This window comes from Sphaerodactylus townsendi, linkage group LG07 (assembly GCF_021028975.2).
Source record: "Sphaerodactylus townsendi isolate TG3544 linkage group LG07, MPM_Stown_v2.3, whole genome shotgun sequence".
Taxonomy (NCBI): domain Eukaryota; kingdom Metazoa; phylum Chordata; class Lepidosauria; order Squamata; family Sphaerodactylidae; genus Sphaerodactylus; species Sphaerodactylus townsendi.
Genome location: NC_059431.1, coordinates 123,113,724 through 123,254,232, shown reverse-complemented (window position 1 = coordinate 123,254,232; position 140,509 = coordinate 123,113,724). Strand labels below are relative to the sequence as shown.

General features: G+C 57.5%; 1 protein-coding gene across 1 annotated transcript; it reads left to right on the top strand.

The window, feature by feature from the left end:
- Positions 1-40,606: 40,606 nt before the first annotated feature.
- On the top strand, positions 40,607-130,431 carry LOC125437096 (alpha-2-macroglobulin-like protein 1). Its single transcript, XM_048504465.1, has 31 exons — positions 40,607-40,686; positions 43,194-43,311; positions 49,219-49,333; positions 62,508-62,617; positions 63,962-64,132; positions 70,991-71,221; positions 74,351-74,414; positions 77,836-77,981; positions 78,832-78,937; positions 81,658-81,680; positions 87,139-87,321; positions 88,543-88,668; positions 88,995-89,095; positions 92,753-92,978; positions 94,401-94,527; positions 97,388-97,509; positions 98,035-98,086; positions 99,140-99,223; positions 100,215-100,391; positions 101,314-101,395; positions 102,834-102,990; positions 106,080-106,154; positions 108,482-108,644; positions 110,808-110,947; positions 116,900-117,115; positions 119,474-119,595; positions 121,885-121,975; positions 123,300-123,368; positions 123,625-123,727; positions 127,781-127,822; positions 129,798-130,431. The coding sequence occupies exons 2-31, from the start codon at positions 43,264-43,266 to the stop codon at positions 129,848-129,850; spliced, it is 3,525 nt and encodes a 1,174-aa protein (XP_048360422.1). The 5' UTR covers positions 40,607-40,686; positions 43,194-43,263; the 3' UTR covers positions 129,851-130,431.
- Positions 130,432-140,509: the final 10,078 nt, after the last annotated feature.

Sequence of the window (140,509 nt, the reverse complement as noted above, 5' to 3'; positions counted from 1 at the left end):
ATGATATTGCTGACAGTTTGCGCGGGGAAAAGTCAGTTCTGGCTTTTCCACGCTGTTCGCAAGATACTGAATAAAGGACTGTCTTAACAAGACTTTGTTTCCATCATTGGGAATCTGACACCCTCCTTGTGGTGATCATATGCATGAGGGCGAGCCACCCGGTCTGTCGGACCCAACTCTTCCCTCCCAGAGATCCCTGGGGTTCCTGAATTGCTCCCAGGAGCCAAGTTGCCTAAAGGTCGCATTTATCGCATGAGCCCTCCTAAGGAAGCGAAGTTGCGAGCGTTTTTGGACAAAAATTTGGCACGGGGTTTTATCGGCAAAGCAACTAGAAATATCCAGTGTTGTTTGTCAAAAAGAAGGATGGCTCTTTACGTTTATGTACTGACTATCGGGGTCTCAATGCAGTTTCTGCCTCCAACAAATATCCGCTACCACTGATCAAAGATTTGTTGGATGCATTGGGATCCAGCAAAATGATCACTAAGTTGGATTTGAGGGAAGCTTATTATCGGGTCCGAATTGCGGAAGGCTATGAACATTTGATTGCCTTTAACACCAAATTTGGTCAGTTTGAGTATCTCGTAATGCCATTCGGATTAATGGGGCCTCCAGGGCTTTCATGTTGTTAATAAATGAGGTCCTCCAGGATTTCTTGTTTAAGGGTGTAGTGGTGTACTTGGACAATGTTCTCATTTACTCGCGCACTGAGGAGGAACATGTTCGAATGGTCCACGCTGTGTTGCAGCGGCTCCTTGATAGTTTGTATGTCAAACCTTCTAAATGTGCTTTCCACCAAGACAAATTGGATTTTTTAGGGTATCACATTTTGGCTGAAGGTTTAGAAATGGATTCCGCTAAGGTGGTTACTACCTGGCCAGTCCCAACTACCCGTAAAGAACTGCAATCATTTTTGGGCTTTGCTAATTTCTATTGTGTCTTTATCCCATCTTTTGCCCAATTGGCTTTGCCCTTGACTGATTTGTTGCATACGAAGGGAAAGGATCCTCATGCGGCTAAACCCGGAGCCCCCCTCTCTTGGTCCACTGAATTGTCAAACAGCGTTCGACCGTTTGAAAACTGCTTTTACATCTGAACCTATCCTGGTTCATCGGGACCCAACCCTTCCCTCTGTAGTGCATGTGGATGCATCGGATAAAGCACTAGGGTCAGCCCTTCTGCAGATGGGAACTGATGGTAAACTGTTTCCTTGCGCATATTTATCCAAAAAGTTTTTGGGCCCAGAATTGAATTGGACTGTCAGAGACAAGGAAACGGCGGCTATCAAGCAAGCACTGGTAACCTGGCTCCATTGGTTGGAGGGGGCAGCCCACCCTTTCCAAGTCTGGTTGGATCACAAAAATGTATCTGCTCTTTCTACGCCAGGGAAAATGTCTGCTAAACTACTCTGCTGGGCTGATTTCTTCTCTCGTTTCTATTTTACGGTGCATTTTTTCCTGGGCAAAACCAACCGTTTAGCTGATGTGTTGTCCTGCCTTCCCTCTGGGGACATCTCTTTGCACACCATACCACGCACTGCTTTAACCCCTGAGCAGTTGGGCCTCGCTGTTACTCTGCGCACGGCCCTCGCCCCCTTCGACTTCCACTGCTCCTCCCTCGCCATCTGTCCTGCCTGCCCCCTTCCTGAGCTTGCTTCGCCTTTTCGGGACGAGCTCCTGCAAACGCCTTACCCGGCCTGCTTCCTGCCACCTCGCCTGGCCCCATCTCGCAGAGCCCACTGCCTCGCACAGTCAAACCCTCCCCCTGCCGCCGTGCCCCCTATAAAATTCCCTCTGCCCCTGGCAGCAGGGAACCAGCAGTCAGCAGAGGGAGTTTAGGGGACTGGGCGTGGGGGGGCAAGGCGCCCAGGGCAAGCCACGGATGCCATTTTGCAGTGGCACGCCACTCAGCTCCTGGTTTGGAAATTTCTGGAGATTTGAGGAAGGGCTGGGTTAGGGGGAAAGCAGGGATCACACCAGGGCGGCGGGGCTATAAAAGTCCACTCTCTGAAGCTGTATTTCCTCCGGAGCAACTGATGATGGTAGTCTGGAGATCAGTTGTAATTAGAGTTGCCAGCTCTCAGCCGGGAAATACCTGGAGATATTGGTGAGTGGATGGGAAAAGATCATGGAGATTCAAAGAAGAAGAAGAAGAGTTTGGATTTATATCCCCCCTTTCTCTCCTGCAGGAGACTCAAAGGGGCTGACAATCTCCTTGCCCTTCCCCCCTCACAACAAGCACCCTATGAGGTGGGTGGGGCCGAGAGAGCTCCGAGAAGCTGTGACTAGCCCAAGGTCACCCAGCTGGCGTGTGTGGGAGCGTACAGGCTAATCTGAATTCCCCAGATAAGCCTCCACAGCTCAGGCGGCAGAGCAGTGAATCAAACCCAGTTCCTCCAGATTAGATACACGAGCTCTTAACCTCCTACGCCACTGCTGCTCCTTGGAAGCCATGGAATCCACCTTCCAAAGCAGCCATTTCCGCCATGTGGTCTCTACCATATGGAGATCAGTTGTGATAGAGGAAATTGGCAAGCCTATCACACTGCCTCATCCCCCCCCCACTAGTTTGAATAGAATTCCCCCTACAGATCTTTGAAAGGAACCCTCTGTTTACTTCACTCCAATGAGGAAATCATCAATGCATATCTACCTGAAATTCCTTGTCTTTGATACAGCCCTGATTTATAAGACAATCAACCTTCAATATATTTATGTTAAGCTTTCTTAAGAACTCCTATCAGCAGTTGCAAAACTTTCTGAAAATCCAAACACAGCATGTCCCTGAATTAACTTGAAAGTTAATATCTGTCCTGCCATATATCAATTTCTGGTCAGTGACCACCAGACCAATTTCTGTTTGTGTTTACCTGCCCTTCTAACAGGTATAAAGTTCATTTAAATCTGTTCTGCAACTGTTCCAGACCCACGTACACATCATACCCTACACTCATCTTCATTTCTTTAAATAATTTTTTCCTCTTTGCCCAGTTTTCCACTCCATATTCCCAGCCTCTTTGCACTGTTTTGCTCCTTGTTAAATTAATTTTTACATCTTGCAATCCACCTCGAGTCTTCATGAGAAGGAAGCCAAATGAATAAATCTGGCCTTCTGAATTAAAATTTGGGATGCATGAGTTTGAGAGTGAACCTCCCTGGTGTTGGGGGATGGTCTTCTTCTCCATAGCTGACAGAGAGATGCTGACAGTGCATCATGCTCAGCCTGAAAAGTGTTGGGCTGTGGCCCATTTCCACTTCTACAGGGCATCCGACTTAGCGCTAGGCCCGAAATTTAAGCTCCCAGCGAGCTGAACTCCAGGGTTTCTCAGTCAAAACCTGACAACTCCATGGAGGGGGCTCCACTCATCTCTTCAGAGAGGCCGTTCCTCAGAGCTGGCACCATGACGGAGCCCTGGCTTGTGTTGATACCAGACAGCCCACACTGGACCTACCAACAAATAGCCAGAGGACTGTAGCTTGTGCGCGTATGTAGTCTGATACGCCTTGGAGTTGGGCCTCATGGTCATCTGCTTGGGGTGTCTGAAGGTCCAATGCCATCAAGCCCACCGTCCAAAGCAGTCATTTGCTCTACAGGAACTGATTTCCGTAGTCTGGAGGTCAGGTGTAATAGCAAGAGATCCGTAGGTCCCACCTGGAGGCCGACAAACTTATCGAACAGCCACCGTGATGAGAAGAGGGAACTTGAGGACTGATGTTGCTGATTGGCCAAAGGAAGGGGGTCAATATTGACTCAGTCATTGACCCGGGGAGATGAAATTCACACACCTTGTGGGTCACCTGTTCTTCTGGGCAGAGGGCTCTCTGACAGGCTGTTTAGGGGGGAAAGCAGAGCTACCTGCATACAACTCTGGTGTGGTACTCACCTCTGCTGTCCACCACAATTCAAGCCATGGGGGCTGCCGCAGTCCTCTGGACCCTAACTCTGCTGTCTGTCACAGCTTCCGTGGCTCCAGTGCCGTAAGATGTTTATGTTTCTTTTCTCTTTGTTCCGTCTGATCTTTTGGGGGAGTGCAGGAGGCAGAGCAAAGCGATCTTGGGTGTCTGGATAGCTTCAGTGTACCTTTGGCACAAAAGAGAGGAAGATTTTTTGTGCATTTTTAGATATAAGGCATAAAGCACTGTCTTTCTAGGAATATCTTGCCATTTTTCACACAAAACAAAAAGTAATATTATTATAATGGATTTGTTATTATTATAATGGATATTTTGATGCCAACACAGGTGTATGTGTGTATGGTATTTATTACAGTCATAGACCATCTATGACTCAAAATAAACCAATACAAATTCCATAGTATAACAAATAATTAGTGTCCAAGGAGATCTTATTCACATATAATAGGTGACTTAAGAACTGGGAAATATTCTCAAATACTAATTACATTTAGTGGTAAAATACATGATTACAATAGTTATGAAATCAAACGCTTTTATACTGCTATGATACAATCAATTTAAATAAAACTATCTCAGACCGAAATAAATAACCTTACATGTCTCTATCAATGTGGTTAAAACAGTATTAGAGCAACTTTAATGGCAATACAATATGAGTTGTCCCTTATATTCCTGATTTTGAGTGCAATCCAAACAAACTTAGCTACTTTAAGTGTGATTTCAGAAACAGCGGTGATGTTTCCAGAACCAAATGAGGTGGGGGTTGGGGTGGATCGCAGGCTGCAGGCGAGCACGCAGGACACCACAGGAGAAATGCTGCACTGGAGGACTGGAAACATTTTAAACCAGTCATGTGGAAAAGAGCTCTAAGAGGTTATTTTTCATGGTCTGATCCAAGTGGAGACAACATCTGAAAACAATTCAAACGTGTCCCATGGTTGGGCCAATATTTGGACTTTATTCCCTCTTGTGTTGTTAGTTTCTTACAGCTCAATCCAGATTTGGGGGAGGTGGGAGGCTGGAGTGACTCCTGGAGGCAGCACAGGGTTGTGCCAGTGGATTTGCCCTTCTTGGGGCTTTTACCCATGGAGGGGCAAATATGCTGGCAGATAGCAGCCATGGCTCTCTGCCTAGACACGATACTGAGCACCACATAAGTGCGCTCCTGGGCTGTCGGTGGCCACCTCGGCATAGAACAGTGATGGCGAACCTATGGCACGGGTGCCAGAGGTGGCACTCAGAGCCCTCTCTGTGGGCATGCGCACCCAGAGTTCATCATGTGGGGGGGCAGAAAATCACCCCCCACACACACACATCTAGGCTGTCCTGGGCACGATCCTTTACCTGGGAGTAAGCTCGGTTGCTGGCAATGGGGCTTGCTTTTGAGTAAACCCTCCTAGGGTCGTGATTCACCCATTCGAAATGTGGCATGGTTGCTTCACCAAGCTTACTCCTGAGTAACGGGCACCTCAAAGCCAGCCGTATTGTCTAAACTAAAACCTCAGTATTCAGATTAAATTGCCATGTTGCCACTTTGCAATAAATAAGTGGGTTTCGGGCTGCAATTTGGGCACTTAGTCTCGAAAAGGTTCGCCATCACTGGCATAGAAGGAGAGTTCTGGAGGCGGGGCTGGGGGGATTAGCATTAGTGGCCTTCCAGCCAAGCATCGCCTCCATTTACGCCACAGCTTCAGCTTCCGAACAGAGTGGCGTAAGTCAGTGGTGGAATTCAAATAGTTTAACAACTGGTTCCAGTGGTGGGATTCAAATAATTTAACAACTGGTTGTTTACAAGCGCCATTTTAACAACAGGTTCTGCTGAAGTGGTGCGAACCGGCTGAATCCCACTACGGAGTCAGTCCATGTAGTCCAATGGTGGCATTCTGGTGCTGGGAGGTTTTATTTTTTGCCACCCTGCATCGCTGGAGCTCTCTGGAGGTGGCAGAGCGGCACAGCCCCAGCAGCATCCCTGCCCACCCAGGGCTCCGGATTGGGCTGCCCGACACCTCCTCACCTCTCTTCTTCCAGGCCTTTGTATACAAATGCTAAACATATGCAATTTATGCAAACATATGCAAACATATACAATTTTTGTATACATATGCAATTTATCCCTGAAATCAGGCACCATCCCTGAAGACTGGAAGATGGCCAATGTCACACCAATCTTTAAGAAAGGGTCTAGGAGGGACCCAGGAAATTACAGGCCAGTCAGTTTGACATCTGTTCCTGGTAAATTAGTAGAATCTATCATTAAAGATAAAATTATTAAACATGTAGAAAAGCAAGACCTGCTGAGGAAGAGTCAGCATGGCTTTTGTAGAGGCAAGTCCTGTCTTACAAACTTACTAGAGTTCTTTGAGGGTGTAAACAGACATGTGGATAAGGGGGAACCAGTGGACACTGTCTACTTGGATTTCCAAAAGGCTTTTGACAAAGTTCCTCATCAGAGACTGCTGAGAAAACTCAGCAATGAAGGAATAAGAGGGGAAGTCCTCCTATGGATTAAAAAGAAAAACTGTGGTTGAGGAACAGAGAGCAAAAAAAGAATGGGTATAAATGGGAAGTTCTCACAATGGAGAGATGTAGGGAGTGAGTGTCCCCCAAGGATCCCTCGTATTGGGACCAGTGCTCTTTTAACTTATTTCTTAAATGACCTGGAAGTAGGGGTGGGTAGTGTGGTGTAGGTTGCAGATGATACAGGAGGTATGTAGGGTGGTGGGGAGCCACAAAGGATTGGGGGGGGGGGGGGGGGGGCGGGAGGGGGAGGGGAGGGGGGGGGGGGGGGGGGGGGGGGAGGGGGGAAGGAGGGGGAGGGGGGGGGGGGGGGGGGAAGGGGGGGAGGGGGGGGGGGGGGAAGGGGGGGGGGAGGAGAGGGGGGGGGGGGGGGAGGGCAGGCAGGTAGGGGGGGGGGAAGGTGGGGGGGGGGGCAGGTGGGGGGGGGGGGGGGGGGGGGGGGGGGGGGGTGGGGGGGGGGGGGGGGGGGGGGGGGGGGGGGTGGGGGGGGGGGGGGGTGGGGGGGGGGGGGGGTGGGGGGGGGGGGGGGTGGGGGGGGGGGGGGGTGGGGGGGGGGGGGGGTGGGGGGGGGGGGGGGTGGGGGGGGGGGGGGGTGGGGGGGGGGGGGGGTGGGGGGGGGGGGGGGTGGGGGGGGGGGGGGGTGGGGGGGGGGGGGGGTGGGGGGGGGGGGGGGTGGGGGGGGGGGGGGGTGGGGGGGGGGGGGGGTGGGGGGGGGGGGGGGTGGGGGGGGGGGGGGGTGGGGGGGGGGGGGGGTGGGGGGGGGGGGGGGTGGGGGGGGGGGGGGGTGGGGGGGGGGGGGGGTGGGGGGGGGGGGGGGTGGGGGGGGGGGGGGGTGGGGGGGGGGGGGGGTGGGGGGGGGGGGGGGTGGGGGGGGGGGGGGGTGGGGGGGGGGGGGGGTGGGGGGGGGGGGGGGTGGGGGGGGGGGGGGGTGGGGGGGGGGGGGGGTGGGGGGGGGGGGGGGTGGGGGGGGGGGGGGGTGGGGGGGGGGGGGGGTGGGGGGGGGGGGGGGTGGGGGGGGGGGGGGGTGGGGGGGGGGGGGGGTGGGGGGGGGGGGGGGTGGGGGGGGGGGGGGGTGGGGGGGGGGGGGGGTGGGGGGGGGGGGGGGTGGGGGGGGGGGGGGGTGGGGGGGGGGGGGGGTGGGGGGGGGGGGGGGTGGGGGGGGGGGGGGGTGGGGGGGGGGGGGGGTGGGGGGGGGGGGGGGTGGGGGGGGGGGGGGGTGGGGGGGGGGGGGGGTGGGGGGGGGGGGGGGTGGGGGGGGGGGGGGGTGGGGGGGGGGGGGGGTGGGGGGGGGGGGGGGTGGGGGGGGGGGGGGGTGGGGGGGGGGGGGGGTGGGGGGGGGGGGGGGTGGGGGGGGGGGGGGGTGGGGGGGGGGGGGGGTGGGGGGGGGGGGGGGTGGGGGGGGGGGGGGGTGGGGGGGGGGGGGGGTGGGGGGGGGGGGGGGTGGGGGGGGGGGGGGGTGGGGGGGGGGGGGGGTGGGGGGGGGGGGGGGTGGGGGGGGGGGGGGGTGGGGGGGGGGGGGGGTGGGGGGGGGGGGGGGTGGGGGGGGGGGGGGGTGGGGGGGGGGGGGGGTGGGGGGGGGGGGGGGTGGGGGGGGGGGGGGGTGGGGGGGGGGGGGGGTGGGGGGGGGGGGGGGTGGGGGGGGGGGGGGGTGGGGGGGGGGGGGGGTGGGGGGGGGGGGGGGTGGGGGGGGGGGGGGGTGGGGGGGGGGGGGGGTGGGGGGGGGGGGGGGTGGGGGGGGGGGGGGGTGGGGGGGGGGGGGGGTGGGGGGGGGGGGGGGTGGGGGGGGGGGGGGGTGGGGGGGGGGGGGGGTGGGGGGGGGGGGGGGTGGGGGGGGGGGGGGGTGGGGGGGGGGGGGGGTGGGGGGGGGGGGGGGTGGGGGGGGGGGGGGGTGGGGGGGGGGGGGGGTGGGGGGGGGGGGGGGTGGGGGGGGGGGGGGGTGGGGGGGGGGGGGGGTGGGGGGGGGGGGGGGTGGGGGGGGGGGGGGGTGGGGGGGGGGGGGGGTGGGGGGGGGGGGGGGTGGGGGGGGGGGGGGGTGGGGGGGGGGGGGGGTGGGGGGGGGGGGGGGTGGGGGGGGGGGGGGGTGGGGGGGGGGGGGGGTGGGGGGGGGGGGGGGTGGGGGGGGGGGGGGGTGGGGGGGGGGGGGGGTGGGGGGGGGGGGGGGTGGGGGGGGGGGGGGGTGGGGGGGGGGGGGGGTGGGGGGGGGGGGGGGTGGGGGGGGGGGGGGGTGGGGGGGGGGGGGGGTGGGGGGGGGGGGGGGTGGGGGGGGGGGGGGGTGGGGGGGGGGGGGGGTGGGGGGGGGGGGGGGTGGGGGGGGGGGGGGGTGGGGGGGGGGGGGGGTGGGGGGGGGGGGGGGTGGGGGGGGGGGGGGGTGGGGGGGGGGGGGGGTGGGGGGGGGGGGGGGTGGGGGGGGGGGGGGGTGGGGGGGGGGGGGGGTGGGGGGGGGGGGGGGTGGGGGGGGGGGGGGGTGGGGGGGGGGGGGGGTGGGGGGGGGGGGGGGTGGGGGGGGGGGGGGGTGGGGGGGGGGGGGGGTGGGGGGGGGGGGGGGTGGGGGGGGGGGGGGGTGGGGGGGGGGGGGGGTGGGGGGGGGGGGGGGTGGGGGGGGGGGGGGGTGGGGGGGGGGGGGGGTGGGGGGGGGGGGGGGTGGGGGGGGGGGGGGGTGGGGGGGGGGGGGGGTGGGGGGGGGGGGGGGTGGGGGGGGGGGGGGGTGGGGGGGGGGGGGGGTGGGGGGGGGGGGGGGTGGGGGGGGGGGGGGGTGGGGGGGGGGGGGGGTGGGGGGGGGGGGGGGTGGGGGGGGGGGGGGGTGGGGGGGGGGGGGGGTGGGGGGGGGGGGGGGTGGGGGGGGGGGGGGGTGGGGGGGGGGGGGGGTGGGGGGGGGGGGGGGTGGGGGGGGGGGGGGGTGGGGGGGGGGGGGGGTGGGGGGGGGGGGGGGTGGGGGGGGGGGGGGGTGGGGGGGGGGGGGGGTGGGGGGGGGGGGGGGTGGGGGGGGGGGGGGGTGGGGGGGGGGGGGGGTGGGGGGGGGGGGGGGTGGGGGGGGGGGGGGGTGGGGGGGGGGGGGGGTGGGGGGGGGGGGGGGTGGGGGGGGGGGGGGGTGGGGGGGGGGGGGGGTGGGGGGGGGGGGGGGTGGGGGGGGGGGGGGGTGGGGGGGGGGGGGGGTGGGGGGGGGGGGGGGTGGGGGGGGGGGGGGGTGGGGGGGGGGGGGGGTGGGGGGGGGGGGGGGTGGGGGGGGGGGGGGGTGGGGGGGGGGGGGGGTGGGGGGGGGGGGGGGTGGGGGGGGGGGGGGGTGGGGGGGGGGGGGGGTGGGGGGGGGGGGGGGTGGGGGGGGGGGGGGGTGGGGGGGGGGGGGGGTGGGGGGGGGGGGGGGTGGGGGGGGGGGGGGGTGGGGGGGGGGGGGGGTGGGGGGGGGGGGGGGTGGGGGGGGGGGGGGGTGGGGGGGGGGGGGGGTGGGGGGGGGGGGGGGTGGGGGGGGGGGGGGGTGGGGGGGGGGGGGGGTGGGGGGGGGGGGGGGTGGGGGGGGGGGGGGGTGGGGGGGGGGGGGGGTGGGGGGGGGGGGGGGTGGGGGGGGGGGGGGGTGGGGGGGGGGGGGGGTGGGGGGGGGGGGGGGTGGGGGGGGGGGGGGGTGGGGGGGGGGGGGGGTGGGGGGGGGGGGGGGTGGGGGGGGGGGGGGGTGGGGGGGGGGGGGGGTGGGGGGGGGGGGGGGTGGGGGGGGGGGGGGGTGGGGGGGGGGGGGGGTGGGGGGGGGGGGGGGTGGGGGGGGGGGGGGGTGGGGGGGGGGGGGGGTGGGGGGGGGGGGGGGTGGGGGGGGGGGGGGGTGGGGGGGGGGGGGGGTGGGGGGGGGGGGGGGTGGGGGGGGGGGGGGGTGGGGGGGGGGGGGGGTGGGGGGGGGGGGGGGTGGGGGGGGGGGGGGGTGGGGGGGGGGGGGGGTGGGGGGGGGGGGGGGTGGGGGGGGGGGGGGGTGGGGGGGGGGGGGGGTGGGGGGGGGGGGGGGTGGGGGGGGGGGGGGGTGGGGGGGGGGGGGGGTGGGGGGGGGGGGGGGTGGGGGGGGGGGGGGGTGGGGGGGGGGGGGGGTGGGGGGGGGGGGGGGTGGGGGGGGGGGGGGGTGGGGGGGGGGGGGGGTGGGGGGGGGGGGGGGTGGGGGGGGGGGGGGGTGGGGGGGGGGGGGGGTGGGGGGGGGGGGGGGTGGGGGGGGGGGGGGGTGGGGGGGGGGGGGGGTGGGGGGGGGGGGGGGTGGGGGGGGGGGGGGGTGGGGGGGGGGGGGGGTGGGGGGGGGGGGGGGTGGGGGGGGGGGGGGGTGGGGGGGGGGGGGGGTGGGGGGGGGGGGGGGTGGGGGGGGGGGGGGGTGGGGGGGGGGGGGGGTGGGGGGGGGGGGGGGTGGGGGGGGGGGGGGGTGGGGGGGGGGGGGGGTGGGGGGGGGGGGGGGTGGGGGGGGGGGGGGGTGGGGGGGGGGGGGGGTGGGGGGGGGGGGGGGTGGGGGGGGGGGGGGGTGGGGGGGGGGGGGGGTGGGGGGGGGGGGGGGTGGGGGGGGGGGGGGGTGGGGGGGGGGGGGGGTGGGGGGGGGGGGGGGTGGGGGGGGGGGGGGGTGGGGGGGGGGGGGGGTGGGGGGGGGGGGGGGTGGGGGGGGGGGGGGGTGGGGGGGGGGGGGGGTGGGGGGGGGGGGGGGTGGGGGGGGGGGGGGGTGGGGGGGGGGGGGGGTGGGGGGGGGGGGGGGTGGGGGGGGGGGGGGGTGGGGGGGGGGGGGGGTGGGGGGGGGGGGGGGTGGGGGGGGGGGGGGGTGGGGGGGGGGGGGGGTGGGGGGGGGGGGGGGTGGGGGGGGGGGGGGGTGGGGGGGGGGGGGGGTGGGGGGGGGGGGGGGTGGGGGGGGGGGGGGGTGGGGGGGGGGGGGGGTGGGGGGGGGGGGGGGTGGGGGGGGGGGGGGGTGGGGGGGGGGGGGGGTGGGGGGGGGGGGGGGTGGGGGGGGGGGGGGGTGGGGGGGGGGGGGGGTGGGGGGGGGGGGGGGTGGGGGGGGGGGGGGGTGGGGGGGGGGGGGGGTGGGGGGGGGGGGGGGTGGGGGGGGGGGGGGGTGGGGGGGGGGGGGGGTGGGGGGGGGGGGGGGTGGGGGGGGGGGGGGGTGGGGGGGGGGGGGGGTGGGGGGGGGGGGGGGTGGGGGGGGGGGGGGGTGGGGGGGGGGGGGGGTGGGGGGGGGGGGGGGTGGGGGGGGGGGGGGGTGGGGGGGGGGGGGGGTGGGGGGGGGGGGGGGTGGGGGGGGGGGGGGGTGGGGGGGGGGGGGGGTGGGGGGGGGGGGGGGTGGGGGGGGGGGGGGGTGGGGGGGGGGGGGGGTGGGGGGGGGGGGGGGTGGGGGGGGGGGGGGGTGGGGGGGGGGGGGGGTGGGGGGGGGGGGGGGTGGGGGGGGGGGGGGGTGGGGGGGGGGGGGGGTGGGGGGGGGGGGGGGTGGGGGGGGGGGGGGGTGGGGGGGGGGGGGGGTGGGGGGGGGGGGGGGTGGGGGGGGGGGGGGGTGGGGGGGGGGGGGGGTGGGGGGGGGGGGGGGTGGGGGGGGGGGGGGGTGGGGGGGGGGGGGGGTGGGGGGGGGGGGGGGTGGGGGGGGGGGGGGGTGGGGGGGGGGGGGGGTGGGGGGGGGGGGGGGTGGGGGGGGGGGGGGGTGGGGGGGGGGGGGGGTGGGGGGGGGGGGGGGTGGGGGGGGGGGGGGGTGGGGGGGGGGGGGGGTGGGGGGGGGGGGGGGTGGGGGGGGGGGGGGGTGGGGGGGGGGGGGGGTGGGGGGGGGGGGGGGTGGGGGGGGGGGGGGGTGGGGGGGGGGGGGGGTGGGGGGGGGGGGGGGTGGGGGGGGGGGGGGGTGGGGGGGGGGGGGGGTGGGGGGGGGGGGGGGTGGGGGGGGGGGGGGGTGGGGGGGGGGGGGGGTGGGGGGGGGGGGGGGTGGGGGGGGGGGGGGGTGGGGGGGGGGGGGGGTGGGGGGGGGGGGGGGTGGGGGGGGGGGGGGGTGGGGGGGGGGGGGGGTGGGGGGGGGGGGGGGTGGGGGGGGGGGGGGGTGGGGGGGGGGGGGGGTGGGGGGGGGGGGGGGTGGGGGGGGGGGGGGGTGGGGGGGGGGGGGGGTGGGGGGGGGGGGGGGTGGGGGGGGGGGGGGGTGGGGGGGGGGGGGGGTGGGGGGGGGGGGGGGTGGGGGGGGGGGGGGGTGGGGGGGGGGGGGGGTGGGGGGGGGGGGGGGTGGGGGGGGGGGGGGGTGGGGGGGGGGGGGGGTGGGGGGGGGGGGGGGTGGGGGGGGGGGGGGGTGGGGGGGGGGGGGGGTGGGGGGGGGGGGGGGTGGGGGGGGGGGGGGGTGGGGGGGGGGGGGGGTGGGGGGGGGGGGGGGTGGGGGGGGGGGGGGGTGGGGGGGGGGGGGGGTGGGGGGGGGGGGGGGTGGGGGGGGGGGGGGGTGGGGGGGGGGGGGGGTGGGGGGGGGGGGGGGTGGGGGGGGGGGGGGGTGGGGGGGGGGGGGGGTGGGGGGGGGGGGGGGTGGGGGGGGGGGGGGGTGGGGGGGGGGGGGGGTGGGGGGGGGGGGGGGTGGGGGGGGGGGGGGGTGGGGGGGGGGGGGGGTGGGGGGGGGGGGGGGTGGGGGGGGGGGGGGGTGGGGGGGGGGGGGGGTGGGGGGGGGGGGGGGTGGGGGGGGGGGGGGGTGGGGGGGGGGGGGGGTGGGGGGGGGGGGGGGTGGGGGGGGGGGGGGGTGGGGGGGGGGGGGGGTGGGGGGGGGGGGGGGTGGGGGGGGGGGGGGGTGGGGGGGGGGGGGGGTGGGGGGGGGGGGGGGTGGGGGGGGGGGGGGGTGGGGGGGGGGGGGGGTGGGGGGGGGGGGGGGTGGGGGGGGGGGGGGGTGGGGGGGGGGGGGGGTGGGGGGGGGGGGGGGTGGGGGGGGGGGGGGGTGGGGGGGGGGGGGGGTGGGGGGGGGGGGGGGTGGGGGGGGGGGGGGGTGGGGGGGGGGGGGGGTGGGGGGGGGGGGGGGTGGGGGGGGGGGGGGGTGGGGGGGGGGGGGGGTGGGGGGGGGGGGGGGTGGGGGGGGGGGGGGGTGGGGGGGGGGGGGGGTGGGGGGGGGGGGGGGTGGGGGGGGGGGGGGGTGGGGGGGGGGGGGGGTGGGGGGGGGGGGGGGTGGGGGGGGGGGGGGGTGGGGGGGGGGGGGGGTGGGGGGGGGGGGGGGTGGGGGGGGGGGGGGGTGGGGGGGGGGGGGGGTGGGGGGGGGGGGGGGTGGGGGGGGGGGGGGGTGGGGGGGGGGGGGGGTGGGGGGGGGGGGGGGTGGGGGGGGGGGGGGGTGGGGGGGGGGGGGGGTGGGGGGGGGGGGGGGTGGGGGGGGGGGGGGGTGGGGGGGGGGGGGGGTGGGGGGGGGGGGGGGTGGGGGGGGGGGGGGGTGGGGGGGGGGGGGGGTGGGGGGGGGGGGGGGTGGGGGGGGGGGGGGGTGGGGGGGGGGGGGGGTGGGGGGGGGGGGGGGTGGGGGGGGGGGGGGGTGGGGGGGGGGGGGGGTGGGGGGGGGGGGGGGTGGGGGGGGGGGGGGGTGGGGGGGGGGGGGGGTGGGGGGGGGGGGGGGTGGGGGGGGGGGGGGGTGGGGGGGGGGGGGGGTGGGGGGGGGGGGGGGTGGGGGGGGGGGGGGGTGGGGGGGGGGGGGGGTGGGGGGGGGGGGGGGTGGGGGGGGGGGGGGGTGGGGGGGGGGGGGGGTGGGGGGGGGGGGGGGTGGGGGGGGGGGGGGGTGGGGGGGGGGGGGGGTGGGGGGGGGGGGGGGTGGGGGGGGGGGGGGGTGGGGGGGGGGGGGGGTGGGGGGGGGGGGGGGTGGGGGGGGGGGGGGGTGGGGGGGGGGGGGGGTGGGGGGGGGGGGGGGTGGGGGGGGGGGGGGGTGGGGGGGGGGGGGGGTGGGGGGGGGGGGGGGTGGGGGGGGGGGGGGGTGGGGGGGGGGGGGGGTGGGGGGGGGGGGGGGTGGGGGGGGGGGGGGGTGGGGGGGGGGGGGGGTGGGGGGGGGGGGGGGTGGGGGGGGGGGGGGGTGGGGGGGGGGGGGGGTGGGGGGGGGGGGGGGTGGGGGGGGGGGGGGGTGGGGGGGGGGGGGGGTGGGGGGGGGGGGGGGTGGGGGGGGGGGGGGGTGGGGGGGGGGGGGGGTGGGGGGGGGGGGGGGTGGGGGGGGGGGGGGGTGGGGGGGGGGGGGGGTGGGGGGGGGGGGGGGTGGGGGGGGGGGGGGGTGGGGGGGGGGGGGGGTGGGGGGGGGGGGGGGTGGGGGGGGGGGGGGGTGGGGGGGGGGGGGGGTGGGGGGGGGGGGGGGTGGGGGGGGGGGGGGGTGGGGGGGGGGGGGGGTGGGGGGGGGGGGGGGTGGGGGGGGGGGGGGGTGGGGGGGGGGGGGGGTGGGGGGGGGGGGGGGTGGGGGGGGGGGGGGGTGGGGGGGGGGGGGGGTGGGGGGGGGGGGGGGTGGGGGGGGGGGGGGGTGGGGGGGGGGGGGGGTGGGGGGGGGGGGGGGTGGGGGGGGGGGGGGGTGGGGGGGGGGGGGGGTGGGGGGGGGGGGGGGTGGGGGGGGGGGGGGGTGGGGGGGGGGGGGGGTGGGGGGGGGGGGGGGTGGGGGGGGGGGGGGGTGGGGGGGGGGGGGGGTGGGGGGGGGGGGGGGTGGGGGGGGGGGGGGGTGGGGGGGGGGGGGGGTGGGGGGGGGGGGGGGTGGGGGGGGGGGGGGGTGGGGGGGGGGGGGGGTGGGGGGGGGGGGGGGTGGGGGGGGGGGGGGGTGGGGGGGGGGGGGGGTGGGGGGGGGGGGGGGTGGGGGGGGGGGGGGGTGGGGGGGGGGGGGGGTGGGGGGGGGGGGGGGTGGGGGGGGGGGGGGGTGGGGGGGGGGGGGGGTGGGGGGGGGGGGGGGTGGGGGGGGGGGGGGGTGGGGGGGGGGGGGGGTGGGGGGGGGGGGGGGTGGGGGGGGGGGGGGGTGGGGGGGGGGGGGGGTGGGGGGGGGGGGGGGTGGGGGGGGGGGGGGGTGGGGGGGGGGGGGGGTGGGGGGGGGGGGGGGTGGGGGGGGGGGGGGGTGGGGGGGGGGGGGGGTGGGGGGGGGGGGGGGTGGGGGGGGGGGGGGGTGGGGGGGGGGGGGGGTGGGGGGGGGGGGGGGTGGGGGGGGGGGGGGGTGGGGGGGGGGGGGGGTGGGGGGGGGGGGGGGTGGGGGGGGGGGGGGGTGGGGGGGGGGGGGGGTGGGGGGGGGGGGGGGTGGGGGGGGGGGGGGGTGGGGGGGGGGGGGGGTGGGGGGGGGGGGGGGTGGGGGGGGGGGGGGGTGGGGGGGGGGGGGGGTGGGGGGGGGGGGGGGTGGGGGGGGGGGGGGGTGGGGGGGGGGGGGGGTGGGGGGGGGGGGGGGTGGGGGGGGGGGGGGGTGGGGGGGGGGGGGGGTGGGGGGGGGGGGGGGTGGGGGGGGGGGGGGGTGGGGGGGGGGGGGGGTGGGGGGGGGGGGGGGTGGGGGGGGGGGGGGGTGGGGGGGGGGGGGGGTGGGGGGGGGGGGGGGTGGGGGGGGGGGGGGGTGGGGGGGGGGGGGGGTGGGGGGGGGGGGGGGTGGGGGGGGGGGGGGGTGGGGGGGGGGGGGGGTGGGGGGGGGGGGGGGTGGGGGGGGGGGGGGGTGGGGGGGGGGGGGGGTGGGGGGGGGGGGGGGTGGGGGGGGGGGGGGGTGGGGGGGGGGGGGGGTGGGGGGGGGGGGGGGTGGGGGGGGGGGGGGGTGGGGGGGGGGGGGGGTGGGGGGGGGGGGGGGTGGGGGGGGGGGGGGGTGGGGGGGGGGGGGGGTGGGGGGGGGGGGGGGTGGGGGGGGGGGGGGGTGGGGGGGGGGGGGGGTGGGGGGGGGGGGGGGTGGGGGGGGGGGGGGGTGGGGGGGGGGGGGGGTGGGGGGGGGGGGGGGTGGGGGGGGGGGGGGGTGGGGGGGGGGGGGGGTGGGGGGGGGGGGGGGTGGGGGGGGGGGGGGGTGGGGGGGGGGGGGGGTGGGGGGGGGGGGGGGTGGGGGGGGGGGGGGGTGGGGGGGGGGGGGGGTGGGGGGGGGGGGGGGTGGGGGGGGGGGGGGGTGGGGGGGGGGGGGGGTGGGGGGGGGGGGGGGTGGGGGGGGGGGGGGGTGGGGGGGGGGGGGGGTGGGGGGGGGGGGGGGTGGGGGGGGGGGGGGGTGGGGGGGGGGGGGGGTGGGGGGGGGGGGGGGTGGGGGGGGGGGGGGGTGGGGGGGGGGGGGGGTGGGGGGGGGGGGGGGTGGGGGGGGGGGGGGGTGGGGGGGGGGGGGGGTGGGGGGGGGGGGGGGTGGGGGGGGGGGGGGGTGGGGGGGGGGGGGGGTGGGGGGGGGGGGGGGTGGGGGGGGGGGGGGGTGGGGGGGGGGGGGGGTGGGGGGGGGGGGGGGTGGGGGGGGGGGGGGGTGGGGGGGGGGGGGGGTGGGGGGGGGGGGGGGTGGGGGGGGGGGGGGGTGGGGGGGGGGGGGGGTGGGGGGGGGGGGGGGTGGGGGGGGGGGGGGGTGGGGGGGGGGGGGGGTGGGGGGGGGGGGGGGTGGGGGGGGGGGGGGGTGGGGGGGGGGGGGGGTGGGGGGGGGGGGGGGTGGGGGGGGGGGGGGGTGGGGGGGGGGGGGGGTGGGGGGGGGGGGGGGTGGGGGGGGGGGGGGGTGGGGGGGGGGGGGGGTGGGGGGGGGGGGGGGTGGGGGGGGGGGGGGGTGGGGGGGGGGGGGGGTGGGGGGGGGGGGGGGTGGGGGGGGGGGGGGGTGGGGGGGGGGGGGGGTGGGGGGGGGGGGGGGTGGGGGGGGGGGGGGGTGGGGGGGGGGGGGGGTGGGGGGGGGGGGGGGTGGGGGGGGGGGGGGGTGGGGGGGGGGGGGGGTGGGGGGGGGGGGGGGTGGGGGGGGGGGGGGGTGGGGGGGGGGGGGGGTGGGGGGGGGGGGGGGTGGGGGGGGGGGGGGGTGGGGGGGGGGGGGGGTGGGGGGGGGGGGGGGTGGGGGGGGGGGGGGGTGGGGGGGGGGGGGGGTGGGGGGGGGGGGGGGTGGGGGGGGGGGGGGGTGGGGGGGGGGGGGGGTGGGGGGGGGGGGGGGTGGGGGGGGGGGGGGGTGGGGGGGGGGGGGGGTGGGGGGGGGGGGGGGTGGGGGGGGGGGGGGGTGGGGGGGGGGGGGGGTGGGGGGGGGGGGGGGTGGGGGGGGGGGGGGGTGGGGGGGGGGGGGGGTGGGGGGGGGGGGGGGTGGGGGGGGGGGGGGGTGGGGGGGGGGGGGGGTGGGGGGGGGGGGGGGTGGGGGGGGGGGGGGGTGGGGGGGGGGGGGGGTGGGGGGGGGGGGGGGTGGGGGGGGGGGGGGGTGGGGGGGGGGGGGGGTGGGGGGGGGGGGGGGTGGGGGGGGGGGGGGGTGGGGGGGGGGGGGGGTGGGGGGGGGGGGGGGTGGGGGGGGGGGGGGGTGGGGGGGGGGGGGGGTGGGGGGGGGGGGGGGTGGGGGGGGGGGGGGGTGGGGGGGGGGGGGGGTGGGGGGGGGGGGGGGTGGGGGGGGGGGGGGGTGGGGGGGGGGGGGGGTGGGGGGGGGGGGGGGTGGGGGGGGGGGGGGGTGGGGGGGGGGGGGGGTGGGGGGGGGGGGGGGTGGGGGGGGGGGGGGGTGGGGGGGGGGGGGGGTGGGGGGGGGGGGGGGTGGGGGGGGGGGGGGGTGGGGGGGGGGGGGGGTGGGGGGGGGGGGGGGTGGGGGGGGGGGGGGGTGGGGGGGGGGGGGGGTGGGGGGGGGGGGGGGTGGGGGGGGGGGGGGGTGGGGGGGGGGGGGGGTGGGGGGGGGGGGGGGTGGGGGGGGGGGGGGGTGGGGGGGGGGGGGGGTGGGGGGGGGGGGGGGTGGGGGGGGGGGGGGGTGGGGGGGGGGGGGGGTGGGGGGGGGGGGGGGTGGGGGGGGGGGGGGGTGGGGGGGGGGGGGGGTGGGGGGGGGGGGGGGTGGGGGGGGGGGGGGGTGGGGGGGGGGGGGGGTGGGGGGGGGGGGGGGTGGGGGGGGGGGGGGGTGGGGGGGGGGGGGGGTGGGGGGGGGGGGGGGTGGGGGGGGGGGGGGGTGGGGGGGGGGGGGGGTGGGGGGGGGGGGGGGTGGGGGGGGGGGGGGGTGGGGGGGGGGGGGGGTGGGGGGGGGGGGGGGTGGGGGGGGGGGGGGGTGGGGGGGGGGGGGGGTGGGGGGGGGGGGGGGTGGGGGGGGGGGGGGGTGGGGGGGGGGGGGGGTGGGGGGGGGGGGGGGTGGGGGGGGGGGGGGGTGGGGGGGGGGGGGGGTGGGGGGGGGGGGGGGTGGGGGGGGGGGGGGGTGGGGGGGGGGGGGGGTGGGGGGGGGGGGGGGTGGGGGGGGGGGGGGGTGGGGGGGGGGGGGGGTGGGGGGGGGGGGGGGTGGGGGGGGGGGGGGGTGGGGGGGGGGGGGGGTGGGGGGGGGGGGGGGTGGGGGGGGGGGGGGGTGGGGGGGGGGGGGGGTGGGGGGGGGGGGGGGTGGGGGGGGGGGGGGGTGGGGGGGGGGGGGGGTGGGGGGGGGGGGGGGTGGGGGGGGGGGGGGGTGGGGGGGGGGGGGGGTGGGGGGGGGGGGGGGTGGGGGGGGGGGGGGGTGGGGGGGGGGGGGGGTGGGGGGGGGGGGGGGTGGGGGGGGGGGGGGGTGGGGGGGGGGGGGGGTGGGGGGGGGGGGGGGTGGGGGGGGGGGGGGGTGGGGGGGGGGGGGGGTGGGGGGGGGGGGGGGTGGGGGGGGGGGGGGGTGGGGGGGGGGGGGGGTGGGGGGGGGGGGGGGTGGGGGGGGGGGGGGGTGGGGGGGGGGGGGGGTGGGGGGGGGGGGGGGTGGGGGGGGGGGGGGGTGGGGGGGGGGGGGGGTGGGGGGGGGGGGGGGTGGGGGGGGGGGGGGGTGGGGGGGGGGGGGGGTGGGGGGGGGGGGGGGTGGGGGGGGGGGGGGGTGGGGGGGGGGGGGGGTGGGGGGGGGGGGGGGTGGGGGGGGGGGGGGGTGGGGGGGGGGGGGGGTGGGGGGGGGGGGGGGTGGGGGGGGGGGGGGGTGGGGGGGGGGGGGGGTGGGGGGGGGGGGGGGTGGGGGGGGGGGGGGGTGGGGGGGGGGGGGGGTGGGGGGGGGGGGGGGTGGGGGGGGGGGGGGGTGGGGGGGGGGGGGGGTGGGGGGGGGGGGGGGTGGGGGGGGGGGGGGGTGGGGGGGGGGGGGGGTGGGGGGGGGGGGGGGTGGGGGGGGGGGGGGGTGGGGGGGGGGGGGGGTGGGGGGGGGGGGGGGTGGGGGGGGGGGGGGGTGGGGGGGGGGGGGGGTGGGGGGGGGGGGGGGTGGGGGGGGGGGGGGGTGGGGGGGGGGGGGGGTGGGGGGGGGGGGGGGTGGGGGGGGGGGGGGGTGGGGGGGGGGGGGGGTGGGGGGGGGGGGGGGTGGGGGGGGGGGGGGGTGGGGGGGGGGGGGGGTGGGGGGGGGGGGGGGTGGGGGGGGGGGGGGGTGGGGGGGGGGGGGGGTGGGGGGGGGGGGGGGTGGGGGGGGGGGGGGGTGGGGGGGGGGGGGGGTGGGGGGGGGGGGGGGTGGGGGGGGGGGGGGGTGGGGGGGGGGGGGGGTGGGGGGGGGGGGGGGTGGGGGGGGGGGGGGGTGGGGGGGGGGGGGGGTGGGGGGGGGGGGGGGTGGGGGGGGGGGGGGGTGGGGGGGGGGGGGGGTGGGGGGGGGGGGGGGTGGGGGGGGGGGGGGGTGGGGGGGGGGGGGGGTGGGGGGGGGGGGGGGTGGGGGGGGGGGGGGGTGGGGGGGGGGGGGGGTGGGGGGGGGGGGGGGTGGGGGGGGGGGGGGGTGGGGGGGGGGGGGGGTGGGGGGGGGGGGGGGTGGGGGGGGGGGGGGGTGGGGGGGGGGGGGGGTGGGGGGGGGGGGGGGTGGGGGGGGGGGGGGGTGGGGGGGGGGGGGGGTGGGGGGGGGGGGGGGTGGGGGGGGGGGGGGGTGGGGGGGGGGGGGGGTGGGGGGGGGGGGGGGTGGGGGGGGGGGGGGGTGGGGGGGGGGGGGGGTGGGGGGGGGGGGGGGTGGGGGGGGGGGGGGGTGGGGGGGGGGGGGGGTGGGGGGGGGGGGGGGTGGGGGGGGGGGGGGGTGGGGGGGGGGGGGGGTGGGGGGGGGGGGGGGTGGGGGGGGGGGGGGGTGGGGGGGGGGGGGGGTGGGGGGGGGGGGGGGTGGGGGGGGGGGGGGGTGGGGGGGGGGGGGGGTGGGGGGGGGGGGGGGTGGGGGGGGGGGGGGGTGGGGGGGGGGGGGGGTGGGGGGGGGGGGGGGTGGGGGGGGGGGGGGGTGGGGGGGGGGGGGGGTGGGGGGGGGGGGGGGTGGGGGGGGGGGGGGGTGGGGGGGGGGGGGGGTGGGGGGGGGGGGGGGTGGGGGGGGGGGGGGGTGGGGGGGGGGGGGGGTGGGGGGGGGGGGGGGTGGGGGGGGGGGGGGGTGGGGGGGGGGGGGGGTGGGGGGGGGGGGGGGTGGGGGGGGGGGGGGGTGGGGGGGGGGGGGGGTGGGGGGGGGGGGGGGTGGGGGGGGGGGGGGGTGGGGGGGGGGGGGGGTGGGGGGGGGGGGGGGTGGGGGGGGGGGGGGGTGGGGGGGGGGGGGGGTGGGGGGGGGGGGGGGTGGGGGGGGGGGGGGGTGGGGGGGGGGGGGGGTGGGGGGGGGGGGGGGTGGGGGGGGGGGGGGGTGGGGGGGGGGGGGGGTGGGGGGGGGGGGGGGTGGGGGGGGGGGGGGGTGGGGGGGGGGGGGGGTGGGGGGGGGGGGGGGTGGGGGGGGGGGGGGGTGGGGGGGGGGGGGGGTGGGGGGGGGGGGGGGTGGGGGGGGGGGGGGGTGGGGGGGGGGGGGGGTGGGGGGGGGGGGGGGTGGGGGGGGGGGGGGGTGGGGGGGGGGGGGGGTGGGGGGGGGGGGGGGTGGGGGGGGGGGGGGGTGGGGGGGGGGGGGGGTGGGGGGGGGGGGGGGTGGGGGGGGGGGGGGGTGGGGGGGGGGGGGGGTGGGGGGGGGGGGGGGTGGGGGGGGGGGGGGGTGGGGGGGGGGGGGGGTGGGGGGGGGGGGGGGTGGGGGGGGGGGGGGGTGGGGGGGGGGGGGGGTGGGGGGGGGGGGGGGTGGGGGGGGGGGGGGGTGGGGGGGGGGGGGGGTGGGGGGGGGGGGGGGTGGGGGGGGGGGGGGGTGGGGGGGGGGGGGGGTGGGGGGGGGGGGGGGTGGGGGGGGGGGGGGGTGGGGGGGGGGGGGGGTGGGGGGGGGGGGGGGTGGGGGGGGGGGGGGGTGGGGGGGGGGGGGGGTGGGGGGGGGGGGGGGTGGGGGGGGGGGGGGGTGGGGGGGGGGGGGGGTGGGGGGGGGGGGGGGTGGGGGGGGGGGGGGGTGGGGGGGGGGGGGGGTGGGGGGGGGGGGGGGTGGGGGGGGGGGGGGGTGGGGGGGGGGGGGGGTGGGGGGGGGGGGGGGTGGGGGGGGGGGGGGGTGGGGGGGGGGGGGGGTGGGGGGGGGGGGGGGTGGGGGGGGGGGGGGGTGGGGGGGGGGGGGGGTGGGGGGGGGGGGGGGTGGGGGGGGGGGGGGGTGGGGGGGGGGGGGGGTGGGGGGGGGGGGGGGTGGGGGGGGGGGGGGGTGGGGGGGGGGGGGGGTGGGGGGGGGGGGGGGTGGGGGGGGGGGGGGGTGGGGGGGGGGGGGGGTGGGGGGGGGGGGGGGTGGGGGGGGGGGGGGGTGGGGGGGGGGGGGGGTGGGGGGGGGGGGGGGTGGGGGGGGGGGGGGGTGGGGGGGGGGGGGGGTGGGGGGGGGGGGGGGTGGGGGGGGGGGGGGGTGGGGGGGGGGGGGGGTGGGGGGGGGGGGGGGTGGGGGGGGGGGGGGGTGGGGGGGGGGGGGGGTGGGGGGGGGGGGGGGTGGGGGGGGGGGGGGGTGGGGGGGGGGGGGGGTGGGGGGGGGGGGGGGTGGGGGGGGGGGGGGGTGGGGGGGGGGGGGGGTGGGGGGGGGGGGGGGTGGGGGGGGGGGGGGGTGGGGGGGGGGGGGGGTGGGGGGGGGGGGGGGTGGGGGGGGGGGGGGGTGGGGGGGGGGGGGGGTGGGGGGGGGGGGGGGTGGGGGGGGGGGGGGGTGGGGGGGGGGGGGGGTGGGGGGGGGGGGGGGTGGGGGGGGGGGGGGGTGGGGGGGGGGGGGGGTGGGGGGGGGGGGGGGTGGGGGGGGGGGGGGGTGGGGGGGGGGGGGGGTGGGGGGGGGGGGGGGTGGGGGGGGGGGGGGGTGGGGGGGGGGGGGGGTGGGGGGGGGGGGGGGTGGGGGGGGGGGGGGGTGGGGGGGGGGGGGGGTGGGGGGGGGGGGGGGTGGGGGGGGGGGGGGGTGGGGGGGGGGGGGGGTGGGGGGGGGGGGGGGTGGGGGGGGGGGGGGGTGGGGGGGGGGGGGGGTGGGGGGGGGGGGGGGTGGGGGGGGGGGGGGGTGGGGGGGGGGGGGGGTGGGGGGGGGGGGGGGTGGGGGGGGGGGGGGGTGGGGGGGGGGGGGGGTGGGGGGGGGGGGGGGTGGGGGGGGGGGGGGGTGGGGGGGGGGGGGGGTGGGGGGGGGGGGGGGTGGGGGGGGGGGGGGGTGGGGGGGGGGGGGGGTGGGGGGGGGGGGGGGTGGGGGGGGGGGGGGGTGGGGGGGGGGGGGGGTGGGGGGGGGGGGGGGTGGGGGGGGGGGGGGGTGGGGGGGGGGGGGGGTGGGGGGGGGGGGGGGTGGGGGGGGGGGGGGGTGGGGGGGGGGGGGGGTGGGGGGGGGGGGGGGTGGGGGGGGGGGGGGGTGGGGGGGGGGGGGGGTGGGGGGGGGGGGGGGTGGGGGGGGGGGGGGGTGGGGGGGGGGGGGGGTGGGGGGGGGGGGGGGTGGGGGGGGGGGGGGGTGGGGGGGGGGGGGGGTGGGGGGGGGGGGGGGTGGGGGGGGGGGGGGGTGGGGGGGGGGGGGGGTGGGGGGGGGGGGGGGTGGGGGGGGGGGGGGGTGGGGGGGGGGGGGGGTGGGGGGGGGGGGGGGTGGGGGGGGGGGGGGGTGGGGGGGGGGGGGGGTGGGGGGGGGGGGGGGTGGGGGGGGGGGGGGGTGGGGGGGGGGGGGGGTGGGGGGGGGGGGGGGTGGGGGGGGGGGGGGGTGGGGGGGGGGGGGGGTGGGGGGGGGGGGGGGTGGGGGGGGGGGGGGGTGGGGGGGGGGGGGGGTGGGGGGGGGGGGGGGTGGGGGGGGGGGGGGGTGGGGGGGGGGGGGGGTGGGGGGGGGGGGGGGTGGGGGGGGGGGGGGGTGGGGGGGGGGGGGGGTGGGGGGGGGGGGGGGTGGGGGGGGGGGGGGGTGGGGGGGGGGGGGGGTGGGGGGGGGGGGGGGTGGGGGGGGGGGGGGGTGGGGGGGGGGGGGGGTGGGGGGGGGGGGGGGTGGGGGGGGGGGGGGGTGGGGGGGGGGGGGGGTGGGGGGGGGGGGGGGTGGGGGGGGGGGGGGGTGGGGGGGGGGGGGGGTGGGGGGGGGGGGGGGTGGGGGGGGGGGGGGGTGGGGGGGGGGGGGGGTGGGGGGGGGGGGGGGTGGGGGGGGGGGGGGGTGGGGGGGGGGGGGGGTGGGGGGGGGGGGGGGTGGGGGGGGGGGGGGGTGGGGGGGGGGGGGGGTGGGGGGGGGGGGGGGTGGGGGGGGGGGGGGGTGGGGGGGGGGGGGGGTGGGGGGGGGGGGGGGTGGGGGGGGGGGGGGGTGGGGGGGGGGGGGGGTGGGGGGGGGGGGGGGTGGGGGGGGGGGGGGGTGGGGGGGGGGGGGGGTGGGGGGGGGGGGGGGTGGGGGGGGGGGGGGGTGGGGGGGGGGGGGGGTGGGGGGGGGGGGGGGTGGGGGGGGGGGGGGGTGGGGGGGGGGGGGGGTGGGGGGGGGGGGGGGTGGGGGGGGGGGGGGGTGGGGGGGGGGGGGGGTGGGGGGGGGGGGGGGTGGGGGGGGGGGGGGGTGGGGGGGGGGGGGGGTGGGGGGGGGGGGGGGTGGGGGGGGGGGGGGGTGGGGGGGGGGGGGGGTGGGGGGGGGGGGGGGTGGGGGGGGGGGGGGGTGGGGGGGGGGGGGGGTGGGGGGGGGGGGGGGTGGGGGGGGGGGGGGGTGGGGGGGGGGGGGGGTGGGGGGGGGGGGGGGTGGGGGGGGGGGGGGGTGGGGGGGGGGGGGGGTGGGGGGGGGGGGGGGTGGGGGGGGGGGGGGGTGGGGGGGGGGGGGGGTGGGGGGGGGGGGGGGTGGGGGGGGGGGGGGGTGGGGGGGGGGGGGGGTGGGGGGGGGGGGGGGTGGGGGGGGGGGGGGGTGGGGGGGGGGGGGGGTGGGGGGGGGGGGGGGTGGGGGGGGGGGGGGGTGGGGGGGGGGGGGGGTGGGGGGGGGGGGGGGTGGGGGGGGGGGGGGGTGGGGGGGGGGGGGGGTGGGGGGGGGGGGGGGTGGGGGGGGGGGGGGGTGGGGGGGGGGGGGGGTGGGGGGGGGGGGGGGTGGGGGGGGGGGGGGGTGGGGGGGGGGGGGGGTGGGGGGGGGGGGGGGTGGGGGGGGGGGGGGGTGGGGGGGGGGGGGGGTGGGGGGGGGGGGGGGTGGGGGGGGGGGGGGGTGGGGGGGGGGGGGGGTGGGGGGGGGGGGGGGTGGGGGGGGGGGGGGGTGGGGGGGGGGGGGGGTGGGGGGGGGGGGGGGTGGGGGGGGGGGGGGGTGGGGGGGGGGGGGGGTGGGGGGGGGGGGGGGTGGGGGGGGGGGGGGGTGGGGGGGGGGGGGGGTGGGGGGGGGGGGGGGTGGGGGGGGGGGGGGGTGGGGGGGGGGGGGGGTGGGGGGGGGGGGGGGTGGGGGGGGGGGGGGGTGGGGGGGGGGGGGGGTGGGGGGGGGGGGGGGTGGGGGGGGGGGGGGGTGGGGGGGGGGGGGGGTGGGGGGGGGGGGGGGTGGGGGGGGGGGGGGGTGGGGGGGGGGGGGGGTGGGGGGGGGGGGGGGTGGGGGGGGGGGGGGGTGGGGGGGGGGGGGGGTGGGGGGGGGGGGGGGTGGGGGGGGGGGGGGGTGGGGGGGGGGGGGGGTGGGGGGGGGGGGGGGTGGGGGGGGGGGGGGGTGGGGGGGGGGGGGGGTGGGGGGGGGGGGGGGTGGGGGGGGGGGGGGGTGGGGGGGGGGGGGGGTGGGGGGGGGGGGGGGTGGGGGGGGGGGGGGGTGGGGGGGGGGGGGGGTGGGGGGGGGGGGGGGTGGGGGGGGGGGGGGGTGGGGGGGGGGGGGGGTGGGGGGGGGGGGGGGTGGGGGGGGGGGGGGGTGGGGGGGGGGGGGGGTGGGGGGGGGGGGGGGTGGGGGGGGGGGGGGGTGGGGGGGGGGGGGGGTGGGGGGGGGGGGGGGTGGGGGGGGGGGGGGGTGGGGGGGGGGGGGGGTGGGGGGGGGGGGGGGTGGGGGGGGGGGGGGGTGGGGGGGGGGGGGGGTGGGGGGGGGGGGGGGTGGGGGGGGGGGGGGGTGGGGGGGGGGGGGGGTGGGGGGGGGGGGGGGTGGGGGGGGGGGGGGGTGGGGGGGGGGGGGGGTGGGGGGGGGGGGGGGTGGGGGGGGGGGGGGGTGGGGGGGGGGGGGGGTGGGGGGGGGGGGGGGTGGGGGGGGGGGGGGGTGGGGGGGGGGGGGGGTGGGGGGGGGGGGGGGTGGGGGGGGGGGGGGGTGGGGGGGGGGGGGGGTGGGGGGGGGGGGGGGTGGGGGGGGGGGGGGGTGGGGGGGGGGGGGGGTGGGGGGGGGGGGGGGTGGGGGGGGGGGGGGGTGGGGGGGGGGGGGGGTGGGGGGGGGGGGGGGTGGGGGGGGGGGGGGGTGGGGGGGGGGGGGGGTGGGGGGGGGGGGGGGTGGGGGGGGGGGGGGGTGGGGGGGGGGGGGGGTGGGGGGGGGGGGGGGTGGGGGGGGGGGGGGGTGGGGGGGGGGGGGGGTGGGGGGGGGGGGGGGTGGGGGGGGGGGGGGGTGGGGGGGGGGGGGGGTGGGGGGGGGGGGGGGTGGGGGGGGGGGGGGGTGGGGGGGGGGGGGGGTGGGGGGGGGGGGGGGTGGGGGGGGGGGGGGGTGGGGGGGGGGGGGGGTGGGGGGGGGGGGGGGTGGGGGGGGGGGGGGGTGGGGGGGGGGGGGGGTGGGGGGGGGGGGGGGTGGGGGGGGGGGGGGGTGGGGGGGGGGGGGGGTGGGGGGGGGGGGGGGTGGGGGGGGGGGGGGGTGGGGGGGGGGGGGGGTGGGGGGGGGGGGGGGTGGGGGGGGGGGGGGGTGGGGGGGGGGGGGGGTGGGGGGGGGGGGGGGTGGGGGGGGGGGGGGGTGGGGGGGGGGGGGGGTGGGGGGGGGGGGGGGTGGGGGGGGGGGGGGGTGGGGGGGGGGGGGGGTGGGGGGGGGGGGGGGTGGGGGGGGGGGGGGGTGGGGGGGGGGGGGGGTGGGGGGGGGGGGGGGTGGGGGGGGGGGGGGGTGGGGGGGGGGGGGGGTGGGGGGGGGGGGGGGTGGGGGGGGGGGGGGGTGGGGGGGGGGGGGGGTGGGGGGGGGGGGGGGTGGGGGGGGGGGGGGGTGGGGGGGGGGGGGGGTGGGGGGGGGGGGGGGTGGGGGGGGGGGGGGGTGGGGGGGGGGGGGGGTGGGGGGGGGGGGGGGTGGGGGGGGGGGGGGGTGGGGGGGGGGGGGGGTGGGGGGGGGGGGGGGTGGGGGGGGGGGGGGGTGGGGGGGGGGGGGGGTGGGGGGGGGGGGGGGTGGGGGGGGGGGGGGGTGGGGGGGGGGGGGGGTGGGGGGGGGGGGGGGTGGGGGGGGGGGGGGGTGGGGGGGGGGGGGGGTGGGGGGGGGGGGGGGTGGGGGGGGGGGGGGGTGGGGGGGGGGGGGGGTGGGGGGGGGGGGGGGTGGGGGGGGGGGGGGGTGGGGGGGGGGGGGGGTGGGGGGGGGGGGGGGTGGGGGGGGGGGGGGGTGGGGGGGGGGGGGGGTGGGGGGGGGGGGGGGTGGGGGGGGGGGGGGGTGGGGGGGGGGGGGGGTGGGGGGGGGGGGGGGTGGGGGGGGGGGGGGGTGGGGGGGGGGGGGGGTGGGGGGGGGGGGGGGTGGGGGGGGGGGGGGGTGGGGGGGGGGGGGGGTGGGGGGGGGGGGGGGTGGGGGGGGGGGGGGGTGGGGGGGGGGGGGGGTGGGGGGGGGGGGGGGTGGGGGGGGGGGGGGGTGGGGGGGGGGGGGGGTGGGGGGGGGGGGGGGTGGGGGGGGGGGGGGGTGGGGGGGGGGGGGGGTGGGGGGGGGGGGGGGTGGGGGGGGGGGGGGGTGGGGGGGGGGGGGGGTGGGGGGGGGGGGGGGTGGGGGGGGGGGGGGGTGGGGGGGGGGGGGGGTGGGGGGGGGGGGGGGTGGGGGGGGGGGGGGGTGGGGGGGGGGGGGGGTGGGGGGGGGGGGGGGTGGGGGGGGGGGGGGGTGGGGGGGGGGGGGGGTGGGGGGGGGGGGGGGTGGGGGGGGGGGGGGGTGGGGGGGGGGGGGGGTGGGGGGGGGGGGGGGTGGGGGGGGGGGGGGGTGGGGGGGGGGGGGGGTGGGGGGGGGGGGGGGTGGGGGGGGGGGGGGGTGGGGGGGGGGGGGGGTGGGGGGGGGGGGGGGTGGGGGGGGGGGGGGGTGGGGGGGGGGGGGGGTGGGGGGGGGGGGGGGTGGGGGGGGGGGGGGGTGGGGGGGGGGGGGGGTGGGGGGGGGGGGGGGTGGGGGGGGGGGGGGGTGGGGGGGGGGGGGGGTGGGGGGGGGGGGGGGTGGGGGGGGGGGGGGGTGGGGGGGGGGGGGGGTGGGGGGGGGGGGGGGTGGGGGGGGGGGGGGGTGGGGGGGGGGGGGGGTGGGGGGGGGGGGGGGTGGGGGGGGGGGGGGGTGGGGGGGGGGGGGGGTGGGGGGGGGGGGGGGTGGGGGGGGGGGGGGGTGGGGGGGGGGGGGGGTGGGGGGGGGGGGGGGTGGGGGGGGGGGGGGGTGGGGGGGGGGGGGGGTGGGGGGGGGGGGGGGTGGGGGGGGGGGGGGGTGGGGGGGGGGGGGGGTGGGGGGGGGGGGGGGTGGGGGGGGGGGGGGGTGGGGGGGGGGGGGGGTGGGGGGGGGGGGGGGTGGGGGGGGGGGGGGGTGGGGGGGGGGGGGGGTGGGGGGGGGGGGGGGTGGGGGGGGGGGGGGGTGGGGGGGGGGGGGGGTGGGGGGGGGGGGGGGTGGGGGGGGGGGGGGGTGGGGGGGGGGGGGGGTGGGGGGGGGGGGGGGTGGGGGGGGGGGGGGGTGGGGGGGGGGGGGGGTGGGGGGGGGGGGGGGTGGGGGGGGGGGGGGGTGGGGGGGGGGGGGGGTGGGGGGGGGGGGGGGTGGGGGGGGGGGGGGGTGGGGGGGGGGGGGGGTGGGGGGGGGGGGGGGTGGGGGGGGGGGGGGGTGGGGGGGGGGGGGGGTGGGGGGGGGGGGGGGTGGGGGGGGGGGGGGGTGGGGGGGGGGGGGGGTGGGGGGGGGGGGGGGTGGGGGGGGGGGGGGGTGGGGGGGGGGGGGGGTGGGGGGGGGGGGGGGTGGGGGGGGGGGGGGGTGGGGGGGGGGGGGGGTGGGGGGGGGGGGGGGTGGGGGGGGGGGGGGGTGGGGGGGGGGGGGGGTGGGGGGGGGGGGGGGTGGGGGGGGGGGGGGGTGGGGGGGGGGGGGGGTGGGGGGGGGGGGGGGTGGGGGGGGGGGGGGGTGGGGGGGGGGGGGGGTGGGGGGGGGGGGGGGTGGGGGGGGGGGGGGGTGGGGGGGGGGGGGGGTGGGGGGGGGGGGGGGTGGGGGGGGGGGGGGGTGGGGGGGGGGGGGGGTGGGGGGGGGGGGGGGTGGGGGGGGGGGGGGGTGGGGGGGGGGGGGGGTGGGGGGGGGGGGGGGTGGGGGGGGGGGGGGGTGGGGGGGGGGGGGGGTGGGGGGGGGGGGGGGTGGGGGGGGGGGGGGGTGGGGGGGGGGGGGGGTGGGGGGGGGGGGGGGTGGGGGGGGGGGGGGGTGGGGGGGGGGGGGGGTGGGGGGGGGGGGGGGTGGGGGGGGGGGGGGGTGGGGGGGGGGGGGGGTGGGGGGGGGGGGGGGTGGGGGGGGGGGGGGGTGGGGGGGGGGGGGGGTGGGGGGGGGGGGGGGTGGGGGGGGGGGGGGGTGGGGGGGGGGGGGGGTGGGGGGGGGGGGGGGTGGGGGGGGGGGGGGGTGGGGGGGGGGGGGGGTGGGGGGGGGGGGGGGTGGGGGGGGGGGGGGGTGGGGGGGGGGGGGGGTGGGGGGGGGGGGGGGTGGGGGGGGGGGGGGGTGGGGGGGGGGGGGGGTGGGGGGGGGGGGGGGTGGGGGGGGGGGGGGGTGGGGGGGGGGGGGGGTGGGGGGGGGGGGGGGTGGGGGGGGGGGGGGGTGGGGGGGGGGGGGGGTGGGGGGGGGGGGGGGTGGGGGGGGGGGGGGGTGGGGGGGGGGGGGGGTGGGGGGGGGGGGGGGTGGGGGGGGGGGGGGGTGGGGGGGGGGGGGGGTGGGGGGGGGGGGGGGTGGGGGGGGGGGGGGGTGGGGGGGGGGGGGGGTGGGGGGGGGGGGGGGTGGGGGGGGGGGGGGGTGGGGGGGGGGGGGGGTGGGGGGGGGGGGGGGTGGGGGGGGGGGGGGGTGGGGGGGGGGGGGGGTGGGGGGGGGGGGGGGTGGGGGGGGGGGGGGGTGGGGGGGGGGGGGGGTGGGGGGGGGGGGGGGTGGGGGGGGGGGGGGGTGGGGGGGGGGGGGGGTGGGGGGGGGGGGGGGTGGGGGGGGGGGGGGGTGGGGGGGGGGGGGGGTGGGGGGGGGGGGGGGTGGGGGGGGGGGGGGGTGGGGGGGGGGGGGGGTGGGGGGGGGGGGGGGTGGGGGGGGGGGGGGGTGGGGGGGGGGGGGGGTGGGGGGGGGGGGGGGTGGGGGGGGGGGGGGGTGGGGGGGGGGGGGGGTGGGGGGGGGGGGGGGTGGGGGGGGGGGGGGGTGGGGGGGGGGGGGGGTGGGGGGGGGGGGGGGTGGGGGGGGGGGGGGGTGGGGGGGGGGGGGGGTGGGGGGGGGGGGGGGTGGGGGGGGGGGGGGGTGGGGGGGGGGGGGGGTGGGGGGGGGGGGGGGTGGGGGGGGGGGGGGGTGGGGGGGGGGGGGGGTGGGGGGGGGGGGGGGTGGGGGGGGGGGGGGGTGGGGGGGGGGGGGGGTGGGGGGGGGGGGGGGTGGGGGGGGGGGGGGGTGGGGGGGGGGGGGGGTGGGGGGGGGGGGGGGTGGGGGGGGGGGGGGGTGGGGGGGGGGGGGGGTGGGGGGGGGGGGGGGTGGGGGGGGGGGGGGGTGGGGGGGGGGGGGGGTGGGGGGGGGGGGGGGTGGGGGGGGGGGGGGGTGGGGGGGGGGGGGGGTGGGGGGGGGGGGGGGTGGGGGGGGGGGGGGGTGGGGGGGGGGGGGGGTGGGGGGGGGGGGGGGTGGGGGGGGGGGGGGGTGGGGGGGGGGGGGGGTGGGGGGGGGGGGGGGTGGGGGGGGGGGGGGGTGGGGGGGGGGGGGGGTGGGGGGGGGGGGGGGTGGGGGGGGGGGGGGGTGGGGGGGGGGGGGGGTGGGGGGGGGGGGGGGTGGGGGGGGGGGGGGGTGGGGGGGGGGGGGGGTGGGGGGGGGGGGGGGTGGGGGGGGGGGGGGGTGGGGGGGGGGGGGGGTGGGGGGGGGGGGGGGTGGGGGGGGGGGGGGGTGGGGGGGGGGGGGGGTGGGGGGGGGGGGGGGTGGGGGGGGGGGGGGGTGGGGGGGGGGGGGGGTGGGGGGGGGGGGGGGTGGGGGGGGGGGGGGGTGGGGGGGGGGGGGGGTGGGGGGGGGGGGGGGTGGGGGGGGGGGGGGGTGGGGGGGGGGGGGGGTGGGGGGGGGGGGGGGTGGGGGGGGGGGGGGGTGGGGGGGGGGGGGGGTGGGGGGGGGGGGGGGTGGGGGGGGGGGGGGGTGGGGGGGGGGGGGGGTGGGGGGGGGGGGGGGTGGGGGGGGGGGGGGGTGGGGGGGGGGGGGGGTGGGGGGGGGGGGGGGTGGGGGGGGGGGGGGGTGGGGGGGGGGGGGGGTGGGGGGGGGGGGGGGTGGGGGGGGGGGGGGGTGGGGGGGGGGGGGGGTGGGGGGGGGGGGGGGTGGGGGGGGGGGGGGGTGGGGGGGGGGGGGGGTGGGGGGGGGGGGGGGTGGGGGGGGGGGGGGGTGGGGGGGGGGGGGGGTGGGGGGGGGGGGGGGTGGGGGGGGGGGGGGGTGGGGGGGGGGGGGGGTGGGGGGGGGGGGGGGTGGGGGGGGGGGGGGGTGGGGGGGGGGGGGGGTGGGGGGGGGGGGGGGTGGGGGGGGGGGGGGGTGGGGGGGGGGGGGGGTGGGGGGGGGGGGGGGTGGGGGGGGGGGGGGGTGGGGGGGGGGGGGGGTGGGGGGGGGGGGGGGTGGGGGGGGGGGGGGGTGGGGGGGGGGGGGGGTGGGGGGGGGGGGGGGTGGGGGGGGGGGGGGGTGGGGGGGGGGGGGGGTGGGGGGGGGGGGGGGTGGGGGGGGGGGGGGGTGGGGGGGGGGGGGGGTGGGGGGGGGGGGGGGTGGGGGGGGGGGGGGGTGGGGGGGGGGGGGGGTGGGGGGGGGGGGGGGTGGGGGGGGGGGGGGGTGGGGGGGGGGGGGGGTGGGGGGGGGGGGGGGTGGGGGGGGGGGGGGGTGGGGGGGGGGGGGGGTGGGGGGGGGGGGGGGTGGGGGGGGGGGGGGGTGGGGGGGGGGGGGGGTGGGGGGGGGGGGGGGTGGGGGGGGGGGGGGGTGGGGGGGGGGGGGGGTGGGGGGGGGGGGGGGTGGGGGGGGGGGGGGGTGGGGGGGGGGGGGGGTGGGGGGGGGGGGGGGTGGGGGGGGGGGGGGGTGGGGGGGGGGGGGGGTGGGGGGGGGGGGGGGTGGGGGGGGGGGGGGGTGGGGGGGGGGGGGGGTGGGGGGGGGGGGGGGTGGGGGGGGGGGGGGGTGGGGGGGGGGGGGGGTGGGGGGGGGGGGGGGTGGGGGGGGGGGGGGGTGGGGGGGGGGGGGGGTGGGGGGGGGGGGGGGTGGGGGGGGGGGGGGGTGGGGGGGGGGGGGGGTGGGGGGGGGGGGGGGTGGGGGGGGGGGGGGGTGGGGGGGGGGGGGGGTGGGGGGGGGGGGGGGTGGGGGGGGGGGGGGGTGGGGGGGGGGGGGGGTGGGGGGGGGGGGGGGTGGGGGGGGGGGGGGGTGGGGGGGGGGGGGGGTGGGGGGGGGGGGGGGTGGGGGGGGGGGGGGGTGGGGGGGGGGGGGGGTGGGGGGGGGGGGGGGTGGGGGGGGGGGGGGGTGGGGGGGGGGGGGGGTGGGGGGGGGGGGGGGTGGGGGGGGGGGGGGGTGGGGGGGGGGGGGGGTGGGGGGGGGGGGGGGTGGGGGGGGGGGGGGGTGGGGGGGGGGGGGGGTGGGGGGGGGGGGGGGTGGGGGGGGGGGGGGGTGGGGGGGGGGGGGGGTGGGGGGGGGGGGGGGTGGGGGGGGGGGGGGGTGGGGGGGGGGGGGGGTGGGGGGGGGGGGGGGTGGGGGGGGGGGGGGGTGGGGGGGGGGGGGGGTGGGGGGGGGGGGGGGTGGGGGGGGGGGGGGGTGGGGGGGGGGGGGGGTGGGGGGGGGGGGGGGTGGGGGGGGGGGGGGGTGGGGGGGGGGGGGGGTGGGGGGGGGGGGGGGTGGGGGGGGGGGGGGGTGGGGGGGGGGGGGGGTGGGGGGGGGGGGGGGTGGGGGGGGGGGGGGGTGGGGGGGGGGGGGGGTGGGGGGGGGGGGGGGTGGGGGGGGGGGGGGGTGGGGGGGGGGGGGGGTGGGGGGGGGGGGGGGTGGGGGGGGGGGGGGGTGGGGGGGGGGGGGGGTGGGGGGGGGGGGGGGTGGGGGGGGGGGGGGGTGGGGGGGGGGGGGGGTGGGGGGGGGGGGGGGTGGGGGGGGGGGGGGGTGGGGGGGGGGGGGGGTGGGGGGGGGGGGGGGTGGGGGGGGGGGGGGGTGGGGGGGGGGGGGGGTGGGGGGGGGGGGGGGTGGGGGGGGGGGGGGGTGGGGGGGGGGGGGGGTGGGGGGGGGGGGGGGTGGGGGGGGGGGGGGGTGGGGGGGGGGGGGGGTGGGGGGGGGGGGGGGTGGGGGGGGGGGGGGGTGGGGGGGGGGGGGGGTGGGGGGGGGGGGGGGTGGGGGGGGGGGGGGGTGGGGGGGGGGGGGGGTGGGGGGGGGGGGGGGTGGGGGGGGGGGGGGGTGGGGGGGGGGGGGGGTGGGGGGGGGGGGGGGTGGGGGGGGGGGGGGGTGGGGGGGGGGGGGGGTGGGGGGGGGGGGGGGTGGGGGGGGGGGGGGGTGGGGGGGGGGGGGGGTGGGGGGGGGGGGGGGTGGGGGGGGGGGGGGGTGGGGGGGGGGGGGGGTGGGGGGGGGGGGGGGTGGGGGGGGGGGGGGGTGGGGGGGGGGGGGGGTGGGGGGGGGGGGGGGTGGGGGGGGGGGGGGGTGGGGGGGGGGGGGGGTGGGGGGGGGGGGGGGTGGGGGGGGGGGGGGGTGGGGGGGGGGGGGGGTGGGGGGGGGGGGGGGTGGGGGGGGGGGGGGGTGGGGGGGGGGGGGGGTGGGGGGGGGGGGGGGTGGGGGGGGGGGGGGGTGGGGGGGGGGGGGGGTGGGGGGGGGGGGGGGTGGGGGGGGGGGGGGGTGGGGGGGGGGGGGGGTGGGGGGGGGGGGGGGTGGGGGGGGGGGGGGGTGGGGGGGGGGGGGGGTGGGGGGGGGGGGGGGTGGGGGGGGGGGGGGGTGGGGGGGGGGGGGGGTGGGGGGGGGGGGGGGTGGGGGGGGGGGGGGGTGGGGGGGGGGGGGGGTGGGGGGGGGGGGGGGTGGGGGGGGGGGGGGGTGGGGGGGGGGGGGGGTGGGGGGGGGGGGGGGTGGGGGGGGGGGGGGGTGGGGGGGGGGGGGGGTGGGGGGGGGGGGGGGTGGGGGGGGGGGGGGGTGGGGGGGGGGGGGGGTGGGGGGGGGGGGGGGTGGGGGGGGGGGGGGGTGGGGGGGGGGGGGGGTGGGGGGGGGGGGGGGTGGGGGGGGGGGGGGGTGGGGGGGGGGGGGGGTGGGGGGGGGGGGGGGTGGGGGGGGGGGGGGGTGGGGGGGGGGGGGGGTGGGGGGGGGGGGGGGTGGGGGGGGGGGGGGGTGGGGGGGGGGGGGGGTGGGGGGGGGGGGGGGTGGGGGGGGGGGGGGGTGGGGGGGGGGGGGGGTGGGGGGGGGGGGGGGTGGGGGGGGGGGGGGGTGGGGGGGGGGGGGGGTGGGGGGGGGGGGGGGTGGGGGGGGGGGGGGGTGGGGGGGGGGGGGGGTGGGGGGGGGGGGGGGTGGGGGGGGGGGGGGGTGGGGGGGGGGGGGGGTGGGGGGGGGGGGGGGTGGGGGGGGGGGGGGGTGGGGGGGGGGGGGGGTGGGGGGGGGGGGGGGTGGGGGGGGGGGGGGGTGGGGGGGGGGGGGGGTGGGGGGGGGGGGGGGTGGGGGGGGGGGGGGGTGGGGGGGGGGGGGGGTGGGGGGGGGGGGGGGTGGGGGGGGGGGGGGGTGGGGGGGGGGGGGGGTGGGGGGGGGGGGGGGTGGGGGGGGGGGGGGGTGGGGGGGGGGGGGGGTGGGGGGGGGGGGGGGTGGGGGGGGGGGGGGGTGGGGGGGGGGGGGGGTGGGGGGGGGGGGGGGTGGGGGGGGGGGGGGGTGGGGGGGGGGGGGGGTGGGGGGGGGGGGGGGTGGGGGGGGGGGGGGGTGGGGGGGGGGGGGGGTGGGGGGGGGGGGGGGTGGGGGGGGGGGGGGGTGGGGGGGGGGGGGGGTGGGGGGGGGGGGGGGTGGGGGGGGGGGGGGGTGGGGGGGGGGGGGGGTGGGGGGGGGGGGGGGTGGGGGGGGGGGGGGGTGGGGGGGGGGGGGGGTGGGGGGGGGGGGGGGTGGGGGGGGGGGGGGGTGGGGGGGGGGGGGGGTGGGGGGGGGGGGGGGTGGGGGGGGGGGGGGGTGGGGGGGGGGGGGGGTGGGGGGGGGGGGGGGTGGGGGGGGGGGGGGGTGGGGGGGGGGGGGGGTGGGGGGGGGGGGGGGTGGGGGGGGGGGGGGGTGGGGGGGGGGGGGGGTGGGGGGGGGGGGGGGTGGGGGGGGGGGGGGGTGGGGGGGGGGGGGGGTGGGGGGGGGGGGGGGTGGGGGGGGGGGGGGGTGGGGGGGGGGGGGGGTGGGGGGGGGGGGGGGTGGGGGGGGGGGGGGGTGGGGGGGGGGGGGGGTGGGGGGGGGGGGGGGTGGGGGGGGGGGGGGGTGGGGGGGGGGGGGGGTGGGGGGGGGGGGGGGTGGGGGGGGGGGGGGGTGGGGGGGGGGGGGGGTGGGGGGGGGGGGGGGTGGGGGGGGGGGGGGGTGGGGGGGGGGGGGGGTGGGGGGGGGGGGGGGTGGGGGGGGGGGGGGGTGGGGGGGGGGGGGGGTGGGGGGGGGGGGGGGTGGGGGGGGGGGGGGGTGGGGGGGGGGGGGGGTGGGGGGGGGGGGGGGTGGGGGGGGGGGGGGGTGGGGGGGGGGGGGGGTGGGGGGGGGGGGGGGTGGGGGGGGGGGGGGGTGGGGGGGGGGGGGGGTGGGGGGGGGGGGGGGTGGGGGGGGGGGGGGGTGGGGGGGGGGGGGGGTGGGGGGGGGGGGGGGTGGGGGGGGGGGGGGGTGGGGGGGGGGGGGGGTGGGGGGGGGGGGGGGTGGGGGGGGGGGGGGGTGGGGGGGGGGGGGGGTGGGGGGGGGGGGGGGTGGGGGGGGGGGGGGGTGGGGGGGGGGGGGGGTGGGGGGGGGGGGGGGTGGGGGGGGGGGGGGGTGGGGGGGGGGGGGGGTGGGGGGGGGGGGGGGTGGGGGGGGGGGGGGGTGGGGGGGGGGGGGGGTGGGGGGGGGGGGGGGTGGGGGGGGGGGGGGGTGGGGGGGGGGGGGGGTGGGGGGGGGGGGGGGTGGGGGGGGGGGGGGGTGGGGGGGGGGGGGGGTGGGGGGGGGGGGGGGTGGGGGGGGGGGGGGGTGGGGGGGGGGGGGGGTGGGGGGGGGGGGGGGTGGGGGGGGGGGGGGGTGGGGGGGGGGGGGGGTGGGGGGGGGGGGGGGTGGGGGGGGGGGGGGGTGGGGGGGGGGGGGGGTGGGGGGGGGGGGGGGTGGGGGGGGGGGGGGGTGGGGGGGGGGGGGGGTGGGGGGGGGGGGGGGTGGGGGGGGGGGGGGGTGGGGGGGGGGGGGGGTGGGGGGGGGGGGGGGTGGGGGGGGGGGGGGGTGGGGGGGGGGGGGGGTGGGGGGGGGGGGGGGTGGGGGGGGGGGGGGGTGGGGGGGGGGGGGGGTGGGGGGGGGGGGGGGTGGGGGGGGGGGGGGGTGGGGGGGGGGGGGGGTGGGGGGGGGGGGGGGTGGGGGGGGGGGGGGGTGGGGGGGGGGGGGGGTGGGGGGGGGGGGGGGTGGGGGGGGGGGGGGGTGGGGGGGGGGGGGGGTGGGGGGGGGGGGGGGTGGGGGGGGGGGGGGGTGGGGGGGGGGGGGGGTGGGGGGGGGGGGGGGTGGGGGGGGGAGGGTTTGGTGGGGGGGGGGGGGGGTGGGGGGGGGCCGGGGCGTGGCGCGGGGGGGGGGGGTGGGGGGGGGAGAGCCGTAGGTTCCCTACCCCTGGCCTAGAGGAATTCAGAAAAAAGCCCCCCTTTTCAAAGATTTTTCCACAGTGCTCTGATGCACTCTCCTCCCCCTGCCCCCAGGATTTCAAGATCTCCCAGGAATTTTTCATCTGTAGTTCTGCAACTAAAATGGAGAAAGGATCTAAAAGCTGAACAAAACTAATGGGTACAGCATAGAAGCCTAATTATCAGAAGAACCGCTGCACCCTGGCGGCCCATTGCAGAAAGGCACGAAACTAACGTGCAAGTATTTTATTTAAAGTTCAAGGGTGGAAAAATGCAAAAGGGCAAAATGTGCACCTATTTCTATGACACTATGTACAGCATGAGAGGAATGTTTGTCATCACCGGGGAAATAGAACACTCTCAGTCTCGGCTTGCCATGCAAGTTCTCAGTCCCACAATGTTGAAATAAGCCTGATTCAGGAATTGTTCTGCAATTGGCAGCCAGGGTACAGTGGTTCTTCTGTTGGGATCTAAAAGACCTACAGCCCCATCCCAAAGCGGGGCTGAAATATCAGGGGTGGGATTCAAATAATTTAACAACGGGTTGTTTACAAGCACCATTTTAACAACCGGTTCTGCCGAAGTGGTGCGAACCGGCTGAACCCCACCACTGGGCTGAATCCACCATTGGGATTGATGTGGGGCTGCGCCGGCGCATTTGCCCTCCCTAGAGCACTTGCACCAGTGGAAGGGCAAATCCACTGGCGGGCAGCTGCCGTAGCCCTCCCCAGCAGTGGGACGTGGCGCTGAACATTGCGCCAGCGCACTCCGGCATTCCCCTCAGCTGCTGCCAGTGTAGCTGGGGTACAAAACTATTGCACTGAGATAATCTGACGTGCCAAAAAATCACCATAAAATAATACATTTTCCTGGAGCTGCAGGACAGTTTTTGCATTTTGTCACCGACCCCTGCCACAAATTATTAGCTTTTCTCCGTTCAGAGCCGCTGTATAGTCACACATCATAACACTTCTTTCTGGAGATGTTCTTCAGCATCAGTTTCTTTCACAGATGCCAGCTGGCCCTTAACATTCAATAGGCTCCGAGATACTAAAGCAAACTGCATGCAGATTAGTTGCTTAATGTGCTTCTTAAGGACGCTGTTCGAATTCATCCCATTTTTATGCTAACCTTCCTCTTGAAAGCAGAGCCAAGTCTCTGCCCAGTGGAATTCTATGGACTGGCTGCTTGAGGAATAAGTTCACACTTAGACTTGTTACCTAGAAAAGAAACAGAAATTCTTTATTGTAAGAGAATTCCATATTGGTTAGGAAAGGCAGAATAACGGCTTCTAGTTCTCTATCTAAGCCAGTGGTTCTCAACCTTCCTAGTGCCGCAACACTTTAATACAGTTCCTCATGTTGGAGTGACCCCCAACCATAAAATTGGTATATATAAAATATAAAAAGACCGTTTTCCGATGGTCTTAGGTGACCCCCGTGAAAGGGTCGATCGACCCCCAAAGGGGTCGCAACCCACAGGTTGAGAACCATTGATCTAAACTAAGATAGGAAGATTTTATAGAACTCATGTCCAGTCCTCATGATGGACAAATGGAGAGAGAGAGGCGGATTCCACACAGGTCAGATATAATGGGAGTTATGTACACTGTTTGTGGGGTGGGGGACTTCACACAGGACCCATTCCCAAAACAAGCGGGGCCTATTTTATTCCCCTCAACCAGGTATTTCCAAAAATCACTAAACCAGTGACCTTTTTGCCCAATCCCGGGTTGGAGGTTCTCCCGCATGAACACAACAGGCAAGAGACACTTTATCCCCCCCCCCACTTCCACCCAGTCGCTTTAGGTTCCACACTGTCCACTATGTCAGGGAAAATCTGCCTTTCTGGGCAGGTCTCCCCACATGTTGTGGGCAGATTCTCTGAGCACCCAACAGTGTTCAAAATCCCCATGGCAGCGAGTCTGACCGATCTGCAGCAACACGTTCATGATTGCCCGGCCGTTGCAGGGAGGGCACTTTTTCTTTTTTTTCTTTTGTGTGTTGCACATGTGCAGCTACACAGGTGCAGCCAATCAGATCACAGGACCATTGGCATGGCTAGGGGGTTCCTTTCTGTATGTCTGCGCAGCTACGCATGTGTTGCAGTAAATTAGACACACACACACACACACACACAGAGAGAGAGAGAGAGAGAGAGAGAGAGAGGCGTTTTCCCCATGGCCAATATATCCTGAGATAAGGAGGTGGAAAATCCTGGCTCGACCATGACTTCATCATGTTTTCCGGGTCTAACTCGGGCCTCGCCCATGAGATTTCCCTTATCCCACAGCTTTCAAAAAATGATAAATTGGTGGTTCTTTTAAAAAAAACCACCGCTCCCGCTCCCATGCAAACACCATGGGAGACGGACCGGTTTATTTTTCCCGCCTTGCCACCTGTAGCCAATTAGAATGTTGGGAAACTTGGGACAGTTCACGCATGAGTGGCAACGTTGGCAAGGAAAATGATACCGTGCATAATCACCTGGAGTTCTTCCTCCTGGCCTGAACGTGCTGATGGGCTGCCATGTGGAGGGAGAAACCAAGATAGAAACATCCTGGTATTTTTGATCCCAGTTTTCACCCAGGATATTATGTCCGTCCAGAAAACGCCACAGAGAGAGAGAGAGAGAGAGGGAGAGGGAGGGAGGGAGGGAGGGAGAGAGAGGGAGGGAGAGGGAGAGAGGGAGAGGGAGAGGAGGAGAGAGGGAGGGAGAGAGAGAGAGGGAGAGAGAGAGAGAGAGAGAGGGAGAGAGGGAGAGAGGCGTGAAAGCAACCCAAATTGTTTCCATGGGCTCCAATTGCTGCCTGAATGGCTGAAGGGAACACATGCAAACAGCAGCAGTGGCATAGTGGCTAAGAGCAGGGGCTAAGAGCAGGGGCATTCTGATCTGGAGGAACCGGGTTTGAACTTTTGGAACTCTCTCAGCCCCACCCACCTCACAGGGTGTTTGTTGTGAGGGGGGAAGGGCAAGGAGATTGTCAGCCCCTTTGAGTCTCCTACAGGAGAGAAAGGGGGGGTATAAATCCAAACTCTTCTTCTTCTTCTTCAAACAGGAAAAAGGAAAATAGCTGCAACCTGTTATACATTTACTGGGCTGAATCCAGCAGAGAGAGAATGACTCGACGGAAGAAATCCCTAAGAGTAGCATTCTGGGACAGTAGCAGGAGTGGACAAAGGAAAGATTTGATAGCATCCCATCTACCCCTACACTAACTCTCTACTTCTCTCCCCTGTAGCTACAACATTTTCAAGGCAAGGGACGTTCCGAGTGGATTTGCCTGGGCATTCCTTGGAGGTCTCTCATCCAAATACTTGCCTGGGTTGAAGCTGAGAGTGTGTGACTTGGCCCAAGGTCACCCAGCAAGCGGGGATTCAAATCTGCATCTCCCGGATCCTCATCCAACACCTTAACCACTGTACCACGCTGTCTCTCTATTGTGGCTCAGTTAGGTTTTCAAACCAAGAGATGTTCAGAGGTGTTTTGCCTGCCTCTGTGCAGGGATCCTGGATATCCATGGTCATCTCCTACCCAAGTGCTAACTAGGGCTGACCTGGCTTGGCTTCCAATGTCTAACGAAATCAGGCTAGCCGTACCTAACCCTAACTAATTGCAGCCAACAGAGATTCTCACACCTGGTTGTTCTGAGCAGCTTGAAGACAATGGTCAGTTTAACCCCACTTAAAGTTGGGGTTCTGATTGTGTGTTTTGATATTATGTACTCCTTCTGATTTAGCAGTGGCCTCTAATTCTGAATAAATGAATTTCAGAAAGAAGGTCAAGAATTGCTCATAACTTTATCCAGCCTTTAGAGTACCTGTTGCTATGGCGCTGTGGACTCGGGCCTATGTGTACTGTTGTATCTGCCTATTTCCCTTCACCATTGCTCTTTATGTTTCATTGCAGAACTGCCCAAATTTGAAGTGTTCTTGGATCTACCCCCATACATCACCACCTCAGATGAAGAATTTCTGGTCAAAGTATGTGCAAAGTAAGTCTCTGTGATAAGCAGTACTCCCATGGAGCCCCCTGAGGGAGTAACATGCTCTTATACACACCTTTCTAGTTATGGGAAAAGCTCCTCGGTACTATTAATGCTTTATACCATGGGGGCTTTCAGAATAAGAGCGTAGGAAGAGTCCAGTGCTCCATCTAGTCTGGCATCCTCTCTCACGGAATGCAATCACTTCCCCTGAAAAGGCAATAAAAGTGCTTAGAGGCCAATGTTGCCTTCTGGAATTGGTATTCAAAGGTTCACTGCCTCTGTATGTGGAGGTTCCTTTTAGTCAACATGGCTAGTAGAAGAGGAAGAGTTTGGATTTATACCCTGCTTTTCTCAACTGCAAGAAATCTCGAAGTAGCTTACAAACTCCTTCCTTTCCCCTTTCCACAACAGACACCTTGTGAGGTAGGTGGGACTGAGAGAGTTCTGAAAGAACTGGGACTTGCCCAAGATCACCCAGTAGGCTTCACGTGCAGGAGCAGGGAATCAAAACCCAGTTCTCTATATTAGAGTTCACAGCTCCTAACTACTGCACCACGCTGGCCACTGATGGATTCCTGAACTCACAATGACTGTATGTTGCAGCACCACTTGAGTACGTGGTGGGGAATGCTGCCCACCATATTTATTCTCAGTGGGCAGCTGTTGTGAAGTTCCCACAGAGCTGCTTTGGAACCAACTTGAAAAGATCTGTGGAGAAATAACATGGAACTTTGTTTTTATAAAGCTGCAAAAATACTTTAGGTGCAAAATATACCTGCAGTCAGTGACAGAGCAAGAGGAAACCCAGCCCCGCCCCACCTCCGCCTTACCCCTGGGAGGGGGTCTGGGGCAATTTTCCTCCCCCATGTGAAGGCAATGGGGCACACCCAGGGCACGGCACCCCACCCCACCCTGTTGCAGCTTTGCCATTGGCTGCAGTAGAAGAATGACAGGTGAAGGTTTTGGAGTTGGTGGAGATGACCAAACTCACTTCCACACAGCAAATGTATAACAGGTTGCAGTCGGGATAAAGGAACCCATGTTCCTGTTTTCGAGTTCATGTGCATCCGCTCAGGCAGTGATTGGAGCCCATGGAAACAATCCGGGTTGATGTTGTGCCTTTGCACGGAGACACGTCTATTTTTTTAATTACTTCCCACCAATGTGTAGTTACGCAGGCATGCGCAAGTGACCCACCACAGCCATGCTGATGTCTGACAATACAACATCTGCACCTGCATAGCTATGCAGACGTAAGCCGCGGATTTTTTTTTTAAGGGTGAAGGAGACGAACAAAGCACCTCCTGACCAGCTGTTTGCTCGTGAGCAGCTGCAACAGGATTCTTGAAAATCCAGTTTGAGGGAAAATAACACGGGGCAGACTCGTTTTTAGGGCGGGATCTGTGCCAAGTTCCCCCCAAGACGGGTTTTTTACCATCTTACACACGTGTATATTAGCTTGTGTGAAACAGGCCTTCAAGAAAATAATTCAGTAATTTTTTTTCAACAATTGGAAACTATTGGTGGATTTCTTGGGTAAAACTGAAAAAAGTAAAATGATGATCTGTGGTTTTGAAGATTAGTGGATTTTAATATAAGACTTAACAAAGAAAAGTATTTTAATTATTAGTATTGGTTATTAAGTTGGAACTTTAAGTATATGGTTTACAGAGCAAGTGCTATTAATTTTTACTGTTTGCGCTCAATGTAGATGAAATTGGGAGTCCTTACGTTAAGGCCCCTTCCGCACATGCAGAATAGTGCACTTTCAATCCAATTTTAATGCACTTTGCAGCTGGATTTTACTGTGCAAAGTAGCAAAATGCACTTGCAAACAATTGTGAAAGTGGATTGAAAGTGCCTTATTCTGCATGTGCGGAAGGGGCCAGTGTACTTTTAGTAGTTTTTGATTTTTTCTTTGCTTTTTCTAAGCGTTTTAAGTACTACTAAAATTTTAATGGACAAGCAAAGAGAAGAAAACCATGGCACTAGACTTCTAGTACTCATACCGTGGCTGGCAGAGAGCCCAGGGTTGCTAACTACCAGGTGTGGCCTGGAGGTCTCCTGGAATAACAGCTGATCTCCAGATGGGAGAGATCGTTCCCCTGGAGAAAATGGCTGCTTTGGAGGGTGGGCTCTGCGGCAATATATCCTCCCATCATGATGCTCCACCTCCAAATTGCCAAGGATTTCCTAACTCAGAGTAGCAACCCTGGCGGAGCCTCAGTCGAGGTTATCCTCAACCGAAAGAGCTGTGTACTTCCATTCCTGGCTTGATACCTACACTTCAAGATGGCTCGTAGCTTACCCATTTCCCCAGCAGCTGCTGTTTTGAGGTGGAAACCACCTGTCAGTCATAAATTCCACAGGGCAAGGGCCTTCCCTGCTCTCCTGAAATGAGAGATGGGTGCCACGTTTAGGAACAGTGCTCTGAAAAGCCACTGAGTCTCTATCACTGGTCAAGACTAAAAAACTGTTTTTCCCACCCCTATTTCCCATATCTTTCACCCCAGGTACACCTATGGGAAACCTGCTCATGGAAAAGTAGAGCTCGGGTTAACAAGGGAACGATTATTCGGGGGAATGTTGAATGGAAACTTGTCAGAGATCGCGAAGACATACACTGGAAAGGTCAGTGTGCGGGGAAGGCTGGGCTGAGTTTTCTGTACCTTTTTTTGCTTCAGGGAGCAGACATCTTGTCTCATTTCTCTCAGACGCTAAAAAAGAGGAAATGGGAAGGAGAAGATGTGTTTATTTGCAGTCCAGATTTGAGGCTGTAAACAAATTACACCGTGTAAATCAAGGCGAAAAAGGATTAGGATTACAGCAATTCCAAATGCTCTTCTGTGCCAGACTGTTGGCTTCTAGGGAGGATTTCTTAGTCGCTTACTCTGTTTAGTGACCCAGGACCCAAAGTGGGAAAAACGCACACATTCCAAATATTGGAACAGATTTGATCCTCTTCTCATGCAATTCATTTCCGAATGATAGACTAGTTATATGTAAACAGAAAATTCTGTTGACTGGCCCTTCCCTTTCCTTCATAATTTACTGTGGTTCTGATGATGGAAGAGAAATATAAGAGCAACCAAGAGTAAGGTGACCAGATGGTCACCTTTGTGATCCGGGACGGGGAGGCGGCCACGTGCGCATGGCCTTCTGGGGCTCGCCATTTGCCGCCCTGTGACAGAGTGGCAAACGGCAAGCCCCAGAAGGCCATGCGCTCCTGCGGCTGGGCGCACGGGAGGCTGCTGCACTGCCTTGCGCTTCCAAGGCAGTGCAGCAGCCTCCCCAAAATCGGGGGATTTGTAGAACCCACGGGACGCGGAACAAATTGTCCAAAGGCATGACAGTCCCGCCAAAAGCGGGATGGCTGGTCAGCCTAACCAAGAGCCCTGCTGGACCAGGCCAGTGGTCCATCTAGTCCAGCATCCTGTCTCACCAAGTGGCCAACCAGTTCCTCTGGAGGATCCCACAACAGCACATAAAGGCCGAGGCCTTCATAAGGGCACAACAAGAGCCCTGCTGGATCAGACTAGTGAGGGTCCATCAGCATCCCGTCTCACCAAGTGGCCAGCCAGTTCCTCCGGAGAGTCCTACCACAGCACATAAAGCCTTCATAAGAACATAAGAAGAAACCCGCTGGATCAGACTAGTGGTCTGTCTAGTCCAGCATCCTGTCCCACACAGTGGCCAACCAGTTCCTCTGGAAGTCCAGTAACAGGGCATAGATGCCAAGACCTTCTGCTGATGTTGCCTCCTGGCACTGGCATACAAAGGTTTGCTACCTCTGAATTTGGAAGTTCCTTTTAATCATCATGGCTACTAACCATTGATCTATCCTACATGAATCTATCTAGCCCCCTTTTTAGAGACATGTATGCCTGCGGTCATCACGACATCCTTTGGTGGGAATGCCACATTTTAATAACTCATTGTGTAAGCTAATATTTCCTTTTGTTTGATCTCAGTCTGCTGCTCATCAGCTTTATTGGATGCCCTCAAGTTCTAGTAGTTGAAGAAAATTTTACCTTTGTCAATTCTGTCAACCCCATGCATAATTTTATTAAACCTCTAGCACGTTCCCCCATTCATCATCTCCTTTTCAAAATGAAAAGCTTCAGCTTTCCTCAAAAGAAGGTGCCCCAGCTCCATAATCATCTTCATTGTCCTCTTCTGTACTTTTTCCTGCTCAGCAATATCCTTTTAGAGACGTAGTGACCAGAACTGCTCACGGTGTTCCAAATGAGGCCGTATTGTAGATCTACACTGTGGCATTATTTATAACACTGGTGATTCTATTTTCCATCTCTTTTGAATAATCCCTAACATAGAGTTTGCCTTTTTCACTTCTGCAACATACTGGATTGACACTTTCATCGAGATATCTACCACTAGCCTAAGGTCTCTTCCCCTCTCAGTTCTCAGCAAGTTCAGACACCGGTGTTTTCCCCACAGTCCAAATATCCTGGGATGCGGAGATGAAACATCCCGGTTTGTGGATTATTTTTGCATGGCTTCCGGACCTAAATTGGGGCTTCCCAGTGATACTTCCCTTATCCCAGGATTTTCAAAAATTGCCAAATTGTAGGTTCTTTTAAGAATTGCCAGGTGAGCCTGCTGCCGTGCAAAAACCAATCAGGAGCACAGCTGGTTTATTTTTCCCACCCAGCCTCCTGATCTCCCTGCCTGAAGTTTGTTCAAACTGCCATTCAAAAACAACAACCAATCAGAGTGCAGCATATCAAGCAAGCCGATAGGTGCTTGCAGCTGCCATTTAAAAACAACATGGGCTGCCAAGCATGCTCATTACTGTTTACAAAATGTGGCTGACATAGTATTTCAGTCAGTATTAATGCTGATTCCAAAAATCCAAGTAATGCGACGGCACTCCCTACTACAGGAATGGTAACAATGCAGTTGCCCCGATTCTACCTCTCTCACGACCCCTCAGCGTGCGTCATTCCTGTTCCTGTTCGGAACAGCACCTTTTGGAAAACCCCGTGCAGAGCATGGGGCAGTGGGGAAATCCGGGGGGGGGGGTTGACTCTGGGTTTGAGTTTCCCACCCCTGGTAGTGACATGGAGCCTTTTGCCAAATAAGGAAGCAGTGTGCTATGCGCAAGCGTGCAGCCTTTTTTTAGTGGAGCAGTTGGAACACCGGTGGAACCATGCCCAACGCCAGCCGCTCCAGACGCCGGAGGAGGTTGTGAACAATGAGAAGAGACAAGAGGGGCCCTCCGAATCCGCTTGTGTCCACCGTCGCTGCTTGGGCCTGTGCCTACACTGTGGAGAAGGCGGCCACCTTGTGGCGTCTTGCCCTGGTCGTCGCACCCCAGCTGCTGCTTTGGGACCCAAGGGTTCGCAGCGACCGGGAACCCCCACAAAAGGTTCCCCACAGTCCCGCCCCGCCACAGCCAGAGCCGCCCTTAACCTGGCTGCCCAAGCTGGGGACTGGAGTGACTCTGAGGTGTCGGGTGCCTGGGACTACAGTGCACTGGTGGGAAACGACGGTGACCTGGCTTAAGGAGCGCCAGTGGCCAGGTTGTCCCTGCAGGCCCCAAGTGGTTGGTGAGTGCTTTCTCCACTGAGCCCATAGTCATAGCGGTCACTCTTTCCCTCCCGGGGTCTCAGACCCAGATCTGTGCCGAGGCCCTCATTGACTCAGGTTGCTCGAGGTGCCTGATCCACCCTGATTTGGTGGCGGTATTAGGACTTGGACTTGTTAAACTAAAACGGCCACTCCGGTTCGAGCAGATGGACGGTACAGTACTGGGGGGGCCTTTCCGGTGGTCGTATCATTTGCGGGGCATAGTGAGCAGTGGCAGTTTGTAGTGGCCAAGTTGGGCAGCTACCCCCTAGTGCTAGGCATTCCCTGGTTAGCTCACCATGACCCGGACATCAGGTGGTCGGAACATATTGTTCACTTTCCCGTGCCTGCCTGAGCCCACGGCTCCTCCCCCTGCCCATTCCAGTGACAGTGGTTGGCTTTTGGCAGGTTCCTTCACGGTGCCACATTCTCGCACCTCCGCCCTCCCGGAGCCCTCCTGTGATCTTGCTAAGGCCTTTGACAAGGCAGAGTGCAACCGCCTGCCACCCCACCACAGCCCCGACTGCTCAATCGAACTGGTCCCGGGGGCCCAACTTCCCAAGGGGAAACTGTATCAGATGAGTCCCCGTGAGCTGGTGGCACTGCGGGAGTTCATTGACAAGAACTTGGCAAGAGGCTTCATTAGAACTTCCAAGTCTCATGTGGGGGGCCCTGTTCTTTTCCGCAAGAAGAAGGACAGCTCCCTCCGCCTCTGAATGGACTACAGAGGCCTGAATGCTGTGTCCCTGAACAATAAATACCCCCTTCCCTTGATCAAAGACTTGTTGGGACACCTCTCCATGAGCAAGGTGTTCACCAGACTGGATTTGCGAGAGGCATATTTTTGGGTCTTCATTGCTGAGGGACAGGAACACCTCACTGCTTTCAATACCCCCCTAGGCCAGTTCGAGTACCTTGTGATGCCATTCGGCCTCAGTGGGGCCCCCGGGGTATTCATGAATGTCATGAATGTTATGTTGTTCACCGCCCTGAGCCCTCTGGGGATAGGGCGGTATAGCAAGTTTAATAAATAATAATAATAATAATAATAATAATCAGCGAGGTCCTCTATGACCTGCTGTTTAAGGGAGTTGTTGTTTATTAAGGTGATGTGTTGATCTATTCTGAGAATGTCCAGGCACACATCAAGCTGGTTCGGGAAGTGCTGCACCGCCTCATAAGACACGAACTCTATGCCAAGCTTTCTAAATGTGAGCTCCACCAGGAACAGGTGGACTTTTTGGGCTACCGCATTGCGGGGCGGGGGGTTGAGATGGACAAAGTTCAGGCTTTTGTAGACTGGCCGGCCTCATGCACACGCAGGCAACTACAGTCCTTTTTGGAGTTTGCGAACTTCTACAGGGACTTCATCCCTGACTTCGCCAGGGTAGCCCTTTCCCCACTGACCTTCTCCGCACCAAAGGTACCGGGCCCGGTGGGGCCAGGCCGGGGTCACCCCTTGCATGGACGGCGGAGTGCCAGGAGGCATTCCAGGTACTCAAGGGGATCTTCACCTCGGAACCAGTGTTGGTGCACGCAGACCCAAGCAAACCGTTTATTCTACATGTTGACGCTTCGGATGTTGCTTTGGGGGCTGCTTCGCATACAACAATGCTGTTCATATCAGTACCGGGCAGAGTCCCTTCAGGGTGGTGTATGGCCAGGTCAATAACCCATTTCCCTTAGAGGGTGCTATTCCAGATGGGCCAGCCGACCTGCAGGAGTGGATTGTGTCTCTACGGGCCACCTGGCGGATTGTACAGGACTCATTGGCTAAAGTCAAGGCGGATTACAAACGTTTCGTGGACTGCAAATGCCAACCAATCGCTTATGCAGTGGGCGATCAGGCATATCTTTCCACCAAAAACTTACGGGGCTCCTGGGGACCAGGAAACTGGGTGCCAAGGTTATCGGGTCCTTTCGCGTCTCCCGTGTGGTCAATCCGGTAGCTGTAGAACTTGACCTTCCAAAGAACTTTAAGTTTGTTCACCCTGTCTTTCATGTTAGCCTGTTAAAGAAAGCTGCCCCTCCGGACACTTTGCACTCTGACCTCCCCCTGGCTGAGCTGTACAAGGTGAATGGTGAATTGGACCGGGAAATTAGCAGCATCGTTGATTCCCGGTTGCACAGGGGTCGGTTACAGTATTTGGTCCAGTGGAAGGACCTACCCTCTGGGTTCAACGAGTGGGTGGTGAGCCGTCATGTGTCAGCTCCACGCCTTGTCCGGGTGTTTCACTGTGCCCATCCGGACAGGCCAGGTGGAGGGGGGCCTTAGAGGTAGCGGGATGTCGGGACTGCAACTCCCAACACGCACTGGTTCCCGCCTTTTCCCCAAAAGTACGGGAAAACAAACTGAGAAGCTACATTCCACCAGAGCTTCAGAACCAATGGGAGACCAGGAGCTGGGAGGAGGGGAAGAGTTGATTGGTTGCTATCTGTCTTTGTAAATAGTTTAAATACTGGAACTGAGGACAAGAATCCTCAGTTCCAGCACCCTGCAGTTAAGGTGACATAAATCAATAAAGTTCCTTTTCTAAAGTTAGCTTTGTCTGAGTGTGTTCAGCCTTACAGCGGGGACCTGTTCTCTCATCTACTCACTGATAAGCTCCAGCTTGTCAATATCCTTCTTGAATTGTGGTGCCCAGAACTGGACCCAGTATGCCAGGCGGGCTCGGACCAACAGAGAATAGAATGATCACTAATTTGATTCTATGCCTTCTTTGGTATACAGTGCAACTCTCCCACAACAACCTGTCCCTCCCTCTCATGTCTGTGGACCTTATTCCTCGGATGACCACATCCCACTGGTTTCAGCCTCGTGGCCCCTGTGCAGTCCTACGTGGGAACTGTGTGTGCAGAGACCAGTTGCAGCCATCTGTTTCAGAGTTTCCTCAGCTCCTTTTTTCTCTGCACATCGTTGCTCATGTGCTTTTTCTCCTCTGTTCTTAGACGGACCGGACTGGCTGTGCCTCATTCACCATTTATTCGGCTGATTTGAATATGACTCAAGAAAGTTCCATGAGCGAGGTTAACCTTCTTGCAGAGTTCACGGAAAAAGAAACAGGTACAAGGGAAACAAAAAGAAATTGGGAATCACCGATTCCACCTCCTTTGGGAGCGTGGATGGGTAGCCTTAACTTTACTGGGATGGTCTAGTTTCATTCTCTCTGTCTTGATACTTTCTCAAGCAGCAGTATTTTAAAATCTGGGATAACTGAGGCCTGGGATAACTGAGGCCTGGGATAACTGAGACGTGGGTCTAATTTTTAGGTTCACTTCAGCAGTGTATCCAAACCCAGGTGCTAAGTACCTGTCCCTGTTCCATGGGGATCCTTTGCACTCTGCACCACAAACATGACCATCTTGAGCTATTGGTGGCATGGTCACAAGGGAAACAACTCTTCTAGTACACATAACTTCTCTCACACAATTGTATCCTATGCTGCTGTAAGAAATGCTTCCTGCTTTCGCTTTGGAACTAAAACACTGTCCCAGCAGTGTCAAAGACTGTTTGCAGGTTTGCACATTCTGTTGAGATCCAGTTCAGCAATTCAACCACATTTTTCATATGCTCTTTCTATGCCCTGATTCCAGGATGGACCCTCCATATGAATTGTGGTGATCAGTGCACATAGTACATAGAATCATAGAATCATAGAGTTGGAAGAGACCACAAGGGCCATCAAGTCCAACCCCCTGCAAAGCAGGAACACACAATCAAAGCACTCCCGACAGATGCTGATCCAGCCTTTGTTTAAAAACCTCCAAAGAAGGAGACTCCACCACTCCCCGAGGCAGTGCATTCCACTGTCGAACAGCCCTGATGGTCAGGAAGGTCTTCCTAATGTTTAGGTGGAATTTCCTTCACCTTGAACCTATCACTCCGTGTCCTAGTCTCTGAGGCAGCAGAAAACAAGCTTGCTCCCTCTTTGACATGACATCCCTTCAAATATTTAAACATAGCTATCATGTCACCCCTTAACCTTCGCTTCTCCAGAATAAACATCCCCAGCTCCCTAAGCCTCTCTTCAAAGGGCATGGATTTCAGACCATTTACCATTTTGGTTGCCCTCCTTGGAACCCGCTCTAGCCGGTCAATATCCCTCCCGAACTGCGGTGCCCAGAACTGTACACAATATTCCAGGTGAGGTCTAACCAATGCAGAATAGAGCGGTACAATTACATCCCTCGATCTTGACACTATACTCCTACTGATACAGCCCAAAAATTGCATTGGCTTTCTTGGCCGCCGCATCACACTGCTGACTCATGTTCAGTTTGTGGTCTACTAAGATTCCCAGACCCCTTTCACATGTAGTGTTGTCAAGCCAGGTGTCACCCATCCTATACCTGTGCATTTCATTTTTTTCTGCCTAAGTGTAGTAGCTTACATTTATCTCTGTTGAAATTCATTTTGTTTGTTTTGGCCCAGCTGTCTAATCTGTCTAGGTCATTTTGAATTCTGACTCTGTCCTCTGGGGTATTAGCTACCCCTCCTAATTTGGTGTCATCTGTAAATTTTATTAGCATGCCCTCTATTCCATTATCCAAGTCGTTGATAAAAATATTGAATAGCACTGGGCCCAGGACAGAACCCTGTGGCACCCCACTAGTCACTTCTTTCCAGGATGAGGATGAGCCATTAATGAGCACCCTTTGAGTTCGATCAGACAACCAATTAGAAATCCATCCAATAGTAGCATTGTCCAGTCCACATTTCACTATCTTACTTGTGAGAATATTATGGGGCACCTTGTCAGAAGCTTTATTAAAATCCAGGTATTCTACGTCTACGTCTACCAAGCTCATAGTACAAGAGAAATGATATGGAAGAAGGCTCACAGCAATTGCTGTTTACTTTTAAAGGAAGTCTTTGTTACAAGTATAACATGTGTCCAAATCCATAAACAATACAGCAATACCACGCAGTGCCTGAAACACAGACCCTAATACAGTGATGGGCAACCTTTTGAGCTTGGTGTGTCAAAATTCGCCAAAAAACCGAGCATAACTCGGGGGGGTGGGGGGTGGGGGGTGTCACTTCGAGAAAAACCCATAATTTCGCGATATTTATAGTTTAAATAACAAAAATGTATAATTGTAATATAAAACTGTATTTAATAAACTCAAAACTAATTATTTAACTTACCTGCTTAGTGACTTCATCCATCAGTCGGTTTCTTTTGTTGGTCTTGATATTATTTAACTTGTGTGAGGTGTTGTGAACTAAGATAAGTGAGAGGGAGGGGGAATTCTTTAACTAACCTGCCTATTAGTGACTATTTTGTTGCTGTATTTCATTGGCTAAATCTTCAATTGAAGGTTGGTATTTTGTACACTTCAAGCCCAAGCAAGCGCTACTAACTTCATCTGTCAATCTGTTTCTTTTGTTGGTTTTGATATTGTTTAATGCTGAGAATAAGGTCTCACAAAAGTATGTAGAGGGAAAAGTTGTGAGTAAAGCCATTGCTATATTTTTCAGGGTGCTAAAAGTGTCTGGTAATCGGTTCCAGGCACTCCAAATTTCCTGTTCGTAGTGGCATTCCTCTTGATTTCTAATGGCGGGGAACGGGACCCATAGCACAGGCCCTCGCCTCTCCAAGCCTCCCCCTCACATATCTCAGTAATGATGGTCAATGACCTCTTGCGGGGGTCTTTTCTCCGCTCACTGCCTCCTTCTCAGCTTGTTCTTTCTCTGCTGCTTTTCCCCAGCTTTCTGTCTCCTTCTCTGCTCGCTCCCCCCCTTCTGGTTCCCCCACGTCCTCTCCCACCCTTCTCTTCTCTCACTCTTTCCGCCCTCCACCGTTCCCAGCTCCTTCCCTCTGGCTGCCTCCTCGCTCGCTCGCCCGCTCGCCCGCTCGCTTGCCCGCCTGCCACGCCCCTCTTTAAATCCTCCCCAGCAGCCTTCTGGGGCATCCCTCTCGCCGCCCTCCAGCCTCGCTTCCACACTGCAGCCAGCCAGCTGCGGCATATTTTCTCCCCCTTCCCCCATCCCGGTGCCCCGCCCCGTCACGCCTGGCCTCCTACCAAAGAGACCGGGGCTGAAACGAGCGCTGCCGCCATCGATGCGGCTCGCTTCGCGCCCCACCCTCACAACGTCCGACCGGCCTCTGCAGAGGCCAGGACCACGACGGGCCCCGCCTCCTCCGCCTGAGCTTGCGGCTGTGCTGCTGCTGCCGCTAGGGCCCATGACTGGGCGGTCGGGCCAGCCGGGCTAGGACCGGAGGAGGGGGCCGCCGCCTCATCAAATCTGGGGTGGGGCCTCCGAGCCGCCCCTGGACAGGATGAAACGTCCTTCTCTGTATGAGGCAGCATGCAGCTGCGGGTCATCCAGGGTCGTGTCATCCGGGGTCGAGGTCAGCAGGTGTGGTGCGGGGATAAGGCCTCCCCGCTTACTTGCGGGGTCCCTCAGGGGGCCTTGCTTTCCCCGCTCTTATTTAACATCCACATGCGACCCCTCGCTCAGCTGGTGCAGAGTTTTGGGCTGGTCTGTCACCAATATGTGGATGCCCACAGCTCATTCTGTGGATGGGGGGCGGGCAGCCTCTGCCCCTGCAGCTCTGCAGCATTGTTTGGAGTCGGTTGCTGGTTGGTTGAGGCAGAGCAGGTTAAAGCTTTATCCAACGAAGACCTTTGGCTGGGCTGCGGGGAGAGACCGAGGGATTTTCAGCCGCCTGTTTTGGAAGGGGTCGCGCTGGCCCTGACGTCCCTGGCTTGCAGCCTGGGGGACTGCCTGGACTCTTCACTATCGATGGAGGGCCAGGTGGCCCATGTTACCCAGGTTGCATTTTTCATCTTCGCCAGGCCTGGCGGCTGGCTCTTTATCTCTCCCAGTCCAAACTGGCCACTGTGATCCATGCGACGGTCACCTCGAGGCTGGATTACTGTATCTCGCTCTACTCAGGCCTTCCCTTGCGACTGATCCGGAAGTTGAAGCTGGTACAGAATGCGGCGGCTCATCTTTTGACGGGTGGTTGTTATTTAGATTATATCACCCCCATGCTGTGCCGCCTGCACTGGCTTCCAGTGGAGTTCCGGATCATTTTCAAGGTGCTGGTATTGACCTTTAAGGCCTTACGCAGCATGGGGCCCTCATACCTGCGGGACCACATCACCCCTTATGTCCCGCATAGACCGCTGTGTTTGGCAGCGGCGGAACAGCTGGAAACCCCTGGCCCTGTGACGATGTGGCTGGCCTTGATCCGGGCCAGGGCCTTTACAGCTCTGGCCCCTGCCTGGTGGAACGCTCTCCCTCCAGCTGTCCGGGCCCTGCGGGACTTTGGTGAGTTCCACAGGGCCTGTAAGACGGAGCTGTTCCACCGGGCCTTTGGCGGGGCTGGCCGCTGGTCTACCACCCCCCACTGAGGCTGCCAGTTTTCCATCTTAGCAGGGCCTTGATTCCATCTTGGGCCCTGCCTCTCCCCTGCTGGCCTTTCGATTGGGCGCCTGTCTTTAAATTTGCTTGCTCTTAAAGTTCGTTATTTAAATTTTAAGTAACTGCTGCTGTTGGAAATTTGTTTTAATGGGGTTAAGTTTTATTTATGTATTTTATGTGCTGTTATTGAAAACAGTTGTACTGTAAGCCGCCTCGAGCCTTTTGGGGGTGAGGCGGCCTATAAACAAACAAACAAACAAACAAACAAATAAATAAAATGGCTACACGTGTCAGGGCTGACACACGTGTCATAGGTTCGCCATCACTGCCCAGATAACACCGATAAAAATCCTGTGTAATACAAAGCAAAGATCCTGTGTAATATAATGAAAGTCCACTAAGCCAACCAGAACCTGGATGTGTACCAGTCTTGTCAATTAGTAATGTATTAACCTATTCATACAATGCCTCTACATTTAATTTTGATCTTCATTGGTATTAATATTGTTAGGCACAGGGCAGATGCCCCATCCTCAGAGCTAAGGCTCTGTCCGGTTACTCAAAAATAACCATCCACAAATTTCTTCAGTGTTCAGAGTTTTATTCAAAGCATTTCGTTCAGCTGCGCAGTTGGGAACCAGAACTCTCCATAAAAATTAAACAGAGAGCAGTGTAGTCAACCCCGCAGGGTCGTCGCTAAGGAATAGGCGAGACGCGGAGGAGGTTTCATCTGGTGGAGAGCGTCAGCAACAGGAAGCGCGGGATTTCGTGATCCTGACAACTCTGCCCTGTGCTGGTCTCTGGCACCTTTTATTAGGGTTTCATTGTGGGCGTGTAAAGGAGGTGGGTAGGGAGATGAGCGGGAGACCGGGAGACCTGGAGATCATCATGTGATGCATGATCTCACCTGGCTACGTTCTTGAGGAGAGGGAGCCGTAGCGTCTGAGCTCTAATCCTCACCTGGGGGGCAAGACTCATTGTCCCTGGCGCCCAGGTGACTGAGCCAGACAGTTCATGACCCTCCCCGTGACTCATAGGGGATGTAGAGGATTGGGAGTGCGGAGATAGCGACCAGAAGGTCGTGAGGGTCCGCTTGGCGTCTGCCTAACGTTCTACCACGGATGCCTGCTGGGTCAGCAGTGCATTACTACATCTCCTCAGCTTTTTTTAACGCTTTCCAGAGGGAAGGCGAGGAAATGCAAAGAAGGGGCGATTTAGGGGGACGGCTTGTCTCCTCCGGCTGTTTGGTCGAGTTGACCGAGCTGCTTTGTGCAACATTAGAACTTGGATTCGCGAGGGCAGGGGAGAGTCGAGGGAGGCTTCTTACACAGGTTACAGGTAATTTTCATTAGATACACATTGAACAAAACAAGACCCGACGATTTACGGGAGCATGACAATCCAAACCAATGCAGAGCTGTAACGATAGCACTCAACCATCCTCCCGGCGAGCGCCAGCTCCAGAGTGGCTGACCACCAATGGGGCAATACATCGCATTGATTTCCAGATTGGATACAACTTCTTGCAACTCCACGCACTTTCATATGAATCAACTGGGGAATTTATCAGAGAGATTAAAGCAACACATATTATGTACATTCTCACAACCCTGGTGATGCAATAACAACAAATAATCAATGGCCGCACGGAGATTATCTGATTAAAGTCGCTTGACGAAAAGTTCCTGCTGCTCGGAGGCCAGGGCATCCCAGAGCAATGGAGGTGGAGTTGATATGGACTTAGCAAAGACACAGGCCAGCCGGCCATTAATAGTCTTGGTGTTACCAGGAAACAAGTCCGGGGACTCCCACAAGGGAAGTTCGGCGAGGGAAACACACTCCGCCTTGGCTAGAACCGCCCAACAAATCGCTCTCGGCAAGGGGGGTCGAGGAAGGAAGAGAAGCGGAGCGGTGGCTGATAGCTTTAAGGCTTCCGGGGTGAAGCGCCTGAGAGGCCAGAGCGATGGTGAGCGGATAGCAGAGGAGTTCCCGGCAGACACAGAATGCGGAAATGCAACAACAACAAATAACATAACTTCTAAAATTAAGGCATGCAACTAACTTCAGCAATAGTTGGTTCACAGTAAGCGGCCAAGCAAAACATGGCTAAGCGATACATAGGCTTGGATGATGTACGGAAGGAAGGCAACCCAGTGGTTGCATAATGTGTCCAATGCATGGCTCTTTGCTGTTTGACTACCAAAGCTAAGCTAGAGCGATGGCGTGCTAGGAGTCCATGGATTTCTCAAGAGGCGTAGGGAGAGCTACTGATAGTCTTAGCATTGCAGGTTCAGTGAATTCTCACGAGCAAGGAGTTGTGAGAGAAAGGCGTGTTCCAACAATATTCCAGCGGCTGAGAACAGCGGAGAGTTCCAAGGGTTAATCTATCGAGGAATGTCCCTGGCTGCAACTCAAGCTTGGCAGCCAGGGGCGGCAGAGAGGGAGAGAGAATGGCGACTGTAGATGAGGAGCAGCAACCTGCTGGCATCAACCTCTGAGCCACAGCTGGCCCAGGCTGCTGCCCGTTCCCCAGGGGGGTGGCCCCAGGCGGGCCTGTGATCACTGTAATGGGAAGAATGGGTGTGCTGGCTCCAGAGAGATCCCTCCCATCTCATTGCCCAGGCTGGGGCAATCCGGGCCCTCTCGACAGGGTGGCCGGGGTCCGGATCCTCCAGGGAGGCCCTGCACTCCATCTCCCGGAAGGATGGGGCTGGCCTGGCATGGCGAAGCTGGACTCCTGGTATGGAAGAGAAAAGACAAGCAACGCTTTTCCCCCAGGGTTTTAAGTGCACTGGCTGGAGTTAGATTCTTGTAGATGACAATGGAAAGTCCGAGGCCCTGAGTGGGGGGGGCAGAGCAATTTTGATAGATAGAGAATAGAGAAGAGTACTTTGGATATATGGTCTGCTGGATGAGACCTTTGAGTTGGTGTCGATAGGGAGGTGGGGAACTACTCCCCTCACTCTTTTGTTTGTTTTGGCCAAGCTTTTCGTTTAGGCGCCCAGTTGGCCCATTCCGAGCAACGCATCACTTGCAACATTCAAGGCGTTAAGAGATACAAAGGCAGGGAATTGCCCGCCAAGGCTTAGGAGAAGGAGAGAGGTCATATCCAGGTCGGATGTTTGTTTGTAAAAACAATCCCAATGCACCGATCTAAGGTGTGGGTTTGTTTGCAAAGCAACTTGAACAATTCACAATTATAGTCTATATAAGTAATATAGCATCTATAGGAAAAGATATAGAGAAGATGCAAAGAAAACAGTTCCTGGGCTTGAGGTTTTGATCACAGGAGCAAATTGAGAGGGTTTGCAAAACCCTTTATCAGATCCTAGAATCTAGGAGGTGGGAGTCGTCAGCCCATTAGAAAGAGGGAGGGTGTGCATGAAAGGAAGGCAGGGGGGAAGGGTTTGGAAGTCAGCTCTACACTTCCCCTCCCGTAAGGGGACTTTGGTCGGTTTGAGACTCGCTTCCTACAACTTCACAGCCCGAGGAGGCTGTGTAAGATAGGTGGTGGCTGAGAGACCCCCCCTTGGCACTGTGACTAGCCAGGGGCTCAGCAGAGAATGTGGGAGGCATGAAAATGATTTTGGCTTCATATATAAATCCTTGCGCCATGCATCAAATGTGGCAGTGTAGGCTCTAGATGGGCAGAAGTGGAAAAGGTTCCTCAGGAGAGGTTTGGAAAGATGCAAAAGTTTTGAAGGTTTAAACTAAGATGGAGGCGGCAGAAGCAGGTCCCATGGGTATCCTGGGGAGCACGCCACCCAGAGCTGTGTCCCGCTTTTAAGGCGGATGCTGTAATGGTGAGAAGCCTTCAAGAGCATTAGCACACATAATCAGAAGGAGAAACTTTAATTGAAGCACAAGAGCATAGCTTAAGAAGCAATGGAAAAATCCCCCCTATGAGGGGAAAAAAACTTTAGGGGGGTCTCTCTTGAAAGGGAAGGCCCAAGACATACAGAACATACATAGGCATACAGAGCACATATAAAGTAACGAGGGAGGGATTGCAACTCTGATTTGAGATTTTGCTCTCTCTGAGGTGCTGGCGATTTTGCTGCCACTGGGAGCTTTGAGCTTAGGGAGCTTTGCACAGGCTCAGGAGGCTATGAGATCTGGTTGGAACCTTACAGCTGGAGAGAGGGGCCAAAGGGGGGGCTTCTTGCTGAGAAAAGGACTTTTGGCTTAAGGCCATTTGTCGCGAGCATCTTCCCCTTTCCATGCTGCCTCATTGTCCTGTAGATTGGCTATGGGGCATTCTGAGGAGGGACTCAAAAGCGGCAGTCCCCTCTTCCGTCCCAGCATTTCTTTCTGTTGCAATTCAGTGACTGAAATGGACTCTGCAGAGATTTTGAAATGCGTGGCCATTCTGGGGAACACACTAGTGGAGGCATGTAGTGACTTTGGAAGTAGAAGTGGTTAGCAGAGCAGGAGAGTATAGGCGAGGGGGGGGGGAGCAAGCTGGCAAGACCAGCCCAAGGGTCTCCGTGGGGATGGGATCACTATGAGCGAGCTGGGGCAGCTGAAGATCTCATGGGGGAGCTCCGGAGGAAGGGTTTGAGGTGCTGGATCTTGGTTTCGAGGCTGGGGAGATGCCCGGGGGCCTCCCAGCCGGGCATTGGGAGGCTGCTCCGGTCTTAGACTTTCCTGGGGTCTTAGCCCTCCTGAGGGAGAGACCCTCCTCCGTCAGGGGTTGCTTAGGCCCCCCAGCCGGGCAGCCTAAGCAATTCCCTCCCGCCGAAATGTCCTGGCTTACCGCGAATTGAGACACTTACTACGTCTCTGGGGCTGTCTCACTGGCAGCGAGAGAGGGCGGCGGCTAGAAGGCTGGCTTTGATGGGCGAAAGACCCGATATCCTGGCAAGAAGCTTTGAGCATGTCCGGCCAGCTCGGGTTCCTTCCTAGGCCTGTGATAAACTTCTGCGGCACTCAGCGGAGGCGTTCTCCTTGGCAAGGCGCTTAAACAGGAGTTAAGCCCTGGAGCCTCCTCGTTGTCAACCTGCGTTCTCTTGAGGGCACTCTGGAGCCTGTTCACAAACTCAGTAGGAGCTCTTGAGGCTTCTGCCGGAGTGCTAGAAAAACTTTGGGGTTTGGCTGTCCGGTATTATTGGGGACTTTCAAAAACGCCTTCTTGTGGCGAGCATTCAGTGAAGCGACCGTGAAAGGGTGGCCACCGGCAGGGCTTAATTTGTGCATTGGGGTTGAAGCGAAAGCCTGGCGGCAAAGCTGCGCCGCGCTGGTAGGGAGCCAGAGGCGGCTACCTCCTGCTAAAGCATTGCTGGCATGGAACTCGCCTCCCAGATCACAAATTGTGCAGGGCTCAGGAGCATGCGGAAGGTGGTCATCTCCAGTCGTCCGCCGAACCATTAAGTGATTCCCTCGCTGATTGCCTCTAGTGCATGCCTCTCCTACGTGAGGGGCTAGGTGTGATTCCTACGGCCTCGCATCGCTTTATGCGGAGCTCCAGTGAGGATGTTATAGCTTATAAGTGTACTTGACAACCTACCTAACAACGCCCATCCTCCCCCCCCCGGTATCTGTGAAATGGACGGGCACAATGCGAGAATATCGGTGAATCGCCTTCCGGCCAGGGTTTTCCTTTGCAGATCGCGGGCTAATACTTCTGGCGAGAGTTTTTTGAAACCCGCCATTACGCTGCGGGCGCTGACGGAGGTGCGGTGGTTTTGGAAATGTGAAGGAGCAGTGGGGAGGGGGCGGCTATTGGAGCCGCTGGGAGAATTTGAAATGGGCGTAATATAAGTGGGGCAGAAGGAGGAGCAGGGCGCCCAATTTAGTGGATTTTCAGAGAAAAAATTCCGGGGTTGAAATTGGAAGGCAGAAAGATCGAAGGGAGGGCTGCCTAATGCAAGGGAGCCATAGGTCTGAGAGGCTGATGGCGGTATTACATAACATTGCCTCCACTCGCCAGTAGCAGCCTTACATCGGCGCTACGAGGCTCTGAAAGCTAAGAGTGCCCGATGTTTTCCCCAGTTCCTTAAGATTCAGTCGTCCCCCCTCTGGGTACCATGGACACTGAGCTTCAACTTCCTCTCTCAACCAATTTATGCAGCTCCCTCTCTTTACGGGACTCCTGTCGCATTCTCTCGCTTAACGCTTTCAGTCTCGCCAACGTGCTTGTCATAAGCCCTGCTTATGCAAGCTCCCCACTACTCTCACCGTGTTCCGGCTGGATCGAGAGAGTGTCCTAGGACGCTAAGAAACGCCTCTGGATGCTTCTGATCCAGGAGGACAGGCTTATCACCGGAACGGTGGTCCCTGGATGCTCGGGATCCAGCTGGACTTCGGGTATCGCCGCCCCTTCCCGTGGCAGGCTTACGGGGAGTAGGCGTGGAGGTCTGAGGGATTCCCCGGTTTCGGCACCAGCTTAGTAGTCAACCCCGAGGGTCAAGCCGCTAAGGAATAGGCGTAGACGCCGGAGGAGGTTTCTCATCTGGTGGAGAGCCGCCAGCAACAGGAAGCGCTGGGACGCGGATCCTGACAACTCTGCCCTGTGCTGGTCTCTGCACCTTTATTAGGGTTTCATTGTGCTTGCAAAGGAGGTGGGTAGGAGATGAGCCGGAGACCGGGAGACCTTGGAGATCATCATGTGATGCATGATCCTCACCTTGGCTACGCAAGGAGAGGGAGCCGTGAAGCTGCCTGAGCCTAATCTCACCTGGGGCAAGACCATTGTCCCTCATGCTCTCGCAAAGACTGGAGCCAGACAGTTCATGCACCCTGTGGACTCATAGGGGGGATGAGGGAGGGGGGGCATGTGGGTGCGACTCAGAAGGCCGAGGGTCCGCGGGCGTCCCAACGTTTTACTCCACGGGTGCTGCTGGGCCGGGCAGCATTACTACAGAGCAGGTTCAAGGAAGCTGCCGCCTGTGCAGGCTAACTTTTAAGGCTACCTATATGTGGTTATATGGCTTAAAACACTATAAAATATATGTATATATTTGTGCATATCAATATTGATTTAGGTTTTTTTTTTAAAGTAATTGATTCAGCCACATATAAAAAATATAAAAGCCACCCCTTTTCAAACTTACGTTTTCTTTGTCTGTTCTCAAGATTCATCAGTTTAGCCATTGTGGCACTCTCTCTTCCTTTTCCCTCCCAAATTTCTTTGATTGGGGTTCTTTCAGCTTTCCAATTGGCTGCCACTGGCTGTGAGCAGACCCTTCTTCAAAGCAGTGGGCACACACAGGCATTCTTTGATACTACTCCCTGTCTCCAAGGGAAGTTGGCACCTTTGCTTATATACAAGACTGCATGTGCCTGCAATCAGTGCTTAGTGCGTTGAGTTTTGCCTGCTGGGGTTATGGGGAGGAGCAGGCCTCGTGGGATCATCTTATCAGGGGCATACCTCAGCAGGTCATAGTAGGTTTGGTATTTTGCACATAGGTCACCAAAGGCTGGGAGATTGTTGAGCAGTGCCTGGAGAGGGTGGAGTTTTGTATGGATGTGATGTAATTCCTGGGTGCTATGGTAGGAATTTCCCTGATCTTTGTGGTAAAGATTGAATAGACTAGGTGAGGCGAAGTGATCCCAGAGCCTTCAGATGTTAAGAAGTACAATTCCCATTGCCCCGCCAGCATGGCCAATTGGCCATGCTGGCGGGGGCTGATGGGAATTGTAGTTCACAACATCTGGAATGCCAAAGGTTCGCCACCACGGGACTAAAGGAACTGCTTGAGAGGGATGGATGATGGGACATCACTTATGGACAGAGGGCTGAACAACGTGACATCACTTCCAGGTGATGTTCTAGGAACCCTTCCAGTTTCTATGTTTTTTACCATAGAGATTGGGAACATTCCTTAAGTGCCAAGATCAGCAACATTTATCTTTCTACTTTATATTGTGTTTCTCAAATTATCAAGGCCATGGGATTGAGGGAAAGGGTGGGAGATTGTCTTCCGCCACCAGGCAAACTGTAAAACTGTGCATGTGCTTTCTGAAGGTTGGTGCAGGGAATGGGCACAAAAGTGCTTGTCAGTCTGTGTTTTAACATAGGGGCTTTCCCCACTCACCTTCTGCTGCTGCGCCTGCAGCTTCCTCGCCAGCCTCAAGCTGCAGGCTATTCCTGGCGCTGGCCTCAGGAGGTTCCCACTCTAATCTCCCCACGCCAGACCCTGGGTCAATGGTGCGCGTTTCATTTCCAGCTGCCAGGGAAGTGACGCTACGCTGGAGGGAGTGGTGCAAGAGCGGGCAGCTGCCGGGCAGCTGCGCGTATTGCTGCCACTTTGCAAGTGGGGAGTGCCTGGACCCCAAGGCGCCATTTTCTCCCGATGAAGCAAGACAAAGCAGAAGGTAAAAAGTGGGGAAAGCCCCACCGTCCTGTAGTACCTTTGTCTGCAAAAGACAAGTCCAGTGGACATAAAAGGGGAAGAGCCCTCTCCCATATACAAGTGATCTTCACAAGATGTTTGTATGATCCCTAGATAAGCTTCCCTCCAAAGAGTCCTCAAGGCCTCTTGTGTTTTGTCCTGAGTACTACATTGCTAGGTTTCTCAAAGCAAAGGTGCAGAGCTTTTTTTTGGTGTACTCTTCTAATCTGGAGGAACCGGGTTTGATTCACTGCTCTGCCGCCTGAGCTGTGGAGGCTTATCTGGGGAATTCAGATTAGCCTGTACACTCCCACACACACCAGCTGGGTGACCTTGGGCTAGTCACAGCTTCTCGGAGCTCTCTCAGCCCCACCTACCTCACAGGGTGTTTGTTGTGAGGGGGGAAGGGCAAGGAGATTGTCAGCCCCTTTGAGTCTCCCATAGGAGAGAAAGGGGAGATATAAATCCAAACTCTTCTTCTTCTCTTCATGCTGCCATGTGGAGTCAACATTTCCTCTTTTTTTATATAGGAGCGACAAGAATAAAAGTACATTCTTTCTATCTCAGCGCCAACGAGGTGTCAGTCAACTTTGTCAACCTCAACACATTCTACAAGCAGGGCTTTCCATATACTGGCAAGGTAACAGCTCACCCCCATTTCCCTCCTTTCTTGATATAATGTAGTTATTGAACCAAATCATTTATTTTAATTTTGAATTTGGAAGACCTTCGAGGCTGACTTTATCCCCACGTTGACCCGACATCGTTTTTAGCAAAAGGTGATAGTCAGCATCTTGAATGACACCTGGAACCAAATCCAAATCCAAAGCTGCTTCAGATGAGGGGTTAATTTTTTTAAATGTATTTTAAATGCTATTTAGAGTCCATCTTTCTCATTGCAGCTCAGGGCAGCTACACGGTCCTCAAAGTTGAAAGAATGAGAACAGCCGATACATGGTGAAATAGGGTTGGGTGCTGGCAGTTTTGGCAGCCCCAGAGGTTTTCCAAGGAAAGAGGCATTCAGAGGTGGCTTGTCATTGCCTGCCTCTGAGTGGCAACCCTGCACTTTCTTTCTTGGTGGACTCCCACTCAGGGCCAATTCTTCTTCGCTTCCAAGATCTGATAACAACAGACTAGCCAGGGGGCATACATTGAACCAGGGGGCATCCATTGAAAATGCTGGGGGGAAGAATTAGGACTAATAAAAGGAAACACTTCTTCACGCAACGTATGATTGGTGTTTGGAATATGCTGCCCCAGGAGGTGGTGATGGCCACTAACCTGGATAGCTTTAATAGGGGCTTGGACAGATTTATGGAGGAGAAGTCGATTTATGGCTACCAATCTTGATCCTCTTTGATCTGAGATTGCAAATGCCTCAACAGACCAGGTGATCGGGAGCAACAGCCGCAGAAGGCCATTGCTTTCACCTCCTGCATGTGAGCTCCCAAAGGCACCTGGTGGGCCACTGCGAGTAGCAGAGAGCTGGACTAGATGGACTCTGGTCTGATCCAGCTGGCTTGTTCTTGTGTTCTTATGTTCTTAGCCTGGTCTGTCTAGTTCAGGCCACGAGAAAGCTGGTGGGAAGTGTATCAAGTCGCAGCCAACGTGGATTGATTGTAGATGCAGGCCAAACATTAGGAGCAAAAATGACCAGACTGCAGCCCCACAGCCTGAAAAACCCACAACAGCCAGTTGATTCCAGCCAGAAAAGCCATTGACAAGACAATACTGAGTTTCATGGATTAAGGGTAGGATTCGATGTAAAGCAGCTTCATGAATTCAATTGAAACCTAAACTGCAACAAAATACTGTGACCGAGGTTCTTGGAAATGCAAAGCTCCCGCAAAGTGTCCTACACTGAGGAGAGGTGATTGATCTCCACACATGCAGTGAAGAGTTGCACATTTGTTGCATGGAGGAGCACTGGTCTGCAAGATGTTTGGACTTGAACAAAGTGTCTATTCCACTTTTATTCCTGCAGATGAAAGTGAGCATTGCTTTTGAAGACGTACCTCTTCAGAACGAGACTGTCTATCTCACAGTTGACGTCAACGACGTAGAGACACACATCCCATACGTCACAGATGAGAATGGTGAAGTCCACTTCTCTGTAGACACAACAAACTGGAACAACACCCTGGTTGCCATCCGGGTGAGTTAAATATCGTGCTCTGGAAGATGAAAATCAGCACTGGGGGCTAAGGCAGCTGCAGACGCCCTGCAGGGGAACGTTCAGCAAGCAAGGATATTTTGTAAAGGCCACAATATGCTACTGCTATGCATAGGAGTAATTGACCTGATGTTGTGCCCCTAGACCAGGGGTAGGGAACCTGCGGCTCTCCAGATGTTCAGGAACTACAATTCCCATCAGCCCCTACCAGCATGGCCAATTGGCCATGCTGAATATGGAATTAGAAGTTCCTGAACATCTGGAGAGCCGCAGGTTCCCTACCCCTGCCCTAGACTGTTCAATAATGAGACTCTGTTACCTTTATTACAAAACAGCACCAGGAATAAGCATTTAGACTTATGCTGCCAGAACTAAAGCAACAGCAGACAAGCATCCTCTATTACACCCCATGTCATGCCCCACATCACACGACTCCACCCCTGACTACCCACTCCCAAGGGTTGAATAGCCCTTCATCAATCACACAGCCCAGAGACAAGATCCAGAGACAAGGCGGCCTTCCGCAGTGACAAAACAACCTACATTCCACACCACTGATGGAACTACAACAGCAGGTGCTTCTGGAGCTGAGAAGGCAGTGCTTCAAAAGTCAAAGCAGGAAGATTGAGAAAGTACACCCAATCATAGTAATGAGAAGGGAGGGGGGATGAGGAGAGAGAAAACCCCATGTCCTGGGTGGGAGAAACATAAAATCATAGAGTTGGAAGAGACCCCAAGGCCAATCAAGTCCAACCCCCTGCCATGAAGGAGCATACAGTCAAAGCACTCCCGACATTCATCCAGCCTCTATGTAAAAACCTCCAAAGATGGAGACTCCACCACTCTCCGAGGCAGTGAATTTTTACTGTCGAACATAGCCCTGACGGGTCCAGGAAGTCCTTCCTTTAACGCTGGAGTAGGTGGAATTTTTTTTCCTTCACCTTGAACCTATCACTCCATGTCCTAGTCTCTGAGGCAGCAGAAAACAAGCTTGTTCCCTCTTTGACATTGGATTCCTTCAAATATTTAAACATGGCTATCATGTCACTTGCCTAACGCCAGCTTCTCCAGACTAAATATCCCAGCTCCTGAAGTCTCTCTCGAGTAGGGCATGGATTTCAGACTTTTACCATTTGGTTGCCAGTTCTCCTAGACCCGCTCCAGCTTGTCAATATCCCTCCGGTCCAAGTGCGGTGCCCAGAATCCGTACACAATATTCCAGGTGAGGGTCCTAACCAATGCAGAATAGAATGTACATGCCATTACATCCCTCGAGTCTGTGACACTATACTCCTACTGATATAGCCCAAAAATTGCATTGGCTTTCTTGGCCGCCGCATCACACTGCTGACTCATGTTCAGTTTGTGGTCTACTAAGATTCCCAGACCCCTTTCACATGTAGTGTTGTCAAGCCAGGTGTCACCCATCCTATACCTGTGCATTTCATTTTTTTTCTGCCTAAGTGTAGTAGCTTACATTTATCTCTGTTGAAATTCATTTTGTTTGTTTTGGCCCAGCTGTCTCATCGTGCTCCAGATCATTTTGAATTCTTGACTCAGATCCCTTCTGCGGGTGTAGCTACCCACCTCCTAATTTGGTGTCATCTGCAAATTTGATTCGCATGCCCTCTATTCCATTATCCAAGTCGTGGATAAAAATATTGAATAAAATATTGATTAAAATATTGAATAGCACTGGGGCCAGGACTGAACCCCACTACTCACTTCTCTCCAGGATGAAGATGCGCCATCGATGAGCATCCTTTGAATCAACCAATTCAAATCCATCCAATAGTAGCATTGTCTAGTCCACATTTCACTAGCTTACTTGCAAGAGTATTATGAGGCACCTTGTCAAAAGCATTACTAAAATTAAGGTATGCTATGTCCACAGCATTCCCTTCATTTACCAAGCTCATCACTCTATTAAAAAAGAGAGAGAGAGATAAGATTAGTCTGACATGACTTGTTTTTCAGAAACTCATGCTGACTTTCTTTGTGATCACAGCATGGCAGACTGTTCGTCTCATCGATTTGTCTCTAGAATCTTCCCTGGCTTTACAGTAATTATTAGGGTCTTCCTTTCCCCCCTTTTTGAAGATGGGGATAACATTAGCCCTCCTCCAGTCCACTGGGACTTCTCCTGTTCTCCAGGAGTTCTGAAAGACTATAGCACAGTGATGGTGAACCTTTTCGAGACCGAGTGCCCAAATTGCAACCAAGACCCCACTTATTTATTGCAAAGTGCCAACCCGGCAATTTAACCTGAATGCTGAGGTTTTAGTTTAGAAAAAACTGATTGGCTCCCGCTTCTTCCGCCCCACACACTCAAGCAGTTGCCAGTCTGCTCTAGCCTCCAGCAAGTCCCGTGCGCACTGCTCTGTGCCTCTCTAGCATCTCTGCCTCTTCTGTGACCCCGCCCTCGGGCAGCAGCCACCCAGAGCACAGGCACCAGGTCCACCAGCCGAGTCCTCCCTACCCACCACAGTGCACTTATATCGTGCTCAGTGGCCCAGGCCAGCCTAGGTGTGTGTGTGGGGTGTGTGATTTTCCACCCCCTACATGAGAAGTCCACCTGCGGTGCTTGCACGCACTGCCGCCTACAGAGAGAGGGCTCCGAAGTACAACTTCTGGCACCGATTGTACATAGGATTACATCCACCATCACTGCTATAGCAAGTGGTTCCGAAATTACTTCTGCCAGTTCTTTTTTAATACTCTGGGATGCAGTTCATCAGGAAAAAGAATCTGTCTAGCTCTAGTGCATAGTAAAAAGCTCTATTTTTAATGAAAATAACCAAAACATTAATATAACCAAAATAACCAAAACATTCAGGAGCAGCAGTGGCATTGGAGGTTAAGAACTCAGGTATCTAATCTGGAGGAACCGGGTTTGATTCCCAACTCTGCCGCCTGAGCTGTGGAGGCTTATCTGGGGAATTCAGATTAGCCTGTGTACTCCCACACACGCCAGCTGGGTGACCTTGGACTAGTCACGGCTTCTCAGAGCTCTCTCAGCCCCACCCACCTCACAGGGTGTTTGTTGTGAGGGGGGAAGGGCAAGGAGATTGTCAGCCCCTTTGAGTCTCCTGCAGGAGAGAAAGGGGGGGGGGATATACATCCAAACTCCTCTTCTTCTTTTTCTTCTAACAGACCCAGAACTCCTAATCACCAATAAAGGATACATATTATAGATAACACCAACAGGGGATCCCAGGCATAGACAGTACTAAGATATCAAGTCTCTGAAATAACCAAAACATTCAGGAGCAGCAGTGGCATTGGAGGTTAAGAACTCGTATGTATCTAATCTGGGTGAACCGGTTTGATTCCCTCAGCTCTAAGTCAGCTTCTGAGCTGTGGAGGCTGATCTGGGGAATTCAGATTAGCCTGCACACTCCCACACACGCCAGCTGGGTGACCTTGGGCTAGTCACCGTTCTTCTGAGCTCTCTCAGCCCCGCCCACCTCACAGGGTGTTTGTTGTGAGGGGGAAGTGCACAGGAAGATTGTCAGCCCCTTTGAGTCTCCTGCAGGAGAGAAAGGGGGGGGGGATATAAATCCAAACTCTTCTTCTTCTTCTTCTTCTAACAGACCCAGAACTCCTAATCACCAATAAAGGATACATATTATAGATAACACCAACAGGGGATCCCAGGCATAGACAGTACTAAGATATCAAGTCTCTGCAATAAAGGTATCACTTTCAAAGAGATCCACTAATGGCATAGATGCGAGGGATACCAAGCGTCTGACGCCAGAAAGTGTTCAACTTCAGCAGACAAGCTTCAAGTACTCATAGGTGGGCGCACAAAACGACAGGATGATGATGAAGAAATTCTTGGCTGTTGGTCAATAGAAGGTGGGAGTGTTGATCCGGGAAAAAAACAATTCTCTTGAGTGTTATGTCTTCTGCAGCCACTTTAGCCGCAATAATTAAATATAAATATAAGGAGCCAGGAGAATCTGGCTCTCACACAAAAAAATTAATCAGGGGTAGCTCCTAGAATCTGTGGTTTTCCAGATAGCCCAGGAACTACAGCACCCTATCAGTTTCTTCGTCAGCATGTATTTCACTTGGCCATGCTGGTAGGGGCTGATGGGAATTGTAGTTCCTGAACATCTGGAGAGCCGCAGGTTCCCTACCCCTGAGCTAGCTCAAAGGCAAGACATCACCCTCATGCAGTTATGTAGTTAATCAAGCCCCTGGAGATTTGGATCTGTTTAAAGAGACAGGTGTTCTTGCACTGACTCTTTCTTTATTCTGTGCTGAATTTCTTCTACTGTATCTTCTGTTTCATTTCCCCCTGGATGAGCACCGTTTCCTTATTGAGAAAAGACTGAAGCCCTCCGGGGACGGGGCGGTATATAAGCCTAAAGTATAAATAAATAAATAAATAAATAAATAAATAAATAAATAAATAAATAAATAAATAAATAAATAAATAAATAAATAAAGGAAAAAAGTTGTTGAGTAGTTCTGCCTTTTCTCCATCCTCTGTTAGCATGTTGCTTTCTTCTCCATGCAGTGACTCTATTCTATATTTTTTTTCTTCCTTTTGCTACGGACATAACCAAAAAAGCCTTTTGTTGTTGTTGTTTTTAACCTCTCTGGCAAGCCTCAGCCTTTGCTTTTTTTACTTTCTCCTGGTTATTTGTTTGAATTGCTCTTGGTTGATTTCCCCCCTTTTCCATTTCTTGTACATGTCCTTTTTAAATCTCATCTCAGTTGAAAGTTCCTTAGACAGCCATCCTGGTTTCCTTAGAAACCTCCCATTTTTCCCTCATTAAAACTGTTTGAAATTGTGCCATCAAGATCTCACTTTTAAGAATCTCCCAGCCATCGTGTACTTCTTTCTCTTTTAGTATTTTTGACTATGGGATCACACCCAATAGATTCCTAAGCTTACAGAAATCTGCTTACTTAAAGTCTAGAATGTATGTATGATTAGCATCCCCTTTCCACTGTATAACAAACTCCAGGAGAACATGATCCATCTAAGGATCCTGCCACTTCCACTCACTAATCAGGTTATCATTATTGGTTAGGGGCAGATCTAAAATAACCGTTCCCCTTGTTGCTTCTTCCACCTTCTGGACCATGAAATTGTCTGCAAGGCAAGTGAGAAATTTGTTGGACCTGATTGTCATAGAAGAGTTTGACTCCCAACAAATATCCAGATAATTGAAATCTCCCCCGTCTATTAATTCTTTCCTTTCTGAAAGTTTGGTCATCTGTTCCAAGAATGCCTCATCCATCTCTTCAGACTGGCATGGGGGTCTTTAATAGACCCCCACAATGAGATCAGTGCTGTTTCTCTTCCCCTTAATTTTTACCCACATGTTCTCAACCTGGCTTGCAGGACATGCTCACAGCTGTAATAATCTTTTACATATAATGCTACTCCTGCTTTCCTATCTGATCTGTTTCTCTGAAATAGGCCCTTCAATTCTTATGTTCTAATCATGAGATTCATCCCAACAGGTTTCAGTGATGCCCAGTGGTGGGATCCAGCAGGTTCTCACCAGTTCCCGAGAGTGGGTTACTCATTATTTGTGTGTGCCGAGAGGGGGTTACTAATTGGGTCCGCTTTTCTGTTAGAAATTCCATTAAGTCCAAAAATCATAAAGTCCTGTTGTTTCCTATGTGGCTGGTTAGCGAAGGTAGAAAACGGGATAATTCTCCCTGTTGGGCTGTTTTAATAACATGTTTTAGTAATATGGTGAAGTTCCTTGTTGAAGGAAAGTATCCTTCTTTTGATTTCTAGAAACAAAATTAAGTATTTGAAAGTATTAAGTATTTGACAGGCAGTCAATTAGAGGAGAAGTGGTTGTTTCTGTTGGCAGTAGACGATAGGACTTGCTATAATGAGTTTAAATTATGGACAGAAAGATACCAGCTGGAAATTAGGAATTTTTTTTTACAGTAAGAGTTTTTTACAGTAACAGGGAAATTATTAATGCCCCGCCCCCAGAATGCCTGGCCACGCCCCCGTCGTGCCCCGCCCAGCCCCATTGGCGCTACGCCACTGTTTGAATCCCACCACCATGGGAACCTGTTACTAAAATTTTTGGATCCCACCACTGGTGATGCCTATAAGATCATATTTGTTTTAAGAGTTCAAGTTCATCTTGTTTATTTCCCGTGCTCTGTGCATTGGTGTACAAACATCGAAGGCCAGGGTGCATTTCCTCTGGCTGCTTCTTTAAGGTTTTCCCCCTCCTGCTGTTGGCTTCTATCATTTGCACATTCTTTGTTTATTTTACAGATTATTCAGTACCTTAAGCAATTCCATTGCGCGACATTATCTTATCGGCTTCCTGACCACTAACCACCAACTATAAGTGGATTGCTGAGTTTAAATGCTGAGTATTGTGGTTATATGCTCAAACCACGTGGCATCCCCTTCCAGTTGACAGCTTACTCTCCTTGCTCTTCTGTGATTAGAAAATGGGGACTGTCTAGGCTGTATTGAGATATTTTTGTCACCATCTGGAAAGGAAATTAGATGTTAATGTTCGTGCCTTCTGTTTGCAAGCCTCCCCAAGCCTGGCCTCAGCCAGAGAGGGGCAGGGTATAAGAAAATAAATAAATAAATTTGCACTGATAGCTGCTGGGTGCACAGTGTTTCGTTTCCAGGTCTCTTATTGCACCCCCCTTCCTTTTATTGTTTGTGTGTTGTTGTGCAACTCTAGGTTGAGATCTGCAGGAGAGGCTTGTCTGGGCACCTTTTCCTTCTTGAGATGCTTCTGGTGCTTCCCTGCAGAATGACTTCATACATCCGTCCCAAACACCCTTGATCCACTGATTGTTGTCCATGCTGTGCCTTTGGTTCTTTAGGGTCGACATTCCACTGGAAATGGAACCCAAGGTGATTTGGGTTTTATCAGGGCCCACATGGAAGCATACAACTGGCTGAAGCCGTTCTACTCCGAAAGCAACAGCTTCCTCGAGATCCAGAATGTAGAGGAAGAACTGCCCTGCGGAAAGGATCAGGAAGTACTGGTGGACTATATAATCGACCGGAAAGAACTGGGCCCTGAGGCTGACCACGTGGATTTCTATTACTTGGTGAGTATCTAACAGGAGGTCAACAAGCCAGTTTTTCTCTGGTTCAAATGGAAACGGGTGTGGATGCCTCCTCCAGTGCCACTGTGCTTTCCAAACAGTGTGGCCCAGCTGGTTTTTGAATGTTTCCCTCCCACCCTATAGACCTTTAAATGGCTTTTTCCATTACTCTGATGGGAAAAAGGGAAATGAAGGGAAAGTATAGGTTTCTAGGCTGCCGGCAGCCTTGGAGGACAAAGGACTCTTCATGGTGAAAAAATGACTCTTGATCTGAAAACTTTTGGAGTGCTTCATTACGTGTGGCATGCAGCTGTGCAGAAGGGGTCTTACAGACAAGTGCGACGCTGTTTTCACCATCGTGTCTTCTGTGCAGTGCCCAATGGAAGAGTACCAAGCTCACTTACCAAGGAGATGAGTCTGTGGTTGTTTAGCAAAATAGTGACTGAAGAACCACTTTCCCAGTAGCCACCTCATCCTTGATTCCATGTCCGCTGAACGTCTGCTTTGCCACCATCAGGTGAGCTCACTCCACCTGACTGGATAGCTCATTTGTCCATAATCCACTGGTTAGACAGTGTCACAAATGTATTGTTATCTTCACATAAGCCCTCTACTAGGTCATACAATGTGAAGTGCCATCAGTTCACCCAATGGGCCTCTCAGAGACACATTAAACCTGCTTAATGCTCATTGCCAGAAGTGTTTAACTGTCTGCTGACACACAAAGGCACTGGCCTCACTAATGCATGGATGCAGGGGCGTTTGGCTGCGATACGAGCATTTCATGTAGGCATGGACTCTTCCTTGTTTTTGAATCCTCATTTTCAGGAGCAATAGGCAACAAACAACCTCCCAACCTGGAAGCAGGGGGCAGGCAAAATGTTGCCTGGGCTCAGAGGAATCAGTGGGGCACTTCCTCATGTTTGTTTGTTTGCTTGTTTGTTTGTTTGTTTGTTTGTTTGTTTGTTTGTTTGTTTGTTTGTTTGTTTATATACCGCCCTCCCCCGAAGGGCTCAGGGCAGTGAACAATGAAACAGAAAGAGAGCACATAGACCAAAGGCTAAAATCTATTAAATATTAGTTAATTTTGGCTCTACATAAAATAACCCCATCCCATTAAAATGCAGCATACTAAAATCAACATAATGTATGTTTTGTAGCCTAGTTTTTTATATTCAGAACCTTATTAAAGAACCTATATTCAGAACCTTTTATAACTCTGCTGTGTTTCACTCTTCTGGGAACTGGATAGTTTCATTTATTTATTTATTTATTTATTTATTTAACTTTATTTCATTTATTTCATTTCATAGTTTCATTCATTCATTCATTCATTCATTCATTCATTCATTTAATTGATTGATTGATTGATTGATTGATTGATTGATTGATTGATTGATTGATTGATTGATTGATTGATTGATTGATTGATTGATTGATTGATTGATTGATTAAACTTCTATACCGCCCTTTCCCGAAGGGCTCAGGGCAGTGTCCATCAATTATATAAAACAGTTAAAATCCATTTCACACCCAATCCCAGTTAAAAACCATATATGTTCAAACTAAGAAATGTGGGGTAACCCCACTGTGGAGCAAATAGCCCTGGAGTAAGTACTGTATGCATAAAGGGCCATTGTGATGGATACAGAATGGGAAGATAAGTTTCCTCAGTGAAGTTTGGGAACTGGTCTGGTTGTTTCCTAGATCTCATTTCTCCTTCCTGGTCATTGCTGCTGCAAACAAATTCAGAAAAAAGCCGCCATGGTTTCTGATGGAAAGTCCTTTGATCTGTGATCCTGCCCCTTCTCATCGACCAAACTGAGGGTTGTGCCTTGATGGACTTTGGTTACAAAATCTGTCAGGGGCCGATTATGCCTGGCAAGCTTCCCATGACCCCAAAGAGAATTTGCTGCAGAGTCTTTGTTTTGTGGCATGTTCGCTATTATCACCCACTGCCCTGTTTGCAGCATTGCCCAATCGGCTGGCTTTTTTATTGTGTTCAGATGAGGACAATCACTGTGATCTCCACTGGCTGTTGCAAAGTCTCCTATGATGCATGTATGCTTTAATTCTTAATTAAATTTATTTTTTAAATTCTCATATCAATATATTGAAACATTGATATAAAAAAGTCTTGCATATGGCATCTGAACACTTTGCCTGATCACTGATTGTCTTCTATGTGGTGAGGAATTAATGGTGAGGAAGTGGTGAGGAATTAATGATGGTGTGCAAACTGCAAAAGGACAGCATAAACAGCCTTTTCACGGGGTGGTCTCAAATCACTGATTGCTTGTGTGTAAAAACAGGAGGGCTGGAGGCGTCCCAGTCTGTTGATCAGTCAGAAGGAGCAGGGGCAATAGGGGACAATGCGCAGGCAAATCGGGTGTTTGGCGGGATCGACTAGTAGTATTATTTTTACATCACGGATATGAGAAATTAAAAATTTAAAAAGATGTCAAGATACACAAGAGCGGGGAGGTCATGGGCAATAAAAATGATCCAGCAGGACAAGAAGCAGGAAAGAGTCAGCAACAGGGAGGGGTGGGGTGAGGCCAAGCAGGCTGGCTGTGGGTGGAGGGAAGAGATCTGGGGCAAATCAGTTCTCACTGGCAAATCTGACCTTCTCTAGTGGCGAAGAAAATTATGTTTGTGCTACAAGTGATCTCGCTTGCCATGAAGAGAATGGAAAGTGAAAGTGGGGCTTGAGGAAATACAACCATATAAGGAATCTTGCTGTGACGGACACTCGCCCCCATCACGCAGCAGATCCCTTGTGCATAATCAGCCAGAGTTTCTTCCAGCCTCTTTCCTTTCTACCTTCCAAGTTTTCTGATGTGCCAAAGGACTAAAGACGCACCTATTTATCCTGGCCTTTGACTTTTTCCCTATGAAAATTGGATGGTTTCCCCTTCAGATATTTCAGGATTTTAATAGGTTTTTAGGGATTCTTTTAGGAATTTTGAACAAGTTTTATTGTGCATAGTTTACAATTGCATTCAAGTGTTTTTTGTGTCTTCTGATGTAACTCGCCCTGAGCCCTTCAAGCATAGGGCGGGATAGAAAAGTATATCTAAATAAAAAATAAACTAAAATTTCCTCCCTGCCTACTATATCATTTTCCTGCAGGTTGTCTCAAAGGGAAGAATTATTTCCAGTGGGCAGAAACAGGTGCCAGTCGGCCAGGATGAGAGTAAGTAGGAGAATTATGAGGTGTGGAGAGGGTTGCCTGCCCGAAGGTGAGAAATTCCTGGAAATGTGGGGATAATGGTGTGGTTTGGGGAAGGGAAGTTGCTCAGCAGGGAATAATATCATAGAATCTGTTCTCAGAAACAGACAAACAGATCTCTGAGGTCTGGGGATCAAATGTAATTCTAAGAGGTCACCACCCTGACCTGGAGGTTAAGCAAACAATACACTGTGCTGTCGAAGACTTTCACGGCTGGACTCAACTGGTTGTGGTGGGTTTTCCGGGCTGCGTGGCCGTGGTCTGGTAGATCTTATTCCTAACGCTTCGCCTGCATCTGTGGCTGGCATCCGTTGCCAGCCACAGATGCAGGCGAAACGTTAGGAACAAGATCTACCAGACCACAGCTACACAGCCCGGAAAACCCACCACAACCAAACAGTACACTCTTCACCCAAGGCTAACTCTCTTGTTACAAAAAACAAGACTCGTTTCCTTGAATCTCTCATAAGGCTCAAAATTCATCAATATTCCATGGTACAGATTCTCTAACAAGCCTTGACGAACAAAAGTCAGCTATCCAGCTTTGTATTAAAACTCAAAAGTAGCACACCAAACATTTGGGACTGTGTTACTTTAAACATTTCTAATTTCTTGCTAAGCACTTTCAGCAATATGATTTTTATGGGCTAACCAAACTCTGATAAGTTTGGCCTCGGAAATCCTTCTGCTTGGCCCGATTACTTAAATATCAAAGAATATCTTTAGAGACTCACACACAGTGCTTCAATAATATGTGCTTAAATTTGGGTCACTACTCACTTGCAAAACAGCTTATAAGTCTCTCAAGCAATTTTATATTAACATTGTTTAACTCTTGCTCTCCTACAAGGAGGCACGATTAGCACAAAAAGTTTTTCTAAGGAGACAGTGTGTAGTTCTTGCTATTCTACAAATAAATATAGAAAAAGAAGAGTTTGGATATATATCCCCCCTTTCTCTCCTACAGGAGACTCAAAGGGGCTTACAATCTCCTTGCCCTTCCCCCCTCACAACAAACACCCTGTGAGGTAGGAGGGGCTGAGAGAGCTCAGAAGAACTGTGACTAGCCCAAGGTCACCCAGCTGGCGTGTGTGGGAGTGCACAGGCTAATCTGAATTCCCCAGATAAGCCTCCACAGCTCAAGTGGCAGAGCTGGAATCAAACCCGGTTCCTCCAGATTAGAGTGCACCTGCTCTTAACCACTACACCACTTGTATCACTGCTACTTCACTGACACAATAATGCACAGAGAGTCTTTCTATAGTAACAATGGTGAATTCCACAGAGGCCAAATATAACAGGTGTTGGACATTATATAAGCTATTTTGGGAAAGGGGGGCGGGGGCTTCACACATGTCCCGTTCAAAAAATGAGTTTGGCCCGTTAATTGCCCTCAACCCGGAATTTTTGAAAATCACTAAACCAGTGATCCTTTTGCACAATCCGGGTGAACACAACAGGCAGGAGACGCTTTGTTTCCCTCCCTTCCATCCGTTCACTTTAGGTTCCATCCCGCCCACTACGTCAGGGAGAATCCGCTCGCCCGCCATTCTGCGCAGGTCGCCCAGCAGGCTGTGGGCAGATTCTCTGAGTGTCTGACAGGGCACAGAGTCCCCCGAGCTCGTTTCCTCCCAGTGGCAGCGAGGATGGCCGCTCTACAGCAACCGCTCGTTACATCCTGGCCATTGCAGGGAGGCCCCTTTTAGGGTTTTTCCTCTTTTCTTTTGTGACACCTGCTCAGCTACGCAGGTGCAGCAGATCAGATTGTGGGACGATTGGCATGGCTGCAGGGGTTCATTTCTGTATGCCGGCGCAGCTATGCATGTGTTGCAGGAATTTTTTTTTTAAAGCAACTCTGTGTGAAGGTGCAGAAGCAGCCCAGATTGTTTCCCGGGGCTCCAATCGCTGCCTGAATGGGCAAAGGGCACACGTGTGAACTGGCAAAAGGAAAACAGGTTCCTTTCTAGCAACTGCAACCCATTATCCGTATGCTGTGCGGAATCCACCAATGTTAAGTTCCTGCTCTCATACTTGTATGTATATGCATGTTACTCCATTAGCACAATAATACACAGACAGTCTTTTGTTTAAGTATAATTACTGGGACGCTGAAAGGCTGCATTCTCTCTTGTTTCATGTCTGTCCTCAAAGGGAGAGTGGCACTGCTTTGCTCCCCATCCCTAAGTACAGGTGCCGTTAATTAGTCCACGACTCTGCCTTTTTTTTCTTTTAAAAATATGCTGAATAATCTATATTTTGGCTGAGCCCAGGTGGCTCCATAGAATTTAATTTGAATATGAATTGTCCTTCAACTTGCAGGAATCTTTGTTTGATGTTTTCACTGGTACCTTTTCTGTCGACTGTAGCCAGGGTTGTAATTTTGGAAGCATCTGGAGCAGAATGTTTGTCCATAAAACGCTGAACCAGAGGGGCTTCATACACCTGATTGTGGATCCTGGAGGTTTGCTCTAATACTCTTATCCTTTACTTCTTGTAAGTTCATCTTACATTCACATCATAATAAAGAATATTGCTTGTGCTACAATTTGGGAATCTATCCAGTTTATTTTTGAAGCCTAATTCCTCTTATGGCCCATTCCGCACATGCAGAATAATGCACTTTCAAACTGCTTTCAGTGCTCTTTGAAGCTGTGCGGAATAGCAAAATCCACTTTCAAACAGTTGTGAAAGCGGTTTGAAAACGCATTATTTTGCGTGTGCGGAAGGGGTCATTGACAACCTCTTTACACTCTACTGTCAGCTTACAGATCCAATACACATCACATCTGCAATATCCCATAATATTGGAATATTTCTAGGGAGTTTCCTAATATCAGTTCTCACCATGGTATTTCCCAAAATTCTAGTGCATCTGAGCCTTAACAAGGGCAGGTGTTGGCACCCAGTTAACTCTTTAATTATTGGCCAGTGTTTGAAAAAGATTTATTTCATTCTTTCACTGTGTACTGAGAACTGGAAGGACCCAACAATCCGATTGATGTTTCTGGTTGTTTTGGGTATAAAGAGACTCTCTATCCTGTCAGTGTATTAGAGCAAATCTCCAGGATTCACAGCCAGGTGTATGAAGCCCCTCTGGTTCAGCGGTTTATGGACAAACATCCTTCTCCAGATGCTTTCAAAATTACAGCCCTGGCTACAGTCGAAGGAAGAGATACCAGACAAAACATCAGAGATTCTTGCAACTTGAAGGACAATTCATATTCCAATTAAATTCTAGGAGCCACCGGGGCTCAACCAAAATATAGACAAAGGAAGTCCTTTGACTGCTTTGCTTTATCATGATTTGTAAGGATCAAGACCACAGGTACGTATTTTTCATGGTGTCTGTACTTCTGTCTTTCCCTCTCGACCATCCTTCCGACAGCATTGAAAGGCACCTTCTCTCTCTCTGTGTCTGTGAGCATGGATCTGGCGCCCACTGCCCGGCTCCTGCTGTTTGCTGTGTTTGCTGATGGTGAGGTGGCAGCTGATGTGGACGTGTTCAACATAGAGAAGTGTCTCCAGCATCAGGTGGGTGCATAATCTTGGAGACCCAAGCAGAGCGGGGGGGAAATGGCACCCAGGGATAACTCCTTCTCCGGCGCTCTCCCACCCGAGGGCGGGGATCGGACGGTGGGATGGGGGCAGGCCACCCCCGTGCTTGGGGGCAGGGCTCAGGGGCTCGACGGCCTGCAGGGAGACGAGGTGTGCGGCCGTGCCCACAAGCCTGAGGGCATGGCTTGGGGCACTGAGCCATGCCCCAGGCTCTGTGCAGGCTGGCTTTTGAAAGCTGGCCTACAGGGAGACAAAGGGGACAGGTCTTGGGGCGCCAAGCCCAACCTAGCCCCAAGTGCGAGGGTATGGCCCCGCCCCTGACCCCACTCTCCATCTCCCTGCAGGCCAGCTTTCAAAAGCCAGCCTTTATGAAGGCCAGGGGTGGGGCTCTGGGGCGGGGCCACGCCCTCTCCAGATGCAGGGGTATGACTTGGGGTCACAAAGCCACACCCCTCGGCCTCCGCTCGGGGATAGAACTCGGGGCAGGCTTGGTGTCCCTGAGCCATGCCCCCGAGCATGGGGGAAGCGCCCCCATGCCCCATCTCCTAACAGGTCATCTTCCATCCCCAGGCCCTGGCGAGGCTGGGGGGCAGGGCGGGGCTCGGCAGCGTATGTGTGGGGACATGGGTGACCCCCATCCCTTGGGTGGTACACCATTGGATCCAAGTGGGCTAGACCTTGCATTCTGCTGCAAACCTATGACTCTTCCTTTTCCTGTTTCTAAGAACTTCCTTCTTCCATTCTTCTTTTCTCCTCAATTCCACCCTCCCTGTATTTTCCATTATCCTTTCAAGTTCACCATCCTCCCATGTCCTTCCATTTACAGGTGTCGGTGGCCTTTTCTAAGGAGGAAGGCCTTCCAGGATCAGAGGTCAGCCTACAGATAGAAGCTGCTTCTGGGGCATTGTGTTCTCTCCGGGCTCTGGACAAGAGTGTCACATTGAAGGCGGAGATAAATAAAATGTTTTCCCTTGATAAGGTGAGAAAACCCATTTTTCTTATTACATGTGAATGAATTCCTCCTGCCGTCTGTGGATTGCAGACAATGTTGTACTGGTTTTATTCCATTCCTGGTGGATTCCAAGCATCTAAAGCAGTGGTGGCGAACCTTTGGCACTCCAGATGTTATGGACAACAATTCCCATCAGGTTCGCCACCACGGATCTAAAGTCTGTTCCAAGCAGTCATCACGATTAACAATAAGACTCATAAAGTACGAATTATATATTTGTACTTTGGAAAGACTTTCAGCAAAGACACCTTGGCTATCGTGGCAAAAGCAGACAGGTTCACTTATGGTTAAATGGTAGGAAGCAAAGAATAGAAACCCATGGGCATTTGGCTGTTGTGGGTTTTCCGGGCTGTGTGGCTGTGGTCTGGTAGTTTTTGCTCCTAACGTTTCACCCACATCTAGAGCTGGCACCTTCAAGGGGTGAAACGTTAGAAGCAAAAACTCCCAGCCTTCAGCCCCCCAGCCCAGAAAACCCACAACAGCCAGTTGATTCTGGCCGTGGAAGACTTCGACACCGGTTTGGCAGATGGCCGTGCATTATTCTCCCCTTTGGGCTTTTTGGTTCCACCCTCTCCTTCCGCCTTTGCAGCTGATGGGAAGGGCTTTTTTAAAACATTGAGCACATGGACTGTATGAGATCTATCAATATAATGCTTGATCTAACACAGGAAACAATCATTTCAATAGATCTAATACTGTCCATGGGCTCAATGTTAAGCCCTCCCAATCAGCTGCAAAGGGGGGGTTGGGGTTGGGGGCGAGGCACGGTGGAGCCAAAGAGTAGCTTGGAAGAGAACGAGGAAACTAGCTGTGGGCCGGCTAAATGGTGACTCAACTTGGCTTGCTTTGCAGCAGAGCAATCAGGTAGGGCGTTTTCCCACTTACCAGTAGCTGCGCGCTACTGTAGGCAAGTAGCGCGGGGTCCCCCGGCACTCCCCACTACAGGGGCGGTGACAACGCAGCCGCCCCGACGCTGCCGCTGTCGCGCCCCCTCAGCACGCGTCATTCCTGGCGCTCTTCCAAACGGCGCCTTTTGATGACCCCGCGCAGAGCGCAGGGTCGTGGGGAAGCCCGGGCGTGTGCCAGAAATGCTGAGAGCAGCGCGCGGCATAGGGGGATCGTGGCAAGTGGGGAAACGCCCATAGATACAGAAAGCCCCCGGAAACTCCCACTGCAAAGCAAGCTGCCACAGGGGGAGTTGAACATATATAAAATGCCCGAAAGGGTTAGATTTGAGTCCAGTAGCATCATAGAGACCAAACAGGATTTTCAGGGCATAAACATTTGAGAGCCGAAGCACCCTTCATTTCCTCCCACACGCTCACTTTCACAGCATATCCACCATCCCTACTGGGCATGCTCTTACAACGGAAGAGAAGCGTAACCCAGAGGTTGGATCACATTTCTTAAAATTGTTCTCTTCTACCCTGTAGACTGTGGATAGGTTTAAGGAACCTGTCTTCAGTACATTGCCTCTAAACCAGTGATGGCGAACCTTTTCGAGACCGAGTGCCCAAATTGCAACCCAAACCCCACTTATTTATCGCAAAGTGCCAAGCCTGCAATTTAACCTGAATACTGAGGTTTTAGTTTAGAAAAAAAGGTTGGCTCACTCTTCCTCCACCCCACCTGCTCGAGAAGGGACCAGCCTGCTCTAGCCTCCAGCAAGTTCCACAAGAACTGCTCTGTGCCTCTCTAGCATCTCTGCCTCCTCTGCCCCCCCCCCCTCAGGCAGCAGCCACCCAGAGCACAGGCACCAGGCCCACCAGCTGAGTCCTCCCTGCTCACCGTGGTGCGTGCACGTTGTGCTCAGTGGCCCAGGTCAGTCTAGATGTGTGTGTGTGTGGGGGGGTGATTTTCTGCCCCCCACATGATGAACTCTGTGTGCGCGTGCCCACAGAGAGGGCTCCGAGTGCTACCTCTGGCACCCGTGCCATAGGTTCGCCATCACTGCTCTAAACCAACCTCCCTGGGAGTCAGAGATGTATTTGCCTAGGGACATGGGTGCATGTCCCCGGGTGCCTCCCATTTGGTCACATGGAGGGGCGCAAAAATGTCAGGTTCATTTGTGTGGTTTTTGTATTTTTTAGTGTTTTTTCACTTTTTGGCCGGCAGGAGGTGCAGTTTTGTGGTGATTTGTGAGAGATGATGCTGATACTTGTTTGGTAAATGTTTTGCTGGGGGTGATGTGTGAGAGATTTACATGCTTAATACCCACTTGCATAGTCTCTTTGTCCTAGCCGTGTGCTTCTCCCAGGCTTCTGAGAGATAGGGCTTGCTATTAGCTGTGCTACTCAGTCTGTGGAAGCAGCAGAGAGGAATAGCTGTGGAAAAGAGGACTGGGACAGGAAGGGCTGAGTGAGCTCGAATTTCCTTTGGAGGGCTTTTCTCAAAGCCACATCTTTTTAAATTTTAAAATTTTAACAGGGGTTTTCTTTTTGGATAGCTTTTCTCAAAGCCACATCTTTTTAACTGTGTGTTTTTAACAGGGGTTAACAGGGGTTATCCTTTGTCTGTTTGTCTCTTTTGTCTCTTTGTCCTAGCCATGTGCTTCTCCCAGGCTTCTGAGAGGTGGGGCTTGCTATTAGCTGTGCTTCTCAGTCTGTGGAAGCAGCAGCGCACGCCTGACAGCACACACAGGTGTTTTACTGAATAAGGACATATCTTGAGGGATAGTAAAACATACAGAAAACTCTAGGGAAAGGCACTCTTTAAAAGTTTAATATTTGAATATCTAAACAAAATCAGATATGAAGGCAGGAAGCCAGCAGGGGGATGGGGGCTTTCCAGTGTTTTGCACTGAGTGTCACATGTATGACTATCTGCCACTAGGACAGAAGTTGTGGGTGTGCCCTCGATGCAATGAGCTCCTGGCACTCAGGGAACGTGTGCGTTCTCTTGAAGCCAAGGTGGCAGACCTGGAGAAGCTGAGAGAGGCTGAGAAAGTGACAGACAAGGCTTTCAGGGACCTAACAGCCGGGTCCCACTCCCAAGGTGACATCTTTTCAGATGTCATGGAGAATGAGAGTCTGGGTGACAGAGGGTGCCAGTCTGAGGTGGTGGAAGATGCTCCCTTAGATGGGCCCCCTTTCTTAGCTGGTGATCAGATATCCTCTTGCACAGAGGATACCCCTCAGGGCGGTGGGGGGCTCTTCGTAGTAGGCGATTAGATCATTAGAAATGTTGGGTCTGTGAGAGGCGTGATGACCGCATGGTGACTTGCCTGCCTGGTGCGAAGGTTGTGGATGTCACACTTCATCTAGATAGGCTGTTAGTGCTGGGGTGGAATCAGCAGTTGTGGTCCACATTGGCACCAACGACATTGGGAAATGTAGCCGGAAGGTTCTGGAGGCTAAATTTAGGCTGCTAAGTAACAGGTTGAAGTCCAGGACCCCCAAGGTGGCATTCTCAGAAATGCTACCTATTCCACACGCAGGGCGAGCTAGGCAAGTGGAGATACAGGGTCTCAATGCGTGGATGAGAAGGTGGTGTAAGGCAGAGGGTTTCAGATTTGTCAGGAACTGGGGAACCATTTGGGACAAGACAGGCCTGTACAAAAGGGACGGGCTTCATCTTAACCAAAGAGGAACCAGGCTGCTGGCACTCAACATTAAAAAGGTGGCAGAACAGCTTTTAAGCTGATCCCTGGGGGAAAGCCGACAGGAGCTGAGGTGGCTTCAGTTTGGAATACAGTATCTATGGGGATACAGATAGAGATGGAGGTTTTTCCAAATTAACCACATACAAGCGTGGAACATAGCAATGTGCATATGATAAGTGATAGTGTCTACAAATGGCTAGAGGGTAAAGCACATAAATCCCAGGTGAGGGTCAGAGACAGGGTATACAGGTGTCTTTATGCTAATAGTAGAAGCCTTCAATCTAAGATAGGGGAGCTGGAGTACAGAGTTTTAAAGGAGGACATTGATATAGTGGGCATCACAGAGACATGGTGGAATTAGGAGAACCAATGGGATGCTGTTATCCCAGGTTACAGACTCTACAGGAAGGATAGGACAGGGCATATCGAGGGTGGTGCTGCCCTCTACATCAAAGAGAGCATAGAGTCACATACAATAGACAATGTAAGAAGAGCTAATTCCCATACAGAAGCACTGTGGATATCAATACCAGGGGTGAAGGATAGTCTAATGTTAGGAATATATTATTGTCCCCCTGACCAAAGCACACAAGAGGATTCTGAAATGGAAAAAGAAATTAGAAAGGCTTACAAAAGCAAAAGTATTGGGCAATTTCAACCATCCCCACATAAACTGGAAAAATGCATGTTCAGGTCATGGTAAGGAGAGAGCATTCTTGGAGCTGCTAAATGACTGTGGCTTAGAGCAGATGGTTGTGGAACCAACCAGGGGAGAGGTGATCCTAGATCTAATTCTATCTAATTCTATGTGGGTCCCAGGACCTGGTGCGGGAAGTCAGTGTTGTTGAGCCGATAGGGAACAGTGACCACAATGCTGTCAGATTCAGTATCTCTGCATGCGAGGAAGTGACAACTACTAATGTAGTTACATTTGCCTTCAGAAAGGGAAATTTCTCAAAGATGAGGGGGATAGTGCGTAGGAAGCGGAAAGGGAAAATCAAGAGAGTAAAAAATGTCCAAGGTGCTTGGAGGTTATTTAAAAACACAGTAATAAAAGCTCAGCTGGAATGTGTCCCACAGATTAGGAAAGGCAGCACCCAGTCCAAAAGAAAGCCACCATGGTTAACAAGGGAGATTGAGGAAATTATCAGGAAAAAGAAAATGTCTTTTAGAAAATGGAAGTCCAGCTCGACTGATGAAGAATACGAAAAGGAACACAAATGGTGGCAAAAGAAAAGTTAGCTGTATGTAAGGAACTAGTAAAGTCCAGGCAAAAGTAACTGTTCTCAGTTCTTTATTGTACTGGCAGTCATAGTCGAATACAGGCAATGCGGGTTCTGAGAGACTCAGAACTGCGATAATAGTTTTAACACAGTAGCAAGCCTCCTTCCCGCCACAAGAAATTAAACAAATTAAAAGAAGCATAGTTTCACACAGGCAAGCTGAGATAATGTGGAACCGAAATTCCTCAACCTAGACAGACAGCCAGGGCTGACAGGCGGGAAAGACTCAAGGACAATGCACACACTAATAGCATCCTGACACTGTAAGGGAGGCAAAAAAGGGTTATGAGGAACGCATGACTGAGAACATCAAGACCAGCAACAAACAGTTCTTCAAGTACATCAAAAGTAGGAAGCCAGCTAGGGAAGTGGTAGGCCCATTAGATGACGAAGGAACAAAAGGTGTGCTAAAAGATGACATGGAGATTGCAGAGAAGCTGAATGAATTCTTTGAATCTGTCTTCACCCAAGAGGAGGTGAGGAAAATTCCTGCACCTGAACCAAGCTTCTTAGGAGGCGAATCCGAGGAACTAGCGAAGATAGTGGTAGACAAGGAAGAAGTTCTGGCAGCCATTGATAAACTAAATGCTACCAAATCCCCTGGCCCAGATTGCATTCATCCAAGAGTTCTTAAAGAGCTCAAGCAATTATTCCCTCTTTAATATGCAACTTATCCCTGAAATCAGCCTCCATCCCTGAAGATTGGAAGATGGCCAATGTCACACCAATCTTTAAGAAAGGATCTAGGGGGGACCCAGGAAATTACAGGCCAGTCAGTTTGACATCTGTTTCTGGTAAATTAGTAGAATCTATAATTTAAGATAAAATTATAAAACATATAGAAAAGCAAGACCTGCTGAGGAAGAGTCAGCATGGCTTTTGCAGAGGCAAGTCCTGTCTTACAAACTTACTAGAGTTCTTTGAGGGTGTAAACAGGCATGTGGATAAGGGGGAACCAGTAGACATTGTCTACTTGGATTTCCAAAAGGCTTTTGACAAAGTTCCTCACCAGAAACTGTTGAGAAAACTCAGCAATGAAGGAATAAGAGGGGAAGTCCTCCTATGGATTAAAAACTGGTTGAGAAACAGGAAGCAAAGGGTGGGTGTAAATGGGAAGTTCTCACAATAGAGAGATGTAGGGAGTGGTGTCCCCCAAGGATCCATTTTGGGACCTCTTTAACATATTTATAAATGACCTGGAAGTAGGGGTGGGTAGCGTGGTGGCTAAGTTTGCAGATGATATCAAATTATTTAGTGAGAATCACTAAGGATTGCGAAGAGCTCCAAGCGGACTTTGATAAATTAGGTGAGTGGGCTAAGAAATGGCAAATGCAGTTCAATGTAGCAAAATGTAAAGTGATGCACATAGGGGCAAAAAATCCAAATTTCACATACACGCTACAAGGATCAGTGCTATCAGTCACAGACCAGGAAAGGGATTTGGGCGTCTTAGTTGATAGCTCCATGGGAATGTCAACTCAATGCATGGCAGCTGTGAAAAAGGCAAACTCTATGCTGGGGATCATTAGGAAAGGAATTGAGAATAAAACTGCAAAGATTGTCATGCCCTTATATAAAGCCATGGGGCGACCACACTTAAAGTACTATGTTCAGTTCTGGTCGCCACATCTCAAAAAGGATATAGAATAGATAGAAAAAGTGCAGAGATGGGCAACGAGGATGATTGAGGGATTGGAGCACCTTCCTTAGGAGGAGAGGCTGCAGCGTTTGGGACTCTTTAGTTTGGAGAGGAGACATCTGAGTGGGGATATGATTGAAGTCTATAAAATTATGCATGGGATTAAAAATGTCGACAGAGAGAAATTTTTCTCTCTTTCTCACACTACTAAAACCAGGGGGCATCCATTGAAAATGCTGGGGGGAAGTATTAGGGCTAATAAAAGGAAACACTTCTTCATGCAACGTGTGATTGGTGTTTGGAATATGCTGCCACAGGAGGTGGTGATGGCCACAAACCTGGATAGCTTTAAAAGGGGCTTGGACAGATTGATGGAGGAGAAGTCGATCTCTGGCTACCAATCTTGATCCTCTTTGATCTGAGATTGCAAATGCCTTAACAGTCCAGGTGCTCAGGAGCAGCAGCCGCAGAAGGCCATTGCTTTCACATCCTGCATGTGAGCTCCCAAAGGCACCTGGTGGGCCACTGCGAGTAGCAGAGTGCTGGACTAGATGGACTCTGGTCTGATCCTGCAGGCTCGTTCTTATGTTCTTTTGTTCTTGCACTGACTTGGAGCTATTTCTCAGGCTAACAGCCTACCTCATAGGGTTGGTATGAGGACAAAATTAGGAAAGAGAGTTTGTGGGAAGAGAGCCATGTGTGTTTTGCTGGGGGTGGTAGGTGTTTTGTGAGTTGGTGCAAAAAATCATTGTTTGGTTGTGGTGGGGGTGGGTGGCTGCCCATACCGGGGGGTGGGGGGTGGCGTGGCGGCGGCAAACTCAGGTTTTGTCCCCATGCTCCAGTTTGCCTAGACACGCCTCTTCTGGGAGTTGGCTCTATCCTTCTTTATTCATCCTCATCCCAGGTCTACAGGATGAAGACGTGTATATATTAAATTAAAATATCCATATAGTCAGAAACATTTACAGGTTAAGATGGGGAAAGTTATGGTGAAAATTGATGTTATAAAAAGATAAAATTGGTGACTCTGTTGTATCCTGATTCATCATTCATACAAGTCTTTACTTTAAAATTTTTGAGATGTAATAATTGCCGTGAGAAGCACTGAGCTGCCAAGAATGAGAGTTGTGGATTGCTGCCAGACAGGAGGAGAGCACATTGTTTCTTCTTGCTCTGTGTTGTGTTGACCTGGGCCACTGGGGCAATAGATTTCTCCTGTAAGTCCTTATAAAGCTGACAGTCAAGGAGCATGGGGGAGACAGAATCTGGCATTTCTGCCCCACATGCACAAAGTCGCGTGGAGCGTGGCACGCGGTGGAATCTCCCAGGAAGGACCGAGGACAGGAAGGAATTCGACCTGGCCATCATACAGGTGTATCTGTGCCTACCACATAGTCCTTTCAGTCGATGCTGCTGGGGATCGAACCTGGGGATTTCTGCAGGCCAAGCAGAGGTTCTACCACTTAGCCACGGCTCCAAGTTCTGGCCCGTAGCTCAGCACAAATAATATTTGGAGAACTCCAGCTGTTAGGGCCGTGCCAGTGGCATGAAATCCGAGCTTTCTAGCAGCTGCCCATTTCAGCAATTTCTCTTTCCAGCTGTTCAGAATCCCTTACTTCTATGGCAGTGATACGGTCTCTCTCAGAGGGTTTGGTTATCACTTGGAAGACTTCGAGCCGTACCCGTGTCTCCTTCGTCCGGGTCCCCATCCAAGACAGAAGCGGTCTCTGCTTATGGCCCCCTGGTATCAAAGCGAGGCAGACGTCTTTAGTCTGTTCAAGGTGAGCGGCATCTGCTCCTGAGCGGGGGTCTCATGAAAGGTGCCCCCCCCCCAAATACTAACCTCTTTCCAACATGGTTTTAAAACTGAAATCACTTGGCCCCCTTGGTTGGTGTCATTGCTGAGAGATAGAGGTCTGTTATAAACCTGTGCTCTGCCCCATTGAGCATACATTTCCTTTGGGGAGGAATTTCTGTTACGGATGCCTTTTCACCCCTCCCGCGCTCACTGTGCTGCAATCCAAGGTTCTCAGCTTTTCCCAAGAGCAGGGAAAGAGTGACTTTTCGCCTGTCTTCGCAGGGAAAATGAAGCAGACCGACAGGAGTTACTTTCTCCTCGGGTATTCTTACTCCTTCCCGCCTCCTCCCACCCTAGTTCTGCCATTTCAGATCTCTTCCTCCTCCTCTTGCTGCTGCTGCTGCCTTCTGCTTTTCACACCGAAGGAAAGAGGAAGCAGGCAGGCTGCTGTGCTGCAGGCTCGGAGGTCACTCTTCCCAGGCACGGAGCAAAATGAGAGAGGCGGTTGTCCAAAGCGAGAGAGAGAGAGAGAGAAGGGTTCTTTTGACAGTAGTGCTGGCTGCTCTCTGGTGCCACCGTGGGTCCCACCCACGCTCTCTCCCCCTCTCTCTGCAGCTGCAGAGGAGTTGTTACACGGCACTGGAGAGAAATGGGGGCAGAGCTCTGGCAACCAGAGATACCCTCAGAAGCCGCTCTTCTCCCTCTCTCTCTGGTATTCACCTAAATTATCCATCCAGGACGCAAAGGCAGAAAACATGCGTGCTTGGAGGTGGGGGGAGACATCCAGATGTGGAGGGTGGGCAAAATGGTGGCTGGGGTTCCTTTGCAGCAGGGCGATCAGGTACAAACAGGCAGCCGTGGTTTCCTGGGCCTGGTACTATTGCTGGAGAGCAGATGTTGAACAGCTGCTTCTCCGGTCACTAATTTGAGCCCTGTCACATGAAAATGCGACATACTGTATCAAGCCTTTGGTCAATCTTGTCTGCTCTGACTGACAGCTGCTTCCCAGGGAGTGCCAGGGGGAACGCCTTTCCCATCACCGGCTGCCTGATCATTTTTACTGAGAGGTCACTGAAGGTTGAACGTGGGACCTTCTGCATGCTGAGTGGGGGGCTCTGCCACGGAGCTGTCCAAGCCGAACGTTTCTTTGGTGGCTTGTTCCTCTTCCGTCCCTTGTCATTTCTGTTCTCCTGGTTTCCTGCAGTTCTTGGGAATGAAAGTGTTTACCAACACCGACATTAAAAAGCCTGTCTCCTGCGAGCGTCCGCACGAGAGGCTGCTTTTCAGAGGCGACAAAGGTGAGAATCAGAGTGATGCAGCTGTTGTGCAGGTCGAAAGGTACATAAGGGAGAGAGAGAACAATTGCTACCTCTTTTGTCATTTCCCCCCCTCCCCCGGATTCTTCTCAGGACCTTCTGCTTTTCACTGAGACACTCTGCCATCTTGCTGACCCACTGGCAAGCCAAGATAATCTCCCACCTGACTTCCCATTCCTTGAGTCAACAGGAAGGTGGTGTTGGCTTGGCACAAGCCTGGCTTGGTGTGGTCCTTCTGCAATGTGGCCGTCTTGTAGCACATCTCTTCTCTGGTTGGCTGACTTGTCTTTTACTCCTTCCCTCAGCCATCGTACAAGAGAAACCACTTCCTGCGACTGAGCAAGGGTCTCAGGATCTTGATTCCAAACCAAAGGAGAAGAAGAAGTCCAAACCCAGGACGTACTTTCCTGAGACCTGGATCTGGGATCTGATACCAGTCAAGTGAGTTGGGTCTGAATTGTCCTGGGCAGAGAACCCCAATAAAAAGATATTGTCTCATGCCTTACCTGCCACTGAATGATAACCTCAGCCAACGCAATATTGAGATTCCCACCTTTCTTTGCTGGGAAGAATTCAGTATCCAAAATTCAAGTCTTGCTTTAATTTCTTTTGCTACTCAGTGGCTGTTTTTTCACAGCCGGATTGTACAGTTGTTAGCACAGGAAATATCCCAGTGCAGACTGAAATTCTTCATGGTGCTCGAAGCTGCACGGGGTCTGCCCTTCCATTGCACGACCATTTTCCCTTTTCCCCGTGACTTTCAAAAACCGCCAAATTGGAGGTTCTTTTGAAATGCCCCTGTGTGACTCCGCTTGCTTCTGCAGTCATGAAAAACCCCATGGCTGAGGAAACAGGGTCATCTTTCCCACCTTGCCATTCTGGCCCTCCCCACCAATCAACAGGCACTAGATGTTTGACAGAATCGGTGCCCTGCTGTCCGCGACGCCCACACACACCACTTTCATGACTAAAATCCATGTGTGTGAGAGAATCGCAGCCCTTCCATCTGCGGTGCCCCAAACCCCTCTTTCATGACTAAAGTCCATGTGTGTGAGAGAGAATTGGCACCCTGCCACCCACAGTGCCCCCACCCCCCGCTTTCCTGTCTAAAATCAAGTTTGTGAGAGACAATCGTCGCCCCACTTTTCTGTCTAAAATCCATGTGTGTGTGAAAGAATCAGCACCCCACGTTTCAGTCTAAAATCCAAATTGGCACCCCGCTTTCCTGTCTAAAATCCGTGTGCGTGAAAGAGAATCAGCGACCCGCTTTTCTGTCTAAAATCTGCAGTTTCTCCCTTTGTGTTTTTTTTTTTTACTGCAATGAAAGCCAATTCTTATCAACAAGGAAGAAGTTTTGGGTTTAGAGTCATTTAAAACTAGTGAAGGTGAGTGGGGGAATGGGGGGAGAATAATCCAATCAGAACGCGGCAAACTGAGGTTGTCTGCACATGTGCAGAAGAAATTGCGGAAGATCTCGCGTTGCAAATGGAAAAGTTCTGGGCTCACGCGGTAATAGATGGAGCATAACGCACCCTCCCTGCCTCAAATCCCGGGAAGAACTGGGGAGCCGTGGGGAGTCAGAAATGAAGGAAAGCGCTGTGGCATGTAAAATCCCTGGTCTGCACTCTGAGGCTATTTTGACCATGCCAAGAAGGCCAGTGTTACGTTTGTCCCCCTTTCTCCCTTTTCTAATGACAGCCAGTGTGGCATAGGGGTTAAGAGTAGTGCACTCTAATCAGGAGAACCTGGTTTGATTTCCCACTCTAACACATGAGCGGTGGACCCTTATCTGGTGAACTGAATTTGTTTCCCACTCCTCCACATGAAACCTGCTGGGTGACCTTGGGCTAGTCACGGTTCTCTCAGAACTCTCTCAGCCCCACCTCTGGAGGAAGGGAAGGAGTTTGTAAGCCGCTTTGAGACTCCTTACAGGAGAGAAAGACAGAGTACACATCCAAAGTTGTCTTCTCTTCTGAAATTCTCTGGCTTTTTTTCCTTACAATATATAATCTAGTCTTCTTGGCAGTGCAGGTAGGGGAAGGATTGAGGTACAAAAATTTGGCGTCCTTGGGCCACTCCTGGCGCTAGGCAAGTCATGTGATGTGTGGGTTGGCTCAGAATGGCCTGAGAAGGAGAGGGAACTATCTAGGGGTGCTGTTCTCACCAGCCCTGCTTTTAGCCTCTGTCCAGTGGGAGGAGGAGAAGTTGGGAGTTCCCACCAAGACTGTTCACCATCCCAAATCCTATGTCCGTTCACCCTTCCTTCCCCCAGTGAGAGGTGGCTGCAGATTTTAAATTTATTTTTGCAAAATGAAAAACCCAACATAATGAGCCGCCTTGACCTGTTGGATGCTGCGTGACTGAAGTAATTCCGCCAGTGCAGAGAAAGGTCAAGACTGAGGGGACTCCCCCTTGGGTTTCTACGCTAGGATCGAAAGCGCACATGGGAACTTCAGGCTCAGATGGATAGTGCGTCTTTAGGGAGACCTGTCTCACTGTGGCCCTTTCCGCAGAAGTCCCCTGAAATGCTTCTAAAACGTTTTCACACCCCCTTTACAACAATGCATGTCTGCACTTACCCCCCCCCCCCAAAGATTCCTGGCTGCCATTATGTGATTTCCCCCCCTCTTTTTTCGTTCTGTGTTGAATCGATGCTTTAGTTCTTCACAGTCTTTTGTTGCATTCTTTACTCCATGTATACTCCATGCTTCAAAGAGTTTTCTGAGCTCACTCAGTCCCCCCCCTCCCCGCCCCCAAATAAAAGAACAAACAGAAATAAAGAGAATAAAAGAACAAATAAACAGGCAGGGGGAACTGGGTGAGCTCAGAAAGTGGCGCCATGGAGGAGGTCCAGGGAAGCAGAGAAGCCTGGGAAACAGAATCAACAGACCCCACAGGCAACTGAAGACATTTTCAAAACATTTCAGCTAGAGAATAAGTTTTAAAAGGGGATTAATTGAGGGTGAAAATGAAACGTTTTGGGGTAGAAACAATGCAAAACTCCATGGAGGAAACATTGTATTTCCTGCCTCAAACAGTTTTAAAAGGTTTGTGCGGAGAACGCCTGTGTAAGTCTTGCTGGATTCTAGTCTAATAGCACCTTGGAGACCAATAATACTTTCAGGGTGAACTTTCTGAAAAAGAGAGATTTGACTCTGGGAAACTGAAAATTCTGTCAGTCTCTGCGGGACTCAAATCAACGCAGGCCAACATGGCTGCCCGCACTGGCGTAATGCCCATTGGGCAAGGTGGGCAGCTGCCCAGGGCTTCACCTTGTGGGGGGCATCAAAATGCTGGGTTCGTTTTTGGGTATTTTAGTGGTTTTTTAATTTTTGGCGTGCAGGGGGGGCAGTTTTTAGGCTGGCGGCACCAAAATTTCAGCGTATTGTCAGGGGACTGTCCTTATGATACCCCCCAAGTTTGGTGAGGTTTGGTTCAGGGAGTCCAAAGTTATGGACTCCCAAAGGGGGTGCCCCTATCCCCCATTGTTTCCAATGGGAGCTAATAGGAGATGGGGCTACAGTTTTGAGGGTCCATAACTTTGGCCCCCCTGAACCAAACTGCACCAAACCTGGGGGGTATCATTAGGGCAGTCTCCTGATGAGACCCTGTAATTTTGGTGCCGATACATCAAAAAATGCGCCCCCTGCAGGAACAACCCAGAAATTTGCCCAAGAATCTTTGTTCTGCATTGAGTTTTCTGTATTGTTGTCCATGGGGGTTGCTGGCTGAGGGGGGAGGACATTTCTGAAGGCACAGTCTCAAAACTTTCAGGGTCTTATCATGAGACTGCCCTGATGATACCCCCCCAGGTTTGGTGCAGTTTGGTTCAGGGGGGCCAACGTTATGGACCCTCAAAATGGGGGCTACAGAACAATAGCCAATAGGATGGGGGCTACAGAACAATAGCCAATAGGAATGGAGCGGCGAAGAGGCACAGGATGATTCCGCCCTCCAAGTTGGGATCAAGCTGGTTGCAGTGGGGAACAACAATGGCTTCGACCTAGGTCAGTACCCTTCTCAGGGAACTGGGTCGAACCTATTTTACTCGTGTACGGAATCGCCCATAGAGTGGTTTGCTCTGTTTCCATTCTTCAGCGAAGAGGGGAAAGCATCTGTCTCGGTCACCTCTCCGGACACCATCACCGAGTGGAGAGCCGACGCTTTCTGTGTGGCAGATGGAGGCTTGGGGCTCGCCCAACCGGCTGACTTCCGGGCCATTCAGCCCTTCTTTGTAGATCCGGTGATGCCTTATTCTGTAATCCGTGGGGAGACTTTTGAACTCAGAGTCACTGTCTTCAATTACCTGAAGGACTGCATCCAGGTGAGTGACTCCCTTGCTAGGTAGATGAGGGGATAGGTGCCCATTCATAAGGAGCATACAGGGCAGTAGATATGCTGTGAGTGCCCCTTTAAAAAGGTTTTTTGGAGTTGCAGTGAATCAGGAAATCCCATGCTGGTCTCCACGAAGGTTAATTTTCTACTCTTCAGCTGAGCTTTTGCCCTCTAAGGAAAGCCCCTGGCAGCAAGTGCCTGAGATAAACTGATCCTCCTCAGACACATCGTTGTGGGGGTTGTCTTTCCCAGCTGCCAGCAGGATGAGGAAGGTGAGAAGGAGGCTGACAAAGGAGTGTGAAAATGAACCCTGTATTGTAGATCAGCAGTGTTTATTGAAAGGCACCCAGCTTGGCAAAGCCCATTCTGCCGAACCTGCCAAGCCTGGCTTTTTCTATCCCCTTTATCCAAAAGTTGTTCCCCCCTCCCATTTCTCCAAAGAATGTGAGAGCTCAGGCGCCCCAAGGTCGGCGACAGATAAAGATGAAGCCACCTGGCCTCCTGCCCCCACAGTGTAACAAAAACATTCCGTTTCCCATGGGACCAGAAGTGTCATGGGTAAGCCCAGTTATCTACTCAGCGTGTGAAGCCTTAAAATAAAGATCAAGGAAAGAATGTCCCATTACAACTGTGGTAACATATGGCAGGCTTGTTAGATATATCTTGTGGTGATTACATTGAGGTAGGAATGCATCCTAATCAACTAGATACAATCACCGCCCATATATTTTGTAACAACTACATTTAGCTAGGAATGCATCTCAATCAACTAGGGGCAATCCCTGACAGGGAGACAGGGAGGGAGCCAACCAAATGCCCCCTCCCTCGCATCACTGTTTCCAGAGAGATCCACCTGAGACTGTTGGGCACCTTGTTCGCCGGGAGGTGGGAGGTGACTGTCTCCAGCATTCAGCTGGGCAATCGGCACCAGCAAGCTAGAGACATCAACAGGAACCCTAGGAGCACGTCCACAGTCCCACGAGCCTCTATGGGCTGCCCCTCCCTCTTGCCTCCCTAAAACTGTGTCTCCAAGGAGGAAGGGAAGCAGCTCTGGAGGTGGAGGGCAGGGGGAAGGAAACCCTCATCTCCATGCTGCACTACAGGAAGTGGAAGGCACTGCCCTCACCCTTCATCTCCGTAGACAAAGCAGGCCAAAACAAGCCAGAGAGCGGGGTCAGTAGCCCTGCTGAGAGCTCTTCTGGACCAGGGGGTATGCCAGGCCACCCCACCAGGGGTACTAGCTGGGATGCCTTGATATGAACAGTAGGCGTGTGGTCAACCCACCCTCTGGCTCCTTGGGGACATCCTGTCTGTGCCACGGGCACAGTTCCCTGTTGGGCTTCCTGGCACACACCTGGCCCCAGGCCTCATCTGTCCCTCCTCCTCTGAATGGCCCCTTCTCTCCCTCCAGGTGAAAATCCAGCTGGCGGAATCCAAGGAAGTCGAGGTGGAGCCCTGCCTGGCCTGCCGCTTCACCACCTGCCTCTGTGCAGAGGAGGCCCAGACCTTCTCCTGGAACGTGACGGCAACACAGCTAGGTGAGCCCCAAACCCCTGGGAAGGAAGGAGAAAAACACGATATGACAATGAGCCAGAGTGCAGCCACGTCAGTGAACCGAGTGGGTGACCCAGCACTGTCGTCAGTGCTTTTAGCCGAGTTTCCAGAAGTCTGCCTTCCTTGCCTCATAGGGCAAACTGATCTTTAATGCATATCCTGTTTCTTGAACGTACCGGTCAGCAGTTCTTCTTACACCAGTAGAGTGAAGTCGATGAGGCAGGATTATCCTTAGAAGGATAAGAAGGAAGTAGAGACTTATATGTCATGCCCTTATATAAAGCCGTGGGGCGACCGCACTTGGAGTACTGTGTCCAGTTCTGGTCACCACATCTCAAAAAGGATATTGAAGAGATAGAAAAAGTGCAGAGAAGGGCAACGAGGATGATTGAAGGATTGGAGCACCTTCCTTAGGAGGAGAGGCTGCAGCGTTTGGGACTCTTTAGTTTGGAGAGGAGACGTCTGAGGGGGGATTGGATTGAAGTCTATAAAATTATGCATGGGGTAGAAAATGTTGACAGAGAGAAATTTATCTCTCTTTCTCACAATACTAGAACCAGGGGGCATTCATTGAAAATGCTGGGGGGAAGAATTAGGACTAATAAAAGGAAACACTTCTTCACGCAACGTGTGATTGGTGTTTGGAATATGCTGCCACAGGAGGTGGTGATGGCCACAAACCTGGATAGCTTTAAAAGGGGCTTGGACAGATTTATGGAGGAGAAGTCGATTTATGGCTACCAATCTTGATCTAATTTGATCTGAGATTGCAAATGCCTCAACAGTCCAGGTGCTCGGGAGCAACAGCCGCAGAAGGCCACTGCTTTCACATCCTGCATGTGAGCTCCCAAAGGCACCTGGTGGGCCACTGCGAGTAGCAGAGAGCTGGACTAGATGGACTCTGGTCTGATCCAGCTGGCTTGTTCTTATGTTCTTATGAGACTGCTTTTCTATTGGTTACAATTTGGGGCAGTATGGAGATGCCATTGAGTAATTGCTGTAAAGGTCCTGCAAGATCCTAATGTCCACTTGCATGTATATTCCTGTGCTTGTCTGTAAAGATCTTTAAGTCAGGATCTTTAAGTGTCTTGAGAATGGATGCTCTCCTGGTCCTGATCAGTCAATCAAGAAATGAGTTTCTACTGCAGTTGTTAGAGGTGATTTGGACCCTTTCTTTGAACCCAGCTGAAATTTGTAATTTCTCTGTCGGGAAGGGTGGGGCAGCCGGAGTGGGTAACCGTATAATCTGCCCCTTACTTTCCCAGACATCTATTTTGAAGCAGGATTGCTGTGGAGGAAAGGGTGGGGGTAGGCGGTTTCCTTTCCAGCCAAGATTTTTGTCCCTCTCTAACTTCTTCTGATACAAATTAGGATGATTATACACTGGTGCTCTGCCTCATGCTGAAGGGAGATTCGCTTTGGGGCAGAGCTTCTGTTATGGACGCCCCCCCCCCCCCCCCCCCTTACTGCAAAGCAGATCCTATAATCAGCGCGTGGGGGTGCTCGTATAAATCACAGACCTGTCGAAGACTGACTTTAACAACCGGTTCTGCCAAGTGGTGCAAACAAATCACACCAGTACATAATCTCCGCTGTTTGTCAGAGCAGGCAAAGAGCAAACATTTCCTCTCCTTTGCAAGGGAGATAGAACAAATGGCCCTGTGTAATTCTTTGCTTCGGCGTTTTGGCTCCCCCCGCCCCCCACCTCCCCTGCTCTTCTCCCACTCTCCCTGATGATTGGGGAGAATTTTAAAAACTTTATTTTAACTTCCAGCATTTCTACCATATTAGATCTGTCAAAATAATGATAGATCTAATACAGGAAAATCAAAATAACAAGCCTCTCTGTTTCCTCCTGTTGGAGCAGCAGAGGCAGGATGTGTGTGTGTGTGTGTGTGTGTGTGTGTGTGTGTGTGTGTGTGTGAGAGAGAGAGAGAGAGAGAGAGAGAGAGAGAGAGAGAGAAGGGGGAGGGAAGAAAATATCAGTTCTAGGACATGGTCCCCTTCTTCAGCAGAATGTGGTCCAAAAATTGCTTTGCCTCTTTAATTTTGGGAGATTATTTTTGTAACGGGGCTACAATATTGGTATAACTGCAATGGCAGCAATATCAATATAACAAGAAGTTAAAGGTCTTTAACAAATCCAGCAATCTTACAACTGTGCCTTTAAGAATGAGTTGAGGGGTGAAGTTAGGAGAATCAAGAAAAGAAGATCTGGGAGAGTTCAGCAGGCAAGCTGTCTGGCAGGCAGTGCTGTGTCTCCTTGCATGTAAATGAAAAAAGCACAAGGAGACCCCACTACAACCCCACTGCGCAGCAAAGAGCCATGAGGTAAATGTTCCATGCATAACGGGCCTCAGTATCATCGGTGTGGTATAATCTTAAGAGTGCTGGTCTCTCATCTGGAGAACCGTGTCTGTTTCCCTACTTCTCCACATGGCCTTGGGCTAGCCACAGTTCTTTCAAAACTCTCTCAGCCCCACCTACCTCAGAAGGGGTCTGTTGTGGGGAAAGGAAGGGAAGGGGTTTGTAAGCCATTTTGAGATGTCTTACAGTTGAGAAAAACAGGTTATAAATCCAAACTCCTCCTCCTCTTCTTCTTCCAGTGTGCGGGGGGTGGCAGGAGACCCTCCTTCACGTGCCCTGACCTGCCGTCCATAGAAGAGTGGCGTGGGGGGTGCAGGTCCCAAGGCTTGGTTGCAGCAGTGGTGTCAGAGGGAGGCCAAGCTCATCCCACTGACCATGAGCAACTGCACCTTCATTGTGTGCCTGCGCATGGATATGTTGGGGTCTCACTTGAGAGTCCACTGTTCAGTGAAGCCCCCCATTTCCCCATTCCTGCAGGACGTGTCAACCTCTCGGTAACTGCTGAGGCCGAGGAGACGCAGGAGCTGTGTGGCAACAGAATCTCCGTGACCCCTGCACATGGCCGCTCCGACACTGTGATCAAGTCCTTGCTTGTCAAGGTCAGTGTGGTCTCCTCAGGAGTTTGGGCTTGTGGCGGACAGCTGTCAAACCCCAGCAGCTCTTCTTGGCCCTCCCAAGAACACTTTTATGAGGTGCTGTGTGGTTTCCGGACTGTCTGGCCATGTTCTAGCAGCATTCTCTCCTGATGTTTCGCCTGCATCTGGCATCTTCAGAGGATCATCATCTTCAGCCACAGATGCAGGTGAAACGTCAGGAGAGAATGCTGCTAGAACTCGGCCAGACAGCCCGGAAACCACACAGCACCCCAGTGATTCTGGCCATGGAAGCCTTCGACAATACTTTTATGAGGATTCTTTCAGTGCCTGAGAAATCTGGCCAGGGGTTGCCATGTTTTGTGGGCTCCGGTGAGGGGGTTCAGGTAAATGTGGCCCAAATGAAGCAGCTCTTGGGGGGGGGGGGGGTTGGCAGGGGGAAGAGGAGAATGGGGAGGGAGATGCCTCTGTGGTGTCCACTGTGCACAGAAGGGGCAGATTCAGGACCCACAACTTTTTTTCCTTCCACAGCCAGAAGGCATCCTCAAGGAAGAGACCCACAATTCATTCCTCTGCTCCTCAGGTAGGGCCAGGATGCCTCAGGATAGCTTGGCTAGCAACTGTGCCACAGAGAATCTTAAGCAAAGAGAGGGTTTCTATGGGTTTCATTGAGTTGTGCTGCTGGTACCCAGCGGTAAGGGCCTGTTACATCAATGAGAATCAAGAACGTTTCAAGAGCTTTATTGGAACCGTGTCAGCCCAGGGCTCAGATAGCTGAAACTGGAATTTTGGCTCTCTGGCCTCTGGTATATACCTGTAAGTTACAGAAAGGTTCAACCCAGAATCCCCCCATCCTCGCATTCCCACAATATCAGCATGTGAAAGGACAGTGGGAACAGAGGCATTGTTTAGGACCGACAGTTCACTCCTTCAGGAAGGCAGATAAGGATGAACGGTTCAGCTCTATTGACTAGTTCCATGCAAGTAGGGGGAGGCCTCCGCAGCCTTGAGCGATGATCATGGCTGGGCCATCTGCAGCTGAGGTGTGGACATGCAAGCTGCCGGGCCCAGAGTGGCACACGCCTGACATCAGCCCTACTTGGGCAGGTGAGATTTACTTTTCTGGCCCAGATCTTGGGTCACTAGACCAGCATGAGGAGCTGACTTTTCCAGGCAGGTGGAGGAGAAGGAAGGCCATGCACGGAGGCCACAGATTTTTGGCCTCTTGATGTTCATTCCTTGTACCCTATCAAGACACCTTGTGCTGATTCAGAGTGTTGGTCCATGGGCCAGCCTTTGCAGACTCTCCCTCAGCAGTTCTGTGCTGATTTCTGATGTGGGCCAATGTCTGTCTCCAAGTCAGCTCTCCGGTGGTCCAGCTGGGGCCCAGGTGGGAGGGTCATCTCAAACTGATCCCTGAGCTTGAGCAAAATGCCAGTGAAGCTGTTTTGCAAATGCAGGTCCCCTTTGCTCACTCTGGGAACGTGACTCCAGAGTAGCAGCCGGGCGCTCGAGGTGCAAACGTTGCTGAGGGGAGGATGGGAGGCAAGAGCAGAAGTCCCTCTGGCCCGTGGATCCTGCCCACCACGAGGGGTGCTCTGAATCTCTGCTAACTCCGGCTGTGTGCTCTTCTCAGGGGATGCTGTGGTGGAGGACGTTTCTCTCAAGCTACCCGAGAATCCTGTGGAGGACTCTGGCCGAGCCACCTTCTCTGTCATCGGTGAGGAAATGGGTCTGGGTCCTTCCTGGGAGGTGCAAGCGGACAGCCCACTCCTTGGCCACGGGAGGGGCAGGGATGGACACAGGAGAGACAGGCCGCCAAGGTGTCGATTGTGTTGTGATTCACTCTCTTGCCCTCCAGACGGTTCGCCCTTCTCTGCCCTCTCCTCAGGAGTTTGGTTTCCCACAGATCCTTCCTGCCAGCTTGAGGGGGGAACTATAGCGGGATCTTAGTTGGGGGCTGCCCTCTATGTGCACGTGGCTTCCTTATAGCAGATTTGCCCCTTGTTCCTCTCATGGCTTTCGTTGACGTTTAAGTCGTCGGCAACCTGATTTTCATACACGGCTCTCTAACCTGTTATTTACGTCCAGATTCTCCACAGAAAAGTAAGAGAACCAACACACCCATCTGATTCACAAAGATAAAGTTCTTAAAATACAATATGACTGGAAAAACAACAACAAACAGACTATTGGGGTATTCCCAGGCATATCCTGACAGAAGCCCCGTGATTTCAGTTCAGCAACTTTTCTAGGGTTGTGGGGTGACTCAGGGGAGCATCTGCATCCCATTAATTTTGGGAAGCCTGTATTTGTTGTGGGGGAGGGTGAAGAGGAAAGACAGAGCTCCCAGGATGGGGGCTCCCTAATATTGGGACGGCTGCTAAGAGGGCTTTCCTGAGGGTCCTCAGAATTGAGCTGCCTGGAGCCGAGTTTTTTCCCGGTTTACAAGGCATCCCCGCTCCCCCTGGGCCCAGTTGTTCCTGCTCATGTCTGCACATTTTGCCAAGTTCTGGCCCTTTCCTGGCGCCTTATCTGGAGTTCAGACCCAGTATTTCATCTGCTGTCCTACTGGATTTTACTCCACAAGTCTTCAGATGCTGCCAGGGAGAAGGTTGTGTCTGGATTCTGTTCAGGCGGGGGTTAGAAGAAGGGCTGTCCAGTCCCCTGAGCTTAATGTGTATTTCCTTCCCCCGACCGGTGACCCTCAGGTGACATCCTGGGCCCTGCACTGCAGCATACAGACCGGCTTCTTCAGATGCCCTTTGGCTGTGGGGAGCAGAACATGGTCAAGTTTGTCCCCAATATCTTCATCCTCCAATACTTGGAAGCGACCAACCAGGCGACTCCTGAGACCAAGGCCAAGGCCTTGGAATACATAAAGAAAGGTGAGATTTATGTGTGTATATATGTAACTATGTATGTATGTCTTTTGTTTAGAGGATGACTCCCCTGCCCTCTTGCTTTTGAAAAGCGCCCAAGTTGTCTTGCTGCAGAGCTTCAGTCAGGGGTTTCATGGACAGGAGAGTGTTGGCTTCCCCAAAGGGATGTGGGCTGAGTGAAGAGAGGCTGATTGTGGTGAGAGAGTCGAGGCGCCCACAGAGAGAGTCATGCCCCCACAGAGGCTTTTGTTATTCCCCCTTTAAACTTCAGTTTCCCTACAGTTAGTATGGTTTTAGTTTATTGTTAAGTCTTCTATGGGAGGGTATTTTAGTTAGCCCCTGCCCTTTAAGACATTTCCCAGTTAGGCAGTTCCTTTTTTAGCCAGCTACCCCCTGTTTTTGTGTAGTCAGTCAGTCTGAGTGAGGTGCTAAGGGTAGCTGGTGACCAGAATATCTTTATATGGTGGTCCAAAGAGCCCAAGTCAAGTTTAGCAACAGTTAGAGCAAAGATAAAGACTGAAAGAGCTGAAAGGAAGCAAGACACAGTGAAAAACTTTTGCCATGACCAAACTTTGTAAACATTTTTTGTGGAACAAGCAGGAATTTTTAGGAAAATGAAAGTTGCACAGTTTTATTCTGAAATGGAGTGCAAGGAAAATTACTGAAGGGTTGTTTAGAGACTAAGGTGCATTATGTGACAGCATGTGTAAGATAGACCTAGGACAGTGTTAAAAATATTAGACACCTTGGACTGAGGCCCCCTAGATTTTGAGACCGAAGGCTTCGGCCTGACAAACCTATAGGTAAATCCAGCACTTCCTAGAGGTGTGAACCATTGTGAGCCCTTAAGACACATCAGAGATTGAGCTCCTGAAACTAGAGTACAGGCGAGGAGCTCAAAGGTAGTTTTTTGTCCTGCCTTCCTCAGGGTACCAGCGCCAGCTGCTCTACCAACATGACAACGGCTCCTACAGCGCCTTTGGTGAGCGCGATGATGAGGGCAACACCTGGTGAGTGAACGGGGCTGATGCCAGCCAGCCAGCCAGAGCCATGCTTGTCGGATGAAGAATGGTCTGGGCGTGTCTCTCCTTCCAGAGACATTCATCCGGCCACAAGGGTCTCACATGGAGGTCTCTCACATCACTTGACCCTTTGAATTGGAAATGACAGGAACGGAACTTGGGCCTTCTTCATGCCCAGCAGATGCCGTGTCTCTGAGCCACAGCCCCACCTCTGAGGATACTGAGGATACAACCATACTCTGTCTCAGAAAAAGATATTAGCATGGTCAGTTGAGGTGCAGTGGTCAAGAAAATTGTATCCTTTTGCATTAGAATATAATCCCAAACAAATATGAGAATTATCATTCATTTTTACACACTGCCTTTTCAAAACCATTATTTTGTGCATTATTAAACTGAATTCCAAAATATATTTTAAAATTTTCAAATGGAAGGGGGGTGGGAAGCAGGGCTAGATAGGCATTAGGGCCCAGATGGCGCATTCTACAACAAAGAAGGACCAGCATGTTGAGAGGAATATACAACCCTACTAACATCTTTTTCTGAGACAGACTATAGTTAGAGGCTAAACTGTAATCCTAAAGAGGGTTCCTCCTGTTTCATCCCATTCATTCCAATGGGCTTATACCGGAGTGACTCTGCTTACAGGATTTCACTGTGTTTCGAATCTCCCCTCAGACATTTCATTGCATTTGATATCAGCATTCTTCATTCAGTCTGGCAGCCAAGGGAAGATGCTTCCAGCACTGGAGGTGCCCATTTTTTTTAGCTCCACCCCCATACCTGTGTCCTCCAGTTTGTTTTGTTAGATTTAGTTTAGAATTATGGATCTGCCCAGCATTGTGTGTGAGTGCAGCTTATAGAAACTTCCCAAGAGATAAAGGTAAAAGGTAAGACTTACATTTATTCAAGCAGCTCCAGTTCACAGCTTTGTTCCAGGAAAAAGGTAGATAGAAAGCGATAATCTCCTTGCCCTTCCCCCCTCACAACAAACACCCTGTGAGGTGGGTGGGGCTGAGAGAGCTCTGAGAAGCTGTGACTAGCCCAAGGTCACCCAGCTGGCCTGTGTGGGAGTGCACAGGCTAATCTGAATTCCCCAGATAAGCCTCCACAGCTCAGGCGGCAGAGCGGGGAATCAAACCCGGGTTCCTCCAGATTAGATACACGAGCTCTTAACCTCCTACGCCACTGCTGCTCCAGACAAGGATATAAATGGCCTCAGGCAGAATGGGGGAAGTTTCAGAGGGCAGCCGTGTTGATCTGCAGCAGAACAGCTAGATTCAAGTCTAGCAGCACCTTAGAGACCAACGAGTTTTTCGGGATATATGGTTTCAAGAGTCAAAGCTCCTTTTGTCGTATCTGAAATGCCAAATATTGGGCTCAGAGAGCTGAGTGGTTCCCCCCCCCCCCCCATCTGCTTCCACAGGCTGACAGCTTTCGTGGCTCGGGCTTTTGGCCAGGCCAAGTCCTACATCTTCATTGACGAGAAGCACATCCAGGACACCGTTCGCTGGTTGGAGAAGCACCAGCTTCCCAGCGGCTGCTTTGAAAGTGTAGGAAGGCTCTTCAACAATGCCCTGAAGGTACAGACACTGAGCTGCAGTAGATGTCTAGGTGCATTGAAATGCAACCCAATGCAGCCCCATCACAGTTTATTCAACATCTGGCTGAAAATGTTTCCTGTACAGCTTTCTATTGAAATCGCAGGAAGCAAAGTATTTAATCCCAGCCTGGGTCCAGGTCAGTGGTATAATTCCTCTAGTTCCTTTGCACACGTTTGACCTCTTCTCTTGTGGTTCATGTTAAACCCTGAGCATTTGCTTCCAGGGTCAGGTCCTTCATGGACACTTACCCAAGTGGAGGGGCAATTCCTCTGCTGTGCAGCCGCCACAGCCCTCCCCGGAGCTGAGATGCGGCACTGGACACTGCGCCAGCATCTCAGCCCCCCTGCTGCCACTGGTATAGTAGGGGCGGGCTGGGGCGGGGCCAGGGGACTATCGGCTCCCTCCCGGCCATTCAGCACATTGTGCCAGTGGCTGAGAATTGAGACTTAAGCCACCCTTTTGAGTGACATAAGTCTGTCAAGCCTAATAGAGGCTTCCCGGTGGTGGGGAGACTTTTTCACTTTTTGAGCCTCTCCGTGCCTCCGGGGAGGCTGAGTGCGGCTGCAGAGGTGCAGCTGGGCGCCTGGCTCTTGGGCGAGCTGTGAAACTGGGGAGGGCAGCCACAAGGAAGCTGGAAAAGATTCTTCAGTGCACGGCTGTGTCACGGTCAACCAAGATCATGAATTCTTGCAGTAGTTTTCTCTACGCTGGACAATGAAGAAGGCTCCCATAAGCATAAGCATAAGCATTTTATTGTCATTGTGCACGCACAACGAAATTTACAGCAGCATTCCTCGATGCACACAATTTCAGACTCATACAATTTCAGACTCATGCAATTTCAGACTCATACATCATCATCCTCCACCCATCCCTACATAGCCCCAAATACATCAATATGAAGCAGCGGAGTTTAGCATAGCCACAGCTCTAGAGTAGAAGCTGTCTCTAAGCCTCTTTGTCCTAGTTCTGAGGGCCCTGTATCGTCTGCCAGATGGTAGCAGTTTAAAAAGAGAGTGTGCTGGATGAGACGGGTCCCTTAGAATATTTTGGGCTTTATTTAGACTTCGGGCATTATAGATTTCTTCCAAGGAGGAGGGCAGCCGATAATCCTTTGTGCAGTATTGATCACCCTTTGGAGCGCCTTCCTATTCGCCACTGTGCAACTGGAGAACCATACACAGATGCAGTAGGTTAGGACACTCTCTATAGCACAGCGGTAAAATGACACCAGAAGTTTTCCATCTAGTTGTTGCTTCCTTAAAAGTCTCAGAAAGTACAGTCTTTGCTGGGCTTTCTTAACCACCGCGGTAGTCTGTACTCCCCAGGTCAAATCCTCTTTAATCATAACGCCCAGGAATTTAAAACTAGCCACCCGCTCCACTTGATCTCCATTTATAGTCAAGGGCTGAATTTCTGAGCTATTCCTTCTATAGTCCACTATGAGCTCCTTTGTCTTGTTAGTGTTAAGAACCAGGTTATTTTCCCTGCACCATGAGAGCAGTCGGTCCACTTCATTCCGATAGGCAGACTTGTGTCATCAGCAAATTTGATAATGGTGTTACTATGATAGACAGGAGTACAATCATATGTATAAAGGGTGAACAGTAAAGGGCTCAACACACAGCCCTGTGGCGTTCCCATATTTAGAGTAAGAACTGAGGAAACCCGATTTCCCAGTCTAACCCTCTGGGAACGTCCAGACAAGAAGTCCCTAATCCACAAACAGATTGAATGTGAGAGTCCAAGATCCACAAGTTTTGTCACCAGTCTTTGTGGCGAGATTGTATTAAATGCGGAACTAAAGTCCGCAAAGAGCATTCGCACATAATTCCCCTGCTGTTCCAGATGCGTCAAAGCTGTGTGGAGGCTAATGGCAATGGCGTCCTCCGTAGATCTATTAGTCCGATATGCGAACTGATGTTTATCAAATGTATCTGGAAGGCAAGAACTAATATGCCTATGGACCAAGAAGAAAGTAGGTCCCTTTGAAATGTGTTGTTGGAGGAGAGTTTTACAAACACTGTGGGCTGCCAAAAAGACAAATCAGTGTTCTAGATCAATCAAGGTTCTAGGTCAAATCAAGCCTGAACTGTCCCTAGAAGCTAAAATGTCTAATCTGAGGCTGTTGTACTTGAATCATGCTATGAGAAGACAGTCACTGGAAAATCCAGAAAGGCCGGGAAAAGTTGACGGCAGCAGGAAGAGAGAAATTCCCCGCATGAGAGGATGGGGCTTTTTTGCCCAGCAAGGCTTCCAATTGACTATTGGAGATTTAATTGGCTGGAGATTTCATTTTTTAAAGTGTGTTTTGGCAGCAGCTGCTGCCACAACACAACACACTGTATCCTTGTATTGTCGAAGGCTTTCACGGCCGGAATCACTTGGGTTTTTTTGTTTTCCGGGCTGTATGGCCGTGTTCTAGCAGCATTCTCTCCTGACGTTTCGCCTGCATCTGTGGCTGGCATCTTCATGCCAGCCACAGATGCAGGCGAAACGTCAGGAGAGAATGCTGCTAGAACACGGCCATACAGCCTGGAAACCACACAGCACCCACACTGTATCCTGTTACTGCAGTTAGGCTGTGGCAATAATTTTGTGGCTGGTTTCATCTTCTGTGGCAGCCATTTTGCTACCGTGCCCACCGTGCCATGTCAGAATTCCAAAGGGGCCCACAGGCTCAAAACGGTTGGGAGCCCTTGTTTTTAGAAGATTGCTCTGTCGTTTGCACAGGCAAGGCACTGGACAGAAAGCCCTGACGGCATTAAACCATAAAGCTCCATCTGGCCACCCCTGTTTTTTTTTTAAAAAAACCCACTTGGTGGGGGCCAGGACAGGTGTCACCATATTGGGGACCTCTGGCTCAAAGTGTCAGCTGAATGAAGCACGAGAGCATGTTGAACAGGCTAATATTATCCTTCCCACTAGAGGTTCAGACAATGGAAGTTCAGGTTTTTGTCTTGTGTAGGATATTTCTGGAAATGGCAAGGGGGAAATCTCTTTCTCCCGAGGAGGGAATGAACCCTCGTGGGTCAGCTTGGTTCTGATGCTTTCCCTTCGGTCCACAGGGTGGTGTGGAGGATGAGTACTCGCTGACAGCTTATGTGACCGCTGCGCTGCTGGAGGTCCACCTGGACAAGAATGTGAGTCTTCTAGTGATGGACTGATTGAAAACATTTACTATATTCTGTCTCAGAGAAAGATATGAATACAGTCAGTTGAAGTGCAGCGGTTGAGAAAATTGTATGCATCCGCATTAGAATATTGTCCCGAACAAATGAGAATTGTCATTCATTTTTATGTTGCTGCCTTTGTCAAAACCATTATTTTGTACATGATTAAGCATGGTACGTTGAATACCCAAATGTAGTTTTATTTTCAAACTTTCAAACAGAAAGGGGGGAGCAGGGCTAGATCGGTACTAGGGCCCAATAAAGAAGGTCTGGCATGTTGAGTTCTGTGGTGGAGGAATATACAACCCTACCAATGTCTTTTCCTTTACTCAAAATGGCTTGTGAACATAGAAAAACACATAGAATAAAAAGCAGTAAAAATGTAGAAACCAACATTTAAAATCACTACTCAGGGACTGTCTTGAACTGCCTCTTGAAGGTCAAATGTGAGGGGGCCAAGCGCACCTCCTTCACCTGAGAAGACCCTATGAATCCACCAACAGAATTTCTTTGACAATGGAATAGTCAGGAGGGCGTCACCCTGTGATTTTTATGTACAGTATTTGTATCCTGTTTTTCAACACAAATGTTCTTAAAAATCATTTACACAAAACAATAGAAGCTGAAAACAGACCCAAAAAAATAAAATAACAGCAGATGTCAGCAACATAAGAACTCAGCTGCCAAGTACTTGGCGAAATAAAGGTTCTTTATCTATTCTTACCAAAAAAGTACACCTATGTCACTGTATAAATGTATGAGCATCCCCACACAGGTAGGACTTCAACCTGGAATTCAAATGACCCTCGGAGCTTTGTATACACGGTGTGATTTCAGCAGCCTTGTGGAGTTGGTTAGAACCAACTGTTATAGATGCTTTCCACACAAAGCTCCTAAAATGTTTGTAAAATGTTTTCAACCCCCCCCCCCCCCCCCTTGTCCATACTCACCTCTTGGAAATGATTCCTGACCACTGTTTTGTGATTCCCCCCTTTTTTGAGCTCTGTCTTGAATCGGTGCTTCAGTGCTTCACAGCCACGCGTCACAGTTTATACTCCTCATATCAGAGGCGTACCAGGGGGAAATGGTGCCTGGAGCAGATGCTGCACCCCCACCCCCGTGCCCCCCACTTACCTTTGGAAGCTGCAGGAGCTGCAGGGAGGCCGGGGGGGGGGCGGGACTCGGTGGTGGGCTGGCTGCTGCCCTCCCTGGGAGGCAGACACCAGCCTACTGCTGCAGAAAACAGCTTGTGCCCTGGCAGAGGGGGAGCCACCGGGCGCTGACCCTTTTGCCACACCACAGGAACCTGGCCGGCGGCCAATGCCCCCATGACATGTGCCCAGGGACATGGGTGACCCCATGTCCCTAATAGCAATACACCTTTGCCTCATATACTCAGTGTTTCAAAGATTCCCCCCTTCAAAAAATAGAAGAACAAACAGAGAAATGCTGTAAAGATGTGGAGAACGGAGGGAGCTCAGAAAATGGCACCCAGGAGGAGGTTCAGGGAAGCAGAGGAGCTTGGGAAACGTAGTCAATAGATAGCACAGCAACTGGGCAAGTTTTCAGAACGTTTCAGCCAGAGAAACATTTTAAAGGGGGATTCATTTAAAATGTTTGGAGAGTGGAAATAAAATGTTTGGGTGTAAAGACATTGCGGAACTCCACGGAGGAAACAACGTTAAGCCACTTTCGTTCCCCACTGGGGAGAAAGGTGGGGGTACAAATGAAGTAATTTTTACAAATAGCACTTTGCTGTGGCTTTACCCCATGAAATCTGTGGAAATGCTGTGTAAAGATGGTCTCTAGTAGACATTCAGGAGCACCAAAGTGCACCAAAGTGCAAAAGACAACCAGCCATGTAGCAGCTTGACAATAATGACGGGATCACCGCTTCGCAGCAACACACGGAGATAACTAGAGGTGGCTCCAAAGCATTCACCAAAGAAACCTCCTGGTATGTTGATGACCAATGAAACATAAGCCTCAAAATGTCTCCAAAAAGATGTGACCCAGGCTCACAAAGTCCAGCTTCCAGTGTGTTGTTGAGACGCGGAGATCCCATCATTATTATTAAGCTGCTGCGTAGCTGTTTGTCATTTGCGTTTACACTTTTTCTGCACTATCAAATCGCTGTGCATGCCTGTTGCTTTTGAATTCCAGCAGCCAGAGTACAGTTTTTTCTTCTGTTGTGTGCCTATTGCCACTGTACTCCTTCGCCCCCGACCCCTTTCCCCTTCCTTTGCTTGTTGTGTGCTCTGGTAGAGATTGTCATACTTCCTCATGTCACATTCTAGAATACCATGGTACAAGATGCAATCGGATGTCTGAAGAGGAATTTAAGTTTTGTGGAGGATGCCTACCCCAGAGCCTTGTTGGCATACGTCTTCACGTTGGCAGGGGACATGGAGACACGGCAACAGCTCCTGAGTGATTTAGACGAACAGGCTATCAAACATGGTACGAGGGATCGTTCCGTTCACTAGATACTTCATTGGTTCCCAGTCAGATTATGAGATGTTTTGAGTACCAGCCCTTTGCGGATGGTGTTGAGCATGAGGCCCTTTCTGCACAGACCAATAAACACAGGTTAAGGGCGGGAAAAAACCTGGGTCGAGTGAGAACTTTGTATAGATCCTGCTCCTGAAGCCGCGTTTCTCCCCAACCCAGGTTTTGCAAGAATCGCAATTTCTGCGATTCTTTTGTTTTAACACGCCTTGCAGCTGTGGGCGCAGCTACAAGCCACGTTATGCAACTCCAAGTTGTGTTACGTGGCTGCACTTTTTTAAAAAAACCTCCCTGCTTCCATCTGCAGAGTCATGCAGGCACTACTGGCTCCAGCAACGCTCTGAGGGAGCGTGTGTGCCTGCCTGCATAGCTGCGCATTAATACAGGTGTAGAAAAGGTTTTTTAAAAAATGTGCCTCCGTGCTTATGGGACAGCCATTCAAACGTCCTGGGGCTACGCTGGGCTCATTCATCCTGGCTGCAACCCAGTCATCATTTGCTGTGCGGAGAGGGACTCAGTCTAAGTAGCTGGCTCATTGCCTCTGTTTCTAAAAATTGTTTGCCTCTGTTTACCAGTAAGACCCCTCTGGTATTATTTTGGCTATGCAAGTATGCCATTTATATGGTGGCACAAAGTGTCATCCAGTTGCAGCCGACTTACACTGACCGTGCATGGTTTGCAAAGTAAGAGATGCTCAGAGGTGGTTTGCCATTGCCCGTCTTTGGCTCATTTCGCACATGCAGAATAATGCACTTTCAAACTGCTTTCAGTGCTCTTTGAAGCTGTGCGGAATAGCAAAATCCACTTGCAAACAGTTGTGAAAGTGGTTTGAAAATGCATTATTTTGCGTGTGCAGAAGGGGCCTTTGTGTAGTAAATTTGGCCAACCCTGCTTGCCTTCCAAGCGCTGATTAAGAGCAGACTAACCTGGGACAGCAAAGTCCTTTTTTTATGTAGCATTTCAGATGCTTTTCAATCTTGATCTTGCGTATTTTTGTTCCCATTTGTCAGGACCCCCCTTCAGGGAAAGCATTTCCTTTTTTTTAAAACAAAAGTCTTTACTCAGAGACAGCAGTTCAGGTGAAACGTCAGAGCCACCAGAAGTTAATTGATGGAACTGGAAGAAACCTGCCAAAAGCCAATGACGAACTGCCCCACTCAAAGCCGCACACCCCCTTCCCAGAGAAGCCCAACTCTTCTCTCTCAGCTGGAGAGGAATGCCCCTGAGTTTCCTTACCCCGTACCCTCTAACTCAGCCAACACAGGAGACAACCCCAGGTGCCGAATGACAACAATGGAGTGTGGATTCCCAGGACATCCTGGGAAGGACAGTGTGCAGGGAGGAGGGGAGAGAAAGGCGACTGCACCCACCTATCACCAGGAGGAGGATTATGGTCAGACTCGGTATAAGACTGGGCATGACACCATTTTACCAACAGGCATATTAGATTTGCCCCAGGTATCTCTGTGACTGCACAGTTCACCTGGACTTTTAGTTGCAGCCCAAGGTCCAGTTACTCTGCCCAATGAATCTGTGACAAATGGTCCTAGGAGTCCTTTTAAGTAAAACCAAGTTTCTTGCTTGTTTCTGCTAGTCACTCTTAGACTGTGGCACCTGGATTGTCTGGAAAAGGAAGGAGTCAAAACAGCCACCTGAATATGCAAAAAAACTCTTGACACATTTTCCCATTTCCACTGTAACAGGAGGAGCAGCAGTGGTGTAGGAAGTTAAGAGCTCGTGTATCTAATCTGGAGGAACCGGGTTTGATTCCCAGCTCTGCCGCCTGAGCTGTGGAGGCTTATCTGGGGAATTCAGATTAGCCTGTGCACTCCCACACACGCCAGTTGGGTGACCTTGGGCTAGTCACAGCTTCTCGGAGCTCTCTCAGCCCCACCCACCTCACAGGGTGTTTGTTGTGGAGGGGGAAGGGCAAGGAGATTGTCAGCCCCTTTGAGTATCCTGCAGGAGAGAAAGGGGGGATATAAATCCAAACTCTTCTTCTTCTTCTTCTTCTAACAGCAGCTAAGGGTGGCTAAAGAGCCCCAGAGATACCTGTTACTTTGTACAGAATGAAGAACCCTCTTTTCTTTGCAGACGGGTACGTGGTCTGGTCAGATGTTGAGACCACTGCTTATGTCCTCCTGGCTTACCTCTCCAAACCAGAAGTATCTGCAGATGAAATCAAAGACATCACCAAGATTGCGGGCCCCCTTGTTAAGTCACAGAATCCATATGGGGGATTTTACTCCACGCAGGTAACGCATTATCTGTTTCCCATATAGGATGGTGGGGTACCTGAGTGTGCCTCAAAATGTGGACTCCGTTGCAGGCTTTGCCCTGGCAAAATGCAATGAGCAACAATAATATACGTATTGCCAGTGAAGGCGAAGACACTGTTCAGAGCAACTTGACAACGAAGACAGGCCCTGAAAAGGAAACATAAGAAATAAGATTAACAAGGCAAGCACAGTGACACGATCATTGGCTTTGCTTCATTTTGGGCTAATCCAAAACGTTTCATGGCGATATTGCGTTGTAGACAGCTTTAAAGGGCAAAAAATTTTTTAGAGATACCGTATGTACTTGAGTATAAGTTGACCCAAATATAAGTCAAGGCACCTAATTTTATCACAAAAAACTGGGAAAACTTATTGACTCGAGTATAAGTCTAGGGTGGGAAATGCAGCAGCTACTGGTAAATTTCAAAAATAAAAATAGATACCAATAAAATTACATTAATTGGGGCATCAGTAGGTTAAATGTTTTTGAATATTTATTTCAAAGAAAAACAGTAAACTAGCTCTGTAAGTGGAAAAGAGGGTCAACAAGAACAATATGGTCTCAACAATAACTTTAAAAGTACAAAAACCTTAGCTCAACCAGCAACCAAGCTAAAACGCAAGAGTTAAAATCCTTCAAAATTGGACTCCTCATCATCATCTGTATGTCCAAATGTAACCCAACTTAGATTTTAAGAGGGATATTATCAGAAATGGAAAAGGAGTTCGTCTTTGACAGTGTGATCCCACCTTGTGACACATTCACCAGACTTACAACAAAAGAAACTTTAAATCTGTTTTCTGTTTCATTAACAATAGTGTGCAGTATAACAATGAAATATGGCAAACCAATACAGAAACAATAATCAACATATAATAGTTCTGGTCTGCTATGCAAAACAGACTAGCAGTGTCTCAGTCCTTTAAGCATAAGCATAAGCATTTTGTTGTCATTGTGCATGCACAACGAAATTTACAGTAGCATTCCTCGATGCACACAAATTCAGACTCATACCCCATCCTCACTTTCCCCTTCCTCCACCCATCCCTACACAGCCCCAAACACATCAACACGAAGCCGCGGAGTTCAGCATAGCCACAGCTCTAGAGTAGAAGCTGTCTCTAAGCCTCTTGGTCCTAGTTTTGAGAGACCTGTATCGTCTGCCGGATGGTAACAGTTCAAAAAGAGAGTGTGCTGGATGAGACGGGTCTCTCAGAATATTTTGGGCTTTTTTTTAGGCTTCAGGAATTATAGAGTTCTTCCAAGGAGGGGAGAGGGCAGCCGATAATCCTTTGTGCAGTAGTGATCACCCTTTGGAGCGCCTTCCTATCTGCCACTGTGCAACTGGAGAACCATACACAGATGCAGTAGGTTAAGACACTCTCTGTAGCACAGCGGTAAAAGGACACCAGGAGTTTTCCATTCAGTTGTTGTTTCCTCAAAAGTCTCAGATAGTACAGTCTTTGCTGGGCCTTCTTAACCACCGCGGCAGTCTGTACGCCCCAGGTCAGGTCCTCTTTAATCATAGTGCCCAGAAATTTAAAACTAGCCACCCGCTCTACTTGATCTCCATTTATAGTCAAGGACTGAATTTCTGAGCTATTCCTTCTATAGTCCACTATAAGCTCCGTTGTCTTGTTAGTATTAAGAACCAGGTTATTTTCCCTGCACCATGAGAGCAGTCGGTCCACCTCACTCCGATAGGCAGACTCATCCCCTCCAGAGATGAGCCCCACCACCACTTTACAGTTCTCTCTAGCTGTACCGTATATACTCGCGTATAAGTCGACCCGCATATAAGTCGAGACACCCAATTTTACCTCAAAAAAACTGGGGAATTTTATTGATTCGTGTATAAGTCGAGGGTGGGAAAGGTCCATCAGGAGGCAGGGTGCTGAGCTGGCAAAGGAGCCACAGCTGGAGGAAAGGAGCGCCCCAGAAGCCTTTGGGAGGCTTTTTAAGGAGGGGCAAGGCGGGTGTGTGGGGGTCTGGGGAGAGGGAAAGCAGCTGAAGGCAGGAGAAAACAAAGCAGAGGATGCCTCGTCCCCCTCACTAACTCACACTTTCTTTCTTGCAGGCTCTAAGTCTAAGGCTTGGTTTCAGGAAAGCTGCCGCTCGGAGCAGCCTGTCTCTATGGTTTTCTTAAAAGGGCAATGCTGGAACATTGCCCTTTTAAGAAAACCAGGCTGCCCCGAGCACCAGCTTCCCTGAAGCCAAGCTTTACACTTAGAGCCTGCAAGAAAGAAAGCGTGAGTTAGTGAGGGGACGAGGCTTCGCAACTTGCGAGTAAGCGCTGCGGCTCCGCGGGGGGGAGGACCCGCGTATAAGTCGAGGGGGCATTTTTCAGCCTAAAAAAAGGCTGAAAAACTCAACATACTCTGTGAAGTTGACTGCCTCCAGCTACAGGCTGAGGAAAATAATATTTATATAACACCCATTATGACATTTTATAACAGGAAATCAAAATACAAACTAATAGTCAATCAATATAAACACAATATCCCCTTCTCAACAATTAATACAAACATTCTCATACCTAAAATACAGGCCTCTTAACATTTGAGGAAATGGAGCCTTTACTTCCTTATATGGAAAATCTGAGCTCTTTAGCTCCCCCAATGGACCCTGGGTTACACAAACGGAGCTTACATACAGTTACCGTATATACTGGAGTATAAGTCAACCCGAATATAAGTCGAGGGAGGCTTTTTTCAGCATTAAAAATGTGCTGAAAAAGTCAAATTATACACAAGTATATACGGTAACATAGCGGTTCAGGGAAAAGACACCAAACATAAGGAAATGGGAAAGAGAGACACAGGCCCCTTCCACACATGCAGAATAATGCACTTTCAATCCACTTTCAATGCACTTTGAAGCTGGATTTTACTGTGCAGAATAGCAAAATCCACTCGTGGATTGAATGTGTATTATTCTGCATGCATGGAAGGTGCCACAGAGATGAACCAGTTTTGGATGACAGTTTGCCAGAAGAAAGCTAGACAGGAGAATATTACAGTCATGAAGACAGAATATGAGTCATAGTCAGAATATGTAAAGTAAAGAATGGACTGTGCCTTGTAACTTGTAAGTTGCTTGGAAATAATACATCTCTGCTGGGGGGCTGGGGGGCCCCTCTGTGTCTTCTGTAGACTTGACTAATGTCTGCTGATCCACCTTAGACATGAGAAATTTCTTCTGGTGATTTATGGAATGCATCATGATTAGTACAGCATTCTTCCATTTGGCCTTATTTTTTAAAAATGTGTATTTAATGTAATAGAAACATAGATCTGGAAGGGACCTCTAGGGCCACCTAGTCCAAGCCCCCCACAGAATGCAGAACATTCACAACTATCCCCCCCACACATGTTCCCAGTGACCCCTGCTCCATGCCCAGAAGATGGCAATAAACTCCTACAGGATGCCTAGCCAATCTGGCCAGGAAGAAAATTGCTCCCTGACCTCAAAGTGTCAACTGGCATGTCAGAAGGGGCCCTGAGAGCCGAGTCCCGTTCCTGTCCACTCTCCCATGACTTGCCTGAATTCTCAGGATCAGCATTTCTGTCAAATGACCATCTAGCCCAGGGGTAGGGAACCTGCGGCTCTCCAGATGTTCAGGAACTACAATTCCCATCAGCCTCTATCAGCATGGCCAATTGGCCATGTAGTTCCTGAACATCTGGAGAGCCGCAGGTTCCCTACCCCTGATCTAGCCTCTGCTTAAAAACCTCCAAAGAAGAAGAATCCACCACCTCTTGAGGAAGCCTGCTCCGTTCCACTGAGAAACCACTCAAACTGTCAAGAAGTTCATCCTAACATTTAGCCTAAAACTCTTTTAATTGAATTTCAATATGTTGGTTCTAGTCTGACCTTCTGAAGCAGCAGAAGACAACTCCACACCATCCTCTGCATGATATCCCTTTAAGTACTTTTAAATATGGAGAGCCAGCGTGGTGTAGTGGTTAAGAGCAGGTGGATTCTAATCTGGAGAACTAGGTTTGATTCCCCACTCCTCCACATGAGTGGCAGACTCATATCTGGTGAACATGATTTATCCCGACTCCTACATATTCCTGCTGGGTGATCTTGGGCTAGTCACAATACTTTGGAACTCTCTCAGCGCCACCTACCTCACAAGATGTCTGTTGTGGGAAGAGGAAGGGAAAGGAGTTTGTAAGCCACCTTGAGTCTCCTTCCAGGAGAGAAAGGTGGAGTATAAATCCAAACTACTACTACTACTCTCTTCTTCTTCTACTACTTCTTCTTCTTCTCCTCCTTCTTCTCCTTCTCCTCCTCCTCCTCCTCCCACCTCTCAGTTGTCTCCTCTCCAGGCTAAACATCCTGAGCTCCTTCAACCCTTCTTTACAGGACCCTCACCATCTTTGCTGCCCTCCTCTGGACAAATCTCAGCTGGCCTACATCCTTCTAAAATTGTGGTGCCCCAAAATGAATACAATATTCCATGGTAGAGTTTGGGAAGGAGGGACTGCAGTTGGAGATAATGCCATAGCATAGAGCTATTTTTCCAGACTTCTGCTTCAGCACTGGAGATTTGATTGGCTGTGCAGATTTTCAAAAAACTGTCCTCACAGCATGGGCATTTTCACTCTGTCAGCCATGATGTGGCCAACTCCTCTCCTATGGCAGCCATTCTGTGGCTGTACCCACCACACTTTATCAGAATTCCAAAGGTGCCTGCAGGCTCAAAAAGGCTGGATCGGTCCTTCCAAAGTTCAACCCAATTTAAGCCCTTGATACCAGGCAAACCGATTCCTGATTTTTGAGCAGGGAGGGTGTCATTTATGCTGGGAGCAGCTACAGTGCCCTGCCTGATATAACCTTGATCCCACGAGAAGTCCGGCCTGAGGAAACAGAACCAGGGTAAAATGGTCATCATACTGGAAGTAAGAGCTGGATATCTCTGAACGTGGAAGTTGAGACTAGTAGTCACTGATTGACTTCTCACCCCTGAGTCTGCCTAATCTCCTTTTAAAGCCCTCTCCCTGTACCTTATGGCAAAGATTCCACGTTTCTTCCCACCAGTGGAATCAAAATCTGTGTCTTGCTGATCAGAGTCCAGCACACTTTGATATAGACCAGGCGACCACCCAGGGGCATCGTGGCCAAACATCTCTGAATACTGGAATGCAGGACATGGTGAGGCAGCGGTCTCTTGTTAGGCATGTAGATTGAACTGGTTCTTGTCGTGTCCTGTTTCCATTCATTGCGCCTTCAGAAATGATATTGGGCCTTTCCCCACTTACCTTAAGCCCCGCACTACTTGAGGAGAGTAGCGCGGGGTCCCCCGGCACTCCCCATGAGAGGGGCGGCGACAGCGCAGCCACCCGACGCTGCCGCTGTCGCGCCCCCTCAGCATGAGGTATCCCTGGCGCTCTTGCAAAGGGCGCCTTTTGATGAGAGCGCAGGGTCGTGGGGATGCCCGGGCGCGTGCCAGGGATGCTGCGCACTGGGAATTGCGCACAGCAACGGCGCCCAAGGGAAAAGTGGGGAAAGGCCCATTGTTGACAACTGAACTTCTGGCTCATTGCTTCTGCTCCCATGCATTCCCTCTGACCCAATGTCACAACCTCCTTTTACCAGTCAACAGAAACACTTGTTAATGAACAAAGATTTCTTTATTGCAGGTAAGATGAGTCCAGTACAAAAGCCAAGACGGCTCTGCTTGACCCAGCAGGGCCGTTACTACTATAAAGCAATCAGCAAACCCATCCCCCGCAATCAGCAAACCCACCCTAACCCTAACCCCATACAGTTTCACAGCTGCACTAAAGGAACGCGGCCTTCGCTGCAAAGGAAAAGATGAGACAGCCAAAGCAACAGAGCAAGACTTTCACATAGGAACAGGATGGATACTTTCACAGGGCAGATCCACACAGACCAGAGCGCTGTTTTCTACCCTACAGGACACGGTGGTTGCCCTGCAAGCCTTATCCCGGTACGCGACCTTAACCTATCATGAGATTGAAGGCGTCCAGGTGCTGGTGAAGTCCACCACGGGGTTCCAGCATGAATTCCACATTGACAAGGGGAACCGGCTGGTGCTGCAGCAGGCGCCTCTCCCCGAAGTTCCCGGAGAGTACAAGGTGGAGGTCTCGGGGAATGGCTGTGCATACGTGCAGGTGAGCCTTGGGGGTTCTGGGAAGCACCCTTCAAAGGTGCTCTGCCACCCACTGGGAGAGAGAGGTGAGACCAGCACCAGATGGTTCAGGAAGGAGCTGTAGCAAACTCTCTGGAGATCTTCATGAGTCAGGGAAGGACGTCCTTGAGAACACGAATACTCTAGACCAGGGGTGTCAAACTAATTTGTTACAAGAGCTGGATATGACATAAATGTGACTTGGTCGAGCCAGGCTCGGGGAGGGGGGCTGCCTTAGCTGGCCCCAGAATGGCACTGGGGGGGAGGGCTGCCTGGACTGGCGAGCCTGCATTGGGGTGGGCTGGCTGCTTTGAGAGGGCTTATTGGGGGGGGGGTTGCTTCAGCTGGCTTGTAGACCTGCTAATCCCCCTCCCAAGGGGCCACATCCATCCCCAGGGCCTCTTGTTGGACACCTCGCTCTTTACTGCTCTGTTGTCATATCTAGGTGACATCCCCCCCCCTCCAAATTAACACAGTGCAGCAGGCTGGGAGAAAAATCCTGCCTCTGCACATAATTAACATATGGACTGTCTTCTCTTAGGATGTTAGCAAGGCCAGTAACAGCCATACAGATACGATGCATTTTTAAAATGTATATCCTCCTTTTCTCTCCATTTCGGGAAAAAATGGCCGTTAGAACATTATTCTTCTTTTGCCATCTTCTCACAACAGCCCTGTGAGGTTGACCAAGGAGACACTTTGGGATGGGACCGAGGTTATCAACTTTCCATGGTAGTCCCCCATTTTATCTACTACCCCACACTGGCTCTCATTTGCTCTGCCAGTAGCTGATAGCTCAGATGGTAACCAGGCTAATGGGCAAGCTTAGTTACATAAGAAACTTACACAGAGGACTCTTGTTTCCAAACGGTCACACGGTAGCATTTTAGCCCCTTGGAAAACCACAAGAAGATAGAAACTGGGCGCAGTGGGATTTTTGCCCGGGGACATGGGGAAACCCGTGTCCCTGGGCACAACTAATCTGGTCACATGGGGGGTACAAAATCGGCCCCCTGTGTGACCAGATGCCTTCCTTGTGCTGCAGCTGCTGGGCCAGGATGAGGAGCTGGCCACTTGGGCTCCAGGAAGAGGTGTGGAGGCTGGAGCGCCCCAGCCGCTGCCTGGCCTCTTCCTGGAGTAAGTTGCTCAGGCTCCAGCCAGCCGGAGACCAAGCGGCTGCTCGGGGAGGCTGCCACCCACCCACCCACCTCTCAGCTGACACCTTCTCGGAGAAGGCTCCAATGGAGGTGGGGTTGAGGAGCAGCCTACTGGGCTGTGGCAGGCTGATGCTGGACCGCCCCGCCCCACCTCCACCGGAGCCTGTTCTGAAAAGGCACCGGCTTGGAGGTGGGGCGGATGGCAGCCTTCTGCACGGCTGCTGGGCACCCCTCGGCACCAGACCGCCACCAGCTCAGGTGAGTGGGGCGTGGGGAAGGGTGGGGGTGGGGGCAGGGCTCCACACAAGGCGGGCGCCCGGAATGGGTTTCATCTCCGGGCACCATTTGGCCCCCAGACGCCTCTGCTGGACATCAACGCTACTGATATGGTCAGAAAGATTGACTTTATTTTATTCCACAAGGGATGGAGATGCAGAAAAGCCTGTGGTTTTTTGGGAAGGCGACACATCATGTTCTCTTAGCGTTGATACAATTTTCAGCTGCTTTTAGGCCTAAAAATCTGCCTGTTTCATTTGGACAGCAATGATATACATACCTGAGAGTGAGGACGATTGAGTGTTATGTTTAAATGTAGCAAAAAGATTACCCAGTAGTACTTAATATGAAAGATGCAGATAAGCTACGCGGCCTTAACTGGTGGATGAAGAGCACCTGCATACCTTCAGAGAAATTTACTTAGTTAAGCTGAGTAACTTTTTATTTCATACAACAGCCCATAGTTTGAATGTGAAACCTTGAGGGGAAAGCAGGGCCTGTAGCAAAATCAGGTACAGCGTAATTCCCCTGATAGTTAGGAAAAGGGAAAGCCAGTTGTACGATCGTGTTTGGGTTCAAGGAACAGGGTCAGCTGCCAACGGCTCCGTGCGATGGTCATTGCTAGCCGTAGAAAGTGCCAGATACAACCCTGTTCCTGCCCACAATCGTTGCTCTAAAATTAATGGGACGTGGAGTTATCTCTGGGGTTGCACCAGCCCTGACTGCCCAACGCCACGCCATTGGCTCACAGAATGGCCATTTCGGCCCCAATATTTCTCCTCAGAAACCAAACTGAACGATGTGGGAGGATTGGTAATTCTTGGTCCGGCTGTTTTTGGCTCCAGGCACCCCTCACCGCTCACTGATCAGCAGGAACTCACACCACGAAAAATTTCTCTTCATTGCAGAGCACTCTTCGCTATAACCAGCACCCTGAAAAACGTGACACCTTTGCTTTGGACGTGGAGACTTTGCCTAAGGAATGCAACCGAACTACCAAGAAATATTTTGATATTCATCTGCAAGTGAGGTACTGCACTCTTGTGGAGGCGGGGGGGCGACACACAGGGAAGCATTGATTCCTGAGGAGCTCAAACCCCAAACTGGTTTGGGGAGCATGAACATTTGTTTGTGGTTTCTCTAAAGGAGTCTTCTGTTCAGCAGGAATTGCTTCACGCCCCTGGGTTTAGGAACACTAGCGATACGGAAACAAATAGACACAACCCAACCCCCCGTTAGGGCTTGTGACCCCCCTGCAGTAGTGGCGAACTTTTGGCACTCCAGATGTTATGGACTACAATTCCCATCAGCCCCTGCCAGCATGGCCAATTGGGGCTGATGGGAATTGTAGTCCATAACATCTGGAGTGCCAAAGGTTCGCCACCACAGCCCTAGGGCTCAGTTTACCTTTGCCTTCTGTTGGTCCCCACCCAGTTATGCAAACTGACTGCTTGCCTCAGGGGTCTGCAACACAGTGTCAGTGGGCACAATGAAGCCTTTCCTGGTTCCCTTCAAATAGCTTTAGAAATTGAGTGGGGCCAGGTGGATCTTCTGCACAGCCAGTCTTCTGATCGACCGCAGGAGATTTGAATGGCGGTGCAGATTATTAAAAACGTTCCTTCAGCAGCAGCTGCTGCTGCCACAGTGCAAAGATCTACACTGCGACTGAAGTTAGGCTACGGCAGACATTTTGTGATGGTTCCGCCTCTGGTTGCTGCTGTTTTATGGCTGCAACCAGTGGTGCAGTGCCAACGGGGCAGGGGTGAGGCGGGGGTGCAATGCCCTGGGCGCACGCTGCAGCGGGGGGCATGGCTGGGGTGTTCTGGGACGTTCCGGGGCGGGGTGGGCGCTGCTGCGGCAGGGGCACAGGACACGCACGCACCCCAGGCCCAGTTTCCCCTCACTCCGCCCCTGGCTGCAACCACCATGTTGTCAAAATTCCAAAGGTGCCTAGAGGCTTAAAAAGTATTGGGAACCCAACAGCAACGGAGAGGAGTGAACTCACCACGTGGTTCTGGAGGTGCCAGTATGTCAGTTCCACACAAAGACGCACATACACACAATGCATACTCACTGCTTGTCAGAGTTGTGGAAGTCAGGATTGCTGAGGCAACTGACAGCGTTGGTGCAAGGGCAGGGAAAGGGTTGTAGAATTGGCAATTTGAGGCAGGGGCTCCGTCTCCTTTGGTTACGTCGGTGGAGTCTGGACCGTCCTTGTCCAGAGAAACAGCCGCCCTTTCTGCACAGCACAAGTACAATGTCCCTTGCAGATGCATATTAGTTTTTTGGCTGCATGAAGCACTGGCAGGGAAAACATATCCCCCACTCCTCCCCCCCACCCCCGGCTCTCACTTTCGGTTCCTCTGCAGGAGGCTCTGTGCTGCCGCCATTTGCTGAATGTCCTCACGGAGCTTCCTCGCCTTGCAGCTCATCCGTGCGTCCTTTTAGCATCTAAAGTGCATTAGGAAAGTTAGTTTTTCTTGGCAATTCCACACGCATGTGTCGGTTTTTTTTCTTTTTCTTTTGTTTTAAATGAGATATCTTTGAAGCTATGATGTCACGATATAAGGATCGTATATGAAGAGATCACATTTTTTAAAAAAAAGGAAATGAAGAAAATGGCACATGCATGGAATCACCAAGAAAAACTAACTATATTAATGCACTTTATACACTGAAAGGACGTGGGAATGAGCTGTAAGCAGGGGAAACTCCTTGGGAACACTTGTTCTGGTGGGTTTCCCGGACTGCGTAGCCATGGTCTGGTGCATCTTGTTCCTAACGTTTCACCTGCATCTGTGGCTGGCATCTTCAGAGGTGTATCACAGAGAGAAGCCTGTTATGCACTGTGTCCAGTGTAACAGAAAACAGAAAACCCACCACAACCAGTTGAATCCGGCCGTGAAAGCCTTCGACAAAACGCTTCTTGTTCAGCACAGCCAAGAGAAATCGACTTGACCCCGTCCCCGCCATTCTGTGCCGGTTGTGTGTAGATTTGCTGAGCTATGCATGTTGTAGGAAATTTTTTAAAAAGAGAGAAAAGTCTTTGTGCAAAGGTGCAAAAGCAACCTGAATTGTTTCCATGGGCTCCAATGGCTGCCTGAACAGGTGAAGGGCACAAGTGTGAACAGGGAAAAGGAGACGGGTTCCTTTATAGTGGCTGCACCCTGTATACATATGCTGTGCGGAGTCCACCTGAGAATGGGATTCAATCTCTCAAATCCTTTGGCCTTCCAGTTTGAAATTTCCAGTTTCAACTTCCTGTTACAAAAACGGTTTGGAGCTTTCCATGTGACCCCTGCCTTCCTTCTCCCTGCAGCTACACAGGGGAGCGAGAGAGAAGTAACATGGTTCTGATAGAAGTGGAGATGCTGTCGGGCCACATCCCCGTGAAGAAGTCTGTGAAGAGGGTCAGATAATTTATCACTGCTTATATTTTCCTACCGATTCCCTTCACTGTTACCTCTTATGTTTGATTGGTTTTTGGTTTTGTCTCTCATGTGTGTGTGGGGAGGGGGGGGTATTTTTTTATCGCCACAGCCCTCCATCATATTTAGCTGCTCGGGGCAGAGTTTTTGCAGGGTCTGATAACATGCAGTCCCAGATATGCCTGCCAATGCTAGGCTGTTTGGCTGGTACAATATTGGGAGTATTTGCTCTTTATGTATTTATTTACATTATTTAAAGTCTACCTTTCTCACTGGGACAGATTGCATAGAGTGAGTCAGCACAACTGACAGGACAGGACATTCAACAAACTGAAATATGCAGAGGATGATTCATATGAGTAGATATTAAAAGGATTGGCTTTTCACTGTTCAAATTAACCTTCAACTCTTAACTAAATGTCAGCATTCCTGTGACCTTGTAAGATGTTTCCATTGTTTCTGGGGCCGTTGCCTTGAAAGACAGTCTTTACTTGGTGTTCCTTTATTTCCCTGGTTTCTCTTATTTTGGTTGTGGTGGGTCCAGCTGTCTCCTCTGTAAAAGGTCCCTGGTGATTAGGCCATGGGGAAGATCCTAGTTTCAGCAGTATCTACAGTAGTGTGGACCACAGTCCCTAATAATTTATGAGAGTAACTTTCTGAATCATTTAGTGTAGTGCAACTCGATTGCCTATGTAGAAAAGCCCTCCAGAAGAATTCTGTTTTTGCATTGTTTGCAGAATGCTGGGGGGGGGGCCTTTCTGACCTCCTGCATGCCATTCCCAAAGGTAGGGGCTATAATGGAGAAGATCATCACTTCTTTGTTTTTGAGATTTCTAGCACACCCCCCACGCACAGAATTTGGGCTGAGAAGCACCCCCTTTCCAACAGCAGCCACTTATAAATATCTGGAAAATTCAAATTCAAAAACCTATAATGGCAGAAGTACACAAAATAGGGCAGATATCCAGGATAAGTTTGTCCATAATACTAAAACTCATAAAAAATTTCTTGCAAGAACTAAAAGTCTTAAATAAGAACCAAGCTACCATCTCGGATATCTGTAATATGTTCATCTACAGGTACATGACAGACATGAATATTTTGTTTCTCGGAATGCTAAACCCGTTGCCCATTTTGTGCGGAAAAATATGCAAAAGTGCTTAAAATGGTATTTTATAGAAACTGATGCATTTGATTTTTTCGGTCACCAACTGCCTCTGACTTTTTGAGTGTCGGCCCACGGCTGGTGTGATCAAGAGGTCTTACAGGGCATATTTATATGTTTATCTCTTTTCTGTCCTGACAGCTATTAGAGAAGCCTCTAGTGAAAAAGGTGGAATTTGACCCAGACAAAGTCATCATTTACCTGGATGAGGTGAGGGCTGCACAGGTCTCTGCCATCTTGACTAAAACCAGGATACGGACCAAGGACGTTCATTTGGCGGAATGCTCCATTGGAAAATGGATAGTATTGGAAGAGAAGATGTGATTTGATGGTTGTCTGCAGAAAACAAATCAGAGGACCCTGGTGGAAAACTTTCCGCACTCTGACAAGGAGGGGAAATCTTGGTGGTCTCTAAGGGCTACCAGACTCAAATCTAATTGTCTCTCCAATCTGTTTCCCTCCTCAGCTGGATAACACAGAGCAATGTTACACATTCTCAGCGGAACAAGAATTTGAAGTGAAGGACCTGAAGTCAGGGGTGGCGAAAGTCTACGATTACTACAACCCAGGTCAGGACTATTCCCATGATCACTATTCCCATTTACAGCTTTTCTGAGTGGTTCCTCCCCGCCTGAATGGCTTCCTCCCCTCCGACATCGTCCTGTACCACTTTGGCTGATTCCCTGATTTCCCCATGCATTTTTTGTGCCTTTAATTTTCACTTCAGTTTTTTTTGGTCACTCTGGAATCATAGAATCATAGAGTTGGAAGAGACCACAAGGGCCATTAAGTCCAACCCTCTGCAATGCAAGAGCACACTATCAAAGCACTCCTAACAGATGGTCAGTGGCGTAGCGCCAAAGGGCGCGATGCACTGGGCGTGCGCGGGAGTGAGATGGGAGTGTTCTGGAGCAGGGGGTGAGGGCAGGGGCGTGGCAGGGGCACAGGACGCAGGCATGCCCTGGTCACAGTTCCCTCTCATTCCGCCCCTGCAGATGACCATTGAGCCTTTTTTAAAAAAGGCTCCAAAGAAGGAGACTCCACCACACTCTGAGGTACTACATTCCACTATCGAACCCTTACTGTCAGGAGATTTTTCCTGATGTTTAGGTGGAATCTCTTTTCCTTCACCTTGAACTCATTACTCCTGGTCCTAGTCTCTGGAGCAGCAGAAAACAAGCTTGCTCCCTCACCAACATGAGATCCCTTCAAACATCTAAACATGGTTGTCATGCCACCTCTTAACCTTCTCTTTACCAAACCAAACATACCTAGCTCCTGAAGTCTCTCCTCGTAGGGCATGGATTCCAGACCTTTACCATTTTGGTTGCTCTTCTCTGGACCCAATCCAGCTTTTCCCAGCTGTTTTACCCTAGTTTTTGGGCCAATTCTGAGCTGGCTTTTTCCTAATGTGCAACATTTCCATTGTTTTCTTATGCCCTGCTTATCTCCAGCCCAGTGGTTGATGTTTGGTCATCATCATTAAACCACTCCAACTCCCCCCAGATTAGTGATTTCATTTTGTTAAAGTGGTCCTGATATAGAACTGCAGTGTTGCAACGGGGGTTGAAGCAGATTCTCTGAATTCCCAGTGTTCATTTTTTTAAAAAGTTTCTGGACCTTTCCCTTATGGAGATGATATGCCTCTTTCCTTATATATCTGTAAGGGAAAAGGCTAGAGACTTGCTTAAAAAAAACCCCCAAAGCTTCAAAATTAGAGAATGTGCTTGAATTGCTGTAATACTGGAGTTCCAAGCAATTTTATAATGATGAATAATTTCGTTCCTGTAACAGACGCCCGAGCTCAGCGGTTCCCAACCTTTCTGAGCCTCCATGCACCTTTGGAATCCTGACATAGTCATGAACTGGCTGCCATGAGAGGCAGACCCCCCCCCCCCCCCGGTGTCTGCCACAGCTTACCTTAAGCAACACCGTGATGATATTGTGCTATTCTGGCAGCTGCTGCCAGAGCCATGCTTTTAAAAATCTGCACAGCCAATCAAATTAGAATGGGCCATTAGAAGCCTTGCTTGGCAAAAGCCCCACCTGGCCCCACCTACTTTCTAAAACATTTGGAGGGTGCCAGGAGAGGTGTTGATGGGCACAATGAAACCACCAGGCCGGGGAACCCCATCTTAGCTACATTAGAGACCTCCCCGCCCCCCGGCCCCAAGCAGTATTCAGGGATGTCAAACTGATTTGTCTCAAGGGAGGATATGACATAAATGTGAGTTGGTTGGGCCAGGCCTGGGGCAGTGGGGGGGGGCTGCCTTGGCTGGCCCCACTGTGGGCTGTGTGTCTGGACTGGTGAGCCCTCAGTAGGGTGGGGTGGCTACCTTGAGAGGGCTTATCAGGCCCATGAACCAGCTGAGCCAACTCCCAATCAGGTCTGGTGAGCCCCCAGAAGTGGGCGTGTGAGGGTTTGCCTCAGCCAGCTTTCAGGGCTCATAAGCCCCCCCAAGGGGCCAGATCCAGCCTCTGGATCTGTTTGACACCCCTGCAGTGTATAAACACTCCAGTACTCTAGATCTGAAGCTTTCTCAGTGCCTTGGGTGTTTGCTGCGCACCAAGAGCTTGCAGTTCAACCCCAAAGACTTCCCTAGCAGGCTCCAAGTCTCCCATATTCCTTACAGCCGCTGTAATATTCCTTACAGCCACTGTGGCCCAGAGCTTTTCATTCAAAGGCTCTTGGCAAGAGAAAGGTGTGTGTGTGAAATGCTATAACTAGTTAGTCAATTCCATAACAGTAATGTAAATAGCCACACAGAAAAACAGAGGTGAAGCTACTAGGGGACCGGGGTGTGCGCATTGCACCGGGCGCCCCTTTGGGAAGGGGGGGGGCGCAAAAATTGCAGGCTTGTTTGTGGTTTTTTGGGGATTTTTAGTGTTTTTTAGTTTTTGGGCTGCAGGGGGCGCAGTTTTTAGGCTAGCAGCACCAACATTTCAGTGATTTTTTGGGAGACTCTCCTGATGATATCACCCAAGTTAGGTGAAGTTTGGTTCAGGGAGTCCAAAGTTATGGACTCCCAAAGGTTAGTTTCCAATGGGAGCTAATTGGAGATGGGGGCTACACCTTTGAGGGTCCATAACTTTCGACCCCCTGAACCAAACTTCACTAAACCTGGGTGGTATCATCAGGAGAGTCTCCTAAAGATACCCTGAAAGTTTGGTGCTGCTAGCTCATTCATTTTTTATTTTATTTAACAATTGCACGCCTGACAGCAGGCACCCCCAAATTTCCCCAGATTCTCCTTTTAAATCCACCCCCTTCGACAGGGATTTTTAATTAATCAATTCAGGCCTTTATTGGCATTCCATGTTACAATAAAACAATTGTCCATAAAAAACAGATAAATACTTCAAACATATACGCATAATGATAGTCCCGTGTGTAATATTTGTAGTTCAGACTTTTATCAATAGTGTAGTCCAAACGGACTCATCAAAACTGCCATTCCTACATACTTCTTTGCAGACCAGACTGAAGACTTATCGGCAGAGCCTAGATATCATAAAGGAAAGGGGACAGGGAGATGGATGGATAATTGTTCTCTAGAAGGTTGCCACTGCATTCAATTGTTATACCATCTGGCAACCAATAGTGGAACTACGACATCTTTCTAGTCACCCACAAGTTGTTTGACTTTGGATGACTGTGAACCTATAGGTTACTGGCAGAGATAGGCACTGTATATCAGTAGCAAATGGTTAGTGTAACCAACATTATTGTTGTTATGATGCTAGCAATCTAATGCTTAGTACCCATCTAGGGGTTACATCTATAATCTTTAAGAGGTATTTTGCTATGCTTTCGCAAAGATGAGGGTCAAGATTATCTAAGATTAAGGGAATCCTGAGGGCATTGGTTAAATGATTGTATAGAAGTGGAGTAATGATGGGTGGGGTCGTTCTGATCTTGGCGAATCTTGCACAGTGAAACAAAGTGTGCTGCAGTGTCTCAACTTGGCCTCGGCATGGACCTAAAGGGAGAATCTGAGGTCCCCAGTTTTAACATTGAAAGTGATGCTGTTTCAGGGTGGGGGAGAATCCACCCCAAAACAGCATCACTTTCAATGTTGTTTAAACTGGGGACCCCAGATTCTCCCTTTAAGGTGGATTTTAAAGGAGAATCTAGGCCTCCTAGTTTTGCACCAGGCTCCATTTTCCCTAGCTACGCCTCTGCAGAAAACAGAACAACTAAGCACATTCAACAGAACAGCACAGTATACAACATAAAGGAACAAATGACAAGCAACACCCTGTCACAAATCAAGGAAAAATGTTTTTTAACCCAGGTCCAAAAATCAGTGGAAGTCCAGATTAGACCGTTGGGTAAATAGAACAGAAGACGGGGTCCCCATGTCTTTTATGCCTGTTTTGCTTCAAACTTGTTCACTTCATTATGAGATGAGCTGGCTGCCCCTATACAGGATATATCTTTAGATCGAATCAACTGAATTGCATTCCTGGATGTTCAGTTGGCTAGGCAGCAACAATATGTAATATCGAAGTGCTCAATAAATTGTCTGTTGGCCATGACATCTGACCAGTCCCAGCTGGGCTTGAGGTGGGGCAAGGCAAACCGGAGTCTACCTGACCGGCCGTTCTTCTCTCTCCCCCAGATGACTATGCGGTTGCTGAATACAACGCTCCCTGCAGCACAGGTAAGGGTGGACTGTGCTCCTCCCACAGACTTCTGAACTGGTGATGTGCTGAATTGCCACAGGATGTGGGTTCAGACGTTTGTCCTCGCTGACCCTCAGTTTGCTCTGGAGCTCTAACTGCTTTGCATCGCCGAGGCCCTGCCCCTGTCAGTCCAAGCTCTGAGTCACAAAAGCACATCCTGAAAATTACGTTAGTCTTTCAGATGCTGCTGAACTTCCGCTTTAGCCTGTATCTGCTGCCTCTTTCGGAGCAGTGCTGATGGGGGTTACTTGCAAACAAGTTTCCTTTGGACAGGCAGGAAAAGGACTATGGTCACTTTGCCCAACTTGCTGGGAAAGGAAACCCTGACCCAAAGACCACAGCCTCTCCCAAGCCAGGACTGAGGTCCCAGGGAGAGACCCACAAAGTAGCTCTGGGCAAGGCAAGGAGGAGGCAGTACCCAGAGAGCACACCTCAGAAAATAAGGCATTCTTAACATCTCAGATTCACAGTGGGGAAAAGCCTGACTCATGGAGAAACATTTAAATTCTGCCAAGGAGATCAGCTTGAGAATAAAGCACAGGACACAAGAACATTAGAAGAGCTCGATCAGACCAGTGGTCCTTCTAGCCCAGCCTCGTGACTCTCATAGTGGCCAACTGGGTCCTCTGGAGGTGGGACAAGAGGGCATAGAGGCCGAGGCCTTACCAAGATAGCAGTTATAAAAATATGGAACCACCGCCAGTCCTACTGCTACTCACATAGACACACATACAAAATTCCTGTGTTGAGCTAAAACGTTTACTTAGTGAAGGAAAAAGTGATAAAAGGTGCCCAATTTTCTAGAACAGTGTAAACATAGAAACATTCCACCATACAAATGTATACAAAACATGTATGAAACGAAAAATTCCCTTAATAACAGTCCTAGCTGCAATAATAGGGAACTTGAATAGTGCTGTACTCCTTCTCTGGAACACGAAGTATTCAGAGGAAAGCCATTCTATATTAGGAGTTAAAATTCCTTTGTGTGGATAATCTATATATATAAAAAGCTAACAGTGTTTTTGTTGATGACAGTATACCTCAGTAACTGCTGGGCCAATTCCTCTGAAAATTCCCAGCCACTATAGTCAGCCAGGCAAGAGTGTTTTTAGATGTCCACATACCTGAAATTTCACACCTGGCCCAGGTAAACCGCCTTTTTCCTGGCGCTCCCTGGTGAAGGACATGCAGCTGCCTGTGTGTAACTCTCACCCTTAGAATGTTCGTGCTGCTTAAAATGTTCGCTCAGACTCCCTCTGATACAAGGGAAACAACCATGCCTTCTTTGAAAACCACTGCCTTATGGAGTAAAAGGGATGGGGCGGGCCATCTTCACATGGCCCACCCACCCTAGCTGAGGAAGGGGAAGGTGAGGGAGGGTCCAGGGGTTTGCTGGACCAAACGCTCTGAAATTTGAACACAACTTAGCTCATGCCTCCCAGCATGTTTTACGCTAGATAATTTGCCTGCAAGGGAAGGGAGTGAAAGGGACAGGACTGGCCACCTGCACATGGCCCACCCACCCTAGCAGAGGAAGAGGAACATTAGGGAGGGACTGGCTGGGTTGCCATGCAAGGGAATGGGAGAGAGGGAGGGGAGCGAGGGGCCCCTTGCCCCTCCCCTCGCCATCATTGAGCAATGACACATGTTCGAACCGTTCGCTTCCCCTTTTCTTTCTTTTCCACTTCACCAGACTCAGCCACAGCAACGCTTTGTGTGGATAAATGCGTAATATTTTGGTTTATCGCAGTGCAGAGATTATTTACAACACTGAGCATTCAGCACTGAAGAGGTAGTCTATGGAAATGCTTTGTTATCGCTAACAGGTTATAGAATGGCTTTCCTCTGAATACTTTGTTTTGCCCTGGCCTACTCACACGTAAGCCCTGACCTAACTATTTTATTTGTTAAATTTAGAATGTCCCAATTACTCTGCATTTCTTTCCACAGAGATCGCAAAGGAAAATCAGCTTCATCCTTTACCAGGAACTGAAACAGCCTAATATGAATAGTGGAATTGCCCTTTGGGGATTTACTCTCCTGTACTGTGTCCAGACGATGGCTTGGATCCCAAACAGAAATATTCTCCATGCACAGTGAGGGGCGGGGTGTTGCAATTCCTCCCTCCTCATGCGACCCCTGTATCACACGCCGTGCTGTTTCCAGGGGGAAGGGTTTCCTGACTCTCTGAAGCAAGGAAAATCTGTCCCCTTCCCATAGTGATAAATGTGCCCTCTAATGGTGCAGAAGGAGAACTGGATTGCTCATGGTAGACATGTTCTGTTGGAACCTCAGACTTCAGAGGGGGACGTGACTAGAGAGTCAGGCAGATGGAGGGGTCAAGGCACTGGGCTCTACTGCTCTGACACTATCCCTTTGATGTGTAGGTTGCTTCTCTCAGGAAACTTCCTTCTTCCTTTTTGCCCCTCCTCTCTCATGCATGCACACTTCTCCATTTTGCCACCAGGAGGCCCAGTATCCCCCTCCATCTTAGTTAGTTAGACTAGATCAGGGAACTAAGTTAACGTTATCCTATCTAGAAATGGAGTTTGTGCAATAAATGTGGTATATTAATTTGAATAGACAAGAGGCTCCGAGTTATTTTTTTTTGCTCCCGGCACACACGGAGAGGAGGCAGGGCTCTGCTGCGTTCAGGAAGGCCTTGTGCAGTCTGCTGAGAACTTTCTGGAATCAAGAACCCAACTGGTTCTAATGGGACCAAGGTCCTGGAACGCCAGTGGGTTCGTGGCAGGAAAGGTCAAACGGATTACCTTTTTGAAAAAAAACCCAGCTTCTAGTTGTGCCCAGAAACAAATCCCCACCAGCCCAAACCCAGCCCTGTTTCAAGGCTATTAGGAACTTGGGAAGTTGTTGATGTGAAACTATATCAGGAGGACAAGATTAAATCCCCTCTCTGCACAGCTCTGATTGAAATGGGAGCCCTGGGATGTTAAAAATATGAGGGGGGGATCTCATCTCTTTTGACTCTGCAACTCACTAGCTCTCCAGCTGCCTGACACTCATCAGGACTGATGTGCCTGAAGTGAACCTGCCTGATCTCAGCACTGAGCCCCCCCCCCTCCTTTGCATAGTTAGAGCAGCGTTAGGATCATGATGGGCTCTGGTACCCCCCTGCACGGTCTTCTTGTTCACCATCCAGAATCACTTCAACGAGGCCGGCTAGACTTCAGCAGTCTAAAACCAAGGGACAATAGTGAGCTAAGCAAAAAGAAGAGGGGTGCGTGAAAGACTAAGATAAAAAACAGAAGTCTCAAAACCACCACCCCCCCCCCCCCAATCTAGAGTTGCTAACTCTGGTGGGAAAGTCCTAGAAATGTTGGGGTGAACCGTAGGGAGAGCAGATACACTGCTTTGCCAGCTGCAAATTATCAGGCTACAGCAGCTTGTTCAGTTCTTGGAAGCAGCAACTGTTCCAGCAGGCAGAGATCAGGTTTTCAGAAGACAATCAGGCCAAAAGCGTGGTTTAGTCTGAAGCCAAGGATCAGAATTTCAATCAGAGGAGTGGTGGCAGTTCAGCAATATCTGTACTCATGACCACACTCCACAGCATCTTCTGAGAGCGTTTTATAGCCCTGTTCCTAATGCTGCATCAAGTCATCTTCGCTGTAAGCTGACACTTGGCCAGGAGATGAGCACTTCACTGCCTAGCTCGCAGCTCTCTTCACAGCCTCCTCCTACATTGCTCCAAAGGTATAGGTCAGGGGTAGGGAACCTGCGGCTCTCCAGATGTTCAGGAACTACAATTCCCATCAGCCCCTACCAGCATGGCCAATTGGCCATGCTGATAGAGGCTGATGGGAATTGTAGTTCCTGAACATCTGGAGAGCCGCAGGTTCCCTACCCCTGGTATAGGTGATCTTGGAGGGATAAGAACATCTGCCTGCCTTTCATCTGTTGCTTCAAGGATGGGGTGGGGGCATGATTCCATGCCCAGCTTTGGCTGTACCACACTGACTTGCTGACTTTTGATAGTTCTGAACTAGCTACACAGCTAGTCTTACCCTGAGGCATCCCCACTGCTCTCAGTTCCTGACTGACCCATGAAAACAGGATCTGGGGTGGGGGAACAACTGCCTACAATGCAACACAGTCCACCCTCACCATCCAGCCAGCTGGATTAGAATAGAGAACGTATCTCTCCACTTTTCTATCCAGAATGGAGTTCTGTAATAAGAACTCTTCATATTCGTTTGAGGCTGCAAACTGGCTCCAAGTATCTTTTGTCCTCAGCACATAGGCACGCCTGGGTAGTCTCTGCTGTGTTGGGCCTCTGTGCACTCTGCTAATATGCAAAGGTATCTCTTGCCAGAGAGAAATACCAACACCCATAACGCCTAGCTAGCTCCATAGCAAAATGCATTGCCCTGCTTTAATTACATTACAGGAATGTTTATTTCCTCCCTCCCCCGCCGCATCTAAAAATCTGTTTCCACCTAATAATGCTAATGCCTATATACTGTTTCTAAGCCCTAACAATAAAAACCTTCATTTTGCTTACTGTCATATTGATGGTTTTAATTTCAACCCTTATTTCAAAGCTTATTTTCCTCCCTCGTGTCACAACAACTTCATCTTTTACATTTGGGCATCTTTGTACATATTTATTTGCATAGATTTAAGGAACTGTATGCTTGTGTATACCTTTACTGTCAATAGATTTAAGGAATGTATGCTTGATGAATTGTCAAAGTATACATTGGCTCGTGGCCCACCCCCTGGGGGTAAGTGTAGGGAGGGAGAGGGGGCCCATTATCTGGTCATGACCCACCTATCCTGGGGGGAATAGTAGGGAGTGGGAGAGGGGAAGGGGACCCAATCTATAGTTGTTGCCCACCCACCCTGAGTGGGGAGGGAAGGAGGGGGAGAGGGGAAGGTGACTCTGACCCCATGTCATTATCTGCCTAATTCTGGTTTGATCGTATGTCCTGCCTAGGATGTGGGTTGTATACTTTACATGTCATCAATAGTTCAAAATATTATTTTAATTGCTAAACTGTGACACACACAATACAATATAGGAAGGGTTTCCCATAGTTTCAAAATTTTTGGATTTTCTTTTTACTTTTGCTATGAAGAAACAGATACATTTAAACCAGCCCAAATGGCTTGATCAATGAGCCCTGGATCTGATGCCCTGTAAGGCAAGACTGAGCACAATGGTATGCCACGGAATCCAAAGTGTTTGGGGGTTTGAGGGGGGGGAGGGCGGAATCCTCCCCATTCCAGGCACCAAATAAATTAGGGCAAAACTACACAAGGCGGAGTTCTGAAACTTGCAATCCATGATAATTGGGGGTGGGGACTGGTTTGGGACAATATATGATGTTAGGGCTTTTAAAGCATGAAGCATGAAGAATTTAAAAGGAGGCACATTGTGAGGTAGGTGGGGCCAAGAGAGTTCTGAGAGTACTGTGACTGGCCCAAGGTCACCCACAGGCTTCATGTGGAGGAGAGGGGAAACAAACCCAGCTCTCCAGATTAGAGTCCGTTGCTGCTGTGGAGGTGCGAGGAATCAAATCTGGTTCTCCTGATTAGAGCCCACTGCTCTTAACCACGACTACACCAAGTGAGAACCTTGGGAATTCTGACACAGCACGGTGGGCGCAACCACAAAGCAGCTGCTGCAGGAGGTGAAGCCATCCACAAAATGGCAGCCCCACGTTATGTTCCGACTCACAGTGGATATCTTTGTGCTGAGGTGGCCGTTGCTGCCCAAACGTTTTGTTTGTTTTTCTCTTCTGTTAAAGTGCAGACTAATCAGGGGATAGAACACTGGAGCAAAACAGCAGGAGCAGAGCAATGAGTGCCCATTTCCAACTAGACGTTGCTGTAACTTGTCTATGGAAAGGCGTGGAGGCCTCTGGGCATGTGCAGAATGCCCAGTGTATCTTCAAGCGCCTGTCTTCTCCCCCCACCCCCGTCCCTCCCCAAACAATTGTGATTTAGGACTACAGGAGAAATAATGCTCAACCCAAACAGAGAAGTGCTTGACTGGAGACAACCATAGAGCTGAGAGGTCACTAATCCTAAATGAATCCAGCTGAGAAGATTTTTTGCTCGGAATGCCAAGACTACCAACACTCTGGCCATGGGCAGAGTACATTTCCCTCAATACCTACCTTGCATTGGAAGATGAGGCCACAGAGAGGGATTTCCTAGCAGGTGAAACTCAGGAATCTCTTATTTTAAAAGTTACAACATGGATTACCTGCCTCCTCTGCCTGTCCCACTATTCTTCAATACACCACTGGCCTCTGACACCACCAGTGAGTTTATTTTCTTTCACACATTCCTCAAATAATCAGGATTTTCAAGGGATTTTCAAGTAACTGATTATTAGATGCTTAGTGTTGTTTTGGAATTAAAGATTAGTAGGTAATGAATTTTAAAATTACAGAATATCCTCTCTAAATGACATTAGTGATATAATTTTAAGATCCATTTCTTTTAGAATGCATATAATTCATGGGTAGCTCCCCCCCCCCGCCCCCCGGGCCAGTTTTTCTTGTCTTGTACTTCCTTTTCATGTCTGTGAATTACATTGGAGAAAATTAATAAAAATATTATACAAAAAGTTTATTGAGGCCCCTTGGATTCAAAATGGACACTTCCCACCATTTTAAATTAACCAGGAAGTAACCATTCACCATGCCAAATGGCCCCTTTATTGAGGAACTGTCTGTTGTATGGCCTGTTGCAACTCAGGAGAGAGAGGAGGTGGTGGATCAACTGGAGAACAGGTGGAATGCAAAAACTTAAAAAGGAGCGATGGCGAATTCAGGCCATCACCCAAGAATCATTAGTAACCCTGCAGGAAGTTTGAGCAAACCAGGCATTTGGTTTTCCTGCTTGGCCTCTGCCTTGTTAAGTCTTCTAAGGGAGGGTATTTTGGTTAGCCCCTGTCCCTTTAAGACATTTCCCAATAGGCAGTTTCCTTTCTTTACCCAGCAGTTCCCTGTTTTAGTTCTATTCTGTCAGTCAGAGTGAGTTGGTAAGGGTAGTAGGAAACCGGAATATTCGTGACGACCATATTATTATATGGTGGTCCATAGAGCACAAGTTAAGTGTAACAATAATTAGAACTAGAAAAAGACTGAAAGAACTGAAAGGAAGCAAGACACAGTGGATTTTCTTGAAAGCAACCAAGAGAAGACACAGTCTACAGCTTCAAACCTGCTCAAGACAAGCAAGTACTGTGACTTAGATAGACCCAAGGGAGGAGTTAGGGTCTTGTTTCTCTCAAATAATAAACCCATTGTAAGAACTGTTGAACCTGGCTTGTGTCTCCCCCATTCTGTCCTCGCCAAGTACAGGGCATCTCAAACAGATTCACTTGGGGGGGGCGGGGGGAGGAGAACAGACATCAAAGACCATGGTGCATTTCCTCTGGCTGCTTCTTTAAGGTTTTTTCCCTCCCGCTGTTGTCTTCTTGATCTATTCGCTCAGTTCTCTCTATAATCTTTGGACTACCATCATTTGTTGAAATCCTATCTGTTTGTATACTGTCTCCCTCCCCCACATAACTCAGTTCAAAGCCTTTCTAATCAGGTTTGCGAGCCCCCTGGCAAAGATGTTTCTTCCTACAGGTGTGAGGTGCAACCCATCCCTTGCCAGCAGTCCCTCTTCATGAAACCACAGAACATGGTCCAAGAACCCAAATCGTTTTTGGTGGCACCACTTGTGAAGTTCAGTTGTTCATTTCCACTATTCTTCTCCCTCTCCATGGGCCACATCTTTCAACCAGGAGATGAAATTACAACTTGTACATCCAGATCCTTTAGCTTCCTTCTCAGAGCCTCAAAATCCCTTCTGATGTCCCGAAAGCTAAGTCACCTTGAACCACAAGGGAAATTCAAGGTTGAATTATTCTAATGAATAATGGCAGAAAATCATCTTTAAGAGAAATAACTCATCCATGTTCACATCTGCAACTGGAAGCCGTTGTACAGTGAGCATCCTGTAATATCCTGAATTCATGTGGAACTATGTCAAAGTCAGCAGAACACTGTTAACTGCCAGCACTCTCAAAATGGTAGACAGCTCAATGTGCAAAGGTTCCCTGGAGGCAGAAAAATTGAAGAATTTCTGCAACAGCTGAAAAGTATGTCTACAATACCACTGCGACTGTTTAGAGCCAACTCTCGTCTTGTGTTTTGTGCTCTGGTATAGGCATGAACTATCAAATGTGTGCACGTCTGCCATCAGATCTGAAATCAGGCTACATATACCAAGTTGGACACGCATCCCTTCAAAATACTTAAAAACAATCACTTTTGGCTATTGATTTATAGTATTTTAAATAGACACATACCATGTTTGGCAAGGGGGTATTCTCTTTATTCCCAAATGCATGTAGTTATGATGACACTACGGTATGTGGGTGATGCTATTATTGGGACAGAACATGAGGAACCAATGGTTTCCAATGTGCAAAGGTGTCAGACAAGGATATATTTTTATCTCCGTTTGTTCAATCTGCACGCAGAACTTGTAAGGAACACTAGATTATTTTATTTATTATTTATTTATTTTTAATTTTATACCCCGCCCTTCCCAATAGGGCTCTAAACTAAGATGAAGGTGGAGCAAAAACTGGTGAAAGGAATATCAACAATTTGAGATATTGCTAGCAGAAAATAAGGAAGAACTGCTGCACATCAAGAAAACAAACTGATATTATTAAGTATTTTCTATTCCTTGACTCAATTATCAACCAAAAAGGAGAGACTGCAAACAAGAAATCAGGAGACTGATAAGGGCTGCCATGAAAGAGCTAGGAAAGTTAATCATGTAAAGAAGTATTGCTGAAGAAAAACAGTGTTGTATTTATCTGTAACTGTTGTTCATTGAGTGGTATTCTGTGCGAGCACACAGTGGGGACAGTGCGTGTGCAGAATAGCTGCAGAAAAAATTTCCAAAGTTTTCTAGCAGACTAGGAGCGCCCCTCTTCCTTCTGCCGTCTTCCTGCCAAAACAATCCCATGACAAGAAGGGATGCTACTCCCTCAGTTCTCTCCACTCCACTGTAGGAGATCCCAAGAAACTAAGTTCCAGAGAGTTCACAGTAGGGCAGGAGAGAGGTCGTGTGCCTGCACAGAAGACCACTTAATGAACAACAGTTACAGGTAAGTGCAAACACAGTTTTTCATCTTCATGGCTTCTGTGCAGTCCCACATGGGAAGATTAGCAAGCTCACTGGGTAAAGGAGGCGGGTATGACACTCTCAATGGAAGAGACCACAGAGGACCACCTTCCCAACAGTTGTTTAGCAACCCATATTGACTTTCACCCAGAACTGGCTAATAACAGAGAAGGGAGCTCTCTACGCATTTTGACTGAAATACATGCAGGAACATGGAAAAGAAAAGCAGACCTCTGTTGGAGAGCTGTGATATGTAAAGTGGCATTGGTCAGCCATGAACTCTGGACAGAGTGTAACAGCTTCTACCAATCCACAAGGGCAGGCAGGCAGGCAGACAGAGGATGCTGACCAGTTGTTCTTGGAGCCTAAGAGTCCTAACAGACCAAAACCCAAATAAGTCACAATCCAGACATGTGAAGAGTGCATAGATATTTGGCATCAGAAACAAGTGTAAGGATAGCACTGTGAATCATAAGGACTGAGAGACCATCTCTGGTACGAAATCCTGGCCAGGACATCAGACATTATGAAAGTTCATAAATGGGGGAGGCATAGGGTAGAACCGACACATCCTCATTTGACAGTTGGAAGTGCTGCATACTATAAAACAAAACGCTATTATACATGAAGTACCAGGGAAGTGCAAAAAATTCATTTTTAGAAACCCAATAAGCAGGAGAAAAGTTTAGAGAGTCTGAATCCCAATTATTGGCCAAAAATGTAACCAACAGCACAAGATGCAGGATCCAAACCCTATTACAGTCCTCCTAGAGACTCTTCTCCACTTAGAGGTAGAAGCTCTGGTAGTGAAACTTGCCACTCAGAAAAGACTTGAGGCCACTGTTACAGAGCTGATTAAAACTACCAAAGTAGGAGTGCGAATACACACCACAATCATTAAAGTATTGAAGCAGGCCTGATGCAGCCAAAGAAAAGACAGAAATGAGCCTCGCGTGATCTGCAGAGCAATCTGCGCAGGCAAAGAAGGCTAGAGGAAAAACATAAAAACAGATTACCCTGCCGAGGGATTAGAAGGGCATTCCCCAATGATGGTGGTTCCTTTCAAGAAAAGAACCAAAACAAAAAAGGACAGGGCACAGAAGGTCCCATTGTTGGGCAAAGCTAAATAGCCAGTGTAGAGTCGGAGTATCTGGAAGTTGGCCCCCGTGTGGTTGAAGAAAGCATAATTATAGTGTATCCCATGACTATGAGGAATGTTTGAATTAAAATAAAAGACAAAGGCATGTCTAGTGCCCTAGTGAAAGTAGCAGCATGACCAACTAAATTGCAGAAGACCAGGAGCCACAGTGGGAGACACATGCCCACAGCAAGGTCCCCAGATGTAAGGAAGGAGGCATTTGAGATGGCGCAAACTTCCAGAGGCTCAGAGTCAAAAGGAGGGCCCTGAGAAAAATGCAGTGTTTAGGTCACCCTGAATGATGCACATTAGCACTGTCTCATAAGAAAAAAAAAATCTGGACATCCCCGAAGGGTGAGATATACATCAAAAAATAAATTCTGTTATGGTGTCATCTGTCGGCATGTAAAAATGCCAGAAACTGCAGGTAAAGCCAAAACCAACTCGGAAGAATGAGGACTGAGTAAAGACTGAGAAAAACAAAACTCAACCCACAAGATAAAGAGCGGACCAGGAAAGGATCAACAACAGAGCAGGGGAAAACAGTATAGCAGCCTCACATGGGTCACCCTGGAAACGGGGGGGGGGGGGGGGGGTTATGCAAAAGAGGATTGAAAAAAATTTCTTGGCTCATGCTGAATAAACCAGTTTAGAAAGAATCGTTTCAGATCCTGCAAAGGCATTTGGTACTGCATAGACATTTGGTATATAAACACAGGCATTTGGTATCACAAAACCACCTTGCTTGGAAATTTGGAATTCACCAAAAAGCTGGAATGATCTACTTGCCACTTAGATACACATCCGGGCCCTGATTCGTTCTTTGCTAGACCACCAGGGCACAACTGTGTGATTCTCTTGTTTAAAAAATCCACCATTTTCCATACAACAATTAGTTTTCCATTAGCTAAATGGCTGGCTTTTAAGCTTCCAGATCTCATAAAAATATTCACACACCATTTCAAAACACAGGTACAAAAATATTTTGCGCTAATATATATAATAATATATAATAATCCTAAATATTATATATCTGTCAACGATGCAATCTATCAAAGGCCTAGGCTAGGGAGCAAATGAACCAGACAATAGCCCACGTTTTAAAGACCAGAAATAAAACTCTTACAGAATTTTAAAGTCTTAACATAGCCATCCATTTCTAGAACTATTGCCAATCAACATGTTACTAACTTTTTCCTGTTCATATCTGAACAGAAAGGAAATTACTGGGCATTAAACTGGACCAAGGCAGGGGCCACAGCCAACAAGTGGAGTTGGTAGTGGAAGGAAATTACCGGGCATCAAACTGTGTCACCAAAGAATTAAACTGGGTGGGCTACGAAACAAACATCCGCACAAGATCACTGCAAAGCAAGCTCAAACCCCCCCTTTGACGTTCAAACTTGATCTGGAGCGGGCTCAGCCAAGCACCCACCCAGCCTCACTCCAAACTAATCAAGTGGCTGCAGTTGCTCCAGTATCGGACCCAGGCTCAAGAAGCCATATAAACCCTGAGCACCCCAGCAGAGTCTACCAGGATCTCTACCTCCCCCAGATTGTTGAGTCTGGGTACAGTCATGGGATTTCTAGAGGCCAAATGGAAGGAAGGATTCCCTATTTTAAGGCTGGCCGTGGCAGGTAGGCATTGGTGGAAAGGAAAGAGGGTGAAAATAAGAAGACACCCAGACCTTCTCTTGTAATGAAGTGGAGCTTAATTCTGGCCCAAGTTGGCCTGACCTTGGTCTGATGCAATCCCTTTGCAAACAGGGACTGGAGGAGTTTGTCAATCACAATCCAGCACATTTATGTTTCATATTAAGATGTGTTTATGCTAGTGAAGTTTTGGAAGCTGATAGGTTACATCTGTGGTTCCCAACCTTTTTTATTCACATACCCCTTGGCAACCTGTTTCCCTAAAATTCACCCCCATATTAGTTCACCCCAATTACATAATTTTTTCACGCACCCCCAAATGCTCTGGCACAGACTGCTGGGGATATATGTGCCCCAGGTTGGGAGCCACTAGGCTACATTATTGATAACTGGCTCTCCTCTGGAAGAGCAATGTTCATAATTACTTGATTCAAAATACAAGGCTGTCTAATTGAAAGAATGCCTGCATTCAGAATTGAACATGGGTCCCATAAACCCAACAAAGACTTCTGGATGGTCAGAAAATCCACCCCCCATTCTTTCACGAATGGAATTTTCATTTATTTATTAAAATCCCAGATCAGCCAAGCTCAATATAAGAGCACAGGCTAAATAGAAATAACACACAAAAACCATAAAAATTCTTAACTTTGTTAAACACTCGCATCAGCAATGGGAAAGCTGGTAGGAAGATAAGCATACGTTTTAT

Coding starts and splice junctions, on each gene's coding strand:
- LOC125437096 (XM_048504465.1), top strand. CDS start 43,264: ATGTTGAATGGAAACTTGTCAGAGATCGCGAAGACATACACTGGAAAG. Junction 49,334..62,507: donor GTTCACGGAAAAAGAAACAG/GTACAAGGGAAA, acceptor TTTTTTATATAG/GAGCGACAAGAATAAAAGTA. Junction 74,415..77,835: donor GCCAGTCGGCCAGGATGAGA/GTAAGTAGGAGA, acceptor TCCTTCCGACAG/CATTGAAAGGCACCTTCTCT.